The sequence below is a fragment of the Zeus faber genome (assembly GCF_960531495.2).
Source record: "Zeus faber genome assembly, chromosome: 14".
Classification (NCBI taxonomy): Eukaryota; Metazoa; Chordata; class Actinopteri; order Zeiformes; family Zeidae; genus Zeus; species Zeus faber.
The window spans coordinates 5,460,328-5,585,125 of record NC_137200.1 but is presented as its reverse complement, the minus strand read 5'-3'; the positions used below and the strand labels follow the sequence as shown (position 1 = coordinate 5,585,125).

Sequence of the window (124,798 nt, the reverse complement as noted above, 5' to 3'; positions counted from 1 at the left end):
GGTCTGATCGATGCATGCCTGAGTGACTCGTACCTGTAATTCAACAGGCCTGCACTGTTGTTATGTGAACATAGCTGGATTTTGAATAAATGCTGGTTTAATTGGCTGACTACATTCCTGCGTGACTGGTAACGTCAAAATGACGTTGAAAGCAACGGGACCGGGAAGATTCTTCAGATTGTGAACATTATGTATCCCTGCAGTGCCACAGGCTTGCATCAATAAAATTAATTGCAGGTTACGCTGCACGGTCTGTTGCGTTTCAACACGGGTTATGGAAACCTGGGCCACATGTACGAACCGCAGGTCGAAACTATAAAGGAGTTTCGGTTGCATCCTTGAAATCAGACCATATAATGAGAGACGGAGTCGGCCAGTTCGATCCAGGGATCTTGATTTAACCCCTGCCCATGACACCGGTTCCATCCTCAACTCCTGTTTTTGAAACCACCCCCACCATTGGACAGCAGATAGCAGTACTGTGTGTATCCCCTTGACCTGCTCTGGTAGAAACCCTCTGAACACAGAATCAGTTTTCAGTCAATCCTGTGTGTCCAGAACCGAGAGATTGAATGCATGCTAACTATGTAAGCGCAATGTATGGTTGCGGATGGGATCGACTAGCCCGAAGTTGCTCCGGTGTCACTTCCTAAGCAACCCCTTTGACATGGACCCTTTTATTTGAAAATTAAGATTCAAGATTCAAGAGGTTTGTTTAAGCAAGGGGTATATAGAAAAAGCTGTGGCAAATTCATGACTTTTCCCGGACTGAAATTAAATTTTCAAAATTTCCCGAAATTCCAGGACCCACTCCCTAGGTATCCATCCTTTCCAGTGTCCAACATTCCTCAGCGATGGAGGAGATGAGTTACATTCAGTTCTGGCAAAGCGTTGATGCTCGGACATGGCTCTCTCTCTCTCTCTCTCTCTCTCTCTCTCTCTCTCTCTGTTTGTCTTTTCACCGGTCACATCGAGTTGTAGTTCACAACTGCTGATATAGTATCTCCTGTCACGGCTATTCATCACGTTCTCATGGCGTTCCTGGTGTACGTACTCTCAAGGCGGCAACTTAGGGGTGTTAAACGATCGCAGTGTGGAAGCAGGGAAAACGAGAGAGATGGATAGAGAGTGAGAATATTTGTCTGTGTGGATGAGCAAGTGCATGTGTGTGCATTTCAGAGAGTGATAGTTTATGTCTTGTAATGTTCAAAGTCTCTCCTTGCGGGGAGGGGGAGGGGGGGGTGTAAACTCTGACATTAATCATCACCTCAGCTTCTCGGTTAAATATCACCTAGAAGCCTCTAGGGTTCCAGGCCTATGTCTGCTGAAGCATTCCCTGCAGAAGATCTCTGCTTAGTAAATGCAATGAATCACCTGCATGTACATGGCTCTCTATCAGAACGTTAACCCATAGGTCCCCAGTGGCATTATGGGCCTGACTTGAATGATAAAAAAAACGACTGATAGTTATTAATGCCCTGGAGGGGAAATCCAGGATTTACAGCAGCAAACATTTAAATGAGATAAGAAATGTACAAATCGATCAACACACGTTCATAAGACTAAACATCATCCGGGATTCTGGTTATCGTCTCCACCTGCTGATCATGTAATCCAAACATCCATTTATCTAGCACGTAAAGAGGCCAAATATTGTGAAATTATCCATATTGAGGTATTCGGTCACAAACACAGTGATGGATTTTGTCAACATTCCCCAGCCCATGTGTATGTGACCCACATGGGAGGCTAAATTACTTCACATGTACTTGCATGTGTGTGTCATCAAAATAAAGCAGCAAAATGATGTAAACAGGGAGCGATCGGGTCAGCCGGTGATCCGATGGCAGAAGCATTCAGAGAGGATGGGTGGAATGTGGCGGCCTGGGGGATAAGTCCGGTGTTAAATCGATGGCGAGGCCGGGAGAAGGTGACTCATGACACTCTGAGCCCCAGCCAACAAGCCCCTCCTCGGGAATTCGCACCAGCGCTTTTATTTAACTTTCATTTTACCAGGTTAGTCTCATTGAGATTCGGAATCTCTTTTTCCAAGACAGACCTGTCCAAGAAAGCAGCAAAACACTTAGAACCTAACATATAAAAGGCCTAACACTGCTTTAACACATTGAGAACAAAGGAGAATAGTGGAAGTCTTCTGTTTTATCACGGACAGTTTTATCCGTCACTCAACCTACGGTATCCAAAGGACCCAACTCCTGCAGTTTCAGGGTGTTTTGCGGCTCGTTCCAACGTATTCATTTCTGATGGTTGTGATTGAGAATTTCTTGAGACCCTCCTTTATGGTTCGCCTCTTACTCAAGATTCAAGAGGTTTATTTGTCACATACATATACATACCTTCATACATACATACATGTAGTGAAATGTCTTTGCAACGCACCTGGAGATTATGCACAATAGTTTCGAAACCGAACATAATCGCTAACCTAATTCCTACCTAGCTAACTAACTGAAACTAATTGATTCCAAAAACATAATGCAGTTAGTGAATAGAATAATATAAATAAAATAAAAATAAAATAAGACTCAAAAAGGTAATTCAGAGTGGGGGTACAAAATAGAAGTAAAGGGAATATAGTTGTGTATAAGGGATAGGCTATGTGTATATACAGATACTGTATGTGCAGTAAAGTGCATGTGAATAAAGTGTGAATGGAGATATACAGTACAGTATACAACAGTACGACACAGCAATACAGTAACACCGAACAGAACAGCATTACAGCGCAGTATGCAGTAACCCAGTACAGTGATACACAAAATACAGTACAGTAAGGCAGTGGGGTCTGTGTGAGTGTCTCAGTGCCTTTTGTTAGGATCTGTAACAAAAATCTGTATGTAAAAATCTGTAGTATCTGTATCTGTTCAGTGTGTACCGTCAATGGCTTCTCGCTGTGAGAACTTTGGCCTTATTTTGACGTTTAAACTGATTGGGTAACCCGCAGTTTGTATCTAATGAGTCAAAAACTAAGCTGATAAAGAGCGGTACAAGCTCAGAAGACCAAACTGGGGCTCGATGAGGAGGGGAGGTAAGCGTGACCGGGACATACTGTACAGTGTTTCACCTTTTGAAATTGTATTATACTGGACAAGACAACCTTTTTTCCCCCCACCCTATTTCTTTTCATTCTTTGTTCTGCCTACTATTGTGTCAGCGCTCTTCTTTTTGTGTGCCGCATTATACCTTTAACTTCCTGTTCGTTCTTTCTTTCCTCCTCATTAGATCTCGTCTTATGTGTCTTTACTCTGGTGTCTCCTCTTCCTCTACGCCATCCTGGATTCCCGCTGCTATAGCGGGTGTTGTTTGACCTGGCGGCCGATCATTGCTTTCATTGTAGGTTGGTAGGTCAAGACTCAGATCGGCTGCTTGGTTCAAGTCCTTTTTTATGTCGGACTCGTCTTTCCAGCTCCACCCCTGAACAACAAATCCCCTCGGTCTCTGCACGACTCATTAACGCTGCTTCCGTGCGTGTCTGTTGGATTGCAAGAAAAAATGACAAAAGGGCTTTTCTATTTGGCCACAAATCCAGGTGCAGTATTGTAACAAAGGGCGTTGCTAATGGGTAACCCAGGTGTCAGCTACAGGCGACCTTTCAGAGCGGATAAGTCCATGGCGTGTAAATACCAAGGAGTCATATCGCTGTTTTTCCAGCCAGGGTGCGATTACACGAGGGCAAGTGCGAAAGGGTACGAGCACAGCGTTGGAACTTAGCGCCTATAGAACATAGATTGCATTCTCCTTCTGCGTCCCGGCTTGAACTTCATGAAGCGCTTCCTTGAAGATCTTTGGACCCCTCCGTTCATCTATCCATCTGGCACATATTGTCCCAAACAGAGCACATGTGACCCAAAGCCACAGGGTCTGTTCCTCTGACACAGCTTTTTAAAATAATTGTCGGCTCTGCGGGAGAAGTTTTCTCCAACCTAGAATTATGGAGAACTCCACAGCGAGTTGAGAAGGAATGATAATGGGCGGTACCGTGAAAGAACCTCTTGAAGAAACGTATGGATTGGGAGGCTGATGTAAAAGCATAGGGGGAATTTATGTTCTGTTGTTGGGTTTTGACGATACAGGTGTAGGTTCATGTCAAGCGGTGAAGAAGACGGTGCCGTTGGGTGAGGGTACTTGATAGGAAAAGGAAAGATAAATCATTTTCTGCTCCGTGCCCAAAGGAAGCATCTGCTTGTTTTAGTGTCTAAAAAGTCTATAATTCTGATCTTTATAAGTAATGTAATCCTCCTAATGGTGGAGAGGAAACCTGCTCAAGACACATTTATACTCATTGTTCCACACTCGCATACACACTAGGGCTGGGCAATATACTGTATATCGTTCCAATATCGATTGTGATATGAGACTAGATATCGTCTGGTGTTTTGGTTTAAAGTACTTTTTTATGCACTATTTTGATTCTCAAGGACTTCGTGCACAACAAATAAAATCTATTTTTCTTATTTATTTTATTATTACCATTATTGATATTAGTGTATATATATATATTTATATCTATTATTCATCTCACTGTCATCTACTATTATTATTACCATTATTGATATTAGTATATATATATATTTATATCTATTATTCATCTCACTGTCATCTACTATTATAATTGCCTATCTATTAAATATACATTTCCCTGGCCCTCTATCGTAAAATCGATTCTGGAAAATATTTCATTATGTGACGATTTGAATAACAATTCCAGAGGGAATATCACAGCTTTTCAATGATCATGTTTTTCAAGCACAAAATAGGCTATTTTCAAGGTATTCCAGTACTTAAATTACTGAGGACAAAATTCAAGCACCTCAACGGCCTTGTAGGAACCCTGGTAATGTCATTTCCTGAACATCATAGATGATTGTGACGATTGATTTTGTTGATACCGCACAGAATATACACACACTCGTATCAATTACGCACATTTTAGTATTTTTAGTATTTTTAGAGCTTGACAATTTCATGTATACATGTATGACCGTATGTATATGTACGTGACAAAAAATCTCTTGAACTTGAACACTGGTTCTCATTCAGATCTACACAAAACAAGCTTCCAAGAATACACATACTGTACATACACCTGCACCTTTAACCTTACCTCCTTTACTTTCCTTCCACAAGACAACTACAATTTTTTATTTTTATTTTTTATTTTTTTTAACAAAGTTAAAAAGCCGCACTCAACTTTGTCATCTTCTCCTTCACAAGTCACGATCAGACCTCCTTTCTAGCTCATCTTGTCCCTCCCGTTCTCTTGTAATCACACTCAAGGCACGGCCTGCGTGTCGTAATTAACAGTAGTGCCGTCACTTCTTAGTCTCGGCAGCGGCGCCGTCTCTCCACCTAAAGTGTGATAATCGCCATCAAGGTCATAACCATGGTTTCTATCACAATGGGCAAACAAACAAAAGCTCCTCTCGGCACATTGCCAGAAATCAGGCTCTGTAAGGGGAAGCAGTGTTGCACGCTGGGGTGGAAAGAAAAACACTATGGTTACGTACATAACGATTTCTATGACAATGGGTTTATTGGTCAAAGCAAAAAGGCCTTGAGTCGAATAGCAATAAAATGTTGCCTCAGTGATTCTTCCACTTTCAATATTATGTTCAGAATGACAAATAAACAAGAGTGGTGATGATGTCACAGCCGATGACTTTGACAATGCAGGGATTGTGGCACAGTGACAGTGATGACATGACACAATGCTTTTCCCCAAGGACAATCTCACAGCCCGATGAACACTGTTTATCCAGCTCTGATCACGTGAACGCACACACACACACACGCGCATAGACTTGTGCAGGAGCACACACACACACACACACACACACACACACACACATATGCATAGACTAGTGCACACGCACACACACACACACACACATGCATATGCATGGACTAGTGCACACACGCACGCACGCACACACACACATATACACACACACATACACACAAGCACACACACACACACACACACACACACACACACACACACACACACACACACACACACACGGGTGCATGGATTTAGACTCACGCACAAATATAAACATTCACACTCAAAGGTCCTCTTTGGTGTTGCCACCATCTGTTCAGTTCAGTTCATCATCAGTTTCTGTTTCTCTTTCTTTCTCTCTCTCTCGCTGTCACTCCCCACCCACACAGTGAAACCGCACGGTCGCACACATCACAGGACGTGCACGGTGCCTCGGCATGCCATGCGAGGGTGGGTGGCTCTGTGAGACCTTAGACCATCGTTCGCTAACCGCACTATCTGTTAGCGATTAGCCGTGTCGCTGTTTATGGAGCCCCCCCCCCCCCCCCCCCCCCCCACACACACACACACATACACGCACACACACATACACATGGAGGCGCTGTGGATGTTTAGATTACTCAACCAACGCTGTCGCCATCTGTACAATCACTGTCACTTCGAATTCATCATGGCTGCCACTTGCGCAATGGCCCATACCACCAGAGTATAACGATCTGACTATGAATGCAAACTTTTGTATGTATTAATTAGTAGAAGTACAAGTCAAGACATCTGCCTAAAACTCTTTCTATCATAACGCACATTACTGTTTGCGACAGAGAAACCGTATGATTAACAATAGTGAATTTAAATTAAAGTGGTAATCCGTGAGATTATTTTGTTAAAAAAAGAAAAATCTATTCAAAGGCTGTAAATTAGAAATTCCACATCTGTACCACAGGACACAGCCATTACTGCTACATGGAGCGTGAACATGTGTGATATTCCCCCTTAAAACGCTCCAGTCAGTCAGGAAGCTTGTTTCCTATTCCCCTTCTGTGGAATGGATGTTTCAAAATCCAGTCATTAAATATAGGGTTTGCTTAGTTCTTGATGAGCAAAGTGTCATTTTAACTTTGCCCAATGTAGCCGTTTATAAAAAATAAATAAATAAATGACTGGTTATATATATATATATATATATACATGTGTCCAAATGTCCATTTCAACCAGTCCAAGGTTATTCCAACACAATCCTCCTCTTCCTGCCCCAAACATTATACGTCTTAATGTCTCTGACGGCCATCAAGCTCCGAACCATTAGAAGAGGGTGTGAGGTCGGGCGGCGTGGAGATGAACGACGTGGAGAGAGAACTCCATAGTTGAAGACGACAGGACCCAGATTAATGGTTGACACTAAACATGTATTCTGGGGAAGGAGGACGGCTCATTACCTCCCTAGGCCGGCCCACGTCTTCTTGCCATTATGCAGTTTAACTCCAAGCAAACCGTTTGAGTTGTGGGCTGAAACCTTTCTCTCGACTGTCTTTCAAGTTTCATCTGATATTTCCAGAAAAGCCCCTCGGCGAGATACTTAATGCCTACCTGCTTTAGGGGTGCAACTAATATGAAGCTAAGACTTTGCTTCTCTGGCACAACGCATACATGTGTATCTGATACCCTCTGTACTATAAGACAGTTAAGGTGCCCGAAAACTTGCTTACAGATATTGGAATAGTCTCCTAAACCGGTTGGAGATAATGATCTTTATGGAGGTCGGAAAATAAAACTCCTGGTGTGAAATGTTTAAGTGATTTCCTTCACAAGAATTCCTTTAATTTCCTCAAAATTATAGGGGTGGAGGGTCTAAGTATAACAAAATTTACTGACTATAATTTGGTTGACCGACATTATCCAGAAAGTTTTTGTCAGTGCCATATCGGCGTTGAATGCACAAGACATGTCACAGCTGAACTGTGTGACACCTTTTTGCATTTGGTAGAATCCACAAAGTCAAGATGATTGAGGATATTTTCCACCGCAGAGTGCTACCATACGAGGTTGACCAATTTAATAAAGGCCACTTCCTCCCGTCGATGTCTTGATTTGATGACACAAGGTATTTTAGGTGGTTTGACTTCAGCAATGTTTGTGTGTGTGTGTGTGTGTGTGTGTGTGTGTGTGTGTGTGTGTGTGTGTGTGTGTGTGTGTGTGTGTGTGTGTGTGTGATTATGGAAAATTGCTATCATATGACACAGAGTGTGTTTTTGAAGGTGAAACATACTCACTGGGAGAGCGATGGAGGTCCACTCCATCCCCCCAGAGGGGGATGGAGTGACCCCCCCCCCCCACACAATGCTGCTTTAAACACCCAGGGGGCCAGCATATATTCCAAAATGAAGGATCACAGAGCGGAACCTGGTAACCGTCAAATAATAAACGACTATTTGCGGAACCGGCCCGCAGCACAGAACACTCCAGTCAAATCATGTTAGATGAGATCAAGACAGCCACATTCTCACCAAAAATCCAAAAGGCAATAAGAAGGTATTGAACAGACGCTTGCGAGTTAAACTGGCCAAGTTGATGAATCCCAGATGGCTGTCAAGGTTTTAGTGTAGCCTATAAAGATGCGATCTCTGTTCAAAGCGAGCTCTCAGGGCTCTCATAATCCCTCTCCAAAGCTAGAATATAATTTTTTTTTTTCTTTTTTTGACTCAGCTGTAAAGTTGAGCGATCACAAAATCTCACATCATTATTTCTATACTCTGTTTTCAAAAAGCTCCTCTTATTAAAACATATTCCAGACCTCAGGTCAAACCTCAAAATCGTAAATCACTCATGCTTTGAGTGGCCAATCTCCCACTCGCCATTTGAAACGTAAACCCGGAGCTCTGCCCCCGAGGCAATGCCGCATCTGTCCAGACAGCTGGTATTGGGGAGTTGGCACTTCCACCCTGATATTATCCTTTCTTTTACACTTTTCTTTCTTCCCTCCTTCACTATTTTCTTGTGTCCTTGCGTGTTACCAGGTGACGCCAGGCAGCAAGGCGGCCCAGGGCGACTTGTGTCCGGGCGACACCATCCTGGCCATCAACGGCGACAGCACGGAGACCATGACGCACATGGAGGCTCAAAACAGAATCAAAACCTGCACACAGCAGCTCACACTCAACATAAGCAGGTATGGACTCCAGACACACATGTTGCATGGCTGCAAAGTGTCGTTGAAGCTAGATTGGTTCTAGATTGGTGCTCTGACAAGTGACGGACCTACCAAGACATACTGATTCACAATCTGATTCAGAATCCCAAACCTCCTTTGCGGATATGGAGCCAAATATGGCTGATATTGGGGATATTCAGCAATATCCTTTTTATATATATATATATATATATATATATATGTGTATTCGGGCTGATGCCAGAATACGTCAATGCCAGTATCAGTATTTGGTAAATAAAAAGCTTCAACCATGACCATAACTTGGCTCCTCCGCCAGAGGGTAAAATCCTTTTGGAAAGTGTCATGAAAAATGAATCAAAAACATATGAACCTGCATGAATCAATGCCAGCTCGCGCATTGCAGGAGATGCAATTAGACTTATGGGAAGGCCTCTGGCGGTAGAAGTTGTTGTTTTTTTGATTACTCCAAACTTTACAGAAAACCAAACTTGTGACAAGAGAGACGCAAAGCTGTGTCAAAAACTTGCTCAGCCATAATAGTTGTTATTTGTGTGTATGTGCTTATTTCTGTAATAGCTGAATATGTGTTCTTTACATGTTCCATTGAAATTTGGGTAAAAGACTACATTGTTGCCCCAAATTAGTCATCAACAGTCACAGCCCCCATCCCCTCCCGTTGAGGTGAGGGGCCTCTCTGTTTGGAGCCGCTTGCCCCATTAAACGGAGTGAGTCGTAACCAGGACTGATTCTAATGATGCCGGTCAGTGGTGGCGTCCAGTCCGGGAACACACACCGTTTGTGTTTAGAGGGCAGTTCCACAGGGGGGAGGGGGGGGGGGGGGGGGGAGGGAGGGAGGGAGGGAGAGAGAGAGAGAGAGAGAGAGAGAGAGAGAGAGAGAGAGAGAGAGAGAGAGAGAGAGAGAGAGAGAGAGAGAGAGAGAGAGAGAGAGAGAGAGAGAGAGAGAGAGAGAGAGGGGAGAGAGAGAGGGAGAGAGAGAGAGAGAGAGAGAGAGAATTACTTTTGGGTTTCCAGCGCACTGTCGGAAAGTGCCGAGCAAAGCTGGCGACGTCAGAGTGTCAGGAGCCTAAACGCTGGGATGGACAAGTTTCAGCTGCGGTTTCAGCTTTGTGTGGTATAAAGTGACAACTGCCAGACTGAGGCTTTTTGAACTCCCCGTCCATGGTTGGGGAGAAGACATGCCTTCCTTTCTGACGGCGAGGATTCATGTTGGGTTGGCATCGCAAATGGTGTGGAAAGATCTATATTTCACAATATATAGTGAAATATAGATCAGAAAATTTGCTATTAGATATTTTCTCAATCGTTCAGCCTTTGTTGAAACATACAATTTATTTTTATTTTTTTTACTTGTGAACTTTTTTGTGTGGTTTTTGTTTTATAGCATGCACTTTTCTCTTTGCACGCAACGGGCTCCCCCGGCCTCTGGGAGAAGCCGTCCATACATCAGGCCGAGCATTAAGTGGTTTGTCTACATAGAGGTAGTAAATTTATTTTAGGATACGCAAAGCACAACCCAAGCCAGACTGGGGAGCTGAAAACGGAAGAAAAAAACCCTGCAAAGGGGGAAACTCCTCTGCAGATCCAGCACCGTGCACGTGGCGCGCACGAGCACGGCAGCAGGGGTGCCGTGCTCCGAATTGTTTTATCGCGTAAGGCACGAGTTTCCCTGTTTGCCCGAGGCACCTTATACACGCATATGTACGTCTAATATACATACTGCAGGTTGTACCTTTTGATTTATGGAAGCACGTTTAACCCTTTCCTATCACAAATACTAACCTGTCCTTTTATTGCCCTCAAATTATTTTAATTTACAAATAAAATAAACAGAGATATTAAAAATCATACTTAAGATTGATCTCAATTACTTTTATATCTGATTTGCATTGTCAGACGAAGAACAACAACAACAATTCTCGTTGGAAGCCAAGGGTAAAACAATTTGAAAGGACCTAATGCAATTATAATATGAACCAAAATCTATATATACAGCATATTAATAGTTGTGGTAATTTTGAATTATTAAAACTGTAAATAAAGAGAGGTTAAATAAAAAATGAAAAAGTGCAAAACCAGTGGTAGTCTACTGTAAGTTACGTTTAGATATATTAGACAGTAACAACTATTCTAAAAAGTTGTATTCAGTTGTGTTATCCCCATGACGATTGAGCCGCCTCCACCCTTTGAACCCTAAAACCTGCGTTGGCCACCCATCCTGTCCTTTCTTTTGTCTGACGCTGACTGGGTTCATGGTTTGATGAAGGGTCACATGACCACACCCGGGATCTGCTGGAATGTGACCTTTTTGGAAATATGTCCGTGGAGTAATCACTGTTGAAACTGTACTGGTTATGGAGAGAGCGACAGACAGAGAGAAAGGATAGGAGGGAAAATAAAGAGTTAATGAGGTGAAAGAGAGAGAATCAATGTAATGCTGTTTTGTTTTATTGGATTGACTGCATTTTCATGTCATGTTTCAAGATATTATAAAAGGTTACTTTACAGTTAGATGTACAACACATATATTATATATATATGTATATACTGCAATATTGACCTGTTAGCAGAACACTTTATAAGTGAATATGTGACCTGTATAGGGTGGACATTTTCCACAGTTTAAACATAGCATGAACAAAGAGAAGAAGCTGAAAAGTGTAGGAGAAACATATTTAAATTGTGCTCCCTGTTCCATATAAGCATATGCTGGGTGTGTTCATCTAAATGTAGAAAGGCAAAATCAATGAAAGACAAGGAAATGTGCAGCAAACCCCCCCTCGAGCAAACACAAAGGAATTGTCTTGATAATATAACCAGTGCCAAAATGACAATTATCGATCATTCTAATCAATAACCTAAGAGAGGAGTTCTGCTTTTTTTAAATGGTTGGTTCCCCCAGATCCATAGAAAGGCCCCAAATCATTGTGTGTCATTGTGAAGTATGGGTCTGTTAGTTGCATTTGAAGTTGCAAACTCTTCTGAGATGGTTGTACTGTAGGTTTAAATGTATTTAGAATTCACCGTTGATGACAGGGTTAAAAAATAAAATCAGGGCGTGACTGGGAGAACCCACACTGACTCACTAGAAAATAATATTTTGGAGAACAATAGGCCTCATTAAGGGACTAGGCTGTAAAGAACTGAAAACAGTTAGACAACTAGGGAGGGGGAGAGGGAACGGCAGACCTGTAATTTTGTGTTGCTGCTGATGGACAAATATGAGTCCACACGTGAACCAAAATTACATTGGATGCAGCTGAGACTGAGGCCTCACGTAGTGCAAGAATGCTCCCTTGTAATGCCTCTGCGTTTATTACTTTCATAACCCCCCCCCCCCCGCTTTTCATAATTTGCCTTTTCACTAAACATACCCAGTTGTATGCTTGCTGCGGAACCTCATGAAATAAAAAAGAAAGAGTAATTAGATCAAGAGAGACCAGGACCGACTCGAGACGCAGCTGAGCACCGAAGGAAACTGCAATGGATTTTTCCATTCTTAAACAGAAAGTCATGTCATCAATAGATTGGTTTAACTGGGCCAACTGGGAATGGGAGCAACAGTGTTCCTGAAATGACCCTTTGAAGGAGCGGGTGGGAAAGAAGGAATAAGAAAGAAGGAGAACCCGATTTGAGCAAATTATAAATGATGGATTGCATGTTTTAAAGAAGAAGAGTCAATGTAGGGGAAGACAGTAATAAAAATAAATGGGGAAGTTCTCTATCTGATACAGGCACCATGCCAGCTCGCTGGGGAGAAGATGCTGGCTGTGGTTAAACCCCCCCACTGTCTGGGGAGCTGGCCGGAGACACTCTGGCCCAAGCTGGAGAAAGTCCTGTCTCCTCTGGTCCGCCTGTATGTTCTCAGGTCCAAATTGAGTCTGGGAATACACACAACCAAATACCAAACTCCCCCCTGTCTCCTGCACTTTGTGCTTGGTTTGAGTTGGAGCACCAGGGGCGTGGACTTAGTGATCCAATCAATTAGAGGGGTTATGGCAACTGTTTGTTTCGACTGGTTACACTGACTTTAGAATCACAATAACTTAATTTACATGCTAGTTGAACAAATTGACATTTTGTCCTTCTTCTCTAATATGTCGGCTGCATTAGACTGTATTATTTTTAGAAGTGCGACTCTGTGTTCTTGTCGTGTCCGTGGTCTAATATTAAAGAGTCTGAGGGAAAAAAGGTCCTACAGACTCTGAGTCTGCTTTCTCATTCCTTTGTTTTGTCTTCCTGCACACTCATCCTTCTTTTAGCCCCATTCTGCTTCACTCCTTTCTCTGTCCCGTCCCTCCTGCCACCCCTCCTCCAACTCTCACCACTTTTCCTTGCTTTTGACTGTTGTTCAGTCCTTAACACCAGATCCCGCCCTCCTATCCAGGCGGCTTTCTTCCTCTATAGTCTATCTTCCTTTCATCACTCTCCCTCTCTTTCAACTCCAATGCCCCCTCCTTCCAACCAACCACCAATGCCTTTCTTCTCCCTCTGAAACACTAAATCCACCCCACTCGTCCGCCTCCTCCTTCACCTCGCCTTCCATTTCCTCCTGTGCTCCTGTCTTGTCCTTCTTACCCTCTCTTTTACCTCCCTCTCACTCCTCTTCCATTTCACCCTCTTTTCACCCCTCCCCCTTCTCTTACTCTTCTCTTTCCATGGTCTGCTTGGGCCTCTCCCCTCACTTCTCTCCCCATGTCCTCCCCCTAATCTTTTTTGCCGCCCCTTGTTCTCTCTCTCTCTCTCTCTCTCTCTCTCTCTCTCTCTCTCTCTCTCTCTCTCTCTCTCTCTCTCTCTCTCTCTCTTCTTCTTCTTCTTCTTCTTCTTCTTCTTCTTCTTCTTCTTCTTCTTCTTCTTCTTCTTCTTCTTCTTCTTCTTCTTCTTCTTCTTCTTCTTCTTCTTCTTCTTCTTCTTCTTCTTCTTCTTCTTCTTCTTCTTCTTCTTCTTCTTCTTCTTCTTCTTCTTCTTCTTCTTCTTCTTCTTCTTCCCTCTGCCCAGTGCTTCCTGGAGAGACCACAGCGGTCAAAGAGGCCTGTGAGGCAAATGGCCCTTTGGTTGTGTCTTTCTACAGACAGACAGTTGGAAAGTTCTCATGAGTCATGAAACTTAAATCCTCTGTGTGTCATTCTGACAGTTCTTTGTTTCAGATTTGTTTGTTTATGTCTCTGTGTGTGTGTGCACTCAGATAGCAGTGAAAATGTACCAATACTTCTTCGATTGGTTCACTCTTAGAAAACAAATTACAGCATTTTACCTCTAGGGGTACAATGGCTGATCACAGAGGCAGTACCTTCCAAGGTACATTCTAAGACACATTCTCAGCCTTTTTATTGTTAGATATGATTTTGCCCAAACTTCCATTCGTCTGTTCTATAGATAAGGTTATGTCAGTTAAATTATTTTCATTATTGTACATGTCTTGTAAATGAACGAATGGAGAAATGTATTTCATTTGTCATCAGTGGGAAAGGAAAAACCCGGGTTTCAGTCCCGGAACAAATGACCCTAGACACAGGTTTTAATCCACATCTGCTCTGATGTGAACAGGACACCTGCTGGCACGTAAATAGACAGGAATATCCGCGTATCATTCGATCATTTCATATCCGATTTAGAATTCAAAATTTTTCCAGCATAGGGGACCATGAAATGTTTTGGACTCCGAGTCGCTCCAGCATTGCCCCAAGCCGGTCTCCGACCTGGTGGAGCACTTCAGCTCCCCGCTGCCGAACGACCGGTGCCCACCAGCAGCATGGATACTCCACGCTTCTACTGTAGTGTTAGGTCATTCATGAATGATCCGATTCTTTTGAACGGCTCAAAAAACATTTTGTTGCCAAGTTTGACAGTTGTCTTAGGTCATTGCTTGTATAAGTTGCTGTCTCCTCTACTGATTTATTCCCAATCACACTGGAACTATGACACGGCCCTTTTCTGATGTGCGGATGTGGGAACGTGACACACCAGAAAAAAACGGCAATTCTCCTGGATATGGGGAAGGTGTCAATCGGGTTTACCCAGGTTTAAAAGAAATTCGAGTGAACCTGCTAATTTTGGTGTGAAAACGGTATTGAAGGATCCCTGGGGGTCCCCAGACCCAATGTTGTGAACCATTGTTCTAAGGTACCTCATTGAAAACAAGTGAATAAGTATAGGCATATATTCACTACTATCTTAGTACAGTTTGAGTGTGTACAGCATATGCTCATATTTGTCAAACAACGAGTAAAAGGAAGGGAAGAGGATCATGTGAAATGAAACAAGACATAAAGTATAGGGCAAAGACACTCAGGGAATCCCGGGCAGGGAAAAGACCTTGGACCTCTCCCGTTGTTTGGCTTTGACGCCATAACCTGTGACTTCACTGCTGAAGAATTATGATAGCAAACCAGGACTTTGGTCCTGTGGAGAGGACAAAGATAAAAACAAATCTCTAGCACAACCCACACACACATACCACCCCCAGCAATTACTCCCCCTCCCTCCGTCTCTCCCCTCCTCTCTTGCTCTCCCAGGGTCTTCCTTTGCTGTGGTTGTAAATGGAACATCAAGGGAGTTGTGGGGCGTCTTCTGCTGCCACCACCTTCCTCTTTCATTGATCTTGTCATCGCCAGACACACAGTCTTCCATATATACAGCCTGCCTTCTTCCAACCCCCTGCCCCCGCCCCCTCCTCTTCTGTCCATCACCTCCCTGGGGGTCTTCTGACTAGACTTACAAAACCGCTGTTGAAAAGGCAAGCGTTCGCCCTGTCTCCCCAAGGAGAGAGCATTTGATCATGATCCCGTCTAATATTACTAATAACAAAAGCAGCGGCAGTGATGGCGTGATTCACTTGCTTTGCTGGGAAGCTGCTATGGGACCGACGAACCAGTTCTGTCCGGTTCAGATGGACTTGATAGAGAAATGACACCAAGAGGCAGGACTCTTAACTGAATATATATATATATATATATATATATATATATATATATTATGCTCCTCCAGGAACATGGTCATTGTGTGCAGCCAAAGTAAACTCATCAACCTTGCAGAAACCCCAAATCTCCCGAATCAGGAAATTAAACCTGGCAGGAAGAGGTCACACAAGGGGAAAATCTGAACCAAGAGGAAAAGAAAAATGGAAAGGCATCAGGATAACCTGAGAGCTTCCAGCAGATAGCTAGGATCTCCTTTCTAATCAAAGCACTCTTTTTGTGTGTGTGTGTGTGTGTGTGTGTGTGTGTGTGTGTGTGTGTGTGTGTGCGTGTGCGTGTGCGTGGTTCCGCCCCCAGAAGCCTCTCCCCTAGTCTGTGTTGCGACATCAGGGCACTGTGATGATAGTATAACATCAGAGCAGGTATAGACAGATGGAGACACACACAGTCAATCTGATCACGTCCCAGGACTACCATCTCCATCCCCAGCACTGCCCTTGAGAAAGCACAACCTGTGAGTTCATACGTATACAATGACAACGTATTGTTATCTGCATAGGGAATGGTTGTTTATCTGCATATTTCTTAGTTCCACAGTTTTACACCGCTTTCATTAAAGATACCAGAAGTGAGATCACGTCTCCAGGTACTTATTGGAAGAGTGTTTAGCTTGCTGTATAGCCACGTACGGCTTCACATGGTGAGGGCAGGTGTGTGTGTGTGTGTGTGTGTGTGTGTGTGTGTGTGTGTGTGTGTGTGTGTGTGTGTGTGTGTGTGTGTGTGTGTGTGTGTGTGTGTGTGTGTGTGTGTGTGTGTGTGTGTGTGAGATAGTCCTGGAAATTTCACCATCCTGTGTAGGCTTTGATCGAATCACCGTAGAATTGGATCTGGGAGTTCCTCACCCCGTACTATTCATCATTGTGAAAGCGGTACAACCAGACCCTGCGGATCATCCCTCTTGGAAATGAATCTCCTCATATCACTCCTTGGCATTCAGGCCAGACTGAGGAGGGAACTTTTAAAGATGAGGTAAAGCAACTAAACATAGAGTTTTACCTAACACAAAACATCTCTTCTGGGATCACAGGGAGGTTGCATTTGAAGATTTTGATGCACCACAAAGTTGAGACAAGGATATAAAATCCTTAGTTGAAAAAAGGCATTTACAGACCTGGGAAGCAGGAGAGACAAAGTCAAAGACGTACAAATAAGAAGTGAGTGAGTGAGGGAGTGAGTAAGAAAGGGATGCGAGACCAACGAGGTCCTAACCCGAGAGAAAGAGGAATGGCGGAAAGAAAGAGACTATAGGTACAGGTTATGGTGATGATGGTTAATGTGTAGCAGCAGCTGGTTGGAACGGCGTCCTCGCTAACGCTGCCAAATGGGCTCAAGACCTCAACAATGGAACCTGTTGTCCCCGGTTTGCCAGCGCTCAGCCATGTGCACGTTGCATTAAAGCCCATTATCCATCAATGTTGGAAGACGTTATTTGCTGGATCGACTTTCATGCCTCGCTGATTACAAACAGGTCATTTACATTCTCTTAAATCCAGACTAGTAAGATATTTTTTGGAAAACTGATGGTAACTCAAAACCTACAAGTAGCTCTCAGGCATTGAATTGATCAATGCCTGATTGAACTCTGAGGAGCCATACAAAAACGATCAAATAATGGTCAACTTTGCCCCCAGCTTTGCTTTTCAGATCTTCCCTTTGCGTCAGATTGACCTTATCTTCGTTATAGATGTACGGAATGTCCCAAAATGTTCCAGGACTCTGTGTCTTAGTTGTTTTTCTCGGAAATGTCAGATCCTCATCGACTACAGAGGTTGAACTTTCTCTTGTTTGAAGAGGCTGTTTGAGTGGGTGAACTTTGAAACATTGACACCCAAAAGGCTTGGGAGGGGTCGGTCACAAAGGGGCTTCAGTGGCAGGAACAGAGGGATGGGGTGGAAAGGAAGAAGAGAGGGCACGATTGCAGCCGTCGTCCAGCCATCAGACCCTGGATGCCCATGAGAGCGGTCCTTGATAGCAACGCCTTCACGTCTCATATCTAAAGTCCTCAGCTCAGCCAACGCTCTACCAGCGGCAGCCGGGTGAACTTGCCTCTTAGGATGTCAAGTTTCCACACGTAGGCTTCAGACGTACACACACACACACACACACACACACACACACACACACACACACACACACACACACACACACACACACACACACACACACACACACACACACACACACACACACACACACACACACACACACACAGTCACATACCCTTTCAGCTATGCAATGGACGTACTGTCTTCTTTATTGCTGCTCCGTTTGAGTTAATCGTTTTTTGAAGTGTGAATGAGTTGGTGACCAGTGAAGTGGAGACGTGCAAACAGAAGCGTGTACATGTACACACACACACACACACACACACACACACACACGTACACACGCACACACGCACACACTCAAACACGTTGCCCTTTACTTTCTCAATGGCCTCTCAGTGTGATGTCATGGAGCTGCCCTTTAGGAAGACAGATGCCTTCCCACGTTACGGTGAACGCTATGGCAACCGCAATCTTCCAGCCTGTTTGCTAAAGAATTCACCCCCCGCCCCCCCACTATTCTTTCATGACAAATGCAAATCTCAGACCAGTTTAACATGTAAAGGACTCTGGTGTGCTGCTCTCTGCACCAGTCGAAATGAAAGACTGTCACAGGTTGTTGAATTGCCTTTTTTAAGATAGACAGAATCGGTTGAAAGTGAAATCAGCTGGAAGCTGAAATTTGTCCAGAATACATTTTAATAGCTTTGTTTTTTGACAAAGAAGTACTACTGTTTGCTATTGGTATCTCACATCATCTTCATTGAACCATTTATTTAACAGTAAATCATCGTATATCTTCCTCCAAAAAACCCCAAAAAACCACTGCAGTCAATTATTTGTAATGTGAAGTGGACATTAGGATTTATTTCCCATATTTTAAAAAGTTGGAGCCAAGCACTATGCAGTTCTTCCAGGGAATGGATGGTTGGATATGAACAGATGGTAAGCTTTAGATTTATGATGTGATCATGACATTATCTTTGTTTTGACTCCCTAATGCATCCACATGCACACAGGCAAACATGCAAAGATTATTATTTCAAGCCACTTCTGAAATTTTAACTGCTGCTCTTCAGGGTAGTTTGGGGACCATGACATTTTTGTTAAATTTCATGAATTATTGATATTTTTTGTTTGGTTTCTTTGTGGTTTCTTGATGTCTTAGCACGTTCCCATCTAGGAACATGTCAGTGGAATATCTGCCGAAGCCCTTGTTAGTGGTGCTAGGAGGAATTCTCAGGCCTTTATTTTCGGGGTGTTGATGACCAGTCTGAGTATTTGACTTGAATGGATTTGAGTCAGGTTGTAAAATTCAACGACCTCAGCAACAGGCAGGACACACACGGACTAAGTGACAGAAAGGAAGGAGTAAGCCCTGTGTAATCTCTCTCTCTCTCTCTCTCTCTCTCTCTCTCTCTCTCTCTCTCTCGTGGAGTGTGGACGCACTCAGGTGAGCTGTGGGTGGTAAGAGCGTGTGGATCTATTTTATCTTTTTTGTGTGTTTTGCTCTGTAGATGGTTGTTTATTTATTTGATGGCTTGTGGCTCAGTTAAGTCATTTATTGTCGGTTTTAGTTTTGCGCCGGGTTTGTTTGGCGGATGGTGCCGCTGCCCCTCTCGCTCCGTCACGGAGTGAGGGTTGCGCCGGACCCCGCTCTTAAGGCGTGTGGAGGCGGTGCTGAAGGCACTGGGAGAGCAGGTCAGTTATTGCAATCTGCACTATGCCTCCAGACAGAATAAGGCTGTGGTGGCGTTTGTAAAGGAGGAGCGCTTCGTCACCCAGCTGGTCGAGAACGGTATCGTTATTGATGATGCGTATCTCCAGGTGTCCCCGCTGGCCGTGCCCTACACCCGGGTCAAGGTGTCGGGAGTCCTCCCATTTATCCCCAATGAGGTGCTGGACCGAGCGCTGCTGCGCTTCGGGAAGATGGTGAGCGGGTTCCGCACCATGAGCCTGGTATGTAAGGATGAGAGATTGAAGCACGCGTACATAACGCATGCCCTGGACGTGTCATTTAGGGTAAAACACAACACTGATTACTATCTGATCTATGCCAGATGCAAAATGCTTTCACTGTAAAGAGGAGGAACACATACACGCCGCATGCCCGAATGAACAGCAGGCTGATGTGGGCGCGGGGCCCGATGTGCGGGCGCCCGATCAGCCACACCACCTGGCCCGGGGGGCCTGGCGGTGGCGGGACTGGAGGGAGTGCTGTGGCGGGGGCGAGGGGGAGGTTGCGGAGCCCTGCTCCGGGTGGCGAGGGGCGGGCTGCGGGGCCCGGCTTCGTAGGTGAGAGGCGGGCTGCGGAGCCTGGCTCCGCGGCAGGGAGGAGCCCGGCCCCAGCGAGCAGGCTGGTGGGGAGGTGGCGGGCCTGGGGGAGGGCCATCAGTGTTAATGTGACGGAGAATGCTACTGTGCCGAGGAATGCTAATGTGACGACTAATGACCATGATGAATTAGGGTCTGACTCGGATTGCAGGTCACTGACAGACATGTCAGTGTCAGACTCCCAGGCCCCACATGGGGACCTGTATACCCTGGCTGAACTGGAGGGGTTTCTAGACACCGCGTTTGGAAAGTGTGTTTAAGTCACGGATCATTTCCCTGACTCCAGGAAGTTTATTAAATTGGTAGCCTGGTTGGGGCAGTGTTGGATGACAAAAAGAGGTACCAGCTAAAGACACACATAACTCCTCTCAGGAAAGAGAACCATTGGAAGGGGACGGGGAGACCTGACCATACTTAGGGGTTGGGATGGCTGTGTCTCACTGGTTATTCTCTCTGTGTCTCAATGGGTGTTCTCTCTCCTTTTGCCGGTTTTCGCGACTGGCAATTGAATGCTTTCGGTCGTGTATGGGGTGTTGGGGAGGTGCTGGTCCAGGATGATTCCCTCATTCTTGACCAGTGATTTTCCTGTGGTAGCTGTGATTCTCTCTCTCACTCACTCACTCTCACTCTCTCTCTCTAAGGAGGTAAACTGCACAAAGTCCGGGCTACAAATGGAGCTGTCCTTATAGTGAACAGCTGTCTCAAATCTGGTGAAGACATCAATAGATCCCTACGTACCTAGTTATCTCTCAAGAGAATTGTCTATTCTCTTACTGACCTGTGATTTTCATGTGTTTTGTCTCTTAATTTTTTTGTTTTTTGGTTCCCTCTTAATCAAGTTTCTGTGACATGACTTACTGAAAATAAAGGAACCTTGAAAGTCAAAAGTCTCTTAATAAAATTAACTGACCTCAGCAACAGGCTGGACACACACAGACTAAGTTACAGAAAGAAAGGAGTAAGCCCTGTGTAATCTCTCTCTCTCTCTCTCTCTCTCAGGTGGGGCTCAGGAGACAGAGTGTGGTCACCAACAGTGAGCGAGGATGGCAAAACGAGTCCTTACATGGACCTGGACTCACAGGTACCTCCTGCACAAAGATAAGGCTCCCCCTCGGTGCTCTCACAGCACATGCGTCAGAAATAAAAGGCTTCTCAAGGGCTTTAACAGGCCCACTATCGACAAGACACGTAACCTGCCTGAAACGTAAACAAATAGTATGATTAAGATTTGTATTTATCATAACGGTACCGTAGAAGCGGGAAAGCGACTACAAAGCTGGAGCCAAAGTAGTCAAATATTGCATTGCTAAATGGTGAGAAATTGATTAATACCAAAATGATAACAGGTTCAATACTCCCAAATACCATGACACATCAGCCCACTCTCCTGACAAAATATACTTTTGAAGCACCGATACTTTATTCACTCCATATTACTCTTGATCAGTCCGGATAGTCAACGAATGAATTTCATTTGTGGTGACAGTTTGTGGTTTCTATAGTGATGCATGGAATACATTTGTTTACTACCGGTTATGGTTGGTTACATGTGTTAGTCAGAGAGTGTTTAATAATTACGGAGTGCGATGCCTCTAACCCCGCGGTAAGGTCGACGGTTCTAGTCAGTTCTGTTACTGCTCTGTATCCCGTATCCAGTGGGAATGTCCAAAAAGAGACAGTATTTCATCTTGGCCGGGGTGACTTCGCAAGAAGTGGGTGTGAGACTCATCTTAAAATTCATCCACTGTAAACTGTCTCCACGGCAACGGCCAAAACAGCCAAATGTATAATTGCCGTAGTGCACTATCATTCACATGATTATAAATGAGATAATGTCGTGCTGTTGGCCAGAACGGTTTTGAAATAGTGTCTTGATTGTTCTCCAGTCGTAGGAGCTGCCAAACAGATACACTGGCCTGGAAGCACACTCCTGTGTGTGTGTGTGTGTGTGTGTGTGTGTGTGTGTGTGTGTGTGTGTGTGTGTGTGTGTGTGTGTGTGTGTGTGTGTGTGTGTGTGTGTGTGTGTGTGTGTGTGTGTGTGTGTGTGTGTGTGTGTGTGGTTTATGCATATGTGCTATTATGTCTATATTTCTTTGTGGTATATCTCCTCATCCGAATGTAATGTTTCTATATGTGTTTCATATCATATTTGAAGTATTCCTATATGTAATAGGCGAACGGGGCAGCCCTCTAGTCGCATGTTCGTATGAGAAGCGGAGCTTAGAAGTTGCAGTTCAGCAGTGGAATTTAGGCACTGCGGATTCTTCATCCGGCTCAGCAGTGGAAAAGAAAAGCCAAACTCAGCGACACTGAATTACAAATAGTGATTAACGAAGTAACGGGACACCGAAGCCTTTTGGATGCAGTGCGACTCCAACCGAGGGAAGTAGAGTTTGGACGACTAATGCTCATAAAATTAATAAAACAGATGAAAACAGAAAGGGCTCCTGACGACATAAGAAAACCTCTAAAAAGCATGACGCTGTGCGGCCAGGCTGGAGCTCCTAATGGATAACATGCGCGTTTCCATGCACACACACACACACACACACACTGGCAGTTTCTCTGTGTGTATGCCTGAAGAGCTGGGTGGAAACCCAAAGGTCCATGGAGTCTCCGTGGTCCCTCTCTCGTTTACTAACTGTAACGTGCACAGCTGGGACAGACACCCTGCCCCCGCTCAGGACACGCCGGGAAAGAGCCCCTCCCCCCTGGACGTGCATGGGGAGGTAGGTGCATTGATTTTCTGTCTTTCCTGCTCGGTCTTCTCCGTGGATTTCAAAACTCCCTCTTTCGTTTACTAACTGTGGATGTTGCCAAGCTGTCACTCCGACAGAGACTGGCGAATAGAGACGTTTGTTACATCTTTCAGCGTAGGTCCCGCCCATGAAATTCAGCTCAACAGCAAGCAAAATTTTTGGATTCGCAAACAAAAGTTTTTGATTCGCATCAATACATTTTTAATCACAGATTTATTTAACATTTTTTGATTGCAGTGAGGAAGATTTTACTCTCAAGCCTATTCTCTTTGATTGCATAATAAAGAGGCAAAGGTTACTCCATAGAGGCAGTACACAGAACGCTCTTTGACAATTAAACATTTCTAGTCGCATATTGGTCCTTAAAAAATTGATTTATTTAATCAGTATTACCCAAGATTTAAAACGGTATGTTAAGACTGGACTGCTGCAGAGAAACACTTTTTCTGGCAGTGGCGCGCCCCCCTGGTTCCAAAGACAGCACTTTAACACTGTTTAATATTTATTCAGGTGGACGGGACAATGAATGGGCTGTGGAGGGAAATAATAAATTGTAAGACAGGGCCCGGAATTTCTCAACATGTTTGCTTGTCCATGGATGAGACTTTTAAAACTACTTCTAAACTAAAATGATAAATAATACTAGACTACAAAGAACAGGTCTCCTCTTATAGTAGTGTAGCTGCTGCATAATCTGATCGCATTGGTGATATGAACCCGGTATGTCGTATGTAGCACACCAGACTGCATGCTGGTCAAGCCAAGTGTCTGACTAAGTACCTTGAGTCTCCTCAAAGCCCTATGTGCATCTTAAAATACACCAGGTACATACTGTATACAAATAGAGACATGTGTGGGACAAGTTCTTAGCGTTCTGTTAACACGAGAAAGGCACGTCATGCTATTCTCTCTCTTTCTCCCCTCTCTCTTCCATACACTATTTCTTTCCCCCCTCTCGCTCCATCTCTCCTCGGTGCGGGACCTTGCTAAAGAAACCCTACAAGTTCCCTACAGTGTTTCTCCTTTCATAAACTGTCCGTGGATGGCTGAAAACTGCCAAGTCAGGCCCATTTGAGCTTCACGCTCAGGTGGATTCCTCTTGGCATGAGAAAGGGGAGGAAACATCCGTTCCCTGGGGTGCCACAAAATATCGGTTTTCTCTCTTTTCTTTCTCTCCCGCTATATTCGGATATGGCTTGAAGGGAGCCTCCCGGCACGCAACACAAGCATTTGTTCCACAAACACATTGGAAACAATGCACACTGGAGCCTGAACTCCACTCTGGAGCCCATCCACAATGGGCCATGTGACACTGCGTTGGCTCTGTTGCACAGGGCCTTATCAATTACTGCCTGGGATTGTGTAAGGAGGTTTTACCTGTGGTTAAATGATTGACTGGGGTGAAAGGGGTGATGTGGCTGGATGCAGAGCAGTTGTAGTGATCTTAATTAATGAGCCTAAGTTAACTATATGAAGCTCATTCCACATCTGGCTGGAATAGAATATTACCAATGATTTGTAGCGTTTTCCTCCACATTTATAGAATTAAAATGGACGGTGTTTGTAATATAGAACATCATAAGGGGTATTAGTATGTTAAGAGAACCAATTCAAAGGTAACAATTTGTGTTGTTATTGTACCCCATCTGTGCCAATTTCATTCTTCACTTGCCACTGCATGAATTGTGCTGATTCAGTAAACCGCACAACCAACCTGTAGGTCAAAATAAACCCACATTTTTCATGTATTTCTCTGACCATGAATGCACACTGGAAATGCACTTCCTTTCCCCAAAATCTGTAAAGGAAGAGAGGGCAATGGCGGCGTTCCAAATCACTTTTCCTTACAAGGGAGCTACGATCTGTGTACAGTGGAAGAACGAGCGCTTGAGTACTTTTCCTCCAATGAACTCCATGAGGGCATTCTGCTCCGCAAGCTGTATTCGACATTTCCCCCTCGTTCTTCCCCGGCCGGCTTTGTTGTAAATTCCAGCCTTGCATGTGGGAATGACCCGCCCAGTAGGAAGCAACACACAGAAGCTATGAAGTGTTTCCCTTTCGCATAAACGCCAGCGAGCAAAGACAATTATGTTTGGGACGTGATGGTATTGACTCATTGCAACGTTCTTGGTGCACATTGTATTCAATTTGGGGAAATCCAAAGAGTACTGTAGGTATGCCGTGGTTATCCCCAATAACTGTTTCTAGTGTCCTGTCAGTGCTGTGAAGCTGCTGTTTCTATACGACTCACTGAAACAGAAAAACGGTTACCTTACTCAAAGTAAATGGCTGTGATAAGATTTTGATGGGGTGTCAAAAGTGGGACAACAGCGAGCACATGCATATGGTCAATTTTTCTTAAATAGTCCATTGGTAATACACATACTCCCCAGTACTTTATTTTGACTGTAATTGCTCTGATTATTGTTGAAGCAGTCCCACAAATGTTGGGAATTTTCCAGCAGGAGGGAATGTCCCAATGTCCAAGTTAACACTCATTTGGTGAACAATATTAAAATGTCATTCATGGATATCTTCCGGATTATTAAAGCAATGTCTATTGTGATCCTGCTCTTTGGCCTTTGTGGAAGGAGCGAGGCCTTGGAATGCGGAAGCTCCGAAATTTAAAGCACACGTCACCAAGGTTTCCTAATCCAAGCGCCTCTTGGTCTCAGCCGAGGAGCTGGCAGCGGAGAACGAGAGGAGAACTCTCCCAGCTGACATTAAGCGGAGCAGACAGATAAAGTCCTCGCATGACCGATTGTAATTCTTTCACTGCTTGGAACCTGAGTTTGTTTTACTTCAGGAAAAGTGCACCCCATCCAGGGTCTGTTTATGAATGGAACAAAGTTGGATTGCATCTGTCTGCCTTGCAAAAAAACAACAACTTTTTTTAAATGTGAAACTACACGTTTAATAGCATCACAAATATACTCCAATATGTCTTTGGTTCGGCCAACCACATACAGATAAATGTACAATGTAGTAACTATAGTTAACAAGTCAAGAACAGTTTCCTGCCTAAAGTTTTGATCACATACTTGAATGGGCAACCCCTCCAGAATTAATTAGTTCTTTCACAATAGTAGAGCCATTAGCCTTGTTTAATGTTCTTCTAGTTTGCCAAAATATCTTCACTGGATCTATTAGTGCTTTGTATCCTGCCAGGAAAATTCACCCCACTGAGCATTGTTTCACAGGCATTTTAGTGGTTCCACATTTATTCACACCCCAGGCTCTTCTAAGATCATAAACTTGTGACCCCACTTATTTGGTTGTTTGTGTTCACTAATCAGCCAGTAATCCCCAGGACGGGCCAAATGTGTGTTGGGGGGTGTCTTAATGGGGCCCTCTGTGCACTCCCTGGCTGACAGCACGTCGGGGAGGGGGTTGTGCACGGGGTCACTGGGAGCAGTTTGCACTTAGATGGCTCGGCTCTGTCCGTCTTTCAGTGTTATAAACAAGGTATTAAGACAAAGTTTGGAAAAGGTGAACTGCAACTTAGGATGGACAGCCGCTAAGTCGAGAAGGCTGAAATGGGTGACTTCTCCCCCTGCATCAAGCCCTGCTGTACCCGAGGGGATTCTCAGTTATTAAAATAGCAAAATTAGTTACATGTCGTCATTTCCAAGTGCATAGGTTTACTTCAATGCATGCTCTTCAAGCACCTACCTGTTGCTCTAAGAGAAGAGTCTTTAGGAGATATATACAATTTATTATACGGGATACACTGGAGTTGGACTGAGGCTTCTCACTGAATGTGCCCTAGTTTAAGAGAGGATATTAATAAACTGTTGGGACTCCAGCAGACTGACACTTGTTGAAAAGATAATAGCATTTTATGCTAACCCATCCTTACACAGGATCAGTCTGGTTCTCATGTGTTCTTATGCAGATGCATCCTCTTGACTCTGCCAATGCCAGCTATCTACGTCACTTTCCTCTTCTAAATGTATTCCTCCCAAGAGGGGTGACCATGGGTACACTAGGGGCATCCCAGTACCAAATTCGTCCCACTAACTAAGCTATTTTCCCAAGAGCCCTCAATGCATGTCCTGCCAGCGAGACGCCAGGGCCCCGGAGTCCCGGACCAGGGAGCTGTAAAAGGGCCGGTTTGTATTAGGTTAGTGGTGCAGAGCGCCATGTGAAAAGCTTAATTTCTATGCTCTTAGGGGTGTGTGTGTGTGTGTGTGTGTGTGTGTGTGTGTGTGTGTGTGTGTGTGTGTGTGTGTGTGTGTGTGTGTGTGTGTGTGTGTGTGTATGTGTATGTGTGTGTGTGTGTGTGTGCAATTTAGCTCCCTCTTCACCTTTCACTTCTACTCTTCTCTCTTTTTCTTTCTCTCCTGTGGTTAGGCTGAGGTACGTAGTTGTGAAAAAACCATCCTCCCATATTTAAACTGCAATTCATCGGGGCTGTTTAGTCAGCGTGATGAATGGAGTTGGACCATTACTTATTTTCTTTCAATCATTTTTCCTTCATTACTTTTAATTCATACTTTTTTGTCATTCACTCTTCTTAACGTGTTTCACGGAAAAAACACAGACAGACAGACATGCACGCACGCACGTACACACACCATCTAGCCCGCACACACACGGCAAGTGACCCAGAACCCTGAGCCATGCTTGGCTACCAGTGTAAAACAGGTCAGTGAAATGTGATGGTGCTCTGACTTTACGGGCAGACATCCCTGATTCTCATGAAAAGTTCCGGCTTTGCATTCCCTCTGTCTCACTCATTCTCTCGTCCTTTTCCAAAATCCAGAGTTGTCATTCCTCGTAGCCAAGTCAGAATGCACAGAAAGCCCAGGAGAAAACGAAAGAGTGGCTATTTCCAAAAGAGGCAGAGCAGTTCGCAAATACTTCCTTTGCAATCAAATATGTACTTTTGCAGCGGTCCTCCGTTTATCAACTTGGTCAGAGAACAGTTTGGAACTGCTTTAAAAATGTCTTGAGATACCGGTATCCACTTTAAACTGTCAAAATCAAATCGCAGTACGGTAAAATACCGTACGGCGATTTGTGAGTTGTCAGGTGATTCGATTCGAACTCCAGACCAGCGTTGGTGACTGTCACCTTGAAAATAACATCTTAAGACCGGGAGAATAAATGTCTTTAAAGTCACCTAATGGGAAGCCAAGTTACCCGCTGTACCTTATGAGAATCCTAAAAGCACTTACAGATCAGGAATGTTGCCAATCTGGTGTTTTTTTATGAGGCTAGATCCAGATGTGCTGCCTTATAAATCTGCCATCTGCTCACAGAAAATATCTGTTTGCAGCCGGCGTGGAAGGCCCAGTGCGGAGCCTGTTATTAGCCAGCAAGATAAATGGGCTGTTCAAGGGAGCTTTCGGCTTGAAACAGAAGCAGCGATACCAGACCACGTGTCCTTCAAGGTTTGGGAGATGAAGAGAGATGAACTCTTGGATTGGTGACGTCTGTCCTGGTCTTCAAATGTTTGATTCGCATGCAGTTTGACCTTTTTTGCTGGACTTGTAGTCGTAGTTAAGATGAAGCCAATATATCGATCTTATTTTTTTTTTTCTCTCCAGCTCCTTTAGTTCCTTTGAATGACAAAATAACATGTACTTGCTTTGTAGACGCAATTTAACCAATTTAACCAAGGTGCTCAACTTTCATTGTGTGATTATGTTAAAATGTCCAGTAACAAACCATTTTATTCATGAAAAAGACCTAAAATTTAAATAAGAAAGTCCAAGAGGCTTTTCTTTTTATATAAATCATCCTTGGTCTATCTTAACTAAACTGAGGTTATTCATCACCTTAACGTTCCTTTTCGACCCAGTCACCAACATTTCCTCATAATAGTCTTTAAATAAGTCGATACATGCATTGGTGTGTGTGATGATTTGGCCTCCTCCTGCATAGCGGGGGTCATAACTGTACTCTACTGAGTCATACACAAGGATACAGAAACATAATACGCTGTCAAGGGGTTTTCCTTCACTTGCTTCCTTTATTCTCTGAGCCCAGGCACGAATGAGCGAGGTTTGGTGGAGAACTGCCAAGAGTCTTTAAAACTTGAGACATAGAGGATGAAATTGAAACTCAATTGAAACGTTGGAATAGTGTAAGGCTCGATGCCTCCTTGCTGATTGCGGTCCGATAATATTCAATGTTAAATGAGCCCAGATACAGAGCCTGTATGGTCTGATCATGGAATGTTTGCGATATTTTCCGATTTTATTTTAGTCTCACACAGTAGCAATTGTGTTAATTTCCTTCTCTAAAACACTAGACTAAGGACTAAAATGGGACAAAAAAAAGCAGAGGTGGAAAGTAAAGTTCTGCAATAAATTCCACATTTTTGCTCTGATTGGCCTCAACATGGCAGGGCTTTTACTTTCTGAACCTGGAATTATCGACCTGGGGGGGTATACTTCCTGCCTTTTGTCTTTATTTTTGGATGTTCTAGTTCTGTATGTCCCTTTACTATTTCTCTCTTGGCTGGCTTTTTTGTTGTTGTCATGGGAGAGTTAAGCACAGTTCTGTGCTCCAAGTTCATTGTTCTGGGTTGTACTTTCATTGTTCTGGGGTCTAGGTCCGTTGTTGTGAAGTATAGGTTCTTTGTTCTGGGGTCTAGGTTCTTTGTTCTAGGATCTAGGTCTGTTATTGTGGGCTATAGGTACTTTGTTCTGGGTAGAGGTTCTTTGTTCTGGGGTCTAGGTTCTTTGTTCTAGGATCTAGGTTCTCTGTTCTGGGGTCTTGGTCCTTTGTTCTGTGGTCTGAGTTCTTTGTTCTGTGGTTCTAGGTTATTTGTTATGGGGATTAGGTGCTGTGTTCTGGGGTCTAGGTTCTTCTGAGGCCTGTATTGCCTTCATGCTTGACTCTTCTGCCAACAGTAGCTGCCGATAAACACTCATTAGACCACAGACCCTATTTAGAGTAAACTCTTTCCCATGGGTGAAAATAAAACTGTGTATTTACTGTCTGAGAGTTACGTCATTGGGTCACAACAGACATTCTGAGACATCATTTTTAGTGGTCAACATCTGTCATGTGAAACTGTTCCTCATCTTGCCAGGGCAGGGGCCACTGGGGTGGTGTGGGGGTGGGGGGTCCCCTGGACCCCACTGGGAGAAAGCCCTGGTTGAATGGGTCGATGGGTTCATCTGTCATCCATATTTCGAAGAGAATTTGGATTCAGACATTGTTAAAGAAGTGGGTTTGACTGCAGGAGAGAGGAACGAGGGAGTCAACATGTTTACTCCTGTGTGTGTGTGTGTGTGTCTGTGTGTCTGTGTGTCTGTGTGTGTGTGTGTGTGTGTCTGTGTGTCTGTGTGTCTGTGTGTCTGTGTGTGTGTGTGTTCCATGACAGGGGGTCTGTCTGGAGAGGCTGTGAACCTCCATCTCCTGTAAAAGGCCTTTGAAACTAAACTGTTCCCTTCCAAACACACAGTGCCAATCCAACTTAGGAGAAATGAAAAACTCTTATTTCTGGCCGAGTCGTAAACAACCCTCTTTAGTTGAGCTAAAATGTTTATAGAGCGAAGCAGTGATAATGTGCAGCCACGCTGTAGTGATTCAAACCCCTGTGCTCCATCTCCAAACTGATATCCTACGCAACCTAAAATGCTATCCGAGGCGGTGACATCACCCCAGGACTCGTAATGGGTCTTTTATCTGTGGAGTTCAAGCAAGTTAATTTATTGGTTGGAGATGTGCCAGTGCTGATAGCTCTGTATCAATAACGATGAAAACACAGAAAGGTTCAGTTGTCACCGTAGGAGTTTGACTTGTCTCGACTGAGTTGTGGCCGTGGCTGCTTCTGCCCCTGAATGCAATGCAGAATTATTGAGACATTTTAACTGATGCTTACACTCAAGGATGAAATACTGAAAAAAGCTCAAATTCACAGATCGCCAATGTTAACAACAATAACCACAAATTTGCGTAAATAAGGGTAATTGCTGACTTCAGTCAGATTGTGATAAGTGAATTGGATAGAAATAGATCCTGGAAAAGACAGATCAGTTGGCTGCTCTAGGAATAAACATATAAAAGTGCTGTTAATTTAGTAAATACAATAAAGGAAGTCCAAACGGCGTGGGAAAACCAATGTAAATCCTCATTTGGATTCCGCCTCTTTAAACAAAAGCGGTTTTGCCACTTGGAAGGTCATGGGATTCAGCGCCCATCCTCTTGTTCTCTCTTCCCTCTGCACCAAAACAACATGGCGGGACCCGTACACGGCCTCCCGTTAACTTCGTTTATCTCCCCTTTTGACACTGACCTCGGGAAACCTCCTCTCCAGCTTCATCACTCCTTGTAAATTTCTCTGTTTAAAGTTATGCTCTTTGGTTTGTTGTATATTGTAAATTTTGAGATTTGCTGTATTTATTTATTTGTTTCTTTGTCTGTCTGCCTGTCTTTAGTGTGCTGCTGTGACAGCTATAACAATTTCCATCTGAGGATGGAGGCTCTCTCTATATCTAATGGGCTCTGTTTTTATTTGATGTATTTTTCTTCCCAGAAATTCCGCCCCATCACCAGTGGAAACGGAGGGTACAGCCAGAAGCTGTCCTACACCCCTGAGCCGCAGCCGTCCCCCCCGCTGCCCCCACCGCCCACTCACCTGAACAACGGGCACTCCAGGCCCAACAACGGGCACAGCTACGGGAGCGTGCACGGGAATGGGGGCGTGCACGGGAATGGGAGCGTGCACGGGAACGGGCACAGCCAGTACAACAATTCGGCCAGCCTGTACGGACACAACGGCAGCAACGGGGACAGATCTCTGTCCGGCAAAATAGGAGGGCTCAGCCTCGGCAGCGCCACCCACAGGTTGGGGAGCACACCAACGAACACACACACACACACACACACACACACACACACATAAGATGAGATAATATGTTAGGTGTTAAAAGGGGAATACCGCTGTTCTGTCAACTTCTGCTGCTTTCAAGGGGAATCCCACTGATTTATAATGTATACGGATTATGTATATACATTAATAACTCAACCAAAACCACCTGACCACCTGGCTGAACTGTGAAATAGCACTCTTTGGCCACGCCCCCTAGAGAGCCTCCTAGAGATGAATGGACGATCATCAATTCCATCCCAAACAGCATGACTCAAACCCTTTTTTTTGAGAATTACCACTTTGTTGGAGCTTTTCCAGGCAAACAAGCTTCATCAGACACCAGCGCTGTGTCTTTTACCACAGAAAATATCTCCCTGGATTTACTGTGGTAGCCAGAGTGGAGGAGCCTCAATTTGGCTGTAACATTTATAAGTTCCTCGGGGGGCGTGGCCCAAGACTGCATCAGCGGTACGTCACAGGCCAGTCTCTCAAACAGCCTGATTGCCCTGTTGAGACACACACATGCGCACACACAGAAGCACACTCTCTCTCCTCTGCAGTCCACCATGACAGGTTCAGGACACGTCCACCAGCGGCTGTGGTGATGTTTACACGGCCGTGTAAAATGTTAGAGTTCCATCGCAAGGCCAGGAAAAAAGACACACACACACACACACACACACACACACACACACACACACACACACACACACACACACACACACACACACACACACACACACAGACATATATGGGAATGTGAAGGGTGCATGCAAACTATTGAAGCTGTATGTCTGATGTTTGTTTTGAGAATTATACGGAGGAACAACCGAACTGCTGTAAAAACACCACGACGGTAGATTAGTATTTAGAAGTTGTTTATGACACTTTTCTAAACAACTTGATGAACAGGTAAAAAGCCACGCTGCTTGGATCCCTGAGATTTAGTGGTCGACAACGTCTAGAATAACATGTGCGATGCTCTTCAGCTGTCTGCCTCCCTTCAAATTCCACCCGAATGATTTGTCCTCCTTTCTCCAACTGAGCATCCATTTGGGCCCTTAGCAGGACATGTGGGGCGGTCTGATTCAGGAAATGGACCAGTGACTGTTCCTGTTAAATAAACAGGACAGCAGCAGGATTTGTAATCTTCTTTGAAAATGTAGCTTCAAAGATATCTCATGTGTTCTATCATCTTGTTTAAACTACGGCGATGCGGCATATTCCCATGTTATTCAAAAGTCGGTTCCACATCTGCAGCTGGTAAAGAAAAGACTTTTGAACGTATAAAAACAAAATACATCACACAGCCACTAAAATCCTAGCATTGGTTCCCTGCTACTTGGAGACTTAAATTTAAAGACTCCACCAATTTCTTCAAAGCGTTAGCTCATGTTGAACCTGGAATGGAATTACAGACACTTAACCCCAACTGAGCCCTTAATACCGAAAGCCATAAATGAGGGCATTCGTTTCCCGAGTCTAGAATATTGACGTGGCCATTTCCACGACCGTATTGTCAATGTCCTTATTGAAATAACATGTAATAGGTTGTTGTTTTAATTATTCCCTCTTCCCTCCGTCAGCACCGAGTCTCCCGTGCACTCCCCGGCAGGGGGTCGCAGCAGCACCGGGCAGGGGAACAGTTTTGACGCTGAGTCGCATGTCTACAAGATGCTGCAGGACTACGTGGAGCCTGTCTCCGAGCCCAAGCAGTCCGGCTCCTTCAAGTACCTGCAGGGCATACTGGAGGCTGAGGACGGAGGTAGAATCTGCGTGTGCGTGTGCGCGTGCGTGTGTGTGTGCGCGTGTGTGTGTGTGTGTGTGTAATCTTGCGTGACAGGCTTAATGACGGCAACGAGAGGGGGTCAGGTCCCGTTGACTTGTACAGCCCTCAATCACTGTCCCAGTCTGTGAATGGCTTCACTTCCCACGGAGCAGAACAGAGCACAGATGCTGGTACGCCTTGATGCGGATCGCCTCAATGCCTTGTTGTCACTGATCATGGAGGTGCGTAGGGACAGTATGTTAAATGTTGCCCCTTCAAAGCCGAGTTGCTGTTTCGCTGGAGCCCGAAGGCAGCAGAGGCACAGCTTACTCTGCTCAAACAGTCCCTGGCATAGCTTTCCTTTTATAGAAGGAAAGAGGAAGGAAAATGAGGAGGAGGAGGAGGAGGAGGAGGAGGGGAGGAAGAGGAGGGATGGACATGCACGTGGGGGAAGGCTTAGCTAAGGCAAATTCACTACAAAAATAACCTCTTAAAAAGGCACATTAAAGTAGGGAAACATGGCTTTCCTGCCTGCCCTCTGACCGCTCTGCATTCCGAGAAGCCAAGCCAAGCTCTCTCTGTGTCTCTCTCTCTCCATCACATGACCGGGGGGGGGGGGGGCTTGGTCATGTGATGCAGACAGAATGGATCCATGATCCATCCTCTGCCTCCATGATCCAGATGATCTGGTTTGTTTGTTTGCTAAAAAAGTTGATTGGTTGACTCCCAGGAGTGGCTGGATCGAGGAAAGAAAATTGAGAAGCAATGGTGGAGTAGAAAGTTGAATCACTTTCTCACGGATTTCCTCATCGCTCGGGTTGACTACGCGGTTTGCCACGTCGGAGAACTTTTTGATCATAAGGGTCCCAAAGACACTGTAAAGGCCTTGGCAAGGGGTGGGGGGGACTTTCTTTCTGTTACTTAGTCTGTGTGTGTCCTGCCTATTGCTGAGGTCAGTTCATTTTACATCCTGAGACTCTTAAGACTTGACCCTTTGACTTCTTCGGTGCCTCGCTGAGTCAACTGAACCCATAAGAAACATGTCGCTGTCATGTCACCCTGTTTTTTTGCGGGGGGGTTGCACTCACTAAAACATTTTGCTCCTAAATCACCCATAAGCGCTGCTTCCTCTTCAAAAGCAAAAAAAAAACAAAACAAAAAACCTCCTGTTGTGGCCCCGTGTTGACATTCGGGGTCTTTTAAAATTAAACGCAAACAAGGTGTCGGTTTACCCAGAATTCCACAGGCGGACTTTCCTGATTGGACAGCGGTGTTGATGGAAGAGGTAGGTGACGTGGGACTGTCTGTGCTGGGGTTGGAAGGCCTTTGAAACAGCAAGTTACTTGAACTTAAATTGAAACCATGAGTTTGAGACCGCCTTGGGTAAATATTGTGACCCAAAACTACAGACCAAAACACTGCCTGTAACATCTGGTTGAGGTTCATGTTTCAAAGGTTATTTATAAAGTAATATTATATATGTTTTATATTATATTGAATTTGTTTTATTATGATAAAGCAATACAATTATTTATTTATTTTATGTTATATATACTGTATATAGTATATGAAATTTTATCTTTATATCATTTTATACTATATTGTTTTTATATTATTATATTTTATTGTGTAAAATTATTGCCAGTACATATACTAAAGATGAAGCGGAATACCGCACATAATACAATATAAAGTAAATATTTTAACGAGTAGCAATGGAAGGTCAAATCCCCAAATAGAGAGAGAACCTTAAAATAATATGATGGTTGTAAAGATATCAGACAAAGTTACTTAAAAAAACAACAGAAAAACTAAATATTTAAAATACAGCCGTACGCTTCACTAGCATGTTGGCAGTTGATATCATATTACTTCAAGTCATATAGTGACTCGAAAATAGTTAGGTAGTTGGAAAAACAAAGGAAAAAGCGAATCGCCGCTGTTCACCGTGGAAACCCCGACCTCTCGAGTCGGTTGTTTGTTTAAGGATTCGAAAGGAATATGAAAAGTTTACACACTGAGCATGACCCAACTGTGTTTATTTCTCAAAAATAAAGGAAAAAGAAGAAATACCTCATTTTATGTGAGCCAACTTGGGGTATTTCCCAGCTGTTGAGGACACTGTGATGGATATCACTAAATCCCTGTTTTGGAGAACATGTAAAAACAAGTCTTCTGCACAGGATAGAAACCGTGCCGTGTCCGTTTAAATCAAATTTACTTAGAAAAGGACATCCATCACTTTTTAATGTACACGTGAACACCATTTCGTTCTACAAATACTTTTGATTTATCACCTGTTCGTGAAATTAGGAATTCAATTGCAAATGTTCCAGTTTAAAGACCTCAATTTGAGTTTTTATTCTCTCTTGATATGAATAAACATAATTCAGGCTGGGCTAAGTTGCTATATGTTAATAATCCAAATTATCATTTTATAGTTACGTCATGCCTTTCCCTAATATATAGTCAGCTATTTCCATAACGATGGTGGATGGTGAAACAGGGTTTCTTTATACTTTTAAACCTTTTTCCCCTTTTTTTGGTAGCCTCGTGCCTGAACCTTCAGATAATGGTTGAACGGTTGACCAACTTTTTGACTTCTTTGCTTGCTTTCTTTGAGGATTTTCAAAGACATGTTTTTAAAATTTGGAAGGGGCATAAATAGTCTGTGACCAGACGCCCACTGCCTCTGTTTTCTATTAGTTCTGGTGCTCAGCTCACCCTGTATGTTAAATGTCACCTTGCGTGATTCTGCGTGTAGTCCTTGGACAGGGTGTAATCGTCTGTCAAATAAAATAAAGTGTCCGTACGCCCGGCCAAATAGAGGTAAAAACCCCAGTCTGGCTGCCTTGTATGGCTGACTGTCTCAAAAGACAGAAACAAGACCTGACGAGTATCCTCCTTCACTTAGATCTCCTATCAGGCCGCCTATAATCAGTCACCTCATTTGTGGAAGCTCAAAAGCTTCACCTCCATACCGTGTCATTATGTAATAGAGCCATTAATCCCATATAAAACACATCCAGCGCATCTCAACTTTAAAACTTGGCGTGGAAAATTTAAGAGCCGAGCCTGACACGGGGCAGGAAAGTGCTTCGAGGCTCTAAAGGCTGTGCGGTTAGCGGCGGTGATGGGAGGCATGCTGGGGATAAGTAGACCTGGCTGGCACACCATCAGTGGAGAGGAAGTCCTCCTCTTTGCTGTCCTGGTCCATTGAGCCCTGGTGCACAGGAACCATGGAATGGCTCCAACCTATAAACTCCGTCCACTTCCGTGCACTTTAATGACTCACTCGGCTCCGGTCAGGCATCACTAAAACTGCCTGATGGTCAGAGTTGATAGCTCTTAATAGTTAAACTCCCTCCCATGGGAAAGTAGTAGCTACCAACAATACACAGCAACCACAGTGTTCCAGTTCCAATGAATGGAGAATTTAAGTTTGTTTAGCTCGTCTATTAATGTAGGAGGAGCACCATGAACTAAAAAACAAGAAGATTGTTATCTCCTTTTGTTTGAATGGGGTGGCCAGATGGAACCATTGGAAAATGTTGGCGTAGCACACCAACAAATGCTGCAGCGTAAGTGGATCTCGGAATATGGAACATTACAGTCTACTTTAATGGTATACTTTATTAATCCCTGTGGGGAAATTAGCTATCTGCATTTGATCCATCCTGGTATCTTACGTGTCTAGGAGCAGTGGACTGCCACCTAAAGGCGCCCGCGGACCAATTCGAGGTCTCGACCAAAGCCTTGTTCAGGGGCATCGACAGGAGTGTCTTACCCTGACTCATGTCTTTAGGGTTTTATCACTCTGGGGAGAAAGGTGTCAGGGTGGCAAGGTGATTGTTGTTAAGATGTCTGTGTAAAGCACAGGATAGGTGTTCCAATAGTTCCACCAATATGTTTATATCTGATTTATTTTCATGGAAAAAAAGCTTTGCTAGTTGGAGGGCTAGTGGGTGAGCCAATAGGGGGCGTAGTCCCCCTGGTGCCATTTGCATTTTTGCACTAACTTGTGGTTATACAGGCTGGTGCACCCTCTCATCATGAAATGAAACCTTTACTTCAAACTCTATTGAAATAAGCCTGTGGGCTTTATTGTGTCATTTAATCCCAGACTGTTTGAAAGTGTATGTGATAACTGTCTTCAGGTGAAGCAGTATTATGTGTATTTTATGATTGTCAAATAAATCGATCTATCTCGCTTTCATCATATGCAGGTGAAAAATACTCCACATTAAAACATTTGCAAACACCACCACCTTCTTCCTTGTAAAGAAATATTGAGCGTGAAAGCGGTATGTGAAATTGGCTGTAGGGGGCCTTTAAAGCGATCTGGCTCTCCACACATACCCCTCAATGTGTAATAGTCATTGCATTCACCAACCATTTTCTTGAAAGTTCATGGCATTTCCCCTCAAACCACCAGCCGAGGCCATGGACGTGGTTCACAGTTTGTGTGAGCAAGTAGGATATTAGTGTTTGCAGTTGGGGCTTGATTCTATGCTGTGGAGTGGTTGGCATCGCTGAGCATTCCTACTAGGAACTCATGAAGATGTTCATGCAAATGTAGTATACACATTACAAGCACACATCACACACACAACATGCCGATTGATGGGTGATGTTTAGGGTGATGGTCATTTCACATCCAAACCCATGTTGCACAGGTTCATTGTTGGTTATAAGCTTATTTGGATTGTTGGAGCATGTTGAAGGAGAGGAGGAGATGCCCACATGGAGGCTGTAAAATAGACTAGGAGCAATTCAAAATGGGAATGAGAAAGAGGAATTCAAATATTACCAGAGACCACTGGAGAGGAACAGTAACAGCTAGATGTGGGTGAGGGTGGAGAGGGTTAAGTAAAAGCAAGTGGACACAAATGCAAAAGAATGTGTAAGCTAGGTTTAAGTGACAAAAGAATGGACATTTAAATAGATGTGTAGAATAACTCGAGGCGCCCCCGTGACCAATGGGAGTAATGCACACCTGTGGAAAAAGGCCACAGTTGGTGAGCGATGACTCCACGGGGACCCGAGGTCGACCCTTAGTGCTTCCCATTGAGGAACGTTGGGGAATACTCCATCCATCTTTGTATCACTGAGCTGACCGTATCCCCCCCACACACACACACACACACACACACACAGAGGCACATGTACACACAAACACACACACCTTCCCTAGATGCATACTAAAATTAAGGGTAATTAATTTTGCGTGACATGAATTCTGGAATTCCACTGCTGGCGAGGGGCGTTTACTTAACAATAATCTGCCATATGTTTCATTCATTTTTTATTTATTTTTTGCCATTTCCAGGTATTTCCCCGACTGAGAGAATGAGAAACCTGCGCTCTCCGGTCAGATCCCCGATCCCCAAACTGGGCGGCCCCATCCCCATCCCCATCCCCAGCCCAATCCCCGGGCTACAGAAACTACCCCAGTGCATCCGCTGCTGTACTGGCATTGTGTAAGTAATCATTCAACCCCTTGATTAATTTCACAAATGGAATATGACAGTACCATTATATTATCAACATTTAATGAGAAATGATTTGCTTGAATGGAATCTTTAATAGGTTTGATTTTTTTAACTCACCTTTTTGGGTGGGTGTTTTTCTGCCATTCTAAACCTGTATAACCTGCAAGTGAACTCTAATCATCAAAGGTGGTAAATGTTGTTGTTTTTTTCGTAATAAAAGACTCAGAGCACCATCATTTTCCATTTTACAACTGTAGGAGCTGTTAAGCCCATCATCTGGGCTCATTTAAGTCACATTTAAGGTTCACCTTTCGGGGAGTCGACGTGCAGCAACATGCATTCGCTCATTGAGAAACGCTGAGAAAAGGGGACGCATTTTCCGCATTTCCCACAGCGCAATTCATAACGATTAAACTAAACACTCATCCACACCCATTTCGTTGCGTGCATGTAAATACATTCGCAGAACACACACACACACACACACACACTTGCACACACACACACACACACACACCCTAAACACACTGAACTTTCCCCCATGGGAACCGTAGCCAGAGCTAATCTTCTCTGTCTAAAAACAGCTGCAGGTAAACAGTGATGTCATGCAGGTTTCCCATCAACGAGAAAGAAAGCTTTGTCGGACCTGGTGGGGGAACGTGTCGCCATGGAGTGAATGTGGTCAAGACAAGCTTGGAACAAATAATAAAAAAAGAAGAAAAAGTGGTGGTTGCGTTTTCCAAATCCTCTAAAAATAAAGCTACTGGGAAGTATAGAACCCACATCCATCAGGAATAATGAAAGTTAAACCCCGGCCTGGCTGAGCATCAACGCTCCTTTTTGAATTGAACCATGGGCTTATCAAGCCCCTTTGAGATGAAAACCGTGATAAAGAACTAATCCAAATACGTCTGACTTTGACTTGAATGCGGTGCAGTTTGATCAAGAACCTGCGGTGGCAAATATCCAAATGTTTATTTGGGAACAGCTGCTGTACATTTCCATAGCCGACGACATGGAGAGTGTGATAAAAACCAAAAAACAATGCTTTTACATTCAGGAGACAAATTAGTGCCATAAACAGAGGCAGCTATTGATGCTATTCAATTAGCATTTTGCTTATTTTCGTATTTAATATCCTATTTGTAGTTATATTGTTTTCCCCCCACCCCACCGCTGCTGTGGAGCGATACACCCCCTTTTGTGTGTGCAGGATGTAATAGGGATATAAAGGAATGGTGGGTTCCTAAACTCTAAATTGAATTTCCTGGAGTGCCTGCGTTCACTTAAAAGTTTGGCCAAATCGTCGGCTTTGCCTCGGGATTGAATTTGTTCTGGTTCTGATTCGGGATGGATTCAAGACCTGCTCACATGCTGATCTCTATCATGTTCTGTTGAAATATATTTCAATACCCAAAGAAAACAGCTCAAAAGTAAAACAAACAAAAAAAAAAATCATCACCCTACCCTCGCTCCTTCCCTCCCCCTCTCTCCTTCTCTCTCCCTCATCTGTCCCCCCGTCTCCCTTTCACCCTCCCCCCTCTCTCCTGCCCTCTCCCTCAACTCCCTTTCTCTTTCCCTCCCTCTCTCACTTTCCCTTTAGCTCTCCCTCTGCCTCCTCTATCCTTTCCTCCCCTCCCTCTCTCTCTCTCCCCTTCCCTCGCCCTCTCTCTCCACCTCTCTACCCTCTCCTTCCCTCTCTCTCCCCCTCAACTCCCTTTCTCTCTCTCCCTCTCTCTCCTCCGCTCTCCCCCCTCTCTCCTTCCCTCCCTCCCTCTCTCTCTCCCGTCTCTCCCTCTGTCTTCCTCCCACTCTCTCCCTCAGTTCAGTCTCCATCACCTTGTCATCTACTCCCTGTCACTTTAACGACAATTACAACTTCAATAACAATTATTAATAAACATGCTGCTGTCATTGTCATTCCATATTTCCATATGCTACTATATACTACTCTGTTAATTTATTTATTATTTTATTTTATTTTCTCAAGCTGTTTATTACTTTATCAGCTTGCTACTTATTTTATTTTGTTGAGCTGTTTATAACTTATTACAAATGTTTTGTTGTTTTTTTGAATGTATATATTTATGAATTTGGTGTACCTGTAGATCCCCTCCCTCTGTACTTCATGTCCCACTGAGCTGCTGCAACGGCTGGATTTCCATTGGATCTTATCTTTTTCCCTTCAGGGGCACCATCGTGAAGGCCCGGGACAAGCTGTACCACCCCGACTGCTTCGTCTGTGATGACTGCGCCCTGAACCTGAAGCAGCGCGGCTACTTCTTCATCGAGGAGAACCTGTACTGCGAGACGCACGCCAAGGCCCGCGTGCAGCCGCCCGAGGGCTACGACGTGGTGGCGGTCTACCCCAACTCCAAGGTGGAGCTGGTCTGAGGTGGGCTGAGAAAGAGAGAGGGGGCTGGAATATGCAATATGGTGGACGGAGGTATAGAGTCCTACTAGCCTTTTCTTTGAGTTTTAGAGATAGTAGTGGTTAATGCTGAGGTAGTTGGGGGGGGTGCTCGATGAGAGAGTTTGGGGTTTGTCGTGATCCTAGTTGCGGTGGATCCTAGAGTCTGAATGGATATTGATATATTTTCCACTCACGTGGGTTCGTTGGCCAAATCACAAAAAAAAAAGGAAAAAAAACAAAACTATTTCCTTAGGCTGTTTACCAGACCTGCAGTTCATTCCGTCATTCATTCATCTTTCACATTACAACATAATTTTTTTTGCATTTCAATCGCAAATCAGTCAGCACATGTGAAGTAACACAACATTTGGTATAAACACATCCTGGTTCTTCTGATGCAAGAGGCAATTGTTAATGATATCAGTTTCACAACACATTCTGGGGGGAATATTATTGTATACATTCACAAAAACAAAAAAAAATACTCGTGCGATTTGTCCTTAAAATGAACTGAAATCGGGAGCCGGGGTTCATTCACCGCTGTTTTTTGGTTTGGGTTGTCACGCATTTTGGGATTCGGTGGGGTTGAATTCTTTTTGTGGATACAAGAAGCAAGAAGTGCAGTTTCTCACCGAGCAGCATCTCCACCTTCCAGAGATTCCAACTTTTTTTAATTTTATTTTTTTATTTTTTACTTTATTGCACTCGCACATACCGCCGTTGAGCTGTATTTACACATTCTGCATTTAGTTTTAGTGGATCCTCGCATCATTATCACTCTTCGCTTCTCAGTCGTCGTATGTTGGAGAAATAAGCAATAACTTATCAACAAAATAATTTGTAACACAAAACATTCTAAACAGTGATAGGAGATCAAAATAAACATGCAACATTAAGTCTGTAACACTGGAGGAATGTTGCAACTGTTACACTCCCCCCATTACTTGTACTAGAAATTAATCTTATTTTCTGTCCGTTTTGACCAATACAAAATAATGGTTTCCTCTGTTTACACAAACAAGGACAATCCATCATCATAGTCTAATTTTCAGAAATGTTTTGTTTCAGCATTTTTGATTTTATTTTATTATGCAGTCATGCACCAAACTCTATTCCTCTGCGGTGAGGATTTCCTTTAGGACACCTCTTGAAATAAGTGTGTGGACCTGGAGTCTTGTATCCGTAGATGGAGAAGAATCATTTTTGTTCAGCGACTTTGGAGCTGTTCCTTATGAACATACGTACAGTATATGTGTTTCTAGGGAAACCGAGACGTTGGAAGTGGGCACGGCCCTAGAGAGGAAGTAGAAGGAATAGGGTGCAGAGGGCTGGGACGGTAACATTGCTGCAAGTTGACTGGTTGTAAATAAGGAAAGAACTGAGGAATGGGTGGAGGGGAAGTGATCCCGTTCTTATCCAGACGTTCTTTTAAAGACACTCTTCCAACACTTTTTGATCGAAATGAAAATTGAATCTTTATTTCTCACATATTTCCTGTTGGACATCTGCCTTTGTGTAAATGTACAAACTGCTGCTACGCCAAACACAGCGGTTCTCTTTGTAAATGATATGAAAATATATCGCTGCCATGTTGGTTCTTTTAGGGTTTTGTTTACTTTTATTTTTTTTTTATTGTACATATTTGGCTTGTCATGGTTTCTTTAACATATACAGTATAACAAGTCACTCACATGCCTTGGCATCTTTATGTGTCCTTTTTTTTTTATGATTTCCATGTGCTTTCACAGAAATCCTCTTTCCTGTGCCTTTTAACTTATTATTTTACTTTTTGTTCTTGGATCCTCTTGTACGCTCTTTTTTTGTAAAGATATAAATAAAATTAATAGCGTGAAAAGAAAGTGTGTCTCTGTGTTTCGGATGCATGGGGATGGCATCTCGGTGTGGTGGGAGTGGGTGAGCTCAGACTTACAGTAGCTCTTGTCCGTCCTTTCTAGGATTCAAACTTGTGGTGTTTTCGGAGCTCGGGGGTGTTGGCTTGACTTCTATTGCCCCTTTGGTCTCCGTACGACGCGGCTAGTCTTTAGTGTCGTGGGACTGAGTGTGCTCCTAGCGGGTACTATGACGCCAGGTTCAAGTGGTCTCTGGTGTAAATCTCTAATAATAGTAACAAAAAACATTGAGTTATACAGGTGGTGTAACTTGACCTACATTATAATGATCAACACATTAATTTGTAATGCACAATTCATACAGGAGATGCAACTTTAAAAGTGCTTTAAAAAAAACACAAGCATAACTATTTATGAGAGAGTTTTGGAATTTATGGCTGAACAACAAGATAAATTGTTGTTGTTGTTTTTTTTTTATCCACTCTCTCGCCAGAAAGGTGGAAAGATGAAGAGAGAGTGTGTGGGTAAAGTTCAAGGGGGTGGGAAAACTTTGCCAAAAAGAGAATATTTGCAAAATTCAGGAAAAGAGAAAGTGGGTCAGAGAAAGGAAACTTCAGAATCCTCTGAACACGTCGACTTCTCCACTCGACAGGACTTTGCTGATGGTTTCCACAGGCCTGACACTTCCACTGTCTCCATCGCAGGTTCAGAATGCATTAGTGGCAGTTTGACAACGTGGATGGCAAAATTGCCAAATCTGCCACAGCAGGAATTTGATTGTGTGTTGTGTTGGCAGACCAAGTTTTTTTTTTTTTTTTTTGTTTTTGTTTTTTTGAATAAATTAACTGTCCACTCAATTCCCTGTGCAAAATGTTTTCTTTCAAGGCATATGATTGGGAAATTTGGCCATTCCCCATATCAAAAGACCATTTATAATCTTTACTGTGTTGCAGTGAGAAACTACCCCATCACAGTTTATTTTCCTCCACTGCCCATTTTAAGAGCAAATCAACGTGTTTGAAAAGTTTTTGGACCGTTCTGATATTGATCTTGATAGAGTTGTTTGGCTGAAGACCAAACCAATGGTGCGATTATTTGTGCATTTGCATACAAAAAACAAAACCCAAAGTGAAACCTTAGGAAATCGTTTTGAAGTAAATGCAGACCAAAAGATGGTATTTCTATCAATGCATGAAATGCATTTCTAATTTACACTTGAAATTCATTAATCCAGTGGGAAATCGACCACCATACTGGGTCAATATAGGGATGTATCCACTTCCCACACTGCAGAATCGTAGATAAAGACAGATAACAAGGCAGCAGGCTGCTGGCTGGATGGAAAGTATTTCAAGCTGTAGTGCTTGTACCGTCCTGTCCACATCCACTCTAAACATTTAGTCCACTTTGAATATAAACACTCAAAGTTGCTTAGTAACGGGGCTTGTTTGGCTCTGCGGCCGGCAGCGCTGTAATTTCTTGCTCCACTGGACTGTCCACCAGGCTCTGAACACGCTACAAAATTTGCTAGGACAATTACCAGTTATGGGGAAAAATGACAGTATTTCAGCGTTGATACAAGTCATGAAGAGTATCTGCAAAGGCTGTATAAAGTCCAATCCGTTCGTATTATTATTATTTTTTTTAAAATCACGTATTTGATATTTTCTTTATAGTTAAGTGATTTCTGTATACTTCATAACAAACAGCCACTCAATCTATTTGCATTATGCATGTGGTCCTCTATAGTTTGTTTCCACTGTTGGGGACAGGGCCCCAACAATGTTGCCTTTCACGGCAACAATGCAAAGATCAGGCACGCGCAAGAAGTGAATGGTGAAGATGAGGGTAAATCCGGATGTTGAAAAAAAAAAAACATAGCCTAATCCTCCATCACGAGGGTGAGCGTGGCCTACCTACATGGCTTATCAGTATTATTTGTACTATTAATGTTTGATGCCTGATTGCCAACCCATTCAGTGTAATCTACACAACTCTACAGGCGGTCTCCGCACTGAAGCCGCCTTTGTATTGAATTCGACAAAGGACAGTAACTCACCGGCAGTCTCTTTCAGTCATTTCTCATGGAGAGTCAGAAATGACACACAGAATGATCCGATCCTCTGTGATGAGTGATTTCTGTCTCTGACTGAGGGTCCAGCAGCGTCGAAAAATGTAAACTCTTCAAAAAGTTTGGACCCAACACTAGAACCGGAAACCAAACTAGAGTTATTGTAATTTGATTTAAAACTAATAAAATAAGCGGAGAGAACATAACGTTAGGTATCAATATATCCACAAATCAATAAATCTCTTTATTATTGAATTGTGTGTGTGTTTTGTTTTTATTTGGGTCAACTTTGCAAACACTATATAAAAGAAGATTCAACCCCTCATCAATTGAAGAGCCAACTACTATGCAACAGTACGAACAAGAGGAGACCGAGCTCTCCGGTTTTCTCTGACATTTTAAGTGAAATCCAGACACATGCACTACTAATGGCGACCACGAGGGGGGGAGGGGCGTGGCTCCCAAAGTTTATATGATATGTTGTCGGATTCAGTGGCTTTAAATGAGATAAGTCCAAGCATTCTTTCAAAGGAAAAAAACTACTCTCTCTACTCTACTCTCTCGCTCTCTTCATCCCAGACTTTTTGTTGTGTGCATTCCTGCGTTTTGGAGCCATACGGTACCAACCTATTGCCTGTGATTTGTGTTGATGTGCTGATCTGATTGGACGTGGGGGTGGGGTGGGGTGTTACCTGAGGTGGAGGCACCAGCACGTGCACGGCAGAGCTTCAAGCATTCCTTTTAAAACATCAATGGAAAACATGGACCATGACTCAGAACACAGTAAACCATATAAGAACCCATAAAATAAGGGGTGGGGGGGGGGTGCATGTTGAAAATGAATTTCAACATGCATTTTCTTGGTTTTAATCTCAAACTACAATATATGACATATTTAAGGATGTATGTTTATGTGTGTGTGTGTGTGTGTGTGTTTTTGGGTTTTATGTCCCCAATTAAAAGCCAGGTGATCCTCATAATGTTTGGGCTGCTCTTTGATTGTCATCAAACAGGGATTTAGAGAGAGACAGTGAAGGATGGGGAGACACCCACAAGGCGACCTTCACCTTTGAATACGGGGAATGGCAACGAGAAATAAATGAATTCTGTGGTTTTGCAGGCCAGTGGGTAGAGGCGTTTCGAGCACTGCTGGATGAAGACAATGTAAAACCTCAGGCACTTAAAAGCGAGTTCAGAGGAATAGTTTGATGTCTTTCCCTGTTTTATACTCACGCCCCATGTCGTACGTAGGTAGGTTTCAACCTTTTCTCCAAACTGGGCGCTCCATCAGGAGTTCAGTGCAGGTCATGGGGGACAAATCCACAATCTGTGTTCAGTGGAAAAACTCACAGCGGTCTGACTTGGTGCATGCGAGAAGTTATTTAAAGAAATGTATGTTTGGTTGTATTGCTAAATTCCCCATTTTCATTGCTGACTCGTAGTGTTTTTACATGACAATTTTTAGATGAACAGTTTGGAGAAATTGAGAGAGAATTGTGACAATGAATGTAAAAAATGTCCCTGTCAATTAATTTGTTTTTAAATAGTCTATGTATAAGATAATTACACTACTTTTTTACAAATTTTCTTCAGAAGCTAAATACATCTAAAATAAAAACACACAGCACATGTTTTTATTTGTTTTCGCTCGCTCGGTTTTGATTTGAGATGGCTCTGATCGCACAGCGGAGCGGAGATTGCTTCTGAACTTTTGATTAGGGGGGCTAGACGCACATTTAATGCATGTTAATGGTAGATCCTATAACATTATTGGGCTTTACAAAAACAAAAAAAAAGCACAGACTAAACAAGGCGCCCCCCCCCCCGACTTCTCACGGCCCGATGGCAAATGCCCCATGGCCTGGCCCTGATCCACAGCCTGGTGGTTGGTAACCTCTGCCCTAAACAGTGTATGTAAACGTAGAAATGCCAGAAGTGTGCAGTACATGTGGATAATGTTTACTCCAGGATTGCAGCTCTAAAATCGAAAAAGCCGAGGTTCCAGGCGAAGCGAACTCGCTACAACATCGATGAGGTTTCAGACATATGCAATGCATCATCTGCCTTCCCCCGAGTCTGTTTCAGTGAAGGCCATTCTCGAAAATCGGACAGATGGCTTACGTTTAAAAAGGAACATCAGCCCTCCCCCTCGCCCTCGCCCTCGCCCGGGACTTGGCTCCAACTGGCGGCAAATTCAATCACACATGATGACAGAGGAAAGAAATAGATCAATTCTGATACAAACCCCATCAATCCTGTTCTGACAGGGGGTTAAAATGAGATGTAGCTTGTTTATGCAGCCTGATTTTGTGACTACATGTTATCATTACGTAGTCAAGCACAATTTAGATATGGCTTTGACGGCTTCTGTCCCTAATTAAATACATACATTGTATATACAGTATAGAGTATACACATACTTTCCCATAGGAGAACAAACTGAAATGTTCTCCTTGACTCATTGTTTCATTATTTTATACATTTTCATACTTCTACTTTTTTTATAGAACACCTTTCAATGGACTTGTATAGCAGAGGTTACCTGCCTTTTTCTCTCGCCACAATAAGAGAAAGGCGAGACAACAGTGATATGGCAATGCAATATTGCCAACCTGTGGAGGTGGGTCTCTCTCTCGCTCTCTCTCTCTCTCTCTCTCTCTCTCTCTCTCTCTCTCTCTCTCTCTCTGCCCCCTCCCCCCTTTTTTTTTTTCAAACAGTCTGTTTCTTGCTGTTTTCTTGCTCTGGATCCTTCTTTGTCTCCTTTATCACTTCCAGACACCAATAAAAGGCAAAGTCAAGTCTTTCTTTGTTTTTTTTCTTCCCTCCCCTGGATCGCGCAGTCTGGGCTCCATGAAACAGACCTGACTGAGATAGGATCGTCTCAGAGGGTTAAGGGTTAGGTCTAGGGTTAGGGTTATGGCTAGGGATTAGGATTAGGATTCGGGCTAGGGTTAGGTGTGGTTGAAGGGTGAAGGTTGACCCAGGCTTTGTCATCAGCAGAGGGAGGGGCGTGGCCTGCCTACACAGGTTATTAGGATATTGGTGCATTTTTAGTGCTTGATGTCTAATGGTGAATCCATTCAGTGTAATTCACACAGCTCTACAGTTCGACTAATAATAAATATTTACATTTCTAATAATTATATTTTTCTCTATATTTTAGTTCTATTTTATGGGATACAACAGGGTAATATTCTGTAATTTGACATTTTTAACTGTATTTTCCGGTCTACCCAACTGTTTGAATTGTTAATCGCATAGAAGTCAGACATATTTTACGCTTTGTTGTTGATATGAAGTCTGGCAGAAATGTCAGGATGTCTTCCCATAGTTTACAATTTTATTTTATTTTTGAGTTGTTTGGTTAAGTGTTCATGCTGTTGCAACATTGGCGCTTAAAAACTAAGCACCAATCTTTTTTTTTTCTTTTTTTTTTTTTTATAACCGAGTGATTTGTATCCTTCATTCCCATTTTTCTGGGCCTTGTGCTGTAGACCACCAAAAGTTCACCAACCGCAATGTGAAGTGAAGTGTGAAGTGAAAAAAATGAGATGGTGTCCCACTAAAAGTATCTGCAAATACACAAACGTATACATCCACCTTAACATACATACAAAAATACCCCCCCCCCCCCCCCCACACACACACACACACACACACACATATATATATATTTATATTTACTCACACAGTGATTCCCCAGTAACCCAGTCCTGGGTAAATGACAGGGCTTGTGTAATTACAGTTGTGTTAATATGACATAATGTTTAAGCCATGTGCAGATGTGCTGGGTTTTCCTAAAACCACATGCATGAGACGGTGCGCTCCATCATGTCACTGAGGAGGATGAGCTCATCTCCAGCGTCGCAGGAAGGAATCGGGACTCGATTCAAGCTTGTAAACGAGTGTGTCTGTTTGAATAACTTTCAAACCGCAGCCGAGTTAAGTCCGACTCACAGTACAAACTGTAGCAGGTCCCATTTTCGGCGACCACCCAAGACTAACTTAACGTCAAAATCATACTTTTTGTACTGATATGACCAGAAAAACCTTTGTAAATAGGGGACTTTATTTATTGTAAATACTCATTCACATACGCATTCGCAACAATGTTGGGACTTTCTCTTTCTTCTTCTTTGTTTTTTTTCTCATGTGGAGGGGTAAGTTCAGTCTAATTCTGGAATCAGTCCCTGGATTAATTTGAGCACAGTCTGGGTCCCAGATGCAGCGAGGGGGACTCAGCAGCTGATGGATGTCTCTGTAATTCCTAAGATAAACAGTTGCCCTCCTTCTCCACACACACACGCACACACACACACAAACACACACACACACACACACACACACACACACACACACACAAACACAAATCCAGATTGTCCCAAGAATCACAAAACCAGTTTTGGAAATGACAATTGAAAGCAATAACTCACGTCCGTCCCTTATGGGGGATCAGAGTCTCGTTTCACTGGTCACTAAATCAGAGCCTAGATTTATTTTCAATCCAAATTCTGAATTAAATTGTATTAAAATCTCTAGGTGTACAGTCAAGGCCTCTGCAAAGCTCTCCAAGGTACCCATTTTAAGGCGGCGACTCTCCCCACAGACAAAATATGTTGTGAATTTAATAAAAAAAAAAAAAATTGGCGGAATGTTTTGTGTGAACATGTGAAATAATATCTTTAGTAAAAACACAAGGTGTTTACAGCAGTGTCGGGATGACAGTATGGGAAAACACATTCATCTCAGTCCACCTTGGTCCCATTATAACAATACCAGTTAAGAATAAGAAAAATAACACTTTTCAAACCATTGCGTGTCGTAAAGAAGAGACATTTTTAGAAAAAATCTGTTCGTTAAAGGGAAATTGTGGTGCAGTTTGGGGAAGCCAGTTAATATTGCTGCTTTCACAGTGATCCTCTCTGGATCTTCCCCATTTGTCCAAACTCAGTAATGAGCTCTGAAATCAACTTTTGACAGGGAGAGAGAGAAAAACTGTCCCTAGATGCCGGCAAACTGCCTGACATACCGTGCAGCTCGCTAACCCCAGTGCCACGGGTCCCATTATGTTATTGAGACTATAACCATGTAATTTTAACACCACCCCATCTTTCATCCACTCTCAGCTCGGGCTCGACCTCAACTATGAGCAAATCAAGGAAAGAAAACGTTCTCTGCGCTGGTTTGGCCGTTGCGTCGCAGTAACCCCTGCAGCCAAACCCAGACGCTCTGGGACAACAGTTTGAGGTCCATGGCAGGACGTTAAAAAAAAGGTTGCTTTTGCTTTTGAAAAAATTGAATAGAATTAGAAAAGGCCTTTCTGATACAAAAGAAAAATAGCTTTGGAAGAACTTCTGGAACTAAGGCATGTGTCAATGACTGCAGTCTGGTGTGTGTGTGTGTGTGTGTGTGTGTGTGTGTGTGTGTCTGGTGTGTGTCTGGTGTGTGTGTGTGTGTGTGTGTGTGTGTGTGTGTGTGTGTGCAAAAAAAAATTCAACATGAATTTTCTTGGTTTTAATCTCAACTAAAATATGACATATTTAACGACGTGTATGTGTTCTGTGTGTGTGTGTGTGTGTGTGTGTGTGTATGTGTGTACAAAAATGAATTTCAACATTAATTTTCTTGGTTTTAATCTCAACTAAAATATATGACATATTTAAGGATGTGTATGTGTTCTGTGTGTGTGTTCACACGGATTATTTGGGTGGTCGTGTAGTTGTACGGTCTTGTGTTGGTGTACACATGCTTGTGTGTGTATGTGAGTACAGAATTTTGCCTGTTCAAATATGTGTAATTGGGCATCTTAGGTATGGAAATTCCCAATTGCCAAACATGATAATTGTGCCTCCACCAAGGTTAATTCCACAACCCATTATGATACCATCACTACTAGTTTATGTTTAAAAAGCAAATTGCCTTTTGCAAATGTAATTTTAAAAAGTTCACTTATGTTTGTTAAAGGGAAAATTTGGCTGCTGAAGATTTTCTCTAAATACTGGATCACTTGGGTTGACTCACAATGATCAAAAAATAAGGTTGAGGTTACAAAATACGAGAGTGTTTCTTGAAGGAAAGACAGGTACAACCAATAAGAAGCATTTTTGTCGTATCGGTTTGACATCTAATAGTCGCTTTTCATAAAAAAAAAAAAGCCCTCTACAATAGGGAAATTGAACGCTTGTCGAATACCTTGCTGGGCTTACAATGTCAAAGTGTTGAAGTCACCCGGGGAAGGGGAGCCAGGATCCTGCGGTGTTCCACAAAATGCTCTGACACAGCGGTGGCAGCTCGGCACAGTAATTCCAAGAGACAGAAGCCAGCACGCTGCCTGCCTGCCAGTATGAGCACTTGTTTGCTTGGCATTTCCATGGTTTCCATGGGCAGCGGCTGCAAAGAGAAAGCCTGCATGCATGTGTCATAGTTTTTCAAGAAATCTAAGTTCATGTACATCATGGGGGGTTCTTTATGTGCACGTGTCATACAGTGTGTTCATACATATGTACAGACAGAGAATGGTTCTCCCAGTTGGCCTACTGAACTGGATTTTGGCTTTTCCCCTGCAACTCGAGGCCACCGAGGATGTTCTTTTATCCAGTGGCTTTTTGTTCTGAAATATAAATAGGAGGCTCAGTTTGTGCATCAAAGCACTTACTCTATTGGACAAGGATTACACCGGATCATTTGTGGCTCACTGACTCAAATGCTTAGCTAAGCATTTTTATTGCAGATCTGAGAAGAGTTACCAAGCGACAGTTAAAACTAGAAAACATCAAGGGTCGTGAAAAGACTTTTGTCTATGTCCAGCATAAGTTTAGGATGATTAATTAAGATATCGGTCTTAAACATATTGTGATATGCAAAGAAATGAAGTTATTGTTGTTCGCTCATTCATTCATTTGTCTGTTCATTCGTTTGTTCGTTCAGACCTGGCGGTTTTCCCTCTTTCTAAACCATATGAATAAAGGCCGCCCTTGGCATGGCTTCTCCCAAGATCCCAAGCATTGATTTTGCTCCGTAAAAACCTTACCACACAGATTTTCCCGCAACAGGTGCTGAGCCGAGACACTTTTATGAAGAGAGCGAGTACTAATCCCACAAACTAGAACTGCTTGACATGCACCTTTGTTTACAAGTCTTTAGAGCGTGGGCATGTTGCTGCCTCACATATCCGCTCTTCCACAGAACAGCAGCTTTTTGAAGGATAAGGAGGGTTAATGGGCAGGCAGGCATGGTGAGGATGGGGGACATTTTATTTATTGTTAACTCGAGGAACATGTTTTAGTACCAATAGACACAGTATTCCAGACAAAGAGGTTGATGATTATGATTATGACTAATGTATTCTTAACACATTACACCCACTATAAACCTTGTAAGTCCTTTAAATCTCCAAGGCTTCTGTTTTGCCTTTGTTACCCACCTCACTTCAATTAATGCCTTTAGGCATCTCCTTGAGCTAATGCCCCTTTTCCTGGGTGTGTTCACAAAGGTGGGTCACCGAGTTAATTTACTAGGGAGCCTTTGTTGAAAGATAAGAGCCGGCATTTTCCAGGCAACCCTGAAAGTTTATCTACGATCAACCTGGCAAATGGCCACCTGGCCACTCCATCCATAGCTCACGGGAACATATCCTTCACAATGTCCATGGACTTTGAACCTCTTCTGTCTCACTTAGAACTGAGGAGATGGCCACTTAGAGGCTATTCTTTTCCAATCCCGAGAGGAGACTAGTGTGTTTGGGATTGGTGGAGAAGATTGTGATAAGGAAGACATGGAGGCCATGAGGAAACCGTGAGGAAACCAGCTGCATGGCTTCGGCAAATAGAGCGGTTATTGTTACGACAGGGATGTTCAGGAGGAACCTGGCTGTATCTTCTGACTTGTGCCCTGTGAAACTGTCAGAAATTCCTCTTCCAATCAAGAGGGAAGGAGAGTTGAGACCAACAAAAACAGACAAAACATTTTTCTCTGTGACCCCTGATGAACACTGTTGTCTTGCGAACAGGATACTGAACCCATATTGGGTTTGAATGTGTAATGTGGTTTGAGTGTGTGGTAACAGTCCTACTGGGTTTACGAGTCCTAACGACCAAAGCGGACGTGGGTTTGAGTCATGCCGTATTCAAGCGTCTAGGTATTTTTTTGTAATTGAAATTCAATGCAAATTTTACGCTTTTATTTTTCTTTGCCTTTATATATATATACAGTATAATTAGATATAAAGTTTAGAGTGCAGAGTTGTTGGAAGAAGATTAACTCCTGGAGAAGATGGGGGTAAGAAATGGTACTCTGGGAAGGTTGAGGGATGCTGAAGGACCCCACAGCGTTCCTCCCTGCCTGTACTCATGCCCTGTCCCGAGTTCACAAAATACTGACTGACCCATCGGCCATGCACGGGGAAGGCTGTGATTTCTTTATTGATTGGTATTTTACTTTAACAGAGGCTGAGGAGGGAAGGGGTGAAACAGGGCTCTGATGGGCTTGGCCACTGAATCCATGTTAGTATGTTGATGCTCATATTGTGTTCCGCTCTCTCACCTGGACGTCTGTGAGTCCAATACAGTGAAACCTAAAAGAGCTGAGAGGGTCGAGAAGTTAGGAGGTTAGAGAAGCAGCAGCTGTGGTGGCAACCAGGGGCCTAAATGGAGTCATTCCGCTAATGCACGCCAACTTCATTTGACTGCTGGAGTTGTAACCCAATTATTCCCAGGCCACATGTTTTCTCAGAGCAGGGCCTGTCTGGCAGAGCGGGGGGGAGGGGCTCCTGCTTTTTCTTTCATTCTTCCCCTGACAGTCACCCCATAAAAAACAGGGCCCGGAGAAAGAAAGAAGGTATATATAGGGGAAAGCCTTGTGAATGAGTGAGTGTTATTCCATATGAACTAAGTGTCGAGTTACTTGAGAATGAAGTGTCGAGAGACGGAGAGGAAAGCAGAAAGACCACCGACACAAAGGGTATCCCCTGTCGGAAGGTGCCGACCACTGGCTAAACAGGAAAGCCACCTCAATCCGCCATCTTTAGAAGACGTTACAGACAGTGAACGGATGGAAGGAGAATGTGGCTAAAGAGGCATTTTAATTTCAATTAATCGGACAACACGAGGAGCTAAATACCAATACCTTTCATATAAATAAATTGTCTTTTTTTCACACTTTGCACTTTGTATTTCCCCTGGCCAAAGCAGGGGAATCACCACTAGGGCATATGGACCAGAACCCAAGGGGGTGTAATGGACAATCACACAGCTGAGCCCTATCACCCATCAAGGTACCAAACCCAGAAGGGGAGAGATGCCGATTTAAGCAACTGATTTAAGATTTGGGGGTCGGACCAACACAACTTTGCATTGTTCTTTACTTTCGTTTGCCAAAATCACTTGGCTTGGCCGCTTCAATCCACGGGGAGGGGAAAGGAACTGACTGTTGGGTGCGTTTTTAGATTCAGTGTGAGACAGCTTTTGTTTTTCTCTCTCTCAGATTGGAGGTAAAGTGACAGGTTTTGGGGTAGCATGACGATAGAAGAGAGGGCGTTACTGTATACAGTTGCCATGATTATTTAAGGTTGAATCATGAGGATCTTCAATAGGTTTGTGTAAAAACTGAATAATTTTCCCAGGAATTCAAGTATTCTAAGATTTAAAAAAAAAAAAAAAAAATTATAAGCCATGTAAAAAAATACTCCATACAATTGGAATCTCCAGCTTCCCATAATTGAAAGACACTCGTCTACTGACTTGAATGGGGGTGAATGAGCGTTCACAATATTCCAAAGTCTTCCTGTAATGGAAACGTTTTGCTGCCATCTTGTGGAATTGAGAGTTTGACGTGAGAAATTCCAAAATGCAACAATGAAATTGTTAAAAGAAACGTCTTGTTTAAACTGTTCAAAATGCAATAAGTGATCCAACAAGAAGGTAGCGAGGCAGCAAAGCTCCATTACATACCGTCGTTTTAAGCAGACGCTTTGGTCCAACGCAGCTTACAACAAGTGTCAAACATGTCACAGTCACAGCTCAACACTCTCGGAACAAGCAGCACTAGTAGAGTAAGAGGGAGCTTTTGTAATGAACGCATGTTAGACAGTGAAGGGAGAAGAGATGTTGGGGTAGCCAGGTCAGCAGTAGGGTCCTTGTGGGGTCTGAAGATGGGTCCCTTCAGTGATTCAGCCGTTCCGACACTAGGGGACGCTGCTTCCACCATCGCCAGGAACGACAGAAGCCGCGACTGGGATGAACCGCCCTTTAGGCCACGCAGCGTATATTTGAATAGATGTATAGATTTGCCATTTGTTGACAGACATCCACTATGAGATCTCTTTATCACTTTTACTTCTCCTTCGTTGATTTTTATTTACATGTTTTATTTGCGTGCGTGCGTACGTGTGTGTTCATGCGTGTGTAAATGTGCTGACGTATGTAGATTTGTGAGTAATTCATACATTGTGCATTAATTCAATAACTTGAATATAGAATTTGTCAAGAAATATATATTTTTGAAAATATGGGAAATACCCAAATATATATAAACAGACTGCATGTGCATGTTTGCATATGTCCTTTACACTTGAAATTGTTGATACAGAGGTTTTGTTTTGTTTCTTGTTTTTTCCATTGCATATTTTCTATCTATCGTAGTAAACTGTGAAGTAAACCATAACCGTGTCAGTTTTTTTGTTTTTTTTTCAGTTTTTCTGCCTCTGTCATAAAAGATGTGACGAAACAAGTCGTTCAGATTTGTGATCCCTTCCTACATCACATGGTGCCTCAATAGAATTAGAACCACACCCCATCTGAGTAACTCCACCCACGGCTGAAGAATAAACAAGCGCCGCCGTGAATTGCTCCGTTGGTTTCACAGACCAGCATCAATCTTTTTAAAGAAAGAGGTATTGATACCAACTGTCCATGACAAAACTGCAGACAATGGAAATGTAATTATTCTCCTGTATGTTTATTTTGAAAAAAAGTATGCAGTGAATAGACTGTAGGTTGTGGCGTGCGATCCACTGTTCGTTTCTCCTAACAAAACCAATAAAAATAGTTTGTTGTAGATTAATTTATTTTCCGACATTTACTTATTGGCCACTTATTTAATTATTTCTCATGTAAAATTCGGTCAGAAACAGATTTTGGTGGATATGGTGAAATCAGTGAAAGTTTACAAACTAAATACGGCAGAACCCGGAATTCGTGCTCAAGCCCCATTGGTTCACAGAACGAAGGGCCTCAGGATAGAGGCACTACCTACTGAAACAGCCTGTTGACAACAGCATGGGTTGGAGGCATATTAAAATGGCTAGAATGCATAATGAGTGGCATGTTCAGAAAAAAAATTAAAAAACATGTACATAGGGCCCTAAACCCAACTAGGGTTAATCCTGATCGGACAGAATCTAGGACACGAGATCCACGAACCAACTATGAGTGTTAAGGTGAGATTGCAACAATCGAATATACGTCAGGGACGTATTTAAGGTCTTGGTGTCTGGGGCCCGAGGCGACCAAAAGGTTGTGTTAAAGTTAAGTTATAAACTTTGTTTGTGGATGGACTTTTTCGAACAAGACGGACGTTACAAAGGAAATCAGAGACAAATAGTTTAGGTTAATAAAGTATTTAATCTTGTACAAGAGGAGCTTGGAGCTAACTTTTTTATACAGTTTTCTTGGAGTGGCGGAGCTGACAAGTCGTTGAGATGTCGGTGAGCAGATGTTGCGACACCTCAAATGGGTCCAGCTGATGGGATAGTTTCGTTGAGACAAATCATCTGTTGAAGTTCCCTTATCTGATGGTCGAGACATGTTGCCTTTCTCCTCTTTACATTAAGACACAGAAAGTGACTAGTTTCATGTCTTTTTTAAGACATGAACTCTATTTAGCCTTTAGAAGAAAAGCAAAGTACACATAACTTGTACAAAAGTTCATGTTAAAAGTACAGCAAAACATAGACATATACAATTCATATAATAGGTTGTTTAATATAGATTGTCCAGTGGACAAGTTAAACTTCCCCCTGTCAGGGTCCTAAATTTTATTATTTAGGTAGCAAAGGTTTCGGTGTGTGGGACAGCGTCACCGCGCACCAACTGTGAGCACACTCCCCCAGCCTCCCTCATTAACGAGTTAAACCCTGTCTAATTAGTACCCAAAGTCAGGGAGTTCGACAGGTGGGCGCTAACCACAGATTTCACCTTATGCCTTTTCCCCTTGTAACAAATTTCTAGCCGAAGAATTGGATATGTGTGAATATCCCCATGCACACACAGAATGTCCACCTGTGACGCCTCCACCAAAGCCCCAGGTCAAACTGGATGTTGCTCGATCATTGTCTGCAAACAGCCAGAGCCCAGAATAGCCTGATCTCTACCCCCTTGTTCTCATACCGTAAGTTGTAGGTACTATCCTGACTGGGGGCGGCACCCGCCAGACAAGTGACCCGAACCAGCTGATCACCCTCCATCATGGGGCAGTCTCGCTGAATGTTGTCGGGTTGCCCGCAGCACCAGCACCCCTGCCCTGGCGTTTGTGCAGCTGGCTGTGGACCTGCGGCAGCGTGCCGCTGCCCTTGGAGGGATAGAGAGGGACGTGGGGCAGGTCCTCCTGTTGGCTCCCGGTCGGCAGTGGTGGGACGGCTCTCAGTCGTGCTGTGCTCTAGCGCCTCCTCGTCCCCGTGGCACTCCTGCCACCCATAGACGCCGGTGGACCTGTGGCGGTGCCTCCGGGTGCTGGGCCCCTGCAGGCGGTGCAGGGCCTGGTCTCATCCGAGGGACACCCCACGCCAGGGACCAGGAGGTTTACTGCCCGCGGTGGATACAACCCGCCCTCCTGGGAGCTCAAACTGGTGATGACGTGCTCCAGCTGGCAGCGGAGGAAGTCCCGCTCGTCCTCCAGGCGAGGCACTTCCGCAGCCAGTAGATTGGCTCCTGGGCGCCTTTCATCTGGCGCTCCTTCCCCTATTCAGGCGACTCTTGTGAGAGTCTCTACCCACTGGTACAGGTTAGTGTTAGGAAGTCTAGGAGTCTTTCTGGCATGCTGACATGGTGTGAGTCTTTATTAATAATTATTCAATAGGCTCGCTGGCCAAAACAGGAACATATAATAAGAGTATTAATCAGTGTCCGGTTTCGGCACGGTCAAGGTTTGGTCCACAAGCGTCCTGCATCACACAATGCCCACTGCAAGACAAAACAACACTTAAGAGGACTCTTCCAGCCGGGTCCGACCAATCATGTCAATGGGGCTGATTAGGCGGACCATGGTGGGAAGAAGCCAGCATCGTCACCTGCAGCCCATGGCTTAACTACGCCCCCTCGTCTTCCACAATTAGGTAACTTTATTGTTCTAACAAAAAACATTGGACTGGAGGATCCGTCAAATTGCTCTTAATGATGAAATAATTCCATATCCTTCTAAATTACTGTGACACTACCTGTACTGTTTTTATTTGTAAATTCATCAGATAATTAGGATCTGCATGAGCACTACACAAAAAACTAGAGCCCGAACAATATATCCACTGGCCGATATTTTCGGCCTATATTTTAGGACAGTCATGTTCTAACTTTTAGAATAAAGGAATAACATGCAACAAGTGTATCGGCTCTCATCAGCGATCTCTCTAGTCTCCTACATTACCCACAATGCATGTCTTAAAGCAACAGGCCCCGTCGCAACGGATCTCTCCTGGAGTTGCTTTTAAATAAACAAACAAAAATACAAAAGTAACAAATTAAGATCAGGGAAGTGTTATTTATTCATTATTATTATTATTATTTTTTTTATATTAATCAAATACTATTTTCATTTAAGATCTCTTCAATAAACATGTGCGTACTATGCCATAAAGGACACTGGCCAGAGTGCCAGTGCTTTTTATGATAATAATAATAATTTGTGTTATCGTTGTTTGAGTTAATTATAACAGTTCAAACTGATTTTATGTATTTTGTTATTATACATTACATTTTATTCATGTTCATTTTGGCCCTGTTTACACCTGGCACTAACAGGTGGGTGATCCGATCACAAGTTGAAAGCTCTCAGTACAACTATTCACACCTGGCATTAGAATGCGTCTCCACTTGCATCTGGAGCAACCACTTGATCGGATCTCACTTCTCCGCTCAATATGCAAATCTGATTTATTTTGTTTCCATAGTTTCTTACTTGCATGGAAAATGTAAACCTAACTCAGAGAATTGGAGTGGAGTTTATTTTTCTCCTCCAGACAGTGGTGCGCCATGCGTGCCATATCGCTTTTCATCAGATTTTATTTAAGATGTATTTGTTTTCATTTGTTTCTACTTGTATGAAACACATTTTTAGTAAAACCCAACTGAGTTAAGGAACTGTCCCATTCTCTACATAATGGAGAGGGAGCATCTCTGGTCCACTGCACGTTTCGGTTCCCGCGCATCCATCCAAAACCATTAAAAACAGTGTTTTTATTTTAGATCTATTTCTATCTGTTAGTTTCCTACATGTCTGAAACATTTTTTATAAACACAACTGAGTTAAGGGACTGTCCCAATCACCGTGTAATGGAATGAACAAGGGGACAACATGCGTGATGCTCTGCCGCATCACTCATGTCACCCCATTGCTCTCCGTTGCTATGGGACTGTGACAGACTTTGGGGCGTGGTCATGTCGGTGCTGGGAGCGAGTGGAAGTCCTAAGCATGGTAGACTGACGCTCCCTGCTTCTGTATCAGCTGTGCCTAGTTGAGCTGACTGGCCAATAACGGCAGCTGGGAAATTTCTTACGTGTCTGTTTGTCTCACACTGAGGGAGACCCATGGCCTGAAATCATGAGCGTGTGCTCCCGAACTGATCGTTTCAAGCCACCGGGAAAGACAGCAATGTGTCTTCTTTATGTTATCATTTATTATTACACTGGAGCACTTAATGTTTATTTTCATAAAACCCGGTGCGCCGGCATAGCTCCAGCCTAACCTGTGTCTCTCCCTCCATCATTCCACTTGAACCGTGGTAGCAAGCCTGCTACAGGGACTGAATTTCGTAAAAAATAGATGTTTTTGTGTAAATACTTCACTTGTAAATTATAAATCCTGCACTTCTAAAACGAGGAGACTTTATCAATTTTCTGACCAGGTTTTAATATGATGCCATAGAGTACGTACTTCTACTTACACAGAGGACCTCAGTTGAGTAGGCGGTCATTCAATGTGTACCAGGACACATTTACGTTTACACTGCGTAAAGAATGTGGCTAAATGTGGCCCAGACCACCTTCAAAAGTGGTCTGAGCGATTGGATCTCAATGCGATTCGGGTGCATTTACACCTGCCATTAGAGTTCTCCACTTGTGATCGGATCCCCAAAGAGAAAGTGGAAACAGGGTCAAAGTTCAATAAAGCATGTTTTCCTAAGACCATTTATTTTATACCAAATTCAAAATTTTAAAATATCTAACAAATACTGGCAGATAATATCGGTTATCGTAATTTTTTGCCCCCTAAAATGGTATCGTTTACAAAATCTATATCGGTCAGACCTGTGAAGTATTATAAGCTCTTTGGTATCATGGGCACTGGATTACTTTTACTTGTAATACTTTGAGTACATTCAAAAGCAAGTATGAATGTTTTACTTCAGTAGAAAGACGTGTCCGAGAAATGCCTGCGAAGATGGGATGTGTGTAACATAATATCAGATCTTAACCCACCAAGTCTTAATTCTTCACCACACAGGTTGGTGGATGCAGATGGGAAGAACTTTAACTATTGCCTCCAGAGGCAGGTGATATGATGGTCACGGAGAGAAGATAGACGAGAATAAGGGAGTTTATTAGAAATTGTACTCCAGTTCCCCTTCAAACCTTCAGTCAAAAACATATTCAGTGTTTGTGTCTTCACAAATGAAGTTCGCTTGCAGCTCCAAAGCAACAGTTTTGGCTCAGTCACGGTCAAGCCAGCGTCATCTTCAGCCCATGGCTCAAATACGCCACCTCGTCTGCTACAGTCATTTTATTTTATTTTTCGAACAAAAAACATTGGATTGGATGATCCATCAAATTGCACTTAATGATGAAATAATTCCATACCGTTGCAAATTACAGGTACGCCTCACTTACCAACTTACCTGTTTAACCACCGTTCGGACTTACGACCAGCTCTCTGACCAGGGACTGGGACTGGGACTGGACCTGGCACTGAACCCGGGCAGGACCTGGGACTGAACTCGGGACCAGACCTGGGGCTGGGACTGAACTCGGTACCGGACATGAGACTGAACTCGGGACAGGATCTGGGACTGGGACCGAACCTGGGACTAGGACTTGCAACTGGACTGAACCTGTGACTGGGACTCGGGGCTGGACTGAACCTGGGACTGGGACTCGGGGCTGGACTGAACCTGGGACTGGACTAGACTGGGCTGGACTGTGGAACAGAGTCTACTACCTGGCCTCAGGGTAGATGAGTGAGACAGCTCTGGAGGGCGACCAGAGGACCGGGTCTGGGAGCCGGACCGCTCTGGGGGTCGACCTGGCCTCAGGTCAGGGGAGCCGGACTGCTCGGGGGGTCAACCTGGCCTCAGGGCAGGGGATCTGGACCACTCTGGGGGTCAACCTGGCCTCAGGGCAGATGAGTGAGACAGATCGGGGGGTCGACCAGGTGACCGGGTCCGGGGGCAGGCCTCTTGGGAGGTCGAGCTGGCCTCAGGGCAGATGAGCAAGGCAGCTCCGGAGGGTGACCAGACAAGGGGACTGTCCAGGATCCTCTGGGCGAGCAGGCCTGGGGGCTAGGCCAAGACCCAGCTCAATGGTTGCAACCCCGCATGTGATTGCCGAGAGTGGGTGCAGGGGGTAAGCTTTCCGAGGTGCCTGTGGGGGACGTCCAGGCCGGGAGGCACGCTGGCCTAAGAGCATTCTCCGGTCCCGGAGAGTGCGGTGGAGCCCCTCCGTGTCGGCTGGGTCCATGGGGTTTTTATTTATACTCAGCTGGAACTGATGTCACGGACATATGTTCCTGATCGTCTTACACGCACGGCTTGATGGATCTTGGTCAGATTATACATGTAAATTGGCATATCTAACATAATTGGTGTGCAAATGCCAGTCCAGTTCTTGGGCAGACTTGCATACGCCATGTGTCCACATAACCAATAGATGCTCAGGAATTGTTGCTTGTCCCATTGTATAAATTATCTGAGTTTGCTTACATGCTGTTGTTATCCCCACTGGAACTCCCAGAGCAAGAGTTATGTTGTCGCTTGATAGATTTGGGCCGAAAGGTGTGATTTTATCGTAGTCAAAAAGATTTAGGTCAAGACCTGTAGGTTATTGTGCTCGAAAATTTTTTTAAGCCAAGCCAGGTCTCAGCCAAGTGCTCTTATCTTGCTGCAACCTTCAAACTTGGGAAAAATTCAATGGAACAAAGCAGAAGCTGATGCTTACAAGTTTTATTGTGTATCAGATAAGTACAGACACAGCAACAAAACTCAGAATTGGTTTTGCGAAACCCGAACTGATTTCTCCCTTTGTTCTCATTTATTTTATAGTCGTGGCGAGGTATTGCTCTTTACATATCTCGTCTCTTTTTATGTCATACAAAAATCAGAAATATATTTTGAGCCAATTGTAGTCTTATTTCTTGGTTTAGCTGTTCTCTGATGTCGCTTCTCAGCTAGCCAATCGCAGCCTTCATAGCTACATTCATTTGTAATTTTCTGTTGGCTGCCAATTAAAAAAAACAAGAAGACTGATTTTTGCTGATTCCTTAGTTTAGGGCTTGTCCCTTAATTGACTTAATTGTCTTCCGTGGCTCCATCTGGTTGTTTACAGAGTGTACTACTTTTCAAAGGTACTTTTAATTGATAGTTTTATATCCAATTTGGTATTAAATTGGGTGGTTCTTGTATCGATTTTTGTATAACATTGGGGGTTTTCATGTGGGGTGACTAGATTTAATCATAACAGGTTACTAATTAAACTACAACATTTACCCCTTTGTGACTTCTGCAGTCACATTCTAATAAAAAATAATGAGGATTAACAAGAGATAATAAATGGTTATGTTGGATAACATAACATTGTAGATGGTAACAATGAACATACAGGATATAATGTGCTGTAGGCAAACACGCGGTACATAAATGTGCCTGTGAGTGAGCGTAAAATCAAACTACTGTATGTGAACATATAAAACTACTGTAAAACGCAACAATCATAGTGAGTATAAGAATGCATAGACCAAACGTAGTGAGTGTAAGAAAAAAACCCATAACATAACATCTGGGTTGAGCAAAAACATAACACAACAACTGTGAAGAGTAACACAACAAACTGTGAAACAAAGCCCCTATGAGGATCAGTGAGGTATGTGAGAAACACTGGTGAGGGGTTTGTTGTGCATGAACAATGGAATGGTCATATTTGGTTATCAGAAAAAACTGTATATACGCGATAAATGTTTAGTGATAGATTACCAATTGACAACCTTCAGATAACAACAACCTGAATATAATAGGTACACAAGAAACCAGTTATCTGTGGTGACATATTGGCAGTGAGGTTTTCCTCACCGCCATGCGTTCATACGTTCATAGGTTCCCCTATTCAACCGCTGAATTCGCTGTAGTTGTTGATTTAGGTTACAGATCTGCTGGCGCAGATTGTCATTGACAAGCAAGAGTCTGGCTACTTCATCTTTGTGTAATGCCAGTTGCTCGAGGTTAGCCCTAGCTCTGAGGCGGGACCTTAGTCCCTGGTTCCGCCGTTGCCCCCTGACACATATTTTACGTAGGAGGATGGCTGCTGCTGGTGAGATCCTGGCCAGAAGAGACCGGAAAACCACCAAAGACATAGCTGCCGCTGTTGCAGGTCAAGCAGAGAACGGGTTGACTGTGGTTTCTGGGTCCTCCTGTGGCGAGTTGTTTGGAGGGGTGGCGTCAGATGGGGGCTGAATGATGAGTTGGAGGAGTACGGTGTAGTGGGGCTGTGACTGAAAGGTTTCATCCAGTCATCCTGGTCGACCATGGCTTAGGAGGAGTAGTGGATGTGGACTGGAGTTGCAGAGGCGAGGGGAGTCGACCATGCGTGGGGTACGGTGGTCTCCTCGTAGTGGTGGAGGCCGGTTGTAGCAGTCTGCCTTATCGGTCATATCTCTGGTTGTGTAGTGGTCCTTCAAGTGGGACGGGTAGCGTTGCTTTGACCTGGGCACATAGACTTAAACATTCGGGTGAGAGACACACTGTTAGGCCCACGGCCTCCCAGTGCCACTACGGGCCGCTCTTGCCCCATCTGCAGCTCCCTCCTTGAGCCAATTGCACTCTCCTGGGATCAATTACCTGCATCACCCTACACAGTATTTAGTCTCCAGCTTCCCAGTCATTCTTTGCCAGACCGTCAACTAGCTTACCCGAGTTGTACAGCTACTGGCTCCATTCCTAGTTCCAAGTTCCTAGCTCCTAGTGCTTGTTTCAAGTCCCTAGTTTATGTCTCCTTGTTTCCTTGTTTCATCCCTTACCTGCTTGTCTCCTCTCGTCGACCCAGTCTGTCCGTCCATCTCCAGCCAGCCCGGTTTACCTGCTTGTTTCCGCTCGTCGACCAAGGCTGTCCGTGCTTCTCCATCCAGCCTGGTTCCCCGTCTCTCCACCCAGATCCTGGACCCCTCCTCCCGGTCATCATCATCCCTGCCAAGCCCTGCTCCATCCCTACCTGACCGAGTCCCCCCGGCCAGCTCCACCGTGTGGGCTAATAAACAACCTTTGTCTGCCCCCCGTCTCCCTGTGTCGTGCGTTTGGGTCTCTCCTAGCCCTGGTCGTGACACACACATTATGGCAACATTGTTTGGTCTAGGTCCACGATGTGTAATGTGTAACTCACACAGGGTTTTCAAATGTTCCTAGAATATATTTCTTGAAACCTGAACATAATCTTGTCTACACAATCCATTAATTACATAAAATCTAAAAGTGATGAATACTAACTGGACAATCGGATCACTACTGATGTGGTGTAATTTGTATGTGGCTTTTGTTGAAAGAAGACAGACCTAACCGCATTAGTCTTCCAGTTAGCACTTCATGCTAAGGTCACGCCATGTGATCATCCTTACTTTCCCATCATCACTAATGGCAGGAATGAAACTCGGTATTTTAAAACAAGCAAAGCAATGGAGAAACTAGCGGGGGAGATACGGCTCTCCCTGGGGATCACACTTTACCAAATGCTCTGCCACTACAAATTTTGGTTTGACACAACAATTAAAACATTAAACTGATATCCTGTATATCACAATCAGTTACACCACTCCGTGTACATTGGCCTGTACACATTCATGGAATAAAAATAAAACAAAAGACAGTTTACAACAGATAGAAACACAAACAGCTTTGTAGCAAGATAGAGGCTACAGCATGTAATCAACGCAATAACCCCAGCACTAAGTTTCCAAGCATATTATGCAACAAGACGTAATTCATCTCCATAAGAATGCAACAACACAGCTGACATAAGCCCATGTCCCTCATCCACAGTTAAAGTAAACCATCAAACCCAACATGGAATAAGTGCAAAAGCTTGAATGAAAAGCGACGAAACCTTTTCCCGTCTAATGGCTGGGCAAGCATTGCCTCATTCCACGATCCGAAAAACAACAATAACCACAACATCCAACAGAGGCCATGCCAGGGTATGACCCTGAGGAGACAAAATTGAAATAAAATAAATGTTATGACTCAAATAATGAACGTTCTTTTGTGCCGGCTGGAGTTATAAGGGAAAAAATAAACTGTGATCATTCAACATTCAAGACTCAAGATTCAAGAGGTTTATTCGTCACATACTACATATACATACTTTCATAACATATATGCAGTGAAATGTAATGCAACGCACCCGGTGATTACACACAATATGTCCTCGGAAAAATTTCTTTCTAATAGACCAACTAACTGACTCCTAAAGCATAATACAGTAAGTTGAATACTTATAAATATCTATTAAATATATAGAATAAAATAAAAATATATAGAATAAAATAAAAATCATCTTGTCCTAAGTATTTTAGCAAGTCCTGTGTATTCACCACACAAGCAGATCAATAAACCATCAGTATTTGAATTAGTGTGCTGCCATTAATAAAAAATAAAAATCTGTCAAAATAAATTTCCGTAATGTGGCAGAAGAAACATTACTGGATGCTCCACTTAACTTCAACAATAAGTTATGCAACTAGAGAGGGTAAGGAAAAAATGTGATTCACTTGCTAAAACATTTTAAAATTAAGCGTTCAATACTATATTCCTATTTTTTTTTTATAATTCTTACTTATACCCTTAAAGGTACAATTATTAACTGCAAACAAAAAGCCTGAGATCTCAGCAGTCATCAGTCTAAAAGAAGCCTAACTGGCATTGATCAGAAACATTTGATCAACTATACATTATCTCACAGTCAATTTACGTTAGCCAACTCCTAAAAATCACATATATTATGTGCTAAGCTTTGAACTGCTAGACTTACCTTTTGGCCAGGGAGTATTTAACTATAAGTCACATCATTCTGCAGGCTGATTAGAGAAAAATTGAGAGGTTATTTGGCATTTACAATCAAGTTAACACCTTTATATAAAAATATATGTATAACGACAATAACATAGCCAGCATTTAAACTGAGACCATCTTAGACCGAGGCGGGCTATTACTAACATATTTGCAAATCAATGACGCAATCACTTTCGTCTATAATATGTGCCTAATTCTGTTACTACCTAATATATTTAATTTACTAACTACTCAAACCTTTTCCTAAAATTTTATAAAACTATTTAATTTTAATTCACCAGTATTCTTACTAGAATTTAGTTTTTCTTAGAGAACGTTTAACGGTAGAGCTCAATATGGGGGATAGAGCGAAATTCACTCAAGGTCTTTATATACTTGCATTTATTTAATCTCAAAATAATTCCAACTGAGCCTATTAAATAATTGAATTTGCAAATCAGTTATATAGAAATAGTAATAATATCAATAATTTCCAAGAGCCTTTGAATGCTGGGCATGTTATGGCCTTTCTCAATTGTAGAGTAATTCTCTTCGATCAATCCTGTTGTCAGTCCTTCAAGTCTTCCTAATTAGACGCAGTCACATGGCGCAGCACCTTGCGGTTGCCTGTGCCGGCGCTCCGGTTGACTCTTGCACTTTTTAGTATTTTTTTCCATTTTTTATCATAATGTACGCCAAAAAAGCATCGGCAGTTACCTCATACGACCGCGATGCACTCATTGATATAAAAATTTCCCTAAACGAACAACTTTGGGACTTTTTATCCGTGGAAGCAGAGTGGCCGGCGGAAATCCTACGCGGGAACACTCTCAACAAACAACAACAACAACAAAAATGGAGCCGCTGTTCCACGAGCGGGCCCACGAAGGAAGCACCGAGGTAAACGAGACGGCATTCGGGTCAGAATGAGGACGCAAACTTACCGTCCACCTCTGCCAAGCATCCTTCTTGCCATCGTCCAGTCCCTGGAGAACAAGATGGATGAACTTCGAGCGAGGATTAAATTCCAGCGAGCCACGAGGAACTGTTGCGTTCTCTGTCTGACGGAGCTATGGTTGAACCCACTGGTGCCGGATGAAGCCATCCGTCCAGCCGAGTCCTTCTCCGTGTTCCGCGGCGACAGAACGAGGGAGTCGGGGAAATCCAAAGGTGGAGGCGTCTGCCTAATGGTAAACAACCACTGGTGTAACGCCAACAACACCAAATTCCTCTCCCACTCCTGCTCGCCCAACCTGGAACAGCTAACCTTCCTATGCCGTCCATTTTATCTCCCCCAGGAATTTAGCACGGTCATTATTACAGCCGTTATATTCCACCGCAAGCGGACACCGACGCAGCTCTGTCGGTCCTGTACGATATGTTGTGCGGATTTCAGAACAGACATCCCGACGCGGCTGTGGTGGTGACTGGGGACTTTAACAGGGCCAACCTTAAAAAAGTTCTGCCTAATTTCCACCAACACATCACGTGTGCCACCAGGGGAGACAGAACTCTGGACCATTGCTACACACCTTACAAGAACGGATACAAGACCGTCTCGCTCCCTGCTTTCGGGAAATCAGATCACGCCACGATCTCGCTTGGTTCCTGTTTACAGGCCTCTGATCGTGCGAGAACTGGTGGTAACGAGAGAAGTGAAGCGATGGACGGACCAATCGGAGTGCGCTTCAGGACGCTCTGACTGACGTAGACTGGGACATGTTCCAATCAAGTTCAAGTGACGTCAGTGAGTTTACGGAGGTTGTAGTAAGTTTTGTAACTACGCTAGCAGATAGCATCGTTCCCATGGTGAAAATTCGGAGATTTCCAAACCAGAAACCGTGGGTTGATAAATCCATCCTTGGCGCTCTGAATGCTCGCACGGCCGCTTACAACGACAGTCTTGTATCCGGAAATATGGACAATTACAAAGCGGCGTCGTACAATCTGCGGAGTGCGGTGAAGGACCGTAAACGGGAGTACAGAGAGACTGTGGAGCTACAGATGGAGCAGGGGGACACCAGACGCTTGTGGGAGGGGCTGCGGACTATTACGAATTACAACAGCAGCTCCTCCCCAGCCACGAGTGTGGACGCCTCCCTAGCCGACCAACTCCTTTTATGTGCGGTTCCAGTCTGGCAACAGCACCGCTAGCTCGCCGGCTAATTGGAGATACACCGCTGGGGATGAGCGCGCACTCTCAGTGTCCGTGCACGAGGTCAGGAGGGCTCTGATGTGTGTGAACACCAGGAAAGCTGCGGGCCCAGATGGCATATCTGGATGAGTACTGAAGACCTGTGCTAACCAGCTAGCTCTGGTGTTCACTACAATATTCAACATCTCCCTGGCTGAATCAGTGGTCCCATCCTGCTTCAAGAGGTCCACCGTCGTTCCTGTCCCGAAGATCACCTCTCCTGCCTGCCTGAATGACTACCATCCGGTGGCTCTCTCCTCGGTGGTCAGGAAGTGTTTCGAGAGGCTGATTAAGGATTATATCTGCGCCTCCCTCCCCCGCACCTTGGACCTGTTGCAGTTTGCGTACCGGCAGAACAGATCCACGGATGATGCGGTCTCCCAGGTACTGCACACCATGCTCACGCATCTGGATGGCCAGAAGGGGGCCTATGTGAGAATGCTGTTCATTGATTATAGTTCAGCACAACACCATAGCCCCCACTAGACTGGCTCTCAAGCTGAAGGAGCTCGGACTGAATGCTCCGCTGTGTGCCTGGATCCTGGACTTCCTCACAGCCCACCCCCAGGTGGTCAGGGTGGGGAAGCTCATGTCAAGCTCCCTCACCCTGAATACAGGATCCCCCCAGGGTTGCGTCCTCAGCCCCCTACTGTACTGAGTGTACACACATGACTGTGTGGCCAGGTCCAGCTCCAACACCATCATAAGGTTTGCTGACGACACCGTTGTCGTGGGCCTGATTACCGACTGCGACAAGAAGGCCTGCCGCGAGGAGGTGGCTGACCTGTCACTCTGGTGCCAGGACAACAGCCTCCACCTGAATGTCAGCAAAACTAAGGAGCTGATTGTGGACTTGAGGCGAGGATCACAATCGAGGACGCACGCACCCTTGGTGATTAATGGGACTTCTGTCGACAGGGTGAGCAGCTTCAAGTACCTGGGAGTCCACATCACAGAGGACTTAACATGGACTGTACATACAGACACTCTGGTGAGAAAGGCGAGGCAGCGTCTTTACCACCTCAGGCAGCTGAGGAAATTCCGGGTCTCGGTGAGGATCCTCAAGTCCTTCTACTCTGGAGCAGTGGAGAGCATCCTGACAGGCAACATCACTGCCTGGTTTGGGAACTGTACTGCCCAGGACAGGCGGGCCCTGCAGAGGGTGGTGCGTTCCGCTGAACGTACCACTGGAACTACCCTCCCCCCCTTGCAGGAGTTATAAACCAGGAGGTGTAGTAGCAGAGCCCGCAGGATCATGAAGGATCCTCATCACCCCAACAACGGACTGTTCCAGCTGCTGCGGTCAGGCAAGCGCCTCCGCAGTCACACAGCGAGAACAGAGAGACTAAGACTGAGTTTTTTCCCGCAAGTCATTAGAACTGTCAACGCTGACCTCACCAGGGGTCCTCACTGAGCCACACAAATAGGCTCCACTACCTTACTGTACTATTATGTAGCATACTGTATCGCATACTGTGTCACTGTTCAGTGTTGTTCGTGATGCCGTATTGCTGCGCCGTACTGTTGTATACTGTGCTGTATTATCCCAAACACTACCTCCCTTCATTCACATGCCACTTTAATTCACATGCCACTTTAATGCACATATCTGTTTATACATAACTGCCTATTCCATATACATAAGCATATTCCCTCTTTCTATTCCATTTTAATTCATTTTATTTTATTGTATTTTATTTGATTCTATATATTTTTATTTTTATTCTATAAGTATTCGACTTACTGTATTATGTTTGAGGAGTCAGTTAGTTGGTCTTTGAGAAAGATTTTTTTTCCGAGGACATATTGTGTGTTATCACCTGGTACGTTGCATTACATTTGACGATAGTGGAGATAGTGGAAATGTAATGCAATGTGATAACACACAATATGTCCTCGGAAAAAATTTCTTTCTAAAAGACTAACTAACTGACTCCTAAAACATAATACAGTAAGTCGAATACTTATAGAATAAAAATGAAAATATATAGAATCAAATAAAATACAATAAAATAAAATGAAATAAAATGGACGATGACGAATAAACCAGTTGAATCTTGAATCTTGAAACTGGTCAAAACTGCAGCCAGTGGATTCCTGCTTAAAACTGTGGAAATAAAACACTGAATAGATGGGTTGGTTAATCCATCAATACACAACTACAACATTAATCGATCCATCGATATTTTCAAGTTTAAACTTAAAATTTTTTGAATGCCCAAATTAAAAGCCATTGAAACGGTGATAATGACCAGGGTGTGGCAAACTGTGTTTCTGAGATAATCATCCTCAAAGTTTTCCTACACTTGGTGACGTCAGCTTGTCTTCTTCATTGGTATACGCCACCTTCACAATAATGTCTCTGTGTGTGTGTAAAAGTAGTAATATTTAAAGGCTGAACTCTATCAAAACAGTTTCACATTGTGACTTCACATCACATGGAATATGGAGGAATGATTTTCATCTGGACGGTCGCTTTATAGGAAACAATTGATGGCATTGTTCAGCGCTGTTCAGCATCTCGGTAAGTGAACTGTGTTTCCCCATTTAATCCAACAGGAATATTTAACTTGATGGTTTAACATTTATCTAAAAATGAAACTTGTTTTTGAAAAAATACGTTAAGAGATTTGAAAAAAACAAGAAGGGACACAAATCTGCAAAAATCTCATTTTCCTTCTAGAAGGGTTTTTTCACCTTATTAGGCGGCTCTCGGAAATTTTAGAAATGCGCGACAAGTCAGGTTTTGCTGTGGTGGGTCACATATGCTTCCTCTAGGACAGATAATTTGTCATTTTAACAATATCTTGTACCATTATGTCAATAGCTATATCAAAAGAATCCCAATGTATTCTGCTCGTCTTCTCCTTATATAACTTCTGTCAACGTCTCTCTTTTACAAACACATGATCGGTGATTCATGCTTCTTTGGAAAACAGCTGCCTTGCTGACGTTACTTACTGACATTATTTTGTTTTCTGTATTATAAGATAAAGTGTTTTTGTATTTTTTCCACGACTCATAACCCTGTGGTTTCTTGGACATTGCTCCGAAAATAGTTGTTCCAGGTCAGCCGTAAAAAAGCCACAGGTTACATGCAAAATTAAATTTTACCGTAAATACATTAACTATTTTTTCGGACCCAATATATATATATATATATTTCTTTTCTTTATCTTACAATGTCCTTTCCCTCCTTCTTGCCTTGTCTGGACCCTGGTCTTAGGCCTTATCTTGCCTTTCTCTTCCTTCTTGGGCTTATCCGCACCTGTGCTGGATGCTGATTCTGGCCTGCCGTCTTTCACAGGAACTAGCTCCTTCTCCTTACTGCAGTCCTGTCTCAGGTCTCCCCAGAGACGACGCCTCCATGTTTTGCTCCTCAGCCCTTTTGGTTGTACCATATCCTCCTTCCTTAGCAGTTGCTTATTTCTCAGGGTCCAAGGTATATAAGGTGCATCAGGGCGGTGGAAGCCCATAATCCAGCCCTTGCTGACAATTGCTACGCCGATGATGTGCAATTGTATCTCTCTTTTAAACCAGCTCAGTCAGATAGGTTAGCAGTACTACGGGAGAACTACTTCAGATAGACATACAGATTGACAGATAGATGTATAGATAGACAGACAAACAGACAGACAGGTAGAAAGAGACAGACAGACAGACAGATGTATAGATAGACAGACACACAGACAGACCGATAGATAGGCAGGCAGGCAGACAGACAGACAGACAGATAGATAGATAGATAGATAGATAGATAGACAGACAGATAGATAGATAGATAGATAGATAGATAGATAGATAGACAGACAGATAGATAGATAGATAGATAGATAGATAGATAGATAGATAGATAGATAGATAGATACAGTAGATTGATAGATAGATAGATAGATAGATAGATGGATAGATAGATAGATAGATACAGTAGATGGATAGATAGATAGATAGATAGATAGATGGATAGATAGATAGATAGATAGATAGATAGATAGATAGATAGATAGATAGATAGATAGATAGATAGATAGATAGATAGATAGATAGACAGACTGATGTGTAGATGTATAGACGTATAGACAGACAGACGGATGGACATATACATAGATGGACAGGCAGACAGATGTATAGATAAACAGACAGACAGACAGACAGAAAGACAGACAGACCGATAGATAGGCATACAGACAGACAGATAGATAGGCAGACAGACAGACAGATGTATAGATAAACAGACAGGCAGACAGACAAACAAATACAAAGGCAGACAGATAGACAGACAGACAGACAGACAGACAGACAGATAGATAGATAGGCAGACAAACAGATGGACAGAGAGACAGACAGACAGACAGACAGAAATGAGAGAGATACATGTATAGATAGATGGATAGATATTTCAATTTTATTTCATGTATTTGTTGTTTTTATTTGTATTTTATATTTGTATTCTTTACTGTGTAAGTATGCGTTATCTAGCGGACGTTGGTGGAACTGTATCGTGTGGGTTTTTCTTTATCGTAGTGTTGTGCAGCGCTGCTCCACCCGAGGCAGCAATACACAGGAGAAGATAAGTAGTTTTTCTAGAGGCTCCGTAGAGGCTCCGAGTAACAAAGGTTGTACTTCTGCACTTCCGCCATCTGAAGCGGGACCATGGAAGCTACGACGGACTATGAGGAGTCCACCGCCTTCCTGGGCCAGTTTGGATGCTTCCAGAGAGTGGTGTTCGTCCTGCTCTGTGCCAGCACCGTCCCTAACGGCTTCAGCGCCTTCTCCGTTGTCTTCCTGGCCGCTGCACCCCAGCACCACTGCCTCGTGCCCGGGGACAACCTGACGGAGGAGTGGCGCAGGGCTGCCATCCCTCGGGAGGTGAGTGATACCTGCACTCGCCTGAGTCAGAAAGGTGTGTGACGGGTCGTCCAGCTGCGCCCCCTTGGACATAGTTTGCATTCTGATCATTGCAATTATAACTAGATAACCGACATCGGAACAATGGGCAATAACGATGAAGTAACCGGAATTCAAGAAAACTAGGAAAAACAGTAATTTTGCAATAAGTCAAAAAACATAAATAAAAATACTGAAAAACAACGAAAACTTTGGCGATATATCACTGACCCGAAAATGTACGATCACACGATATATGTGATCGTACACGACGGTATCAACAATTTAAATTCTGACGCAAAAGTCGAAAATTGGGCAAGTTTGCATGACACCTGTATATAAAACCTGTACATATCATTATTATTAACTATTTGTTAGTTTATTCACATAATAACCACTCCCTATGAAACAGTACAGGTACTCCTCACTTATCGACCGAGTTCCGTTCCTAGGACCCGTGTTATTTCACGGTAAGGGGGCGCGGCCATTGCGAAGGCTAGTGTAGTGAATACTGACAGACTGCGGGAACGAGACTGATACTGAGAATGGAGATGAGATGTATACAGTATATATAGTGTATACAGTATATATAGTTTATATAGTGTATATAGTATGTAAAGGGTGATGCGCGATGAGATGCTTGACACTGAGACGCCATGCACGCAGTATATACAACTCTATTTGTCTAACTCGTCCAAATACTCTCCTTTGTGTACATTAGTTCTATCCCAAGGTTTGCTTAAAATTCTTTAGTGCCTTGAACCTTTCACTACTGTTGGTAAAATGGTAAAATACATATTTAAGGTCAGATGTTACCATCACAGTGCCGCCGTCAGCTGTTCAAATACATAGATTGAAGAATGAGATGTTCAATCTAAATGTTACATTTAAGAGACATATAAATCCTAAATATGAATCTTAAATATAAATGTAAAAATAAAATCTTGAATATTCTACTATTTTCTCTGTGAACCTAAATATTGAAGTATTAGAATAACATTTTCAAAAAATGTTATTCTAATACTTCAATACTGTCCGAGCATTATTTAATTCCATGACACCTGCTTTAGAAGTGTGTTCAAATTGCAAGCAGTTGGAACTTAGGTTCAAATATAGGAATATATAGACAGATGTATATGTCCTGTATATCTATATTGGCCGTATTAAGCTTCACCTTTCACAGAGTGAAATGAGGAATGTGAAGTGCAGGACTGATGGAGTTTGTGTGAACTGGAAGGTGCTGGACGGCAGAGAGCAGCTGAGCAGGTGTAGCAGGTACAGGCTGGACGTGGTGAGAAACCTGTCCGCCCTGGGATACGCTCCAGGCAGGGACGTCAACCTCACCCAGGTGGGACGGGAGGGCTGCCTGGACGGATGGAGCTACAGCCAGGAAACCTACCAGTCCACCATCGTCACTGAGGTCAGTGTGGGAGTGGGAGTGGGCGTGTGCAGGAAGGACATGGTTGAGATTTTGCAAAGCATTTTGCATGTGCCTTTTTTCCCTTTTTTTTTTATCCATCTTTCTAATTTCTGAAATATGTGTTGAAGTTTAATCTGGTGTGCAGCGATGACTGGAAGCAGCCCTTCACCTCCTCCATCTATTTCCTGGGCGTGCTCTGTGGATCCTTCTTCTCAGGTCAACTCTCAGACAGGTGCTGAACACGTAGAAAAACTAAACATTTAAAAGCTGTCCATCTTTCTTAACCATGGAATTATCAGGAATCTCTCTTTCCGCTGTCCTGGTTAAATATAACTTCTCCTAGAAGCCAGCTAGGAATGATGCCAGATTATGCCGCTTCCTTCCTAGTCTGGTCGCCTAGTAACCTAGTAGCCGAATAACTTTGTAATAGTATTTAAACTCCTTTTACTGTTCCATCGACAATTCCTGCTCCGCTTCTGTGAAATAAACAACACAGTCTTTATTCCACTCTGCATTCCACTTCTTATCAGGTCAGGCGTTAAATTGCCAGGACGTGCATGTACAGTAAATACAAGTTAAGTCAAGTTAATCAAAGGACTTGATGAGCTTCATGTTGCACATAGAACTCCACAGTTTCCTGGTCCAGGAAACTCCCAGAAAGAAATGCAGTCCTGTCAATTACATCCTGCCTTGCGTTCCATTTCTTCATTACAGTGTGGAGGCGTGTTCTGGCGCAGGGCCAGGGAATGAAGATGAGAAGGCAGGCGGAAGCGAAACAGTTCCGTGTGTATTTATTGCTCAGTCTTTTAAATAAAAGGTGGCTCGCAGGCCAATTTGAAAATAGTCCATGCGCTTTAGCCCTTTGGTGACCTCACGCTGTCCGGCTTGCACGTCAGGCTTGACTCGCCCAGTCCCACATGTCCTGCAAGCACGCAGGTCCTCACTGTGGGGACAACCAAACATTTATTATTTCCTGTGTTTGGGATTGGACGAATCAGTGCAGTACCTCCGTTGATTCGCCCGATCCGCAGCAGCTGAGTGGCCCCAGGATGGGAGCCTGCACCTCCTGTCTGCAGCAGCTGCTTGACCACACCCCCTTTGACTGCCACATACGGGAACACTAACAATAAGCAAGTAGCTGCCAAAAATCCATGAATTAGATCCGGCAATATAACACTATAATATAACAATTCTTACAGCAATATAACACGGACGATAACACTATAAGATAACAAATTTACACTTGGAAGGGTGTTTCTAATCTGAGTCAGGGTTCTTGCTGCAGTGTTTTGTTGGAACTGGAGGCTTTTCTACTCATCGTCAGAAGGCCAGGGAGCCTAATGTGGTCTGGGAGGTGGCTTCGTGATATTGGCATAACCTGATTTGATTTAGTTTTTATTCAAGTTTTAATGCCCAAGCTACATTTCTGGAACTTGGCCACCAACTTAGACAAGTGGACGCCATTTTTGGATTGGTTTGGTTTGGTTTGGTCGGCTTTTTGGGATTCCCCTGGCTGTTAAACTTCATTGTTTACTTCAAATAAAATTTATCTGAAAACAACAAGTGAGGAAAAACCTCCAGCGGTGCTGTTCAGTCACATCCTTCCGGACGTTATGTTTAGTATAGTTATAGTTTATATCAGTTTGTGACATATTTGTCTTTTGGTTGTTGGTAATTTATTATATTTATAGTCTATGGATATTAAAGTATAAACTCTATTTGAGTTTATACTTCATATCTCAAAATTATATTATATTATACGTGCAAGCGTTTAGTGGCTGCAGCTGTCTCTCGGGTTCTCTTCAGTGGGTTTTTGCATTATTGACTAAAATCCTAAAATTTGATCTGTCGCAGAAATTTACTACTGCACGTATCTAAATTTGTATTATTGTACCCAGGGGTGAGACAAACCAAATAAAGAATTGATTCCACAATAACTTTAGCCTTAGTCTTAGTATTATTTAATGTGTTTGCAAGCACAGGGAAAACAAATGCTTCTCACTCGAGTCGCAGCTAGGTTCTCCAACAATGCAAGCACAGGGAAAACAAATGCTTCTCACTCGAGTCGCAGCTAGGTTCTCCAACAATAAGTTGGGGTCGACAGCTTTTCTGAGGATCTTGCATACAAAGGTCATGACAGTGACGAATCAAGTGTGGTCTGGTGTGATCTTTCCAGTTGTGGTTGACTCGACAGTGATGAATCAGGTAAAAGCGTTTTGTTGGTCAGTTGGCTTGATGAGAGTCTATCAGCTTTCTAACAACAGGTTAAGAGGTGTGAACCTCAAGTTGAAGTTCAAGTTCAAGTTCAAGAGATTATTTGTCGCACAATAAGCTCTATGAGCTCTAAAAATACTAAAAATACCAAAATGTGCGTAATCGACATGAAGTGGGCTGCAAGGGGCGGCGCAAATGTCACGACTCTGGGTTCTATTAAAGGGTCGCTTTAATCTGCAGTTTGTCAGTCCGTGGTCTTAAAATAAAGAGGCAGACAGACGCTGGTTTTTACTTGTAAGGGTCGGGTCAGAGATGTCTAACAGTATATTTTCAGGGAGTAAGAGAATTTATGGTCAGTTCGACGTCACAGATACAGACAATATACAGTCAGCTCAACCTGACCTTGGTCAGGCCAAGATAAGGCAATCTTTGAGGATGGGCCAAGCTTTTTGGCAGGAACCCAAGGGAGGACACAATCTAAAAGGTTTGTGAAAGAATTAACCCTGTGTGCTGAAATAAAAGTGTGTGACTGGAAGCTGCATGAGTGCATATATGTTTATGTGATTACATGGATTAAGATATATTGTTACTTTGGGATGTTTGGAGTCATTAATTCAACTTAAAAATATTTATTTAATTTGTCAAACCTACCTAACCTATGTAACCCTGTAAAAGCCTTCAGATTGATAAAAGATTTCCCTGTCTGGAATAATTGGTGATAATGATTGGCTATTGCCTATGTATATGTATATATTTTGAATTTCATGTATATTCTCCCGCTGAACTTTTTGCTTCCACATTGAGCTGCTGTAACAGTTGAATTTCTGAATTTGTAAAAGTACTATCTTTTTTTTTTTTTTTAACCTGTGCTGTCAGCATGCTGGGCATACAACACAGAGTATTTGTATGCCATTGCATTCAGGACAGAGTTACTCTGCAAGTGGAGTTCAAGTTCTCAACCTGCAATGCAACTCTTTATTCATTCTTAAATCATCAAGAACTGCTGCAATCACTCTGTCCTGTGGATGCCGTGTAGAATGACAAGAGCACAGTTTTTGGTTATGGAGAGCCACCACCAACCCCCCTCTTTGGAGAACTATTTATCATGTTTGGGTCTTTGGGATGACAACATGTACTGAAAAACAGTGAATTAGGTCCAGGAAGACTGGAACTACAACTGGTAACGTGGCCTCTTCCTGTCATAATTGTGGCAGCAAATGAGGGAGGAAAGGAGAGGAATGCAACCAGGCGCGGCTCTCCGCAGGTTGCAGCACAACCCAAGCCACCAGGTGCAAGCCGTCAGGACTCCAGTCAGGCCGGCAGGGGGGGCCCACCAGGGGGGCCCACCCAACCGCCCCCGGCCAACCACGTCCCCACACCGACCCGTCAGCGACCAGCCACCCCAGAAAAAAAAACTAAAAACCCTAGTGCTCAATGTGTGCTGTTGGTAATTGCAGTTAAAATTGCGGGGTTGGGGGTGCGAGTCCTTCAGGCAAGTCAAACCCGGATCACTCGCACCCCTCCTGTCCCGCAGACCCTGGTCCGATGGAGTGTTGTTCGGAGTAGGATTGGTGTGCCAATGTATGTGTTCTAAGCTAATGTGAGTGGGATTAAAATTTTGGGACGGACGAGAAGCACGCTTGGGCAGGAGCGTGACAGGCAAGATGGCAGCCGCCTGCCGCATCCCCACCCACATAGCCTGCACCCCGCCTATCCCGCAAGCCCTCTGCCTATTGTGTGGTTTATGTGCTGAGTATGAGTTTTGGCATTGGGAGAGATAGGTGAGTCGTGACCGGATCGATCCAGGGGCGCAGCAGGCCAGGGGGCAACCACTCAGACCCCTCCCCCCGGACCCAACCGCGCCCCATGGCGCCCACCTCCCGTACCCGGTGAAGGCACCCTACAGCAATCAGCCAAGGGCGCAGAGTGTCCACCATGCACCTCCGCCATGCGCCTCTGCCATGTCAGGCAGCTCCGGGCCCCCATCAGGTCCCTGGTCAGCCCCCAGCCGACGAGCATGCGGACTACAGAACAGAGGGTGGCAGAAGGCACCCCCACCCACAGCCCCCCCCAGCGACGAGCTCCCAGTGCACCAAGAGCGTCAGAGGGCAGGTACCTCGGCAGCCCGGTGGGATGACAGGAGACCGCCCCCCACAAAGGAGGCCACATGGTGAGCCCCGCGCCTAGCACAGCCAGCCAGGCTCGGGACTCAGGTTGACAGGACCAGACGGAACGCCTAATGAGCCCCGGCACAACGGGCTACTCCTCCCCACGGGATGCAGAGGGACACACAGGCCCAGCAGCACGCGACCCGCCGACCACGGGGCCCGACACCCGAACCAGCCACCCACAACCCCCGCCCCCAACCTGAGCCCCAGAACCCACAACCACCCCTGGAACCTACACACGGATGCCAACTGCAGGTACTCCCCGGGAGCACGAGACAGGCCAGCTCAACTCAGGAGGACCCCCACATGCCCCAAAGCACAACGACATTGTACCGACTTAGGGAGATTCAAGTATTAAATGATGGAGTTATGTCAGTGATAAAAGTAGCCCATATTTCATTAAATGAATAAACATTGTTTTGGGATATTGCCAAAAGTTTTTCCATTGAGATGTAATCTATTAATAACTGCAACCATTGGGATGTGGTGAGATTATCTCTCCTTTTACAATTGAGTTATATTGTTTTCTTGGCCATCCACAAAACCCATTTTAAACATTTTGTGTTCCGTGATATGGGCTCTGTGCAAAATCTTATATTGGATGAGTTGCATTTTGGAGTTGCGGGTCATAGAAAAGGTGTTGTTGCAAATAAGCTTCCACAGGTTGATATCGGTGGGAACAGCAAGGCCTCTTTCCCATTTCATTGTAGGTAAAGATAAGGTGTCGTCTGTTTTTAATAAAAGTTTGTAAATTCTGGAAAAGGGATTTAAGTGACGGATATGAGTGAGATGTTCAATCATTTCAGGTGGTTGTAGGATGTTGTTCGTCAATTTGATTTTATTTTTTAGAGACTGCTGTAATTGAAGGAATTGAAGCAAAATTTGAATATCTAAATGAATGGAACTGTAACCTGACCGATATTATACCCTTGGGTTAAGGTTGGGAAGGATATAAGCAAATTGTTTTCAAAAATGTGTTCCAGATGAGTAATTCATTGTCTTTTCCAAGACCTAAAGATTATTGGTCTGTTTTTAACCAAGAAATCTGGGTTGTGCCAGATTGGCGTGAATTTGTTTGGAGATAGAGTGTGACCACTGAGTTTGAGGAATTTCCACCAGGCTGACAGAGTTGTTGCGATAAATGGATTTTTAAAGCAATTACGTTTCCTTATTGATTCAGTAAGGAATGGGAGATCGGATAATGATAACTCCTGACATTCAGATTGTTCAATGTCTCGCCATCCATGGGCCAATTGTTGCTCTGGTTGTAACCATTTAATTATAAATTGAAGATGGTTTGCTAGATAGTATTATCTAAAGTTTGGGGCTGCTAGGCCTCCACATTCTTTGTTTTTCCTGTAGTGTTGCTAGTTTAATTCTCGGTTTCTTGTGTTTACAATAAAATTTGTTGACTATTGAGTCGAGAGTATTAAACCAATGTACTCTTGGTTGCTCTGGGGTCATTGAAAATACAAAGTTTATTTTTGGAAGTATATTCATTTTCACTGCTGCTATCCTACCAATTAGTGAGATGGGTAGTGTTAGGAGGTATGCTGAGTGAACCCAGGTGCAGAGAACAAGGCAGAGGCGAGGTGGCAAAAATAGAGGTTTACTCAAAACAAGTACAAAAACTGGGCAAAAACAAATAAGACGTCTCGGGAGCTTGGAACAAGAGCGTTGTCATGAGGTTAGACAAACTCAAGACTGAGCGCCCAGGACACAAACGACAGGGTCTAAATAGGGATGACCAAACGAGACACTGGTGAAACATATCATCTAATGAGGCAGGGTAATCAGGAACAGAAATAGGTGAAGCAGAGCAACCTTGAAAAGGCAGTACTGGCGGCATCTAGGGGCTGATGCTGGTAGGACCCGGGCGAACCCTGACAGGTAGGTTGTTCCATCGAATGAGGTTTTCTTCAATGGATTTGAGCAATGGAGTGAAGTTAAGGGTAAACAAATCTAACAGATTGAGGGAGATATCAATACCAAGGTTTCTAATATTGCCCGTTGTGATGGTTAAGTGAAGTTTCTGGGTTGCAGCATTAGAGTCCCCCCCACTGAGTGGTAAGACTGTGGTTTTGGTCCAATTTATTAAATAGTCTGAGATAGCTGAGAATTTAGTTATAAGATTGAACACCTCCGGTAGGGATGATATTGGGTTCTGTATGTACAACAGGATATCGTCTGCATACAAACAGATTTTGTGAAGAGAGTTTCCTGTTTGTATGCCTACAATATTACTGTTTTGATGGATACCCGCCGCGAGGGGTTCAATAAAGACGGCGAATAGTAAAGGGGAGAGCGGACATCCTTGTCTTGTGCCGGGTTGTAGAGTGAAACGCTGTGAAGTGTAACCATTGGTGAGGATCAAGGAATGAGTGAATGTTTTATATATTCGATTCATTATCCAAGTGATATAGGTTCTAAATATGTTATTGATGTCTTGCTCCTGATGTATGTTATTCTACCCTGTGAATCTTTGATGGCTGTAATAAGTGATTTTTCTCTATCACGTTTCAATTGATTTTTGAAATTTACCAGATTTGTCATTGAATTCAAAATAATTTGCTCTTGTTCGTTGCTAAAGGAATTGTGTCTTTTGATGGATGATAGTGTCAAGTTGAGATGTAATTGTCCTGATCTCATTTTGGATTTTCTCAGAAGATGAGTGGGCTTGTTGGGAGTGCAACTCCTTTAGTCGCTGTTCGAGTTTATTTTGGCATTCTTGTCCTTTCTTTTTCTTGTGAGTGGAGAATGAAATAATACTTCCTTTTAGAACTGCCTTTGCTGTTTCCAAAAGTAAGGATGGTGATATTTCTGGGGAGTCATTCAGTTCAATGAAGGAAGTCCATTCTCTTGTAAATAAATGGTTCAATTCTTTATCTGTCAAAAGTGAGGTGTTAAACCACCACCTGCCGGGAGGGATCCGGTTTGTTTCATTTATCAGGTTGAAACTAATCAGCCTGTGATCGGAAATTACAATAGGGTGGATTTCTAGATTAGTGATTTTGGACAGTGCGGAGTTGCTTGTCAAGAAAAGGTTGATTCTAGAGAAACTTTGGTGGGGTGGTGAATAATATGTGTATTCTCTAGAATGTGGGTTATTTGAATCAACAATCCCCAAGAGCAAGATCACGCATATATTGTTTTATAGTGTCCGACGAACACCAGGATTTGGGAATATATTCGGGCTTGAGAACGGTCTAAATTTGGATCCAGTACTGTGTTGAGGTCTCCTCTCAATATGATAATCGATTCAGAGAATTCTAAAAGTTTTGAAAATATATTGTGAAAGAAATTTGAGTCATCCTCATTGGGGCCATAAATATTAGCTATGGTTAATTTGACGTTACCTAAAATTCCATTATCATTATGAAACGCCCTTCTGGGTCTGATATTGTGGTTTTATTTTGATATGGGATACTTTTATTGATCAATATAGATATACCTCTTTTTTTTGAGTTGTATGATGCAGAAAACATCTGATCAGACATCAGCTCCCGTCCTTTGCTTTTAACCAGCTCCTTGTGCTTGAAGTGTTCAAACTTAGCAAAGATGGAGCGGGGACGGTTCCCCATGCGGTGTCCCAGTCGATGAACTCCGTGAAAGGTGATCTGCTTCACGGTGTCCGTCAGGAGTCTCAGGGCGGTGCGGAGAAAGTCTTTCACCATATTTTCTGGGGACTCGGTGTTGTTCTCTGGGATCCCAGAAAAGATGAGGTTGTCCCGCATACTTCTGGATTGAATATCCAGGATAGTCTCTTTCATTATTTTATCTTATTTTTTTACAACTTCCATCTCTGCTGTGAGACGCTTTGTGGAGGTTTTTAGATCCGCGTTCTCTTTTTGCATCTCGCCGACTGTGCGGTGCAGGAAATCAAGACTGGCTTTGATCTCGGTAATGTCTTTGAGAAATGGACCGAGCTTGTCCAGCTTCTTGTTAATCTCATCCAAGACACTCACCTCTACAGCACCTTGTATGAGATCGTCTATGTCCGTTGCTGAGTCGGTCTTCTTCCTTTTCGCGGGATTATTGCGGTCCTGGTCGTCTTCCATCACGTATGCGTTATAAAAAAAATCGATATAATCCTCGAGGTCCTCCACTTTGGTTTCGCGCGGTGTTCCCTTTTTTTATACATATATATAAATATTATTTGCAATTCGCTTTGTTATTTTGTCTGAGGTGGGGCTACCGGTGCGTTAGTTAGTGTAGCAGGGCGCCGCCATGTTGGGTCTCACTCACTTCTCACTTCTGCTTCTGTCTTCTCGCGAGATCACAGCATGCTCCCCTCAAACATGCTGCTCTCCTTGAACATGCAAAAGTACTATCTTATGTCGTGGAATTTTCAATGCCGTTCTGGTGAGATTAACCGGGCTCCGCTACCAAGAACGAAAACTGGGTTCTATTAATGGAGTTATTCTATAGAATAATACTTAGACACACTTCCACCAGCGCTTTATCGTAAGTTCTGACATAAATTTAATCAGGAATGGCATTTATACATAAATAACACTCAGGGGGTTCCAGACATGTACAGTATATTGAGAGGGCGAGTGAGTGGCAACATAGCAGAGGGATTACTTCCTCTAAGGGAATTTAAATAATTAGTGTGTGGATGTGAAATCCCCCCCTTGCTTCCTGGGAGATTATTATTGTAATTAGTTTACAGAAGGGGCATCCTGTTTTGTTTAGGTTTAAGAAAGATATTAAGAGGTAATTTATATTTTTCTTTTATACTTATCTTATCTAAAGACTTTAGCGCTGATTACATTTTGCTTGAAGCTGTAGCCACAGTCAAGCAGACATACCCAAAAGACATACTCCCCTAAGACATACGGTATATAATTGATGCAAATATTTCCTTGCCTTTTCCGGCTATGCAAGTTGTTGCTGGCGTTAAAATGCAGCAACTGCTGTTCCATATCCTCCCATTCACCCATCATTACATACAGTGTTTTTCATCCAATAGAGCTTGCCAGGTGTGCCGTGAAAAATGTTTAGAATGCACTTAGTAAAAATGAATAATGGAAATTATCTCTTGTGTTGCAAGATCAAAATTGCAAGGCTGTCACAATAGCAGCTCTGTGTTCAGCAGAAGAAGTTTCACTCTGAATGTGATCACTGTACGCAGTGATAAAAGGTTAGACATTTTTTTGAGATTTGGTTCTTGATGAGTCACTTGGCAAATAGAGTCATTTGATTTTCCGACTCTTAGTTTGTTTGGTTCAATTCAGAGTTGTAAATGGATGTCTCACAAGAAATATTTAATTCTGTCTAAATTATTTATTTTGGTGGAATGTAAGGAGTAAATCACATTCAGTATGAATTGTACCTAATGCCTTGGCGTTACATGCCTTGGATTTAAGTCCTCAGTGATTTCCGTTTGTGAGTCGAACATTAACTCACTCCCCCACTCAATGGCAGTAGTGACTCCCGACTCCTAAATCATTTACAAGATTAGTTCACGATGAAGGAACAGTTTGTGAGTCTTGCGTCACTAACTATTAGTCGGCCATAATAATAAGCACAGCTCTACATATTTGTGACTCTTTTAGTGGTTAACAGGATAGTGCTTTGCCTAGGGATTATTTGATTGTAAAAAGTGTTTCCATGCCACAAAAAAGGTTGAGAAACACTGTACATGGCTATGTGTGCATGTCTTTGTCGTGTCTATTACATTCACGTGTACATAGACAACTTTTAACTGTTTTCTTGGGGTTTCTTCAACAGATTTGGGAGGAAACCGGTCCTCTTTACGACCATGGCCGTTCAAACGGTTTTCACTTTCCTTCAAATCTTCTCTCCCTCCTGGCTGGTGTTTTCCATCCTCTTCTTCATCATCGGTTTGGGCCAGATCTCCAACTACGTGGCTGCGTTTGTGCTGGGTACGTAGAAACACTGGACACAATAACCTTAACCTGCAACGTGTTCCCCACATGCAGTGGAATGTGGTTTGGGCAAAATGCTAAATGTAACAGTGACTATCTCAGTTAACGTTACCTGACTGGAACATGATGCCTTTTTTGCAAAATGTTAAGATTATTTTTATTTTTTTGTATTTTACAGTTAAAAAAACCCTTATATGGGAATCAACCAAGTCTGGGCATTATTAATCACCTTTAAAAAAATGTAGCAATCAATAATACAAAAGGGTTCCCAAACTCTTACACAGGGCCTTTTTTCCCAAATAAAAATTTCAAATTAAAATTAATCTCGCTTTTAAATTTTGAAGAAACACATCATGTTTTAAACTTGATACAATTTAGAAGTCAGGTTACAGTTCCATTCATTTAGATATTCAAATTTTGCATTCCGCTGAAGGTCTGTGGATTGATCTCTCTCTCTCTGCTGCACTGAATGCTGGGAGTCAAGCTGCTGAATGAGTTTGGGCCCCTTAAATATTATTATGAATAAATATTATTTCTGTTTTTTCCTCTCTTCAACCATTTCTACTTGAAAAGTTAAGAGGAGTTTAACTCATCAAAAGTTGTGGGATAGCGAGGGGATTGGTGATAGGTGAGACATGGCGTGCCCCCCTTCGGAGGGTCCGCGGTCTCTATCGATCAGGCATTTAGTGAGAGTTCCCAGCAGGGCCCGAGACACAACCTTTTAATTTTTGTTTAGGCTGCACGGGTCCTTGGCATGATGGGCAGGCCCTTGACCTGCATTAACATATCCAACGGAATTGGTTTGTGCGCTGATACGATGTCACCTTTAAAGCATTACCATACCTTCAGTCAATGCATTCAATTGTACTGTTTACAAACCACCTAAGTCACCTAGGAATTACGGTCACGGTTGGTAGTTAATTGACAATTTGAGTCATGACAACAATTTGGGTCCTGCACATTCTGCTGTCTTAGTGGAGGCAACGACCTGGATTTTAATAATTTCCATCTTCCTCGACCCCGTGTGAGAGGCGGTGGTTTAGCTGTTTTTTGCAATAAATGTTTTAGGCAAGGCAAGACAAGTTTATTTATATGGCACATTTCAACAACAATGCAATTTAACGTGGTTTACATAAAACATCAAAAGCATTAAGACAAAGTGCAAAGGAACACATTATAAAAGGACATAGAATGCATAAAGTTAAAAAATAGAATACCGTATTTTCTGGACTATAAGCCGCTACTTTTTTCCTAGGTTTTGAACCATGAGGCTTATACAAAGGTGCGGCTATTCTGTGGATTTTTCTTCCACCGCTAGGGGCGCTCTAACCGGAATTAGAATCAAAAATAAGATGGACGAAAAATCAATGCAAAGAAGAATACGCTACTTTTTCTTTAGCAGATAGAACGCGGACGATAAATTACCAACTGGTAATTATTTTCAAATCCTCGCCCCTTCATCATGGAACCCACACGAAGAAGTTCGTATGATGCAAGTTTTAAGTTGAAGGCCATCGACATCAGTGTGAATCAGGCATTTAAAGCTGCACTCCGGGTTGAGTGGGTGGCTTGGATGACAAGTGGTGAGAAGTCATTCACAAAAACTGGCCGCATGCGAAAAGCATCTTTTTCTGATGTCTGTCAGTGGACCCTAACAGCGTGGAGTGCTGTGAAAAAAATCCACCATCACCAACGGGTTCCGAAAGGCTGGACTGCTACGCGAAGAGAGCGGCGCACCTTCAGAGTCAACTTCACCGGAGGATGACAGTGACACGGAGAGCGAGACTGATGGAGACAGATGTGACGAAGCGCTTCTGAGGCTGTTCAACTCCGACACGAAGAAGACGACTTCATGGGTTTCAGCGATTTGATTAAAGTGACTTGTGGCTTCAAACACAGGAGAAAGGAAGGTAAATAAATGCCGTTTTTTTTCTCTTGGTTCTGTTCCGTTTTAATCAGCAAAGTTGCTGCCGTGTTAAAAGGCACTGTTCGGAAAGAATCTCTTCAGGTACATGCATGTACATTTACAGTTCAAAATCGTTCTGTACATGCAGTAAATATCTAATTTTTCAACATAGATATCTGCGGCTTATAGCCCGGTGCCACTTGTATATCTCTTTTTTTTTTTAAATAGAGCGGATGCGGCTTATATACAGGTGCGCTCTATAGTCCGGAAAATACGGTACATAGAATGCATAAAAGTTACAGTGCAGTGCAAGAAATTAATCAAAGAAACCTTGTTTTACTATTTGTTAACAAATATTTTGCCTATTCCCCGAATAGTGTTTGACCTTGTCAAGGCAATATCCCAGCCCTGGAGAACTGGTCTGGAGATCTTCAGTTATCTGAAATCTCTGTTTCAGATAGGCCAAAGCTGTTATAATACAGTGCGCACAAAACCACTAGTATTCGAATTTCAACAAGGCAATTCAAAGTGCTTTAGATAAAACATCAGAAGCATTTAGACAAAGTACAAAAGAAACTCACCGAAAATGAAAGAACACATTATAAAGTTAAGAAATAGGATTCATAGAATTCCTGAAACCCATTCATAAAAGTGACGGTCTTCTTCTTCCTCTTCTTTCGGCTGCTCCTGTTAGGGGTCACCACAGCGGATCATCTGCCGCCAATATCTTCTGTTCCGCGCATCTTCCTCCCTTACACCAACCGCCTGCATGTCCTCCCTCACCACATCCATAGACCTTCTCTTTGGCCTTCCTCTTTTCCTCTTGCCTGGCAGCTCCATCCTCAGCATCCTTCTCCCAATGTAACTCTCATCTCTCCTACACACGCGTCCAAACCATCTATATCTGGCCTCTCCCACTTTTCCACCAAACTGTCCAACCTGAGCTGTCCCTCTAATGTACTCGTTCTTAATCCTGTCCATCCTTGTCACTCCCAATGAAAATCTCAACATCCTCAACTCTGCCACCTCCAGTTCAGCCACCTGCCTTTTTGTCAGAGCCACAGCCTCTAAACCGTACAACATAGCTGGTCTCACTACCGTCCTGTAGACCTTCCCCTTCACTCTTGCTTGAACCCTTCTGTCACAGATCACTCCGGGCACTCTTCTCCACCCACTCCACCCTGCCTGTACTCTCTTCTTCACCTCTCTCCTGCACTCTCCGCTGCTTTGGATGTTCGACCCTAAGTACTTGAACCCATCCGCCTTCTCCACCTCCACTCCTTGCATTCTCAGCTTTTCTCATAAAAGTGACAGTTCACTACATTTAGCAGACGCTTTTATCCAAAGCGACTTACAATTATTCAAACACCGACTGACGCAGCCATCAGGAGCAATTAGGGGTTAAGTGTCTTGCTCAAGGACACTACAGCATGCTAGCAGGAGGAGCCTGGGATCGAACCAGCAACGTTTAGAGCTACTATCCCCATGTTCGTGACAGTTCAGTGCAAGAAATTAATATTTGGTTTAGTAAAAGAGGTGAGAGTTGGAATTTGTTTCAGATATGTGGTGCATCACAACTGAACGCTGCTTCACCATGTTTTTTTTTGCTCTAGGGACAGAAATCAGAACTGTTGCAGACGACCTGAGAGGTCTGGATGGTTCATAATGTAGCAGTAAAATGCTTGATGTCTGGCTTAAGGGACGACAGTCTCAGGCAAAGATCTGGCTCAACATTCAGTTAATTCCTGTATTTCGTCTTCAATGCCACAAGCACCGAAAAGCCAGGCTCACAGAGATATGTTGTCAGGAAAGGCATCGGAATTCACACAGCTCTGTTGGTCAGATCGGGATTTGCGTTCTCGGTGCCCAAACATGACGTTTCGATGACTTTCTCCTTGCTCTGATACTCCTTCAGTTAATTATCAAAAAAATTCAAGCGGCTGGGACATGTCCTGTTGGTGTTTTTTCTCGAGGTGACGGCACGGTTTACATGGCTTCAGAGCTTTGTTTGATAGAATCTTGGAACACACCACACACAGCGGTAATGGTTCGTCTTCCATGCCTGTCCAAAAAAATCCCAATGATAAATATTCAGCTCTATACTTTCTCCGAACCTTTCATTTTTGTTGGACAGGCGGGACTGTCCCACCGGGACTTTCCTTGTGGATGATGTACCAATGGCTTTTTTCCTTTTCAGTGTGCCTGATGCTAGCCAACCATCCATTTTGATTATCACCCTAAGTTCAAAAATGTACAGGTGCACGTCGATCGCTGGCTTGGATGTAGTACGCCCTAACATAAGTTCCTATCTATCAGTGATGATGCATTATATATATATATATTTTTTTTTTCAATAAAACTATGTGTTTTGCCCATGATTTGGTGGCCTACTTGCAATGGGCCAAAGCCCATAGGTTGGGAAACGCTGGTCTAGTCCACTAAAGATAAATGAAATAAATAAATGTTTTTTCCAAATTCTGCTGAGACATAAGTCCTTTAATTGTTGATATATTCTTAAGGTAGGCTGACTATGTAATTATTTTAAAGTGGCTGTTGAAATTTAGGTCACAGTCCATGACTACAGATTTCTGGCTTTGTGGTTTTCCATAATCAGAGCCAGTGGGAGCAGGATGTAGATGTTAACCCTCTTAGGTCCATGCTGAATTCAGAGAAGTGTTGTGATTTTGGTGTGGTCTGATATTTATCTTAATATAATCAACTTAACACACTCTTACTCCAAAGTGGTTGATATACGTATCTATTTGAAGGACAATCACAGCTACATTGATATTCCATCAATGGTTTGGTCGGTATCATGACTTCTTTTGTATTTTTTATTTTTTTTACCTGTGCTGTCAGCGTGCTGGGCATACAACAAAGAGTATTTGTATGCCATTGCATCTAGGACAGAGTTAGTCTGCAAGTGGAGTTCAAGTTCTCCACCTGCAATGCAACTCCTTATTAATTCTTAAATCATCAATAACTGCTGCAATAACTTTATCCTGTGGATGACCTGAAGGATGACAAGAGCACAGTTGTTGGTTATAGAGAACCATCACCAACCCCCCTCTTTGGAGAACTATTTATCATGTTTGGGTCTATAAATAACTGATCACTACTCCAAGAGGGGGAGAATCACCACGGTGAGACAAATAAACATAGAACCAAACACATTTACACAAAAACATGAACATTGGAAGACAACGTGTATTGAAAAATTAGATCCAGGACAACTAGAACTACAATTGCGCACCTGGCCTCTTCCTGTCATAGTTATGGCACCAAATAAGGGAGGAAAGGAGAGGAATGCAACCAGGAGGGTGCTGGGGTGCACTTGAAGCAGGTGTGGTGGTGTGTGCGTTTGTGTGTGTGATGGGACCCCCTGTGTGTGTGTGTGTGTGTGTGTGTGTGTGTGTGTGTGTGTGTAAGGTGTTCACCGGTGAGTGTACATGACTTATCCCAATGGGTTCTGGTGTTAAAGGTTGGTATTATGTCATGTTGCCTCCAAGCAGCGCAAAGGGCCCCGAAGCCCCCCCCGCCGAGTAGACACCCTACGGCTGCAGGAAAGCCCTGAGCACCCTGCCCTGCGGCCACAGAAGACCCCAAGGCCCCCAGAGAAGCCGGAGGGCCACCGAGCAACCCCCACGCCCAGCCCCGAGGAGCATAACCCAGTCCCCAGGAGCACGAGGAGACCCCGCACCCCGGGTGCGCACATATAAAACCCACCCCTAAGTGCAGGCAAAAGACGCAGCCGCAGGCACAGAACCCCAGACAGTCACACAACAGCAAGCAGCCCCCCCAGGGGCCCTGGAAGTCATCCGGTGGCGCTCAGCCAGGTCGCAGCACACCATAAGCCACCAGGTGCAAGCCGCCAGGACTCCAGCCCAGCCGGTGGGGGGCCCACCCGGCTGCACCCCGGCCACCATACCCCCACCAGTGCTCAATGTGTGCTGTTGGCTCAGGAGTAGCTCAGGAGGTAGAGCTGGTCGTCTAGTAATCTAAAGGTTGCTGGTTCGATCCCAGGCTCCTCCTGCTAGCATGCTGTAGTGTCCTTGTGCAAGACACTTAACCCCTAATTGCTCCTGATGGCTGCGTCTGTCGGTATTTGAATAATTGTAAGTCGCTTTGGATAAAAGCGTCTGCTAGATGTAATGTAACGCGAGTCCTTCAGGCAAGTCGAAACCAAATCACTCGCCTGCAGACCCTTTTAAATTTCGGGACAGACGAGAAGCACGCAGGGGCAGGAACGTGACAGGCAAGATGGCAGCCGCCCGCCGCATCCCCCCCAATATAGCTTGCACCACCTTGTGGTGTATGTACTGAGTATGAGTTTTGGCACTGGGAGAGATTGGTGAAGTGCGACCAGATCGATTCAGGGGCGCAGCAGGCCAGGGAGAAACCACAAAGGCCACCCCCCACCACAAAGAAGGACACGCAAGCCCCACCACCCTGCCCACGGGGCGGGCGACCCCAGCTGCACACCGACCCCCCGACCGCAGGGCCGAGACCTGGACCCACGACCCGCACTGGACCCACGACCCGCACCCCCCGCCCCCAACCCAAGCCCAAAATCAGCAACCACGCTCCAAACCATCACACGGACGCAAGCTGCAGGTACTCCCCAGGAGCACGCCAGAGACAGGCCAGCTCAACTCAGTAAAAGGAGCAGGCGCCACCACCCTAACACTGATATGGGCTCTGTGCAAAATCTTATATTGGATGAGTTGCATTTTGGAGTTGCGGTTATAGAAAAGGTGCAAATAAGCTTCCACAGGTTGATATCGGTGGGAACGGCAAGGTCTCTTTCCAATTTCATTGTAGGTAAAGATAAGGTGTCGTCTGTTTTTAATAAAAGTTTGTATATTCTGGAAAAGGGATTTTTCAAGTGACCGATATGAGTGAGATGTTTAATCATTTCAGGTGGTTGTAGGATGTTGTTCGTCAATTTGATTTTATCTTTTAGAGACTGCTGTAATTGAAGGAATTGAAGGAAGCCGTGGCCACCGATATTATACCGTTGGGTTAAGGTTGGGAAGGATATAAGCGAATTTTTTCAAAAATGTGTTCCAGATAAGTAATTCCTTGTCTTTTCCAAGACCTAAAGATTATTGGTCTGTTTTTAATCAAGAAATCTGGGTTGTGCCAGATTGGCGTGAATTTGTTTGGAGATAGAGTGTGACCACTGAGTTTGAGGAATTTCCACCAGGCTGACAGAGTTGTTGCGATAAATGGGTTTTTAAAGCAATTACGTTTCCTTATTGATTCAGTAAGGAATGGGAGATCGGATAATGATAACTCCTGACATTCAGATTGTTCAATGTCTCGCCATCCATGGGCCAATTGTTGCTCTGGTTGTAACCATTTAATTATAAATTGAAGATGGTTTAATAGATAGTAGTATCTAAAATTTTGGGCTGCTAGACCTCCACAGTCTTTGTTTTTCTGTAGTGTTGCTAGTTTAATTCTCGGTTTCTTGTATTTCCAATAAAATTTGTTGACTATTGAGTCGAGAGTATTAAACCAACCACCTTCCTCCGGGGGCACAGCCAGGAGCAGTGGGCAGCATACGTGGACGCGCCCGGGGACCAGATGATAAATGTCCATCGCTGGTCAGACGATGATGGGTGCATGTTTTTGGTGGGGGTCCTTACTGACGTGAGGTGGAGGAAACCCCATGTGAGCACGGGGAGAACATGCAAACTCCACACAGAAAGGCTCCTATTCGGGAGATAACCCGCCGGAGCACGGTGCCAACAGCGCCCCAGGCGGAATCGAACCCAGGACCTTCTTGCTGTGAGGCAGCAGTGCAATGCACTGCACTGCGCCACCGCGCCACCACAAGATGATATCCTTCATCCATGTGGATATGTCAGCGAGACAATCCGAGATCCGCGTCGAGACAGTAGGGTCGTCGGGCGGGAAGGACAGAAAGAGTTGAGTGTCATCCGCATAGCAGTGATATGAAAAGCCATGTGAGCGGATGATCGGGCCCAGTGAGGTGGTGTATATGGCAAAGAGGAGGGGTCCTAGCACCGAGCCTTGGGGCACCCCTGTGGTGAGGTTGTGAGGCACAGACAGCTGGCCTCGCCATGTCACACTGAACGAGCGCCCAGTAAGGTAAGATTCGAACCAGGAAAGTGCACTGCCCGTTATGCCCATACTTGAGAGTATGGACAGGAGTATGCAATGATTGACAGTGTCAAAAACAGCTGATAAGTCTAGCAGAATGAGAACCGAGGATTTGGCAGCAGCTCTAGCAGTTTTTAAGGCCTCTGTCACAGACAACAGGGCTGTTTCGGTGGAGTGACCACTTTTGAAGCCAGATTGAAGTGTATCAAGAAGGTTGTTTCTTGACAGGTATTCTGTTACCTGTCTAGAGACCGCCCTCTCTATGGTTTTGGAAAGGAATGGGAGGAGAGAGACCGGCCGATAGTTTGACTAGTTACTTGATTGGGATCGAGTGAGGGTTTTTTGAGCAGTGGTGCGACCCGAGCCGCTTTGAAAGCGGAAGGGAAAGTGCCGGAAGTTAGGGAAGAATTAATCACATGTGTGATTGCCGGGGTGATAGTCGGTGATATGGCTTGAAGGAGGTTAGATGGGATCGGATCTAGCGGACAGGTAGTAGGACGGCTACATGTTAGTAGTTTAGATACCTCACTTTCAGCGAGGCGGGTGAAACCAGGGAACGATGAGCCTAGGGCTGGAGAAGACAGGTTGTGAGTAAGTTGTTTAGTGAATTGGCTGCTGATGGCTGCCACTTTGTTAGTAAAAAAGGAGGCAAGGCAGTCAAGCAGTGAGGTTAGTAGCTGGGGGAGGTGGTGGAGGGTAAAGCAGAGACTTGAAGGTGGTGAATAACTTACGTGTGTCTGTGGCACCGTTGATCCTATCGTTGAAGAAGGCCTTCTTCGCAGTAGTGATGCTGGAAGAGAAGGAGGACAGCAGTGTCTGGTAGCTTGCAAGATCCTCAATTGTTTTGGATTTGTGCCATTTCCTCTCGGCTGCTCTGAGGTCAGTGCACGTTGTCCGGAGGGTGTCAGTCAGCCAAGGGTGCGACTGGGTTGAACGAGCAGGTCTGGTGGATAGTGGACACAGGCTATCCAGACATGAGCTCAAGGTGGAGCAGAGGGAGTCAGTGGCATCATTAACCTGCAGAGAGGAGAAAGTGCCGTGGGGTGGAAGAGAAGAGGAGAGCACAGAGGAGAAGTGGGTGGGAGACAGGTTGCGGAGATTGCTGCGGATAGTAACCATGGGTGGGGAGGTGGGGGGTTGTTTTGGTAGCTGGACATTGACTGTAATGGCTGTAATAAGTGATTTTTCTCTATCACGATGGAATTGATTGGCAAGAAATCTACCTGATTCGTCATTGAATTCAAAATAATTTGCTCTTGTTCGTTGCATAAGGAATTGTGTCTTTTGGTGGATGATAGTTTCAAGTTAAGATGTAATTGTCCTGATCTCATTTTGGATTTTCTCAGAAGATGAGTGGGCTTGTTGGGAGTGCAACTCCTTTAGTCGCTGTTCGAGTTTATTTTGGCATTCTTGTCCTTTCTTTTTCTTGTGAGTGGAGAATGAAATAATACTACCTCTTAGAACTGCCTTATCTGATTCCCAAAGTAAGGATGGTGATATTTCTGGGGAGTCATTCAGTTCAATGAAGGAAGTCCATTGTCTTGTAAAGAAATGGTTAAATTCTTTATCTGTCAAAAGTGAGGTGTTAAACCGCCACCTGACGGGAGGGTTCCGGTTTGTTTCATTAATCAGGTTGAAACTAATCGGCCCGTGATCGGAAATTATAATAGGGTGGATTTCTGGATAAGTGATTTTGGACAGTGCGGAGTGGCTTGTCAAGAAAAGGTCGATTCTAGAGAAACTTTGGTGGGGTGGTGAATAATATGTGTATTCTCTTGAATGTGGGTTATTTGATCGCCAACAATCCCCAAGAGCAAGATCACTCATATATTGTTTTATAGTGTCTGATGAACGCCAGGATTTGTGATTATTTCTGGTTTGAGAACGGTCTATATTTGGATCCAGTACTGTGTTGAAGTCTCCTCCCAATATGATAATTGAATTCTAAAAGTTTTGAAAATATATTGTGAAAGAAATTTGGGTCGCACTCATTGGGGCCATAAATATTAGCTATGGTTAATTTGATGTTACCTAAAATCCCATTAATCATTATGAAACGGCCTTCTGGTTCTGATATTGTGGTTTTATTTTGATATGGGATACTTTTATTGATCAATTTTGATACACCTCTTTTTTTTGAGTTGTATGATGCGGAAAACATCTGATTAACCCATTAAGCTCTGAGTTTGAGGTGCTCAGATGCAGTGAGGTGGGTTTCTTGCAGTAGACAGAAACTGGGGTTCATCTTGGTGAGGTGAGTTAGGATTTTGCTACGTTTAGCAGGTGAGCCCAAGCCTCTCACATTCCAACTAACAAACTTAACGGGTGTCATTGAAGCTAGTTAGGGGGTGTTGGCACAGTGCATCCAAGGCAATAGCTATACTACCGTTCCCATGCTTTCCCATAGATAAGTCTGGGGTTTCCTCCTTTATATAATAACCGGAATTACAAGAATACATACATTATGATCAGAATAACCAGGGTGTGGTGGAGGATTTTCGGTATAACAGACCGTCTATATATAATTTGTCAACAACCATCGATACGCGCTTAGCCTTCTGCTGGTTCTCCTTCAGGACAGGATACAGCACCTTCCGTCGGTCGTTGATCTCCCGGGGGAATTGATTGTTCATGGCCAGCGCTGTTCCTTTCAGCTCCCGCCCTTTGCTTTTAACCAACTCTTTGTGCTTGAAGTGTTCAAACTTAGCAATGATGGAGCGGGGACGGTTCCCCACGCAGTGTCCCAATCGATGAAACTCGTGAAAGGTGATCTTCTTCGCGGTGTCCGTTGGGAGTTTCCGGCCGGTGCGGAGAAAGTCTTTCACCATATTTTCTGGGGACTCTGTGTTGTTCTCTGGGATCCCAGAAAATATGAGGTTGTCCCGCATACTTCTGGATTGAATATCCAGGATAGTCTCTTTCATTATTTTATTTTATTTTTCACAACTTCCATCTCCGCTGTGAGACGCTTCGCAGAGGTTTTTAGATCCGCGTTGTCTTTTTGCATCTCGCAGACTGTGCGGTGCAGGAAATCAAGACTGGCTTTGATTTCGGTGATGTCTCAGAGAAGTGGACCGAGCATGTCCAGCTTCTTGTTAATTTCATCCAAGACACTAACCTGTACGGCACCTGGTATGAGATCGTCTGTGTCCGTTGCTGAGTCAGTCTTCTTCCTTTTTGCAGGATTATTGTGGTCCTGGTCGTTTTCCATCACGTATGCGTTATAAAAAAAAATCGATATAATCCTCGAGGTCCTCCAATTTGGTTTTGTGCGGTGTTCCCTTTTTTATATATATATATATAAATATAATTTGCAAATCGCTTTATTTTGTCTGAGGTGGAGCTACCGGTGCGTTAGTTAGTGTAGCAGGGCGCCGCCATGTTAGATCTCCACTCACTACTCACTTCTGCTTCCGTCTTCTCATGAGATCACAGCATGCTCCCCCTCACAGCATGCTCCCCCTCACAGTTTATTGGCATTTTAATGCCAGGCTAATTCAGGACAAAGATTTCCAGCAGCATTTTTTGGGGAAGAATCGAGGTTGAAATTAAAAGACTTTGGAAATCTCACCATGTGGTGGGAAATTGGGAAAGTGCAACTCTCTCTCTTTCTCAGTCTTTCCCTCTATCTCCCTCTCTCTCCATCTCCCCCAGGTACAGAGATCCTGACAGGGAAGGTGCGTGTTCTTTATGCGTCCCTGGGCGTGTGTCTGTGCTTTGCCTGTGGCTACATGATGCTGCCTGTCTTTGCCTTCCTGCTCAGGGACTGGACATCCCTGCTGCTGGCCCTGTCCCTGCCAGGCCTGCTCTACATCCCCCTCTGGTGGTGAGACTGCCATTACAACCAATCCGTTTACACAGTTTTACAGCATATGCCAATTTATTGGTCAAATGTAATAGTCAGAATACTGATAACTAATAATAATAATGCATTTTATTTTATTTTCATGGTACTGAAAGACATTTAACATAAGTTAAACTGATCATCAAAAGCTACACACTAAAAACATAAATCAGGCAACATAGTCACATATTAAAAACAGTTCTGAAAGGGTCAATTTTAATTAGTGATTTGAACGCAGACAGGTCCGTGCAGTCTGGGATGTGTTTTGGGAGAGAGTTCCTGAGGGAGGGGGCAGCTAGGGAGAAGGCTCTGTCGCCCCAGCTCAGGTGCTTGGTCCTGAGTGGTGGGGACAGGAGCTTGGCGTCAGGGTTTCTTAGTGGAGCAGGCCGCAGAGGGAGGAGGGGGCCTAATTATGGAGGGATTTGTGAGTGAGGAGAAGGGCTTTGAGTTGGATCCGTTGTGGTACAGGGAGGCAGTGGAGGTTCTGGAGGACAGGGCTGATGTGTTCATGGGAGCGGGAGTGGGAGTGGGTGAGCAGGCGTGCGGCAGAGTTCTGGATGTACTGAAGTTTATTTAGGACTTTGGATGATGTGCCATAATGAATGCTATTGCAGTAGTCCATTCTGGATGTTATGAAGGCATGGATCAAAGTTTCAGCAGCTGAGCTATGTTTCTTAGGTGGAATAAGGCAGTTCTAGATTTAATTGACATGGTGTTCAGCGACTTTTCTGTTATTCATTTGTATTATATTCAACTAATTGACATTGCACAGAAGGCTTAGAGGCAACGAAATGCATTTCTCTGAATTTTACCCATCCTAGTAACTGATGTTCTAGGAGCAGTGGGCTGCCATATAGCGGTGCCGGGGGGTTAAGTGTCCTGCTAAAGCACACATCAGCACGCTAACAGGAGGAGCTGGGGATCGAACCGGCAATCTTCTGAATATTAGATGACCCACTCTAACTCCTGAGCCATTGCCCCTTCGTGTCATATATAATGACAATGGCTCCACGCACAACTTGTTGTTTTTTGTTCATTGTATTTATTGTTTTAATTTTTGTTCACACTGTTACTCTCACAGTATGATTGCAAAGCACTTTTGGATATTACCTCGTCACTGAACACAGACTTTTTCTCAACTTAACGGAAGTCCTTTGTCCTGCCACCACTGTGTTAACCAATTCGTCGACAGAGGAAAAAGAAGGCAAGAGGCAAACAAGCCAAGATCCTATGCAGATCTAGGATGAGATACGGCAATCTGCCTGTACAAGTATTTTACTGGCAAATGTTCATTCCCTGGACAATAAAATGGAAGGATAGGATTAACTTCCAGCAGGATATTGCGGACTGCTGCATGCTGGCGTTTACTGAGACCTGGCTGGACCCTAGGGTACCTGACTCGGCCATTACCCCGGCTGGATCTTCAATCTTCCGACAGGATGGAACCATGAAGGCAGGTTAATGGAGAGGCAGGGGGCTCTGCATTATAGTTTACTCTCTTTTGGGTATCGATGTAGCGGTACTTTCAACATGCTGCTCACCAGACCTGGAGCTATTATCTGTAAAAGTCCGACCCTTCTACCTCCCTCCGGAATCAAGCCCCGCTTTAATCACAACAGTCTACATTCCCCTGCAGGAGGACAAAATGTGCACGACAGAGGATCTACAGTACGTGGAGTAATGAATGGACTAGAGAACGCTCACCCTGAGGCAGCTTCTATCGTTGTTGACAACTTCAATAGGGCTAATATGAGGAAAGTTTTGCCAAAATATTACCAGCACATTAACTCTCCCACCCATGATGATCAGACTCTTGACCATTGTTATTCACAACTACCCGAAAGCTACAAACCCCTCCCCCGCCCTGCCTTTGTTAAGGCGGATCACACCTCCATTCTTCTTCTTCCAACCTACAGACAATGCCTAAAACGGGAAAAAAAACGTCCTTCTGACAGTTCCTGTGTGGTGTGGGGATGGTGTGGCTTGAGCAGCCACACCTGTCCGGCAAGGTAAAACTCCCGTCTCCACACACACAGGAGTGGAGTCCTTGTCATGACATGCTGTCCATCTGCTCCGGGGCTTGGTCTACCTAGCCCCCTTGCTCCAATGACATGTATATCTACTACCATTGTCTGTCTCTTCCCGACGCCAAAGAGTAACTGCTCAGGCGCCACTGTGGCAGTTCCACCTGCCACATGCCGACCGAGTGGCATTTTCAGGGCCCTCCTGCACAGAGACACAGACGATGGAGTATTATAGCGGAGTTGAATACCCAAGGAAGGTAGAGGGGATGGACTTTTACAGTTGATAGCTCCAGGTCTGGTGAGCAATGTGTTGAAAGTACTTCTACATCTGAACCCCAGCAAGAGTTAATCATATTGTAGAACCCCCCCCACGCCTCTCCCGTTTTCCCGACTCCGTGGTTCTATCCTGTCGGAAGATGGAAAAATCCTGCCTGTGTAACAGCCGAGTCTTGCTCCGTAGGGTCCAGCCAGGTCTCCGTAAACACTAGCACGCAGCAGTTCGCAATGTCCCGCTGGAAGTTAATCCATGTGTATAGTTTTTCCATTTTATTGTCCAGGGAATGAACATTTGCCATTAAAATACTCGGTACAGGTGGATTGCCGTATCCCATCCTAGATTTGCATAGGATCCCGTACCGTTTTCCTCTTTTCTTTCTCCACCATCAGTGAGTTGGTAAACCCATTGGTGGTAAGACACAGATATCGCAGCACATACCCTGGTAAGTAGAGAAAAAGTCTGTGTTCAGGGACAAACAAATTTCCAAAAGTTGTTGTTGATCATACTGTGTGAGCGACAGTGCAGCATGTTTAAAAATACAAACAATAAAAAACTATACCCCATTGCCTTTCTTTACAGTCTCTGAAACTGCGTTTTGTATGGTTTCTCATTTGTCACTATTAATATAATTTGATACTTTAAAAAATATATATTCTATGCCTACTACATCGTTTTTGCTTGTCATGTCTCAAGAATTTCAATGCTCAGAATGAACAGAATGATCTATCTTTCCATCCATCCATCCATCCATCCAACTAACTATCTATGCTTATCCTAGAATTCAACCTATTTCCATGTATTCAGAATCAGTCCCTATCTCCTCTCTCCATCAGGTTCATCCCTGAATCTCCTCGGTGGCTCCTCTCTCAGGGCAGAGTGGAGGAGGCCGAAGCCATACTGAGACAAGCTGCCAGGAAGAACAAGGTGGATGCTCCACGGGTCATCTTTTCAGTGCCAGAGGTACTTTTTTCTACATTTTGAGATTAGTCACAATAGCCTCAGTAACGCCCTGCCTTGACATCAATGCATATTCTTTAAATAAACGTGTATCATAGTAATTACAAAATAAATGCATAGAATAAAATATGAAGAACTGAAAAATATATATTACATTGGAGTCATTGGTTCCACTTGAAAATGTTGCTCTAATTTTTCTTCAATCTATGTTGTTTAAGGTTTCTCAATACAAAATGTATTTTCAAAAATGATCCAGGCTAAACAATCTGGGTAATTAAAATTATGTTCAATAAAATAAGCAAAGATTTTCAATAATCCATAACTGAGTGACTGATCATTAACTGTCAGATAAAAAAAAACACTGCAAAAGATGTCATGAATTCAAACGATTAATATAAATAGATGTCGAAAAACTGGTAGAAAATAATAATAAGATTTAAAAAATAAAGAACAACAATAAACAAATCTGAAGCTGGTGAAAAAAACAAGGAGGGAAGAAGGAAAATACAGATACAGGTAAATATATATATAGTTAATTTTTTCAGAGTGGGTAACATTTGTGGATTCATTGCCCTATAGGTGAAAATTAATAGTAAGTTAATGTTGGCGTTAAGTTAATGACGATGATGGGTGCATGTTTTTTTTTTTTGGTGGGGGTCCTTACTGACGTGAGGTGGAGGAAACCCCATGTGAGCACGGGGAGAACATGCAGACTCCACACAGAAAGGCTCCTATTTGGGAGATAACCCGCCGGAGCACGGTGCCAACAGCGCCCCAGGCGGGAATCAAACCCAGGACTACAGACCCGTTGCCCTTACATCTGTAGTCTGCAAGTGTTTTGAAAGACTGGTCCTAGGTCACCTTAAATAGTCCCCCCCACCCCTCACTCGACCCACACGCGTATGCACATAGGGCCAATAGATCTACAGAGGATGACATAAACACTGTCACCTAGAGGAGAAGGGGTCATATGTCAGGATGCTTTTTGTTGATTACAGCTCAGCTTTTAATACCATCATACCCAGCAAGCTGTTCATAAAAATGCTGGACCTTGGCCTCAGCACTCAACTGTGTCGGTAGATACTGGACTTTCTCAGTGAACAGCCACAGATGGTAAGACTTGGACCCTACACCTCGACGACCCTGACCCCAGCACAGGAGCACCGCAGGGTTGTGTGCTCAGTCCGCTCCTCTACGCCCTGTACACTCATGACTGCTTGACACAACAACCGTGGTGGGGCTAATCTCAAATGGGAACAAGGTCGCCTATAGAGATGAGGTGCACAGACTGTCCGAGTGGTGTGCCCACAACAACCTCTCTCTGAACATTAATAAAACAAAGGAAATCATCACTGATTTCAGGCAACATAGAGCGGAGCTCAGGCCACTGGAAATAGGGGGAGAGGAGGTGGAGAGGGTGTCTAGTTTTAAGTTTCTGGGGGTCAACATTAGTGAGGATCTTAAATGGACTGTGAACTCTGCTGCAGTTGTAAAAAAGGCTCAACAGAGACTACTTCCTCAGAACACTTTGGAAGGCCCATCTGTCTGCAAAACTGCAGGAGTCTTTCTAACGCTGTTCGGTAGAAAGCATACTGACTCACTGCGTAACTGTTTGGTTCGGGAACTGTTCAGCAGCTGACAGAGCAGCTCTCCAGAGGGTGATAAAAACTGCCCAGAGTATCATTGGTCTCCCCCTGCCCCCTCTGGAGGACATTTACCAGTCCAGATTCTGCAGAAGGAACTGTAACATTGTGAAAGACATTACACACCCTTGTCACCACTTGTTCACTCTGCTGCCCTCAGGAAAATGATAAAGGGCACTAAAGACATGCACTGCTAGATTCAGGAACAGTTTTTATCCAACAGCAATCGTTGAACTGAACTCTGTCTCCCCTCTGCCAACCCCCCGTGACATCATAACAAATCAGTGTCACTAAGACGGAACAACATCCTATAAGTAAGGATAAACATAATTAGACAAACATCTTCACATCTCAACATCTCAGTGTGTCAACATCTTCGTCATCATCATAAGGTGTTTTTAGGGGTCATCTAGTGGTAAAGAGAGAAACTGTCCCACTGTCATATTAATAATCATCAGCAGCATAGCATCAAACACATTATCACTACAGGTATCAATATTTTTATGAGCGTAAAAATACATGGTCTCAGTGCATTTCTTAGCCAAGTAAATGGGTCCCAAGTGTCAGCTTGGTCTTTCATGAAATCGTCACTTAACTCTTTCATAGCTTTTATGGCTAAAGGCAAATTTCCTGATTCTACATCATTGGCAGGAATGTAAGTACAACGCGACTCACCGATCATAGCAAATACACCTCCTTGAGCAGCACTCATTATGTCTAGTACCATACGATTCTGAAAAACCATTAAACGGATCAAAGTTAATTCTTGTTTCACAGCTTCTTCGGCTAGGATAGTTGCGTCAATGAACAGTAACAGTCTATAATGTATGATATTTAGCACCTTAAAAGCTGTAGATACACCTACGGGTGTTATTACAGACGTAAAAAAAACATGTTCTGCTCCACTTACAATCGTATACTCAGCTGAATTGTTGCTTGTACCATTGTATAAATTATCTGAGTTTGGTTACATGCAGTTGTTATCTCTACTGGAACTCCAGGGTAACAGTTACTTTTTCTATCAGAACAAATGGTTTGAAACTATAAGGGATGAATAATTCCAGCTCGCTCCCCCACTCAAAGGCAGCAGGGACTCCCGACTCCCAAATCATTTACAAGATTTGTTCACAATGAAGGAATCGTTTGTGAATCTTGCATCACTAACTATAAGTAGGCCATAATAATAATCACAGCTCTACATTGGTGACTCTTTCAGTGGTTAACAGGATAGTGATTTGCCGAGGGATAATTTGATTATAAAAAGTGTTTCTTCATGTGGGGTGGGGTGTCTGGTTGGCTGGTCGCCCTTACAAGGGGCGTGAGTGGGCATGGGGGTCCCGCCGGTTTGCCTGTGGGGCGCGCGGTTCGTGTGGGGTGTCGGTCTGTTGGTGCAGGGCCAGGATCTGGGCCTGCGGTCCATGCCTGGCGCCTGCGGCCCAGGTTCTGTGCCTGTGGCTGCGTCATACAACCACCTGGGGGTTGGTTGTATGTGTGCGCCACTGGGGTCTGGGATCTCCTCATGCTCCCTGGGACTGAGTTATGCTCCTTGGGGCCGGGCGTGGGGGTTGCTCCACGGCCCTCTAAAGCAATTATATTTCCTAATTGATTCAGTAAGGAATGGGAGATCAGATAATAATAACTCCTGATATTCAGTTTGTTCAATGTCTCGCCATCCATGGGCCAATTGTTGCTCTGGTTGTAACCATTTAATTATAAATTGAAGATGGTTTGCTAGATAGTAGTATCTAAAGTTTGGAGTCGCTAGGCCTCCACAGTCTATGTTTTTCTGTAGTGTTGCTAGTTTTATTCTCGGTTTATTCTATTTCCAATAAAATGTATTGACTATTGAGTATAAAACCATTGTGCTGTTGGTTGCACTGGGGTCATTGAAAATACAATAGTTTATTTTTGGAAGTATATTCATTTTGCTATCCTACCAATTAGTGAGATGGGTAGGTTGTTCCATCGAATGAGATCTTCTTCAATGGATTTGAGCAATGGAGTGAATTTAAGGGTAAACAAATCTGACAGATTGGTGGAGATATCAATACCAAGGTATCTAATATGGCCCGTTGTGATGGTTATGGGAAGTTTCTGGGTTTCAGCATTGCAGTCCCCCCACTGAGTGGTACTATGGTTTTAGTCAAATTTATTGCATAGTCTTACATAGCTGAGAATTTAGATGGCCACTGCGAGGGGTTCAATAAAGATGTCGAATAGTAAAGGGGAGAGCGGACATCCTTGTCTTGTGCCGCGTTGTAGAGTGAAACGCTGTGAAGTGTAACCATTGGTGATGACAAGTAGATGGAGAGTTGTAGAGGGGGATTCTGATCCATTGAATGAGTGATTCCCCAAAGCCAAATTTGTTGAGGAGGTTGACTTGACCTCTGTAACCATTCTGATGAATAATGGGGAGATAAGTGGCCAGAAGTGTTTATAATATTCCACTGGGTAGCGGTCTGATCCAGGTGATTTATTGTTGGGCATAAAGAAGAGCGCTTTCCTGAGTTCTTCTAGAGTAAATGGTTGATCTAAGGTGGTAGCCTGCTCGAAAGTTTAGGAAGGTCAGTATCATCAAGGAATGAGTGAATGTTTGATATATTAGATTCATTATCCGAGTGATATAGGTTATTTTAAAAGTCTCTAAATATGTTATTGATGTCTTGCTCCTGATGTATGTTATTCTACCCTGTGGATCTTTGATGGCTGTAATATGTGATTTTTCTCTATTGCGTTTCAATTGATTGGCAAGAAATTTACCTGATTTGTCATTGAATTCACAATAATTTGCTCTTGTTCATTGCATAAGAAAATATGTCTTTTGATGGATGATAGTATCAAGTTGAGATGTAATTGTCCTGATCTCATTTTGGATTTGCTCAGTGGATGAGTGGGCTTGTTGGGAGTACAACTCCTTTAGTCACTGTTCGAGTTTATTTTGGCATTCTTGTCCTTTCTTTTTCTTGTGAGTGGAGAATGAAATAATACTACCTCTTAGAACTGCCTTAGCTGTTTCGCAAAGAAAGGATGGTGATATTTCTGGGGAGTCGTTCAGTTCAATGAAGGAAGTCCATTCTCCGGAAAATAAATGGTTAAAGTCTTTCTCTGTCAAAAGTGAGGAGAAGGTAGATTCTAGAGAAACTTTGTGTATTCTCTAGGACAGGGGTTGGCAACCTATGGCTCGCAAGCCAATTATGGCTCTTTCGATGACGGTATATGGCTCGCAGACAATTTTGAGCTAAAATTTTTCCTCACAATTAACAAGTAATAAATAATTATCCTGTGTCATTTGAAAGGCGCCCTGCCCCTCCAGTGTCTCTGCTCAGGCGCCACTTGTGGGTGTCCCTGCCCACAGGTAAAGGTTTAGGGAGAGAGATGGAGTCTCTCTGGCCGTGGTGCGCCGACATCGCTGAAGTTTGATTGTTCATTTCAATATGCGGCACGCAGGCCACAATTATATATATCACTGAGAATTACTATAATAATTGTGGATAATAATGATCCTCTTGGGCGCAGGAGGAATGGTGTTCCACTGCTGGGCTGCTTACGAGCCTGTGCGCCGATCCCCTCTGTAAGACAGACAAACATTAAGAAAGCTCCTTGCCTCGAGTCGGACCAATCAGTTAAATTCAAGTGGACAGAAATGGAAAAAACTTCAATATGTATGTGACAAATAATCTCTTGAACTTGAACTTGAACTTGAACCTGAAGACCAGCTGATTCTTAAAACTTGGAACACGCTTCCCATCACATAACACACAATGCAGCATGTGAGTATTGCAGTATTGACCATGTTTGGCTCTACATACGCATATGAGTCGTCTTTCTCGCATCTGAGAAACATTAAGACCAACCTACACTCACGTTTAACTGATGGAAGCCTCAACGCCTGCATGAAGCTTAACCTCACTACGTATGAACCAGTCTACAAGGCCATCAGCAAAACCATGCAGCACCAGAAGTCACATTAATGGTAAAAAGTATTTCATTTATTATTGGTTAGCTACAGCATAACAACTATATTATAGAAGAAGAATAAAGAGAAATTTATTATATATAGCGCTTTTTTAAGTACTCAGAGATGTGTTATACGTTAAAAATGTATGCCTTACTTAAAAAATGCACGCATTAAGTTGCATTAAATTTTTTAATTATATGGCTCACAAGGAAATACATTTAAAAATATTTGCCTTGTATGGCCTTCCTAGTCAAAAAGGTTCCCGACCCCTGCTCTAAAATGTGGGTTATTTGAAAGATAAACACAGAACATTGCCCTATTAGACAAACATAAAGTGAGAGACTTAATAGAGTGATAGGAGAAGTGAGGAGAGAGGGATCAGGGAGGTGAGATGATGAGAGAAATAGGGAGGGGGAATTAGGAGGGTGTGATCAGAGTGAGCGATATTTTAAATCCTGACATAGATAGCATGCCTATTCCTACATCTTGCAGTATATAATAACCAGAATTACAAGAATACACACATAATGATCAAAATAACCAGGGTGTGGTGGAGAAGTCTCGGTATAACAGACCGTCTATATATAGTTTATCAACAACCACGCGTTTACCCTTCTGCCGGTTCTCCTTTAGGACAGGATACAGCACCTTCCGTCGGTCGTTGATCTCCCTGGGGAATTGATCGTTCATATCCAGCGTGGTTCCTTTCAGCTCCCGTCCTTTGCTTTTAACCAGCTCCTTGTGCTTGAAGTGTTCAAACTTGGCAATGATGGAGCGGGGACCCAGTGTTGTTCTCTGGAATCCCAGGAAAGATGAGGTTGTCCCCCATACTTCTGGATTGTACATCCAGGATAGTCTCTTTCATTATTTTACTTTATTTTTTACAACTTCCATCTCCACTGTGAGATGCTTCGCAGTGCAGAGGTTTGTAGATCCGCGTTGTCTCTTTGCATCTCGCCGACCGTGTGGTGAAGGAAATCAAGGAGCATGTCCAGCTTCTTGTTAATCTCATCCAAGACACTCACCTCTACAGCAGCTGGTATGAGATCGTCTGTGTCCGTTGCTGAGTCGGTCTTCTTCCTTTTTGCAGGATTATTGCGGTCCTGGTCGTTTTCCATCACAAATTTGTTTTAAATAAAAATTGATATAATCTTCGAGGTCCTCCACTTTGGTTTCATGCAGTGTTCCCTTTTTTATATTTATATATATAAATATTATTTGCAATTCGCTTTGTTATTTTGTCTGAGGTAGAGCTGCCGCTGTGGTAGTCAGTGTAGCAGGGCACCACCATGTTGGGTCTCCACTCACTACTCACTTCTGCTTCCGTCTTCTCGTGAGATCACAGCATATTCCTGTCTCCCTGGTCCACCATTTCCATCGTCCGCCCCGGGACACTGCCAGACACAACCAACCCGAGACCGCGAGGCTGGGAGCCCACCAAGCTCCGCATCACGACAGTCAGCGGACAACGCACCAGAATGCGGGGAAAGAGAGCCCTTCAAGTGACTGTTGCTAACTGTGATGTCGACCACGAGTTTTGGTTGGCCAACATACAAGACGCCTGCATTATCGAGCTGGACTTGCTGATCACGTGAGGGGCTGTGGTGGATGTGCCCAGAGTCACACTCTACTTGGGTACCTGTTGCAGCGCCCTCAACGGAAAGGGCTCGCCGCCTCAACCGCCGTCGATCGAGACCCGGCAGCCATCGACGATCTGTACCACAGAAGCTGCATAGGACTGGATGCAGGCCAGAGAGGTCAGCTGAAAGAGTTGCTGGGCCTGTCTGCTGACATCTCTGCGGCCAGAGACGAGCACTGCACACACACCAACTTGGTACAGCATGACATCGAGACTGGCAACGCACGCCCCATCGGCCTCTGCCCTCGTCGCCTGCCATTCGCCAAGCAGGCTGCAGCGGAGCAGAAGATCAAAGACAGGGTGGAAGCCGGCATCATCAACCCCTCCACGAGCCCCTAGGCAGCGCCGATGGTCCTGGTTGCATGCTGCAGTTCTGCGTTCTGCATGACTACCGCCTGCTCAAAAAGGTCACCTGCAAAGACTCTTACCCGCTACCTCGAGTTGACGACGCCCTCGATTGCATTGCTGGTTCAGCTCCCTCTACCTGCGCAGCGACTACTGGCAGGTAGACCTGGTGCCAGAGGCAAGCCCAAAGACCGCCTTTTCCATCGGCCAGGGACTGTGGCAGTTCAGGTAATGCCATTCGGTCTTTGCAACGCTCCAGCCACCTTCGAGTGCCTGATGGAGAGGGTCCTGGTCGGCATCAACCCGGGACAGCTGTGTCGTCTATCTGGATGACCACCTCGCCCATGCTGCAGACTCCGAGAGCGTGCTGACCAATCTGAGGGACGTCTTCCAAGCCATCCGCCAGGCCGGGCTCCGAAGCAAAGCTTCCTGGGGCTGGCTTCCTACTACCGATGGTTCGTGAAAGACTTTGCCACCATTGCCAGCCCTCTACACCAGCTGACACAGAAGGGCCAGGCATTCCAGTGGGGGGAGGACTGTTCCTGTGACTTAACAAAGTTGTGGTCAGCACTCATTGAGGCCCCTGTGCTGGCCTATCCAGACCTGCGGCGACCTTTCATCGTGGACACTGATGCTAGCGACGTGGGTCTCGGAGCAGTGCTGTCCCAGGAAGGTGAACAAGTTGAACAGGTCATCGGCCTGAGAGAAACTACTGCGTCACCTGTCGGGAGCTGCTGGCCGTAATCCAGGGTCTCCGTGATTTCCGTCCATACCTGTCTGGGCAGAGGTTCCTTCTGCACACTGACCACGCATCCCTCACCTCTCTCCTCAACTTCAAAAAACCAGAAGGACAGCTGCCCCGGTGGCTAGAGACACTACAGGACTACAACTTTGAGATTCGCCACCAGGCTGGCCGTCTCCATGCCGATGCACCGGCACTGTCAACGCTTCGAGGGACGGGATGCAGCGATGTTGAAGGTGGCGGCTCTACGGGACCGCCGAGCAGAAGACAATGGTTCTCAAGAGCCCCCAAGCACAAGTGACAAGTACAGCGTTGGGAACATTGACCCAGACCAACTCCAACACGAGCAGAGCCAAAACCCTGTACTCAAAACCCTGTACCCTGCCCTCACCCACTAGAGATGGTGAGGGCAGGCCACCGACCAGACTGACCAGCGGTCTCAACACTGGACACAGAGACGAAGGCCCTCTACTCACAGTGGGCCAACCTCATCAACCTTGACGGGCTCCTGCATCGCTCCTGGCAACTACAGTATGTTCTGGGAATCAGTTAGTTTAGTTAGTTAGTTAGGTAGTAATTAGGTTAGCTATTGTGTTCAGTTTAGTACTTGTGCATAATCTCCGGGTGCGTTGCAATGACATTTCACCGCATACGTATATGTTTGATCGTATATATATGTATGTGACAGATGAACCTCTTGAATTTTGAATCATGCAATGGTTTAACAGTCAAACTCAAGTCACAGGTAGAATCTTACTATGCCATCAAACGAACACACAATGCTCTGTCAAGCCCAATGGGGCACCTTATCTCCACACAAGGTTGAGTGAGGATGGAATGTGATCTGTTTTTTCAATACTACAGTAAGCATTGTTAGAAAGAGCAGTCTCTTCATATAAAGTCTGATAGACTCATTAAAAACCCCAAGGCAATGGGTTTTGAAAGCTATGTAACATACAAAAAGGCTATTGTCCGATATAAAACATGTAAAACATCATTCAAGGAATTGATCATGTGCATTTTTCTCTCACTATATATACACATATATATATATATATATATATATATATATATATAATTCTGATTAGGAATGTTATATTGTACATAACATTCAACAGATAGACAAATAATGAGAAAAAAAACAAAGGTTTTTGACCTTGCGTTTGTCTTTAAAATGTATTTCTGGAATGCCATGACCATCACCTTCGCCATTAATTTGGCTGCTCTGTGAAATAATTTCGGTGACAATAGTACGAAACAGAACAAACCTCCAGGTTCGTCCTCTGCAGGTGGAATTGAGGGAGGGCAGATCAAACACAGAGGAACATCACAGTGTTCTGGACCTTCTGAGGAACAGCACCGTCAGAACAACAACAGCCATTCTCTGCCTCATGTGGTGAGTATCCTTCACTTCCTTTTCAAGCAGCTGGGCTAGTTTATGAAACAGTGACCGTATTAACATAAGTCTTACCTTATGCTTTTAGTGGGATGGCTGAGATTGTTTCAACAAAGAATCTGTATTCTGGGTTTTATATTGCTGACTTTCAACACAAAGATCATCTTCAACTCTGATGAGCCGCGATCTGTATTATTCTTTTGTGTGTGTGTGTGTGTGTGTGTGTGTGTGTGTGTGTGTGTGTGTGTGTGTGTGTGTGTGTGTGTGTGTGTGTGTGTGTGTGTGTGTGTGTGTGTGTGTGTGTGTGTGTGTGTGTGTGTGTGTGTGTGTGTGTGTGTGTGCATAAGGTCTCCTCACATAGATATGTTGATGCAAAATAATTAAGTACATCCGTTGTGGTCTTCAACAGTCCTGGGTGTTGCGCAGCCACAGATAACCAGAATTCCTCCAGTGTGGATGATGTAACAGCAGTCTGTAATGTCCGATCAGAGGAGAGGTCCAACATGGCATCCTGGATTTCTGGCATCACCCTAGAGAAGCTGGAACCAAGCAGGAATATGTTGTGTGATAGCTTCAGAAGCTGTCTTTCAGTGCAGTTCAAGTCCTAATTGTTCATCCAAGTCACCACTGTTGTTCCTTAAATTAGATGACTGGAGGAGGCAACATCACTTAGATAAATCAAATAGATAAATTCCCATAAGACGACATGAGGGTTTGATGCTGAAAGACATTTTTAAAGGGAGCATTTAAAAGCATCCATGAGCGAGACATGGTGGCATGTAGGTTGAGATGCTGCCTTCCAGCCCAGAAACAGAGTTTTCTATAATGATATGATTTGAGGAGATGACCAAGTTTGGTAATACTCATAGTCCCAAAGAGATAATGTGCTAGAAGCTTCTGCAGCACCATGACGGCGTGTTTAAAAGCGCCCGGATACCAGGGTTAAGTGTGAAGGCGACCTGGCGGCATTATGGTGTTTTAATCGCGGACCCAAAACTTCACTCCCTCCAGGAACTATGACACTAGGGGGTTTTCCTAGTGAAAGCTGTAGCTGAAGGCTGAACTTTTTAAACACTTCAGAGTTGACTGCTCTTGTAGGCAACAGGTGTGGAGTTGATAACTCTACAATGAAACATACAATACAGTTAGTGTATATTACATTTATTAGTGTGTATTACAGAAGTTGTGACACTCAACACAAAATGTAAAGTTATCTGTCTCAAGGCTAAAGCATCATGTGAAGTTGTATGCCCACAGGTCATCTAATGCTGACAGGTGAAATTATAGCTTTCAGTAAAACACTGTCATTTTCAGTGGAGCACTATCCATCTCTAGAACAACAGTCAACTCTGAGATGTTTCAAAACTTCAGACACATGCAGCTTTCTCTCAGCGAGCCCTCTAGTGTTATTTTTACCAGAGGCTGGGGGTGCCCAAGTGCCTCCCCTCAGATCCTCCACAACAGGATTTGTAATTGTTGCGATCCAGCTACCAGGGCAGAGAGGGAATGTAATGTATTTTCGACCAAAGGGGCATCAGGGTGGGGGTCAACCCCCTGCCTTCCCCTCTGTACACGCCATTGAGTTATTTCTACAAGAGACATTTACAGTACATATACAGGTTCCGTATATTACAGTACATATACGACCGAGTTCCGTTCCTAGGACCAGGTAATGAAGTGATTTGGTCGTTAAGCGAGGACCCCTGTTATTTCACGGTAAGGGAGCGTGGCGATTGCGAATGCTAGTGTAGTGAATACTGACAGACCGCAGGAACGACACTGAGACTGAGAACAGTGATGACATGCTTGACGCTGATACACCGCGCACGCAGTGCACACACCGCGGTATTTTACGCAGCATACAATACCGACTGGTCAGAGAGCTGGTCGTAAGTCTGAACAGTCGTTGAACAGGTACCTATCTGTTTAACGCCGTTAAGTGAGGACTACCTGTACAAGAAATTTTTCACGGTGAGGATTGGTGTGTTTCTATGCAGATAAGCCTTTAAAAAAGCTTAACAGTCTAAAAAAATAATAATAAATAAATAATGACCTAGATAATTAAATAAAACGGAGTAAGTAAAAAATATGTAATCGCCAAATATACACAAATACCCAAAAAGTGTGATTCTATGGACACATTAAGTTTGCTATGATAAAATCAATGTAAATGTTGCACCAGGGGGAAATTTAGAGACAATAATTCTATGTATCTATCTACACTATATCCGTCCATCTGACCATCCATTTCCCGTTTCCACCTCCAGGTTCACTCTCAGCACCAGCTACTTCGCCCTCTCCCTCAACACGGCAAATATGAATGGCGACCCGTACATCAACTGTCTGATATCCGCCGCCATGGAGGTGCCAGCATACGTGCTCAGCTGGCTGGCACTGCGCAGCCTCTCTCGGAGGCTGTCCGCAAGTGGTAGCATGCTGCTCAGCAGCGTGGCGCTCTACCTCATCCAGCTGGTGCCTCCGAGTGAGTACTAGCCCTTTTTTTTCATCTATCTATCTATCTATCTATCTATCTATCTATCTATCTATCTATCTATCTATCCATCTATCCATCTATCCATCTATCTGTCTATCTGTGGGAGTTTTTACTCACAGGTACAGGTTGAGGGAGGGAGAGTCTTTCTGGCACTGGGTTTCCGACATGGCGAGAATTTTTATTACAGGCAGGAACAGAAATGCTCACTGGCCAAAAGGATAAATAATAAACAATAAACAATAATAATCAGTCTAGGCGCAGGAGGAATGAAGCTCCACTCTGGCTCCTGGTCGGCTGACAAGACCATGCACCGATGTACCCCCTCTGCAAGACAGATAAACATTGGTCACTAAACAGGGCCGTGGTGCAATCAGCCACTTTTGGAGGCCTGTGTGGGGGCCTGGGGAACCTCCTGCACTGCAAACAACAGGGGGTCCGACCACTTGTCCCAATTACCGCTATGGTCGATCTGGGTGTGGTTAGGGTTGGTCAGAATTGAGCGGAAACCCAGTAACTCGTAAAGTTCCCGACGTGTACGTGACATAAAGTAAGTGCCCTGGTCGTTCAGGATTTCCTTCGGAATCCCAACTCAGGAGATGACCTGAGACAGTGCCTACACCACATTTTTGGCCATAATACTGCACAGGGGCACTGCTTCAGGGTACCAGGTTGCATAATCCACGAGGACTAATACAAAACAATACCCGTGGGCACTGCGCTCTAACGGCCTGATGACGTCCACACTGAGTCTTTGGAACGGGACCTCGACTAGGGGGAGAGGCCTCAACGGCACTCTTGGCATAGCCAGAGGGTTGACCAACTGGCACTCAGGACACTCGGTGCACCACTTACGTATATCTGCCCAAATGCCCAGCCAATAGCAGTGGGCCATTATTAGTTACAGTGTTTTATCGTGTCCGAGGTGACCGGCCATCGGGTTAGGGTGAGCCTGGCTGCTCTTTGGGACCAACAACTGGGTTATTTCCTCTCCTGTGTGAGTGTCACAGCTCACTTGATATAACCTGTCACTAATCAGTGAAAAATACAGGTGAGTGATCGCAGTGACTGGCTGCACCAATACGCCATCGATTTTAACTACCCCCTCAAAGGCCCCAAGTAGAGTATCATCCTCCGACTGCTCCAGTGGAAAATCATCCATGGGGAAGGTCAATGGGAACGGGAAAGATCCCACTTAGGATTCCTCTTCTCCTGGACCCGTCACGCCAGCTGATGACCCCTCAGCATCACCGCGCACCACGCAACACTCACATTTCCCTACTGACCGTGAGCACACTCCCCCCGCCTCTCTCATCAACGCATCAAACCCTGGCCGATCCGTGCCCAAAATCAGAGAGTGCGACAGGCCGGAACTAACAGCAGCCTTCACCTTGTGACGAATTTCAAGCCAGCCCATCAGATCGGTGTGTACATCCCCATGCACACAACGAATCCCATGACCCCTCCACAAAAGCCCCAGCTCGAACCAGGCATTGCTGGACCATCATCTGAGAACAGAGTCCAGAGTCAGAGTCCGGCAAAGCTTGATGTCTACCCCCTTGTAGCCTTACCTGTACTTGGTAGGCCCCTTCCCAACTGGGGGAGGGGTCCAGGGGGCCGGGAACCTTGACCATCTGTCTGAGTTCCATCTGGGAGCCGTCCTGGAGGTCCTGGCCGGGCCGGGACGGCCGGGATGGGTGTGGGTGCAGCTCCTTGATTTCCCTATGCAGCACCATTGTGGCGGGGATCTGATGGGGGACAGAGAGTGGACAGCACAGGAAGGGGAGATAGCAACCTGCGGCACCACAGGACTCTGCAGGTGGTGCAGGGACTGGCCCGGTCCTCCTGAGAGACGGAAGAGAGGGAAACCCAACACTTCTGCAGCCAGCGGGCTACGGGGCGCCTTTCATTTGCCATCCTGCCCCTCCCGAGTCCCTGTTCAGGCGCCACTTATGGGAGTCTCTACCCACAGGTAAAGGTTGAGGAAGGGAGAGGGTGTCTTTCTGGTACTGGGTTCCCGACATGGAGAGGGTTTTTATTACTGGCGGGAACAAAAGGCTTTTTAGCCAAAAGGATAATAAACAAAAATGAGTTTGAAGCTCCTCTCTTGCTCCTGGTTGGCTTACAAGCCTGTGTGATTCCTCTGTGCAACACAGACAAACATTAAGAAAATTCTCTACCCCGGATCGGACCAATCAGCGCCACGTGGGAGCTGATTCGGCTTAACCACACCCGTTGGTCTGCCACACTATCCATCCAGCCATCCATCCATCTACAGATGGTACTGGTTATAATAGACGCTTTCTCCGCCGCTAGGTGGTGGTAGCGGTGGCGTTGGCATCGCCACCAGTAAATGAGTCTGTAGTCTTGTAGCTGCTAGGTGGAAGCAGAGTGCTTGAATCCTGACAACATGTGCTAGAGGGCATTCAGCAAAGCTGTTATTAAATCAAGCCCGTTTCCCACTTGGACTGAAAGCCGTAAATCCACTGGATATGTGCCGTATTGGCATCATGAGAGACAAGGATGTGTGGATGAATGTTCTGAAAAGTTGTGAATAAATCCATAATTTCCCCACTCTCGATCTAGTATAATTTGTGAAAATGTTGGTACGACTGTGAATGGAAGTGTGTGGAAATGGAAACAGTAACATTGCATTAAAGTAGGAGCCAAAATAATTAAAGCACAAATAGTGGGTTTTCAGGAATATTTATTTCTTGTGAGTCCGATTAGCACCGTGGCGGCCAGCTGCAAAGATGAGAAACTGAAACACGTCCAGTCTCTATGGAGACAGGTCTTTATATTCTAAAATTGTATTATTTTTCTTTTAAAAAATGCCTTTCAGACACTGTCTCTCAGCGCAGCATGGAGCTTGGGATGGAGTGAGTGGACAGGGAGAGGGAGAATATTCATTCTCCGGAGGCAGAGTGTAGGACAGGTTGAAAATTATCATACCGATTTAATACTTTTTGGTTAGGATTATTGTGTCAGGATACCAAGGCTGTGGGACCTTAAAGCAGCAGAGGGAACTGAGTCCCTCGTCTTCTTTAAGGTGCAGCACGTTAAAGATTCCATGTGGAAAAAGAGCTTGCGTGTGATCACACACTCAATATTGACGTGCAACAGTATTTTGTTTGGATCAAAAGTAAGCTACAGCTTCTTGTTTTCAAGTTTTCAAGAATGAAGATGTAGACACATGAGGTCGCTTTTCTGCCTGGACGTGGCTATAAAATAAAGCTGAGCCCTCAATCCTGAATAATAATAATCATAATCGTTATCATCATAATTAAAATGAAAAATTAAACAATATTTTGAAAAATAATAAGAGCGATATGTTAATTAATATTGTTTTAAGTTCTCATTTATTATAACTACAATAACTATACAAACAACTCTTCTTTTGTTCTCCCTAATGGGGCACTTCACTTGCTGGTAGAACATTGCCAGTGTTTTTGTCAGGGTGACACGGTTAAAATCACTCAATTTAATTTAATCATTTTGAAATCACTTTATATTTTTAAATAATACGGTTATTAAATCAGTGTGGTTCTCCTCAACCGTACAGTAGGTTATACGTCCCATTGCATTAGACTAGACCAGGGGTTCTTAAACTGGGGGTTTCAACCCCCTGGTGGGGGGGGTCCCAAAATGTTTTCTGGGAAGGTAGACAGCGTATTTTCTGAACATGGACAAAAATAAGGAAAATGTGTATTATTTTCTTAAATAATACATTTGTGACCCATTGCAGCAAAACCCGCTATCTCGCGCATTTCTAAAATCACATTTCACTGCATATTTGTATGAAAGTATGTATATGTAAGTGACGAATCAAAATCTTGAATCTTGAATCTTGAAAGGAGCAGCCAAATAAGTCTGGAAAATTCGATTTTTCCAGATTCATGTTCCTTTGTGTTTTTTTATTTCATTTTTCAACGTATTTTGAAAACCGAGCTTGATTTATAAATAATAGAATATTTTTAAACTGTGGAGTTAAATATTCCCATTAGATTACATGGGGAAACACAGTTCACTTAATGAGATGCTGAACAGTGCCGATCGATGGTTTACTTTAAAGCGACCGTCCAGGTGAAGATCATTCCTCCATATTCCATGTGATGTGAAGTCACAATGTGAAAACGTTTTGATAGAGTTCAACCTTTAAATCGTACTTATTTTATAATACACAGATGGAGACGTCATGGTGGAGGGGGCGTGTACTAATGTTTACCATCGAAGAAGAAATACTGATGCCACTTCGGTAAACAAGACGAGGATCCAGATTCACTTGTCTGTGAAAACATTCATCTCCGTGTTGTTATGGATTACGGGTGGCGGAAGATCTTAATCATAGCCACCCGTATCTTATCTTGATTTAGACCTTCCACCACCTGCTTCTCGTAATCCACCCAGCACTGAGATCATAGTTTCACAGGCAAGTGAAACCGAAGGCTCCTCGTCTTGTTTGCGGAAGTGACGTTTACTTCTTCTTTGGTATACGCCCCCTACACAACAATAAATCCAGGTGTGTGTGTAAAACTAGTAATATTTAAAGGTTGAACTCTATCAAAACGGTTTCACATTGTGACTTCACATCACATGGAATATGGAGGAATGATCTTCACCTGGACAGTCGCTTAACAGGAAACAATCAATCTGCATTGTTCAGTGCTGTTCAGCGTCTCAGTAAGTGAACTGGGTTTCCCCATGTAATCTTACTGGAATATTTAACTCGATGGTTTAACATTTATCTACTATTTCTAAATCAAACTCGGTTTTGAAAATACGTTGAGCGATTAAAAAAAGACAAAGGAACGATAATCAAATTTTCCTTCTAGAAAGGTTTTCAACTTATTTGGCGGCTCATGGCGATTTTCGAAATGCGCCGTCGTGTTTTGCTGCAGTGGGTCACATATTTATATCCGGACAGATGGACATACTTAAACCATGGTATCAGGTTTTCTCATGTTAAACAACAATTATGTTTGTCTCATTCATTGTCTGAAGCTCATTCAATCATCCCAGTGAACACAGGAATGTTTTTAAAAGCTTCAGTTTATTTTATTCAAGGGTAGGCAGCGATCGGGGCACATTTTGTGCACCTGTATCCCTCTCTGACGATGCACGTGCCAGCAATGGGCTGCCTAAAATCAGTGCACCAGAACAGTGTGTTTTTGTTTTACGTCTCCTAATGGTACGAAACTGTGTGTAATGGGGACATTCGCTGTGTCCCTTTTTATTATGGACTTCTCTTCAGACACTCTCTCGTTCTTTCCACTCGCACCCAGCGCTCTCCTCACTTCCCACACTCCTCTCTTTCCAAACTACACACCTCCCTGTAAAGGTTAAATTGTTATAAACTTTGTTTGTGGACGGACTCATCGTTACAGAGGAAATCAGAAACTGCATGTGGAACTTTTAACGTCAGGGAGTGAAACAACACTATTGGTGCTGATTGTTGGATCGTGGGGGCTGCTGCTTGCACAGCTTGTAGGCACGGTGGTAATGCTCTCGCAATTGTATCTAATCTTGCAGAGTAGTACGCGATTGGTCTTTCTTTATTTCCGAATTAATTCTCGGTTAGTGGATTTTGCAATTTATTCCAACCTTTTTACCTTCTGGTTTTATTGCCTTACTTTTCCTTTGGGAGGTAAGCACAGAGAAAAAGGATTGTATCTTCTTACCGCTGCGAGTCAGCAGTGATCTCAAGGAGAAGGTTAACCTGGATACTCCTAATTTTGGAAGTCAAGGAGAAACTAATCCTGGCGTCAGCAGACGCATGCTGGTAACCTGACATTCTTTAGGAGTCCCAGACTCCCCCTTGCAAGGTTTCAGGTCCGATGCTCTGGAGAGAAGAGGCAGATATTGGAGCCCCACGTTGGGCGCCAAATTAATGTAAAGGTTAAATTGTTATAAACTTTGTTCGTGGACAAACTAATCGTTACATTGGAAATCAGAGACTGCATGTGGAACTTTTAACGTCAGGTAGTGAAACAACACTTTTAGTGCTGATTGTTGGATCGTGGGGGCTGCTGCTTGCACAGCTTGTAGGCACGGTGGTAATGCTCTCGCAATTGTATCTAATCTTGCAGAGTAGTACGCGATTGGTCTTTCTTTATTTCCGAATTAATTCTCAGTTAGTGGATTTTGCAATTTATTCTAACCTTTTAAACTTCTGGTTTTATTGCCTTACTTTTCCTTTGGGAGGTAAGCACAGAGAAAAAGGATTGTATCTTCTTACCGCTGCGAGTCAGCAGTGATCTCAAGGAGAAGGTTAACCTGGATACTCCTAATTTTGGAAGTCAAGGAGAAACTAATCCTGGCGTCAGCAGATGCATGCTGGTAACCTGACTTTCTTTAGGAGTCCCAGACTCCCCCTTGCAAGGTTTCAAGGTTTCAGGTCCGATGCTCTGGAGAGAAGAGGCAGATATTGGAGCCCGACGTTGGGCGCCAAATTAATGTAAAGGTTAAATTGTTATGAACTTTGTCCGTGGACGGACTAATCGTTACAGAGGAAATCAGAGACTGCATGTGGAACTTTTAACGTCAGGGAGTGAAACAACACTATTGGTGCTGATTGTTGGACCGTGAGGGCTGCTGCTTGCACAGCTTGTAGGCACGGTGGTAATGCTCTCGCAATTGTATCTAATCTTGCAGAGTAGTACGCGATTGGTCTTTCTTTATTTCCGAATTAATTCTCAGTTAGTGGATTTTGCAATTTATTCTAACCTTTTAAACTTCTGGTTTTATTGCCTTACTTTTCCTTTGGGAGGTAAGCACAGAGAAAAAGGATTGTATCTTCTTACCGCTGCGAGTCAGCAGTGATCTCAAGGAGAAGGTTAACCTGGATACTCCTAATTTTGGAAGTCAAGGAGAAACTAATCCTGGCGTCAGCAGACGCATGCTGGTAACCTGACATTCTTTAGGAGTCCCAGACTCCCCCTTGCAAGGTTTCAAGGTTTCAGGTCCGATGCTCTGGAGAGAAGAGGCAGATATTGGAGCCCCACGTTGGGCGCCAAATCAATGTAAAGGTTAAATTGTTAAATTGTTGTTTGTGGACGGACTAATCGTTACAGAGGAAATCAGAGATATATACTTTATGTTAATAAAGTATTTAATGTTGTACAAGAGAAGCAGTTTCAGTGTAACAACACAACAGAGTGCCAGAGAGGAAGTGCTCAATTCTCACTAGAGATCTGAGTTTTTTATACAGTTTTCTAGGAGTGGCAAATCTGACGAGTCGTTGAGATTAGTTGAGTCAGTCAGTTGAGTCAGTTGAGTCAGTCAGTCAGCAGACGTCGCGACGCCTCCGCACGGGTTCCACTGATGAGACAGTTTCGCTGATGGGGAAATTTCGTTGAGACAGATCATCTGTTGAAGTTCCCTTTATCTGATGGTCGAGACATGTTGCCTTTCTCCTCTTCATATTATGGCACAGAAAGTGACTAGTTCATGTATTTTTTAAGACATGAACTGTATTTAGCCTTAATAAGAAAAGCAAAGTAGACATACCTTGTACAAAAGTTCATGTGAAAAGTACATCAAATCATAGACATATAAAATTCTTATAACACTCCCCACCAATCATATGAACTTATGCACATTATAATAACCCACCAATGAACTTGAAACCCCCCCGCACAGTCATACACACACAGACAGAGCGTGTTTGTTCTTTGTATTTAAATCGGGTCTGGATCAATTAGTACTGTCGTAAAATGTATTCTCATAAAACACATGGATTGTAAATGGATTGCACTCTTTACTATTAATAAGGCTCGTATGGATTAGGATAATAGGAAGCGTGCACTTACGGCAGGCCTCACCACACAGGTACGCTGCAGCAACGCCGCCGGTGGACTTCTAACGTTATGGGTACGTTATGTAATGCTTGCATTACGTCTAATATTACGCAAGACTAGGCAACAGATTCTGTTTTAGACCAGCGCTTCACTCCCCATCTCCTTGCCCACAGACTCTTCCCTCCGCTGACAGAGGGGACAGAGCCCCCTTTCCCAGATGCAACAACCCTAACCCAATGTAATTAAATCAGTGTGATTGTCACGACCGGAGCTAGGAGGGACCCAAACGCACAACACAGAGAGAGACGGGAGGCAGACGAAGGATGTTTATTAGCCCACACGGTGGAGCTGGCCTGGGGGACCCGGTCAGGTAGGGATGGAGCAGGGCAGGGCAGATGATGACGGGGAGGAGGGGTCCAGGATCAGGGTGGAGAGACGGGGAACCAGGCTGGATGGAAGAAAAGCGTTTGTACCCGATGTCCCCACACGGTCACACAGCACCCTTAACTGTAAAAGACACATCGATGTCTGAAAAGCATTTTTAAGAATAAAAATAATACAATTTAAGAAGAAAAATACCTGTCTCTGTCCTGGCTCTGTCTTTGGACGTGTTTCAGTTTCTCGTCTTTGCAGCTGATGTCCAAGATTCGGATCTGACTAACTTTTTTTACCTATCTACCTTTTTTTGTTTTTTTTCTTGAGAACAAATCTTTGTGCTAAATAAATATTCCTAAAACCCCACTATTTGTGCTTTATTTAGTTTTCTACTTTACGGAAATGTTACTGTTTCCATTCCTACACACTTCCATTCACAGATGTACTGGCATTTTCCCAAATGATACTAGATCGAGGATGGGGAGATTTAAGGAATACCTTTCGATGTAAGTGGGAAAGGGACTGTAATACCAGTCATTTCTGGACCGCTCACATGCACCACCGGGCGGTGGTTGGTGCTCACTACAGTTAGTGGGTTTGTTTATATTACAAAAAAAACAACTCAGCGAAGGATCAATGCCGTGGGGTTGTGGGATCAAAGCTGCGGCAATCATGACATCTGAAACCAGAAACATCTGTATCTATCTATCTCCTGCTACTTCTACTTTATTCATTTAATTACAATAACAATCTATCATAAAACATGTAACATGGCTTACTAACACTAACAACGCCATAACAATTCACATTACTTTACAATTAACATTACATAAAACAATCCCTTTCCCCGACAGCCCCAAAACACACAAACAAGCATGCTGGGAAATCTCCACCCCCCCCCCCCCCCCCCCTTCTATTGCCCAACACGTTACAATATCATCAAAGTATTGATATCTAGATATTCGTCAAAAAGGATGATTATTTGATTATGTCAATGTCGCCCAGCCCCTATTTAGTCATGTTCAGTTATATTCCCTTCACTGGCACAGGCCTGCCAGACATCGCTGTGGCCTTGGAGATGCTGGGAAAGTTTGGTGCGGCCACCGGGACGGCCCTGGCGTTCGCCTACACAGGGGAGCTGTACCCCACGGTGATCAGGAACACTGCAGTTGGTGTCTGTGCCATGGTGTCGCGAGTGGGCAGTGCCGTCGCACCTTATTTTATACAACTGAGTGAGTAACTACCTAATACAGTGTAGATGTTTTATTGATACCAGTGCCCAACCTTTGTTCTGCCACATGTAGAGCTGTGCTAATTATTATGGCCTACTAGTACATAGTGATGCAAGTCGCAAACCTTTTAAATGGCTCAGGAGTAGGGAGCCACTCTTCCAAAGAGACAATCGAGTGAATGTTCAATTCACAAACCGTGAATAATTACTCAGTACTACATTCAAGTCCAAAGAAAAAAAATATGCCAAGGTACAAGTTTCACAATCTGTATTGACTTTGACTGATTTACTCTTGCATTCCACTAAAATAAATAACGCCAACCTTCTGACTCTTGTTCATCGTTCAGGAAGTCCTCCCTCACTCACCGTGCGTTACACCAGTTGAATCAAATCATGTATTAGTATTATTTGTTTTACAAATCCTTTAAAAAATGTATTCCTATGAATCCTTAAAATCTCCACACGCTGGCTGCCCTGGTGGAACGACGTTGGAGGACGATTCCATGCTGTACATTCTCGTTGTATGAGTTATTTATATTGCAGGCTGACATTTTATGGAATCTCCTCAGAAACCATCCACAGGGTCTTACCAGGCTGTTGGTGCTCTGTATGTTCGCAACATCTTAGAATTCCATAACAACTGTCCACACTTTCAGAGCAAAACTGGTTCTAATGAATACAGCGCTGCTGTTCTGCTCAAAGTGATTAATTTGATTTTGCAATTTTTATCTTGCAATACAATTTCCATTATTTAAGTTGGATTTGAAAAATGTTCACAGCTCACTCTCACGCTGCACTAGTGTGGTGCAGCACAGGGGTTGAAAAACACTGGTCTATATTACTAGCTTGGAACAGGCACAGGGTTTGTTCTAAAACTTGAAATGTGTCTTAATGCTGCTGATTCCCCCCCAACTCCTTATAGGTTTATATAATACCGATCTGCCAAACATCGTGCTGGGGACTTTGACTGTTCTGTCCTCCTTGGCCATTCTGTTCCTTCCAGAGACCTTTGGACGACCTCTACCTGAAACGATCCAAGACATGAACAAGATAGGAAGGTAAGCAGTTGATTGGAGACACATTTGGTCTTCAAAATAAAGGTGTTGTGTGGGATGATTCCCCTCCAGCGGGGGGGTACTTCTGAAGAAATTCCCGCCCGCCTTTTCACAGCCCTGTGGTTGGGCACCTCTGCTCTGCGGAGCCTGACACAGGGGGCGTCAGTGGAGCGGAGATGGTTCCCTCTCCATTACGCATTTACAGCACTGCTGCACTTACCTGTTTTAGAAATGATCATTCTTAAATAAATGTAAAACTTAATGATTGTCAGACAGTAGATATTTTTATTTAAAGTGTTTAATGAAAATGTAAAATGTATTTTATTGCAGTTATACTCTACCCGGTATTTGCAAAACAAAATCACTGAAGTGAAAGTTCTCTCACAAAACTATATTGTTACGTATCCTTGTGCATTTTTATGTGGGTGTACGGAAATCCGTGAGCTTTCTTACTGGGTATACGGCGTATCACGTAGACTACACCACTGTTTCAAAGCCTTTTGATTACAATGCGATTTTGCAAAGTGGACCTATGTAGATACTCTTAACCTAATTGTTAATCATATTTATCATCATGTGATCATATGCTTAAACTTAAAAAATCAATTGAGCAATGAATATGTTTTCTTTTCCTCTCTGAAACAGGATAAAATGCCCATGCACCACTGCAGAGGACAAAGAAGTGCATTGTGTGGAGGAGATACTATTGTAGATTGTAGCATTATAACCAGGTTAATAATGGAAATGGCTCTCGTTAAACGGGGACCAGTTGACACAGCCTTGGTTTAATTATTACATTCACATTAAATAATATTTGTCTATTTGTCTATTTACTCTTGTCTATTTCAAAGAGAAAATAATATAAACCAAATTAACTATAATTCATCAGTCTCAGAAGGACTGGAGGAGTTCTTGTCTGATGCATGGACCACTGCATTCCCCTTTTAAGGAACATGACAGACAACCGCTTTCCAATAAATGGATTTATTTTATCATGCTTATCTACTTGAATAAATGAAATAATAGTAAACATATGAAAAATGTAACTAATAAAATAAATGGTAAAGAAAATAAACAAATAAATTCAGGATTTAAAAATGGTGACACTCGGAGACAATAGAGGAGTAGGAAGTTATGTGACTCATTAAAATAAAAAGGTGGAAATCAATTAATTCCACA

The 124,798-nt window shown here is 43.8% G+C and overlaps 2 protein-coding genes across 2 annotated transcripts in view; both read left to right on the top strand.

Moving 5' to 3' along the window:
- pdlim4 (PDZ and LIM domain 4) overlaps positions 1–43,467 on the top strand; it is a 45,327-nt gene extending 1,860 nt beyond the window's left edge. Inside the window, exons 2-7 of the mRNA XM_080013911.1 lie at positions 8,818–8,969; positions 21,346–21,427; positions 31,600–31,910; positions 33,522–33,700; positions 39,033–39,183; positions 41,385–43,467. Coding sequence (XP_079870037.1) covers positions 8,818–8,969; positions 21,346–21,427; positions 31,600–31,910; positions 33,522–33,700; positions 39,033–39,183; positions 41,385–41,589 — 1,080 coding nt within the window. The 3' untranslated portion in view covers positions 41,590–43,467. The remainder of the gene's footprint in view (positions 1–8,817; positions 8,970–21,345; positions 21,428–31,599; positions 31,911–33,521; positions 33,701–39,032; positions 39,184–41,384) is intronic.
- Positions 43,468–73,834: 30,367 nt separating this feature from the next.
- LOC307240078 (solute carrier family 22 member 4-like) lies at positions 73,835–124,455 on the top strand. Its single transcript, XM_080013687.1, has 11 exons — positions 73,835–74,100; positions 75,356–75,538; positions 75,667–75,770; positions 85,654–85,808; positions 97,501–97,672; positions 100,825–100,951; positions 110,565–110,671; positions 112,939–113,153; positions 122,383–122,565; positions 123,487–123,622; positions 124,265–124,455. Exons 1-11 carry the CDS (start codon positions 73,885–73,887, stop codon positions 124,329–124,331), a joined length of 1,665 nt encoding a protein of 554 aa, XP_079869813.1. The 5' UTR covers positions 73,835–73,884; the 3' UTR covers positions 124,332–124,455.
- The last annotated feature ends 343 nt before the right edge of the window (positions 124,456–124,798 follow it).

Bases quoted from the DNA above. Each gene is read 5' to 3' on its own strand.
- LOC307240078 (XM_080013687.1), top strand. From the start codon at position 73,885: ATGGAAGCTACGACGGACTATGAGGAGTCCACCGCCTTCCTGGGCCAG. The intron at 74,101-75,355 runs GTGAGTGATACC...GTGAACTGGAAG, and splicing joins GGGCTGCCATCCCTCGGGAG to GTGCTGGACGGCAGAGAGCA. The intron at 123,623-124,264 runs GTAAGCAGTTGA...TCTCTGAAACAG, and splicing joins GACATGAACAAGATAGGAAG to GATAAAATGCCCATGCACCA.